General features: G+C 38.6%; 3 protein-coding genes across 3 annotated transcripts; 2 read left to right on the top strand and 1 right to left on the bottom strand.

Annotated features, from left to right (window-relative positions):
• The first annotated feature begins 28915 nt into the window (after nt 1–28915).
• Nucleotides 28916–113293, top strand: LOC127644113 (uncharacterized). Its single transcript, XM_052127135.1, is given in 77 exon segments — nt 28916–29249; nt 29348–29469; nt 29560–29621; nt 29804–29904; nt 30025–30091; nt 30195–30349; nt 30457–30578; nt 30669–30730; nt 30909–31009; nt 31134–31200; nt 31304–31458; nt 31558–31679; nt 31770–31831; nt 32013–32113; nt 32233–32299; nt 32404–32558; nt 32657–32778; nt 32869–32930; nt 33109–33209; nt 33333–33399; nt 33504–33595; nt 33598–33657; nt 33757–33878; nt 33969–34030; nt 34210–34310; nt 34430–34496; nt 100678–100832; nt 100931–101052; nt 101143–101204; nt 101387–101487; nt 101603–101675; nt 101780–101934; nt 102042–102163; nt 102254–102315; nt 102496–102596; nt 102716–102782; nt 102886–102977; nt 102980–103039; nt 103147–103268; nt 103359–103420; nt 103601–103701; nt 103821–103887; nt 103992–104083; nt 104086–104145; nt 104253–104374; nt 104465–104526; nt 104708–104808; nt 106035–106101; nt 106205–106359; nt 106467–106588; nt 106679–106740; nt 106922–107022; nt 107142–107208; nt 107312–107466; nt 107574–107695; nt 107787–107848; nt 108030–108130; nt 108250–108316; nt 108421–108575; nt 108683–108804; nt 108895–108956; nt 109138–109238; nt 109358–109424; nt 109529–109683; nt 109789–109910; nt 109998–110059; nt 110234–110334; nt 110451–110502; nt 110592–110761; nt 110846–110967; nt 111104–111165; nt 111291–111434; nt 111524–111702; nt 111800–111921; nt 112059–112120; nt 112249–112483; nt 112656–113293. Coding segments are annotated over 77 exon segments (7944 nt in total). The 3' UTR covers nt 112752–113293.
• On the bottom strand, nt 81472–95549 carry LOC127643720 (uncharacterized). The gene is made up of 3 exons (XM_052126557.1): nt 93723–95549; nt 85032–85631; nt 81472–83333 (listed from the first exon to the last, which is right to left on the bottom strand). The coding sequence occupies exons 1-3, from the start codon at nt 95425–95427 to the stop codon at nt 81565–81567; spliced, it is 4074 nt and encodes a 1357-aa protein (XP_051982517.1). The 5' UTR covers nt 95428–95549; the 3' UTR covers nt 81472–81564.
• A 5266-nt stretch (nt 113294–118559) lies between the features above and the next one.
• On the top strand, nt 118560–137077 carry LOC127644453 (zinc finger protein 397-like). Its single transcript, XM_052127639.1, has 7 exons — nt 118560–118943; nt 119030–119136; nt 123031–123133; nt 123478–123575; nt 123988–124069; nt 124884–125876; nt 136734–137077. Exons 1-6 carry the CDS (start codon nt 118685–118687, stop codon nt 125684–125686), a joined length of 1452 nt encoding a protein of 483 aa, XP_051983599.1. The 5' UTR covers nt 118560–118684; the 3' UTR covers nt 125687–125876; nt 136734–137077.
• The last annotated feature ends 7102 nt before the right edge of the window (nt 137078–144179 follow it).

The raw sequence follows: 144179 nt of genomic DNA on the forward strand, positions 1-144179 counted from the left end.
AACCATAGTTACATTAACCTACCCAATGACGATTCACCCATGTTCTTTTTACTACAAATGACACAAAAGCCAAGTCGAAAGCAGAGCTTAAAAACCTGGACCTCCATGAAATATGGACCAAGCTATCTGTTTTCTTCTCTGTATAAAAGCTATTCTTTTCTAATGCTCTCTGATATTAGCAGCAAAATCTAGTTGGTGGTGGTGGTGTAATGGTCTAAGCACATAACTGGTAATCTGATAATCAGAAGGACACTGGTTTGAGCCCAACAGTCACCACCATTGTGTCCTTGAGCAAGGCACTTAACTCCATGTTGCTCTGGGGGGATTGTCCCTGTAATAAGGGCTCTGTAAGTCGCTTTGGATAAAAGCATCTGCCAAATGCATAAATGTAAATGTAGTTGTTTGCCTTCAGATATTCCAAGAAATTACTCTAAATATTAGCATTGAATGCACACTCACTAATAACATCGTTCAAATATAGGTTTGTAATGAGGTTCAGGAATGAGGAAGCAGGAGACAGTGATTTCAACTCAGGAATGTCACTGTTTTATTCAAAAAAATAAACATGTTCACTTAAAGTGAAATGGTGAAGATTCTGCGCTCCTTAAAAGCCACCAATCACTCCACACTGAAACACAAGACAGGTGTTAAGCACAGGTGGAAATCATTCACCACTCATCTCCCCTGCTTCACTCTCCAGAACCTGGCACTCAGCCATGCCTCTGCAACTACAAAGTTAATTTATTTTATTGTATTGTATAGTTATTTCTAATAAATCCTAATTTCAGTTATTCTAATTAATTTTTAAATAAAAAAAATAAAATTATTTAACATGGTCCTCATGCATATTTTTACATTTTTTAATAATGATAATGTTTATGGAAAAAAAAAAAACATTTGTTTTTACAGATTGTGATAAGATGCGGGCCCAGAGTAAAAAGTTGTCAGGGCCCCCAAAAATCCTAACGGCACCCCTGTTTAGAAGTAAGGCCAGGGATACCATCCGGTCCAAATTTATTTGAACTGTCTTTATAGAGTAGATCAACTATCACTCTAAGGCCACATACACACTTCAAAGATTTGGGAGTGACAACCACATTTAAATGTGGGTGTGAATCCTGTGAATTATCATTCCAAGTGTGTATGGAATACCAACATGTTCTCACACCAAGGCATCAAAGATTAACACTTGTGCAAGAGCCCAGAGTGTCAATCTACAGACGCCAAAAGTGCCCTCTGGCATCAGTTTTGCGACACATCCAGACGCAATGGGCATTAGAAATTTAGCATCTTTAATTATACTTTGGGGTAAAATTTTGTCATCATGACATATGTTGGGGGTATGATTTTCATTTCATTTGAAATCAGCAAAATGTATTCACAAAGCTTAATATTTAATCTGTTGTTTATCTATTTAATCTGCCTGTACACATCCTGCACTGATGAAGTAACCCACCCCTTACAGAAATTAACCATGGTTTCACTACAGTAACTATAGTTTAATCATGGTAGTTAGTTAAATCGTAGTTTCCACACAAATAACCATGGTTACCACAATATTACTTTAGTAAAACTATGGTGAACTATTTTATTTAATTATTTATTATCAATAATTACCCACAAAATCACTATAAGAAATGTCACCTTTAGATATGTTGTTATTTTAGTATGAATTTACTCCAGAAGCTGTTTCTCTGAATTTCTATCATTACCTCTACAAGGCACTGATCCCTCTTATTTAAAGGAGACTTGTGACAGCGCAAGTGCTTGTCTGCTTGTGTCCTTCAGCATGCATGTTAAGATTAGAGGAAGAAGAAATATTTCCCATCCTGCACAAGTATTTTCTAATATAGCCTAATCCTTTTTATATTACTTTGAAGCTTATGATTATTGTTCATGTTCATTGTAACCAATTAATAATATCCATAGTTAAAATTTTTTTTAGAATAAATATTTTTGTGTGAGCACATATATTTTTGATACAACATTAGTATTGGAAGTATCGATGCCACATTCGGAAAGTTAAACAGATAACTGATTCATCCGAATAATAGAATCCAAGAAGCACAAGGTTAAGGCAACATTTTAAATAAACATATCCAAAATTACAACAAATGTATGACTCTATGCAGCTAATATTTCTGAAGTGTAAACCTTATGAAAACCTTATGAATGAAAATGCGCTGATGTCAGATTGGATGGGCGCGGTCTCGACTCCCTTTGCGGTCTTGTTTAATTCTGTGCATCTGGAGCTTTGTCAAGTGTAATATTAACTTAGATACAACATAATGTACCCTTTTCTCTTCTTGAAATGTCTATGTTAATGTATCACACGATTCACACTTGATCCTCATGTGTTCATTTTTAGCCTAAACCTGATGCACGATGTTAAATTCATGAAGTGACAATTTCAGGTTGATCACATTTATATTCTCGATGGAGGCGAGCGCCTCCACTCTCCGCTGAGCATACCTTGTCGCTACAGCGCGTCCACTGCCGTGTTGAGGTTACCCGGGATGTGAGTAGCGTGCAGCGACCCGAGTCGAGTCGAGGAGATGGTGGGCGAGTTGTGACATATGACGAGATTTATGTACGTTACCGTCGCAGTGCTGTGTGAGTGGATCAAGACGTGCTAGCCCCTAATTAGCGGGAGAAACCTCTGCAGGGTAAGGAATACAGCCATCAACTCTAGGCAGTTGATGTGCCAACGTATTGGGGGCCCATTTCAGGAGTCAATGGCTGCGTGCACATCGCACACAGCGCCCCAACCCTGTTTGGGGCATCTGTGGTGACCAGAACATGTCGGGACACCTGCTGTAGGGGGACTCCTGTCCGCAGAAAACAGAGGTCTGTCAGGGAATGAAAGTCTGGCAGCAGGCGGGGGTTATGAACACACGGTGCATGCCACAGCACCTTGCCCATCACAGGACTCGAGTCTTGAGCCAGAGCTGAAGCGGTCTCATATGCATCAACCCCAGAAGCGCGACTGCCAATGAGGATGCCACATAAGAAGCCTCTGGAATTGTTTTCTGAGGAACCGCTTTGCCCGAATTGAACAAGGTAAGGCATTTCAGCACTGACTGCGCACTTCTTGGTGAGGCACGCTGTCAATGAGTCTGAGTCTAACTCCATGCCGAGAAAAGAGATGCTCTGAACCTGGGCGAGTTTGCTCTTTTCCCAGTTGACCTGAATTCCTGAGTTCCTGCGGACCAGGATGAGCCAGTCGTCGAGGTAGTTGAGTATGCGGATGCCTCTGCGACCTTCGTGAAGACGTGAGGGGACAGGGACATACCGAAGAGGAGGACCTTGTACTGATATGCCTGGCCGTTAAACCCGAACCATAGAAGATAAGGATAGAGGGCAAGATAGAGACATGAAAGTACATGTCCTTCAGGTCTACCGCTGCAAAACAATCTTGATGCCAGACGCAAGTTAGTATGTGTCTTTGCGTGAGCATTTTTTATGGGTGTTCAAAAAAAGGACAAAAAAAAAAGTTGAGATCGGTGGTAAGCCACCGCCTTTCTTAGGTATGATGAGGTAAGGGCTGTAGAAACCCTTCTTCATCTCAGCTGAAGGGACAGGCTCTATTGTGTCTTTGAGTAGAAGGGTCACAATCTCCGCCCGCAGGGTGTTGGCGTCTTCGCCGTGCACCGAGGTAAAGCGGACGCCGGCGAAAGGGGGTGGGGGCCTGGCGAACTGAATCGTGTAGCCGAGTCGGATGGTCCTGGCCAACTAGAGCGACGGGTCGGGAAGTGAAAGCCACGCGTCCCAGCTCTGTGTGAGGGGCACTAAGGGGACGATTGTTTTCGATGTACCTGGCTAGGCATTGCAGCGGGGCAGGGCAGGTAGTGTGGCGTCGGGAGGCAAAAGCGCGTCCTGAGGCTCTGGTGCTGAGAGAAGACTTGAAGCCTTTATCTTGCTCCGCACACCCGGCAGGGGGCAGGTTAGTGGAGGAGGTCCTGTGTAGGCATCCTCTGGACTCATCAGAACCGGCCGGCCAGGGGGCAGCCGTCATGGGTCCGGAGGTGGGGGGTCCACATCCGGGGAGCCGGGACTGCTGAAGTGTGGCACTGGGTTGACGTGAGGACGGCATTTGCGGGTCAGGTGACAAAGGGAGAGAGGAAATTGCTATATAATTGACAATGTGGAAACCGCAGCCAGAAGGGGGTGCGGCAAAGAAAATACCTTTAACTGAAGGTTCTCCTCCCACCCCTCCACCGGGGGACGGAGTGGTCTGCTTACCAGCTCCGGAGCAAACCGCCCGTCCAAACGCTTGGGAGCCTTCCGGGTTCTCGAGGACGTTCGGGAGATGGGGGGCATGTGCTTCCTGCGGGGTGCTTGACGCTGGGGCTGAGAGCTGGGCCCAAGTTGAAGCAGAGCTGCCTGACATTTGGAAGCCGCAGGGGGACGCCCTCAGCGAGCAGACGGATCACAGCCCGCGCTGGTACAGTGGCGGGGCATGATGTGGGAATGGCCTCCGTCTGTTTCTTCACTGCTGAGAACTGTAGGGGGGCCATGACATGCAGGGCGGAGACAGCTTGGAGCCGCTCCGCTGTCGAGGGTAGTGAAAGCGGAGGAGCGAGGAAGCCGGTTTCGGGCAGTTTTGACTCCATGTCAAAAAGTTTGCCGATCTCTGGTGTAATATCGGAGTCCAATTTGTGTATTAATTTAGTGCCTTGCAGATATACATTCTAGATAAAATGTTTCATATTTCAGCTTTGAAATTGCATCATGGAATCAACATATTTACTACTTTTGTTTTTTAAATCCAAAATACTTAAAAAAGAATAAATCAGCCTATATACGTTCTCTTTATTAAACACACAGCACAATCATTTATACAAAATATACATCTACAAATACAAAATTATTTTGAGTTAACTTTTTCTACAGTATGTAAATCTTAATATTTAACAGCCAATTCTAGAAAAATGCCTTCGCACTGTTGCATTCATAAATTAATGTATAATAACAAATTACAGGCTTATTTAAAGGTTTTGTCAATTTTACAGATTTTAAGTCCATACAATTTAAATGCTGTCATCATATACACACCATCATGCCTTTTTATTCTGTGAAACACAGAAGGAGAATCTAATATTAGGGACTGACATTATCAGTCACATTTTCTTTCATTACATATTTCTTTTCTATGTACAGGAAGTTAGTTGTTCAAACAGGTTTGAAGTGGTTCTCAATCTTTTGGACTCCAAAGTCCCCCACTGTCCAAGAGTATTGAATATTACTCCCCCACTGTCCAAGAGTATTGACCCCTCGCCCGAAACTGGGCGTCTCAATTTAAAATAATTAATCATGGATAATTTAAAATTTAGTCTGTTTGTAATTTATAGGCATACATTTTAAAGGATTTTTTTTTAGCATTTTAATATTTCTTATTTTAAATGAATTTTAAGTCAACTTGAGGCACCCTTGAAAGTGTGCTGAGGCCCCCTAGTGGTCCCAGCCCCCCTGGTTGAGAACCACAGCCTTAAGAGCACACAGAGGGAGGATGCCTCTCAGTTAAAAAGTACTTAAATATTGATCTTTTTCACAACAAAAGCGATCATATTGCTTTAGAAGACATTAAATTAACTACTGGAGTTCTATGGATGAAGATTATGCTAACTGCCTGTGATTTTTGGAGTTTCAAAAATCTGATCACCCTCCACTTGTATTTTAAGGACTATTTTTCTATTTTTCTTCAAATGTGTTCTGGTAAAGAGAGAAAGTCATACAAACCTGGGATGGAATGAGGGTGAGAAAATTATTAGATAATTATAATTTTGGGGTGAAATATCCCTTTAATTTAAGGGATTATCTGAAACTGGAACAAGTTATTTGCTCTTGCAGTTCAAGTTATATTTGCATACCTAATTTTGAAGAGAACTAACAAATAGACAGCCATCCATATAAAAGCAGAAAAGTCTTGTATGGTGTAGGTCTGGAATAGACATCTGTCCAGTTTGACACAGGTAAAGATCAACGTCTATACATTCTCGGTCTTTAACTGGGGCTCACAGAAAAAGACCTGCAATAAAATACAATGCAATTCACATTGCCATATCACCCACTTCAGTATCAAATCTTATTTGGCCAAAGGAGTATTCCCAATACTATAACACATTTATGATGCCTTTAAAACAATATAAAGGTTTGTATCCTGGGTGATACAGCATTTGAAAGGCTGAAGTGAGGAGCAGTGAGTAAGTTTCTGTGAAAATTATTTTAAAAAAAGAGTCCCTGCACATATGGGGTCATTTGACTAAATTAAAACTCAGGCATCAATTCACAATCTTATTTAAAATTAACATGGCAGCATTGTGGGAAATCCACTGACCTCACTGCAAATATTCCTATCTTGACATGTGGTTTTCATGATAAATAATCTATGCTGCAAAATTGTCAATGAAAGACAATTTTAAAAAAAACTTAAATGGTTAAAAATCTTAAACATTTAGGATAACGTGAAGTGAATGGGGCCAATCCTTAAATGTTAAATACTCACTGTTTCAAATCTTTAGCCACAAGATGTAAACAATATGCTGTAAACATGATTTTAGTGTGATAAAATCGCTTCCAAACTTTTCTGTGTGGTCCAATTTACAAATTGCCATGAGGACGTAACTCCAAAAACCCTAAAACCTTATTATGACCATAAAAATGACATGTTAAACAACTTTACACCTCAAATAATACACATTTTAACATAATAATTAATGTGCCGTAAGTGCATTATAAGCTTCACATTTTTGGCCTTTAAATCCTCCAAAAATTGTCACTATTCACTTCCATGTAAGTGCCTCACTATAAACTTCGTTTTGTGTGTGTGTGTGTGTGCTTTCTTTATTTTAAGAAAATGAGGGATAAGTTAAAATAATTTTTAGTGGTTATCAACAATATGCTACAAAACCTGTCAATTGAAGTTAACTTGAAGTGAACCCGAAATATTTATTTAACAATTCGTTTTATATGTTTCATTTATTTCTTATTTACTGGCAATTACATTTTTCCATTTCAATAATTATTATTTTCAAAAACATTTTGTCGTTAATTTGTGACCCAGAAAATTGGCAAATTGGTAAAAATTGGGGGGGCAGTGGTGGCTCAGTGGTTGAGGCTCAGGGTTACTGACCAGAAGGTTGGGGGTTCAGGCCCCAGCACCACCAAGATGCCACTGTTGGGCCCTTGAGCAAGGCACTTAAATCCAGGTTGCTCCGGGGGGGATTGTCCCTGTAATAAGTGCACTGTAAGTCTCTTTGGATAAAAGCGTCTGCCAAATGCATAAATGTAAATGTAATGTGAGCCAATAAACAGGCTGATAAGCACAAAAGTACCTCAACCATGGAGATAGTAAAGAATTAAACAAGGTTTTTGAGAGAGCTCCAGTAGAAAAGTTCATAGCTAAATAGACTTTGTTGCGTTGAATCCCTGATATTGGGTCAACATCAACATTTCTTTGATGCCTAAACATTTCCAGTGTTCAATTTATTATTGGCTAAAACTTGCCTTGTTCTGTATTCATGTTGAAAATAGCAGGCCCAACTAGACTTATAAAAAGATATGAAGTTGTATCACTCTCGAATTTTTATAAATATCAGTCATCCTGATTCTTTGTACAATTAAGCTCATGCCACATTACATGTTTGTGTAGTCAACACTCTCTGGGTCTCTCACAGAGTTATGAAAAAGCAAAGTCACAAGGACACAAAAACAGTATCTTATATAAAAGTTTGAATCTGTATAGAAATCAAGAAACAAATAATATGATAAAAAAAAAAAAAAAAAGATTGATGATGTACAGAGAAGGAAAACAAGTACTGAGCACTGAACGGAAAATTAATTACCCAGGGTGACATATCAGGTTTGATAACTCAATCATAAAAAAATGTGGGCAAAAGGGTGGGTCTTCTTAAACTAAAGTTTAAAAACACCTATCAATTTAAACAGTCAGGTGCATAAATAAATTATGACAGGTCAATTGTAGGCTGTGCTAAGGCTTTTGTCATTCCATCGGTCTGAGTCTAGAGTATGCATCACTTTGCATACCGGCTGAGTACATTATACCTATGACAGCCCTCTTACAACAGAAGTTTCAAACAACCTTTTATTAAATGAAGCAACTAGTAGTTTGAAAATATTTATAACATTATGAAGACGAGGAGAGCTCATTTTATATCAATGTTTACTGTACCATCCTTTCACTTATTGGACAGTTGTTAAAAAAAACGTTTTATTTAATTAACGTGAACAAAACTGAAAATGATAAATAAGCATTTTGTCTAAAAACAAATGTGTTCATTTCAGGGATTTTCATTACATATATCCATTTGAAACATTTAAAAAAATATTAAAAATGTGATTCAGTTGCCTCAGAATAAACATTTAGACACCAAAGATCTCATGAATCGGGAAACATTTGCAGTGCATAGTGACAAACAGGTGTTTAGGAAAGTGTTGTGGCAGTTTTTATGCAATTTAATGTTTTGGGAGACAACAGAATCAAAGAACTCTTTTGTCCCATTGTAACCTATTTTATTTATTTATTTCACTAGGCATTTATATATATATATATATATATATATATATATATATATATATATATATATATATATATATATATAAAAAGAAAAGAAAGAAAAAGGGAAAAAAGAGAAGCTAATATTAAACTTAGCCTATGCAATTTAAAAGTCTATGGCTTTTTTATTTGTAGATTTCAAAATTAAAACATGAGAGGTGCCTTATCGATCTTACCCCTTATAACGACCCTTAATTTTAAAGATTTATCAACCTCTAATTTCTTCAATACTCTTTGACCACTTAAGTATTCTGGATAGGATATTGTATAACCAAATTATTCTGAAATGAACTTTTATGTCATAAACGCCCAAACCGTAAAATATGTCCTAACTGAAGCATCTTCTGTCATCTTCACGGAATCTAATCTTGACATTCATGTAAGCAGAGGGAATAACACCGTCAGTCTGATCCTGTATTGCGAGCTAGAGAGATTCGTCACCAAATTACACCTGTTACCACACCTTACAAACGTCAACACACCTTGATATATGATGGCTCAAAACTTTTCTTGTCAGTCTGTTAAATCTGAAATTAGCCTCGTAGATCATTGCAAGCACTATAATATCGATTGGCGTAAATGATTATGACTTTGAAGAGCGAGAGAAGGTAGGACACTGAATGCATGGCGAATGTATTTAAAAAAAAAAAAAAAAAAAAAAATATATATATATATATATATATATATATATATATATATATATATATATATATATATATATATATATATAACAACAACAACAACACATAATGAATGTATTTTTAAATTTATTTCGAAATTATTATTATTTTTTTTGTCGTGCCTGGAGATGCAGTAGGAACTGTTTGTCGTGGTTGAGGAAAGTAGATGTTGTTTTATGTACTTAAGTTTGCTTGAAAAGAAAAATAATTGAAGAAAAAATTATAATTGTAGACATATGCAAATCATTTTCACACCCCCATATTTAAAGGATGTTTTGCATAGCCATGCCGCTTACAGTAGCCTAAATATCGATTACGATTTAGGCTATGATATGTCTGTGATATTTTTAACCAATATACTGTGAAAATAAATAAACAAATGAGAGGCTATAATTAATATAAAACAACATTTACAATTATTATTTGCAATATATATATATATATATATATATATATATATATATATATATATATATATATATATATATATATATAATAATAATAAAAAATATATATATATATACACTCACCTAAAGTATTATTAGGCACACCATACTAATACTGTGTTTGACCCCTTTCGCCTTCAGAACTGCCTTAATTCTACGTGGCATTGATTCAACAAGGTGCTGAAAGCATTCTTTAGAAATGTTGGCCCATATTGATAGGATAGCATCTTGCAGTTGATGGAGATTTGTGGGATGCACATCCAGGGCACTGAAGCTCCTGCTTCCACCACATCCCAAAGATGCTCTATTGGGTTGGGATCTGGTGACTGTGGGGGCCATTTTAGTACAGTGAACTCATTGTCATGTTCAAGAAACCAATTTGAAATGATTCGAGCTTTGTGACATGGTGCATTATCCTGCTGGAAGTAGCCATCAGAGGATGGGTACATAGTGGCCATAAAGGGATGGACATGGTCAGAAACAATGCTCAGGTAGGCCGTGGCATTTAAACGATGCCCAATTAGCACTAAGGGGCCTAAAGTGTGCCAAGAAAACATCCCCCACACCATTACACCACCACCACCAGCCTGCACAGTGGTAACAAGGCATGATGGATCCATATTCTCATTCTATTTACGCCAAATTCTGACTCTACCATCTGAATGTCTCAACAGAAATCGAGACTCATCAGACCAGGCAACATTTTTCCAGTCTTCAACTGTCCAATTTTGGTGAGCTCTTGCAAATTGTAGCCTCTTTTTCCTATTTGTAGTGGAGATGAGTGGTACCCGGTGGGGTCTTCTGCTGTTGTAGCCCATCCGCCTCAAGGTTGTGCGTGTTGTGGCTTCACAAATGCTTTGCTGCATACCTCGGTTGTAACGAGTGGTTATTTCAGGCAAAGTTGCTCTTCTATCAGCTTGAATCAGTCGGCCCATTCTCCTCTGACCTCTAGCATCAACAAGGCATTTTCGCCCACAGGACTGCCTCATACTGGATGTTTTTCCTTTTCACACCATTCTTTGTAAACCCTAGAAATGGTTGTGCGTGAAAATCCCAGTAACTGAGCAGATTGTGAAATACTCAGACCGCCCGTCTGGCACCAACAACCATGCCATGCTCAAAATTGCTTAAATCACCTTTCTTTCCCATTCTGACATTCAGTTTGGAGTTCAGGAGATTGTCTTGACCAGGACCACACCCCTAAATGCATTGAAGCAACTGCCATGTGATTGGTTGATTAGATAATTGCATTAATGAGAAATTAAACAGGTGTTCCTAATAATCCTTTAGGTGAGTGTATATATATATAATTTGAATTGAATTTATATTTAAATCTTGCAAATAATTATTGCAAATATTGTTTTATATTAATTATAGCCTCTTTTTTATTGTTTTGAGAGGATGTCTTCAAAACTAATGACATAACTAGTTTTCATTTATCACTTAATGTCATACAAAGTCTAGTAAATAAATTTTTGGTGTTACCACCTTTGCCTTTAAAACAGCCCCAATTCTCTTAGGTACACCTGGAAACCGTTTTTCTTGGTTGTTGGCACTTAGGATGTTCCAAGCTTCTTAGAAAATGTGCTGCAGTTCTTCTAACTATTTAGGCTGTCTCAATTGCTTCTGTCTCTTTATGTAATCTCAGACTGACACAATGTTCAGTGGGGGCTTTGTGGGAGACATGACATCTGTTGCAGGGCTCCCTGTTCTTCTAGTCTACATTTTTCTATTTCCACAAAAGGAGTCTAACATTTATATTTCCTATTGACACATTAAAGCTGAAGATATAAATAACCATCTTAAGACAAATACTTTTGTGAAACATATTATGTGCCTAAGAATTTTGCACATTAATGTAATTCGTTCATATAAATAACCATCTTAAGACAAATGCTTTTGTGAAACATATTATGTGCCTAAGAATTTTGCACATTAATGTAATTTGTTCTTTCTTTATTATACATTAATTTTTTATCATTATATTTTATCATCATACTTGTGTATCCCCTGTTATTTAGTTAGGTCTCTTTTTCTGATAAGAGCCTCCTTTGACTGGAATAGCTGTACATCATTTTTGAAAGATGGGCAAATGGTAGTCATAGGTGAGTTTTGGACCAGTGCCCAGGGGCCCTTGACTACCTTCTATACAAGGCCCCTTCAAATAGGGCCCTCTGACTGTTAGAGCCATGTGGCCTTTCCATAGGACTCTGTGAGAGCCCCCAGTCTCTTATACAGTAGAATATTTTGCCTTCCTGGTTCTAATTATATATATATATATATATATATATATATATATATATATATATATATATATATATATATATATATATATATATATATATATATTTATACCACTCTATAGCTTAATATTTTTGTATGAACCAGTGTTGTTGAGAGCATATATATATCTATATGTATGATATATATGTATATGTTATAGTAATATGTAATATATATATATATATATATATATATATATATATATATATATATATATATATATATATATATATATATATATAAAACTACATGTTTGCCCTACATTACAAAACAAGTGACAAGGTATAAGAGGTATAAGATACACAAATAGTCACTCTGTTTATTGTATTACAAAATCCTGGTACAAAAGATGATTAAACTAGATAGGTAATGCTGGCTTGAAAATAGCATTGTCTGAAAGTTTAAAATAGTTTGAAGGAACTTATTTCACTAAAAGGTTGTAACTTCTAACTAAAACTGTTATTTTTGATCCCCATATATTTCAGCCCTCTGAAGTTCTCACAATGGAGGGTGAACTTTAAGGGAATAGATGTTGTATATTTGGGAACACAAAAATAAAAATAATATTCCCTTTGCAAATATACAATATTGTATTATATAATATACATATTGTATTATAATTCTCTTATTGATGTAATTGTATTTGCACAGCATTTTGGTATACATTTAATTAGCTTTAGAAATAAATTGACCTTGACAATATTTTTGATTTACAAAGGGAGTATAATTTTCATTTTTGTGTTGCAAATAAATGACTCAATGCACAAGAATGCAGTTCCTTGTGTCTCTCTTTATTTGAGCTCCACAAGATAAAGCCTGTTACACAAAGCATTTTTCAGTTTACTTTAAGGCACTGTTTCTTCAAAAGGAAGGATGGCAGGATTATACTTAAAATAAAACAAAAAAAAACCTGTTACTATTAATATTTGTATATGTGGTAAACATTTTATTAAAGTAATAAGGCACTCAAGCCATGCAATATTGTAAATTAAGTCATGCGTAAATTCACAATATAGCACAGCCTCTCAAACCATATTGCTTAAACTGTGATAATCAACACCACCAACTACTAAAAACAACCTTAGGTGTAGTAGGGGTCCTTGACCCCAGGACTGGATGGACTGGCATACTAAATTTTATCAGGAATTTCAGGATTCTTGTGGCCTACTAGACTTCATCATAGATATCAATCTTATTTAACAATTATTTTTATATTGATTTATATATGGGTTGTTTAAGCTACTGTATGTTGCAGGCACAGTATGATTACTAATCACATGTTATTCTCTGATAGGTATACACAATAGAGGTACACTCATACCAGTTGTTGTTGTTTTTATTTTTAGGTTTATTTTAGTGTATCTTTCTAAAATTGGTCAAATTAACCCCAAACAGAAACAACATAAATATTCACTTTTATTTGCACAAATGTTCACATCTACTTTATAAAGAACAGACAATTTAATCAACGCTTCAATAATATCTGGCACTGGTTTTTGAATGTGTCCTCTTATCTGTCCTGATCAGAAGAAATATTTGTATATATTGCAGTCTTTATCTTTAGTAGGGTAATATTGTTCTCTTTCTAGAACAATTAATCTAATAACTGAATATCTTTCTCATTTTAGCAGTTTGTTTCTATCAAAGTATGATGGCACAAGGAAATTTAAACTCACCCTCTGTAAGTACAACAAAATAGAGTCGAGTACATATTTTTGTATATATAATAAATATATATTTGATGATATATTTGAGTGGTCAAATGAGGTAATTGCTTTCTAAAGAAATGTAACATTAACAGAAACCAAAATAATAAACCATTTTAAAGCAAGGTGTTTCTCTTCACAGTATGTTTGTTCTGTACTGTTCTTTCTGCAACTGGAGAAATGTAAGTAAAATTTTGTATATATATTTTATATATATATTTTGTATTTTCAATCATGTAAAGTAAAAGTTTGTTCTTGATCAAATAAGTATTGCATACTGTTCTGTTGTGAGGTCAGTTTACTTTAAAAAATACAAATTGTTAAATTTGTATGATCACAAATGATATTAAGGTTATATAAATGGATATAAAGTTTAGGGCTAGAGATAAGTTTAATATCGTCACCTTCCTAAAATAATGTCCCTCAGTCATTTTTTGACAAAAATATATTTTTTTTGCCTAAATCATCTCCTCATGATGGCCACCTTTTGTGAAATATACTACCTTGTAGTATAATGGCCTACAAGAGTTTGACTTAGTCGGTTTTATTATTGCCTAACTCAAAAGAAAATTTGACTTTTCAAGATGGCCGCTGCTTCAAGAAGAATGAAAATCTACAACTCTAGAATAGCTAGAAGGAGAAGTGAGGAGATGCACATGCCTCCTGGGCATTATGCTTAGTTAGTTTGTTAGTTATGCTTTATTGTTGATACACTGTAAAAAAATTATATGATCAATAAGTTATGTCAACTTATTTGTTTTCATTGCTTTGACTTATACAGATAATTTGAACAATTTGAACTTGATTTAATAAGTTGTACGAGATTCAACTTGATTTTTTAAGTCACTTTAATATAATTTACATTTAAGGCATTAAAGCCGCCTTTTCACTGCATCTGACATTGAGAGTCCTGCGTTGAGCTCCAACAATCTGCGGACAGTCATTTTCGGATCCGATTTGAAATATTTCACCTGGTGCGACAACCATATAGGCTACGACCGGCAGACCGGAGGTGGTGTATTCATTCAAAAATATCAGTGCAAATGAGAAATATCAATGGATTTGACCTAATATAATCTTAAGACATTCTTGGCATAATAGGCCTTCTAACGTGGAAAGTTCCTAATGCATTTTTCACGAACAACTCATGACACATCGATCAACGTGACAACGTGTGCAACGTGTAGGCTTACTTGGAGGTGAGTGGTGAGTGAATGCTTATCTTACAGCAGTTAGAGATATTCATTAATTTCCGTTCAGTGACATTATCATTTGTATTTTGTAGAATTGTGTTTTCCCTTTGAGTAGCCTAACATATTTTATTGTAGTTTAGCATATAAGACAGTGGTATGTCTGTTTTGCTGCATTTGCGCAACAAATCCTAATGCCTAGATTACATATTCTGACACATTTATCGGTTGACCGTTAAAGCGTGCATCCGCAAAGGGTTCTATAGAGCATGCGGAAAGATTTTGGCGCCCCTTGAAAGAAGCCGTTGGTTAGTCAGACAACGTACGGGTGAATTGGTTCGCCTAACTAAATAAATACTGGTATCTTATCATCAGAGGCGGCGGCAGCCGATTTTGCCGGGGCTTCAGGCCCGAATGTTTTGAGTGTAGCCCCGAATGTATTTTGAAAAGTTGACTGACAAATATGAAACCGGACAAAAGCCTATGTAAACCCCCGAAATCATAAGTTGCCTTATTTCATTGTGCTTTGGCTTTGCGCATACTGCATACAGCCTGTAAAAATAGACATAGGCATAATCTAGGCTATAGAATAAGTTCCTTTACTGTCGGTAGCCTATGGGCGACTCCGTTTCTTCCTCTCTGTTGAATATGCAGCAGGTAGGGGAGGAGCTTGCACAGTCGTTGACATCAACTAACGTTACTTAGTGGCGAGTTAACAGCAGTTAGCAGGAAAGACAGCAAAAATGAAGCAAATGAGGCTTTCAGGATTTTTCCGAAAGAAGTCAGTGGGTAAGAATTCACATAGAATTCACACTCCTATAGCTTCTGTGTTAGCGCACTTGACCTCTCACGCCACTACATACATCATTTTGACTATTTATGTAAAAATATACATTATTTATATTAAATATTTTTTTTTACCTCACTTTACTCACTATAATATAACTCTTTTGTGATGACTTTATTGTAATGTACATGAACATTCAAGAATCATGATAGATCTTAGGGCAATCCCACTGATCTGCTCTTCCCAATACATTTTCTTCAATGGTATTGGTCTACAATTTGAAATATGTAGCACTTGATGAATTAGTTGTTTGAAGCTGATTTGCAATAAGTTATGTGCTGTATCTGTTCTTTTGCATCACAGATGATTCAGGGAGGAGAGAGGATGAGTTAGTCGAGGATAGTACTAGAGTGGAAGATTTAGGAACTGTAGAAACAGGCCCAGCCAGAGCAAAACTCAAAGAATACCCTCTCACCAGCTTTGGACTACAGAGAAGTGGTTGCTAGTGTGAAAATAAAATTGTCTGGGCTAAGCCCAGGATGTCCTTCAATGCTGGAAACGCCTCTGCTTATCATCCCTTTACTTTTAATATTGACTTGGTACTGACGTTCAGGTAATTTTAACATCCTCACTTAAGCATTTTTAAGTGGAAAAACTATGAGAGCAAAATATGTCATTGTTTAGGTTTATGAAATAATTTCCATTAGAGGTGTCAATATACTGTTTTATAAATATTTTTTATGCATTTGACCGACACTTTTATCCAAATATAACTGGGAAAATGTACTTAAGCAATATCTTATTCAAAATCAGGTTATTGTTCTAAATATCAGTATGTTTGATTCGGCAACATTCTGAGTGCTGTAGGCCATGCTGATATTCAGTACAACAGAACGATTGCAAGTGTGGTATTGTTTGTATACAACAGTTCTTGTTAGGTATCCTGCTTCTCTGTTGTGCACTCACACTCGTGGACAGCCTTTGTTGAACTTCAGTGATACAGTAATGTCACTATTTGCATGTATTTGTGCGGGGTCCCTTTCGTTTTATGCAACCTCATTCAACTGCACAGTGTAGAAAGCATGCAGCAGTCTGGGGCAAGCAAGTGTTACGTTGCGTCAAGAATATTAAAGGATTAGTACACCCAAAAATACAATTATATTATTATTTACTTACCCTGATGGCATCCCAGATGTGTAGGACTGTTTTTCATAAGCAAAACACAAACTAAAAAGATTATAAAGATATAAAGATTTTTAGAAGGAAAGCCTTTGACTGTAAGTGCAGACAATGCAAGTGAATAAGTGCCAGCACTTTGAGAGTCCAAAAAGCAGATAAAGGCAGCATAAAAGTTATCCACATGACTCCAGCATATAAGACAGTGGTATGCTGCATTTACGCAACAAATCCTAATGCATAGATCACATATTCTGACACATTAAGTGATTTGATAGGTAACAAATCGATAATTAAAACTTTATTAACTTTTAAAAAAATCACTTCCTGCCAGCACTCGACCCATCACGTAGCTGTCTTGTGATTTAAGTGCAGTGGCGTGCTCACGTGAGAAGTCGGATGCGCTGCTTCGATTTCAACCGAAGAACGAACGTAACGTGAGAGTTCGGCCATTTCAAACTGCCTCAGAGCCCTGGCCGGAAGTGCGAATTTAGAAGTTAATAATGTTTTAATTATCGATTTATTTTTTACACAAACCTATCGATTTGCTTCAGAAGACATTAAATGATCGACTGGAGTCACATTAATTACTTTAATGCTGCCTTCATCTGCTTCATTAGGAGACATTTGCTTATAACTGGAAGGATGGTAATTAAATAGTTAGGATTAGTCGTCTTAAATTAGCATTAGCTTAAACTTGCATTGTAAGGAGCTAAAGAGCTCAGATATTCGTCTATGTTCTGCAGAAAAAAGAAAGTCATACACATCTGGCATGGCATGAGGGTCAGTAAATAATATAGAATTTTCATTTTTGGGTGAACTACTGTATTCTTTTACACTCAATCATTAATAAACATTCAAACTCTTACATTTGCAAGAAGGACCAAAGGACTAAAATCTAAATTTCTTAAATGTTTTTTAAGCTTGTTTCCAATTTTCCATGAGGAAAGTCTTCGTGATATGTTCAGACACATTTTATGAATGTTTCTTATGAAATTGTCTTATGTTGTGCCCTCATTATCAACATTTATAAGGAGATACAGATATTGCACTAACTCAAATACATACACAATCACACTCAGTTAAACACACTTACTCAGATGCACATTTCCGCATTAATATCAGCAAGAAAGAACCTAGGACTAACAGACATTTAAGAATATTTGTAACTTCTCTCCAGTTTATTTTCCTTGAGGGACGTTTATGAATATGTTCAAAACACATTTTTATGCCTGGTTGTTATGAAAGTTGCTACTGTTGTGCTCTTGTTATCAACAATTTATAAGCATATACAGATATAATAATACACTAACATGCACATATACTCACTTAAACCCCCCACACACACACACACACACACACATACTAACATGCTCAAACATACATTCACTCACTAACACACAATCTGGCAATCTTTGTACCATTCTTTTTAAAAAGCTGTATGAACTTTTAAAGGAAAATAAAATCTAGATGTTTCATCATAAGTGGTGTTATTAATTTTATTACTATGATCTTAACTTTAAAACACTAACAAATTGTGTTATCATAACTAGAAAAGTAATGTTAAGACTTCCTTTTAACTGAAATAGGTCAATTGAAACCACTTATCAGGATAAGTTAACATAATGCACATTAGTAATTAATCTCTTTTTTAACTTACTTTGCTAAGTTGAAACAGCTAACACTGTTAAGTCATTTACACTTACAAAGAGCAATCCAAAGCTTGACAAGACTTAAAATAATGAGTTGAAATGACGTGAACAAATCATTTGATTTGACTTAAAATTTGAAGGCAGCAGTTAAACGTTTAGGTTACTGTTATAACCTGCGTTCCCTGATGGCGTTGTGTTGAAGAAGCGACACTAGGGGTCACTCTTGAGAGCCTCGCGCATCTCTGAACTTGAGCAAAGGCCAATGAGAAATTGGCAGACAGAATTTGCATGTGCCGCACCCAGACATACGGGTATAAAGGGAGGGAAATGCATCTGTCCATTCAGGATTTTGCCCTGAGGAACCGAGAATGAGGTTCGGCCGTAACAGTGGCTCGGTTCAGCATTGTGGCCGGGAGGACAGCGTTCCCTTTCCACTGTCCACCAAATCAGACAAAAGAGCTGCTCAAAACATTTAAAGCTCGGCATGTGGTCCACACAAGTACGCAAAGCGCTCACCGGACACAGCAATGAAAAAGGTTGGGACTGCCTCCTCCCGGGGCAGCTTCGCTTGCATGTTCACTACTTGGTCCCTGAAGGGTGTCATTGGAACCTTGGGCATGTAGCCCGGTCATGGTCTTTGGACGACATGGGTGTCTGCTGGACCGAACTCAGGCAGGTGTCACTGACAGAGAATGCTTGCTGGTCCCCAAACCTCTTGATTGAGGTGAGCGCGATCAGGTGGGCCATCTTCAAAGAGAGGGCCTCGAGCTCAAATGAGTCAAGCGGCTCGAAGGGGGGTTTCTGAGGGCCCGAGAGGACCACTGAGAGATCCCAGGAGGGGAACAGGCTTGGCCGGGGAGGATTCAACCTCTGGCGCCTCTAAGGAACCTGATAATCAAATCGTGCTTACCCATGGACTTGCTGTCCACTGCGTTGTGGTGGGCCGCAATAGCGGCTACATACACCTTCAAGGTGGAGGGGGACAGCCTCCCCTCCAATCTCTCTTGCAGGGATGAAAGCACTGACCGAACTGCGTATCTCTGCGGGTCTTCAGACTGGGAAGAATGCCAATTTGCAAACAAGTGCCACTTAGAGATGTAAAGTTGCCTGGTAGAGGGAGCTCTGGCTTGGTTGATCGTGTCTATGACGGCAGGTGGTAGGCCAATTAGATCTTCTGCATCCCGTCAGGGGCCAGACGTGGAGTTTCCAGAGGTCTGGGCACAGATGCCAGAGGGTGCCCTGTCCCTGAGAAAGAAGGTCCTTTGCCAGGGAGGTACTGTCGCTAGGAGCATGAGATCCGAGAACGAAGTCCGAGTGGGCCAGTAGGGGGCCACCAGAATGACTTGTTCCTCGTCCTCCCTGACCTTGCACAGCACCCGTGCAAAATGCTCACTGGGGGAATGCGTACTTGCGCAAACCCCGGGGCCAGCTGTGTGCCAGCGTGTCTGTCCCGAGGGAAGCTTCCATTAGGGAGTACCAGAGCCGGCAGTGGAAAGTCTCTTGGGAAGCAAACAGGAGAGCAGATGCAGATGCTTTGCCAAACCGTTCCCAAATCAGCTGGACCGAATGGGGGTGAAGCCTCCACTCCCCGCTGAGTGTACCTTGTCGTGACAGTATGCCCGCTGCCGTGTTGAGGCTGCCCGGGATGTCAGGAGTCACAGCTGGCTCCAAAGGAGGAGATGGTGGGCGAGTTGTGACATTTGACGGGAGCGTACGCCGCCTTGGTGATTTCTGTACACTACTGTCGCTGTGCTGTCTGAATGGATCAAGATTCGCTTGCCCCGAATTAGTGGGAGGAACCTCTGTAGGGCAAGAAATACAGAAAGCAACTCTAGGCAGTTGATGTGCCAATGCAGCGGGGGCACTTTCCAGGAGGCAGTGGCTGCATGCCCATTGCACACAGCACCCCAACCCTGTTTAAAGGCATCTGAGGTGACAAGAACACATCGGGTCACCAGCTGTAAGGGGACTCCTGTCCGTAGAAAACAGAGGTCTATCCAGGATTTGAATCTGGTGGCAGGCGGGGGTGATGAACACACAGTGCGTGCCGTGGCGCCATGCCCATCTCAGGACTCGAGTCTGGAGTCTCATATGCATCAACCCCAGTGGCGCAACCACCGCAGAGGATGCCATATGCCCCTGGAGCCTCTGGAAATGTTTTTAGAGGAGCCGCCGTGCCTGGCTTGAACAAGGTGAGGCATTTCAGCACTGACTACGTGCGCTCGTTGGTGAGGCATGCTATTATTGAGTCTGAGTCTAACTCCATGCCAAGAAAGAGATGCTCTGAACCGGGGAGAGCTTGCTCTTTTCCCAGTTGACCTGAATCCCTAGGCGGCTGAGGTGCCTGAGCATCTTGTCCCTGTGGGCGCATAGTAACTCTCGGGAGTGGGCCAGGATGAGCCAGTTGTCGAGGTAGTTGAGTATGCGGATGCCCACTTCCCCTGGCAGGGCAAGGGCTGCCTCTGCAACCTTCGTGAGGACGCGAGGGTACAGGGACATGCAGAAGGGGAGGACCTTGTACTGATACGCCTGACCATCGAACGCGAACCGTAGAAAGGGTTGGTGTTGAGGCAAGATAGAGACGTGGAAGTATGTGTCCTTCAGGTCTACCACTGCAAACCAATCTTGATGCCAGACGCAAGTTAAGATGTGTCTTTGCGTGAGCATTTTGAACGGGATTTTGTGCAAGGTTCCAGTCCCGAACGCATATGGCGGTCCGGACAAGCATAGCAGACATCTGCACCTCAGGCTCACACTGGACGAACAGATCCGGAGGTGGCAGCCTATTTCAGTAATCAGCATCATAAAGGCAACTCGAGCCCGGATGGAAGCAAACGAGCCTGCTGGGGAGCGGGTGGTTCGTGGCGCTTTACCCAGTGAAACTGAGCCTGCTGTACACCCCAAATTGCCTTCATCGCTGGCCCCAATCCCATAGGAAGGAGGAGCAGGGGGTGGCTGAAGTGGCTTTCTCTCGTGAGGAAAGAAAGCCATGACCGCAACGTTGCCAAGGCTATTTTCTCACACTGAGAACATGAACCATTCATAAAACGCTGCTTGCATGTGATCGCAGCCCAGGCACACGAGGCAGCTCTTATGACCATCAGAATTGGAGAGAAATTCGACTGAATCCAGGAACTACACAGGGCAGAAAGACATCTTTAAAAAGACGCGTCCTGAAAAGGACATTCAACGCCAACTGTGTATTGCTCTTTCAGAGAAATAAACTCTTTTAGGAAAACATTCTCTTTTAAAAGCACTGTCGAAACACCCAGGGGCAAAGCTGCACTGCTGTGCAGAGAAGGAGAAAGCCGCTGATATGCACGAGGCTCTCAAGAGAGACCCCTAGTGTTGCTTCTTCGACACAACGTTGAAGTGAGCGACAGACGGGAAACTTCAATTTTTAAGTTGAAGTAGGTGAAATTCTTTTACAGTGCAAAGTTGAATGTTTAAAATTGCTTGAGTCAGTTATTCCCCTTATGTTACATAATTGACACACATTGTCATTAGTATGTTAAAAGTCATCTATTGTCATAAACTTTTTCAGTGAAATTATTAATAAATATCATATATTCAATATTTGGTTCAGTTTTTGTGTATTCTGAAAAACATGAAAAAATGTCAGAAGATCTCTATCTCCATATCGAGATCCATATCTCGTGGTCGTGGAAAAGATGTTACTGTGTTTCAGAAGTGGTTCATAAGATTAGACTGTGGAACAATTGAAAAATGTAATGTGGTCTGATGAGTCCAGATTTATCCTATTCCAAAGTGATGGGCATGTCAATGTAAGAAGGGAAGCGCATGAAGCAATGCACCCGTCATGCATAGTGCCCAATATACAAGACTCTGAAGGCAGTGTTATGATCTGGGGTTGCTTCAATTGGTCAGGCCTAGGCTCAGCAAAGTTATGCTGCAATAAAATGAAGTAAGCTGACTACTTGAATGTACTGAATGACCAGGTTAGCACATCAATGGATATTTTCTTCCCTGACAGCATGAGCATGTTCCAGGATGATAATGCCAAGATTCCTCTGGCTCAAATTGTGAAAGAGTGGTTCAGGGTGCATGAATAATTTTCATACATGAACTGGCCATTTCAGAGTCCTGACCTTAACCTTATTGAAAGTAGTTGGGATGTGCTGGAGATGATTTCACGGAGTGGTTCGACATTCACGACATCAATACAAGATCTCACCCAAAAATGAATGTAACTCTGGACAGAAATAAATGTTGTGATATTGCATAAGGTTGTTGAAACAATGCCTCGATGAATGCGCACCGTAATCAAAGCTGAAGGCAGTCCAGCGACATATTAGTGTATGCAACTTTTTTGTCCAGGCAATGTAAATATATATATATATATATATATATACAGGGTTGGGGAGTAACGGAATAAATGTAACGGGATTAGTAACTTTAGTAACTTTATTTCACTACAGGTACAATTTAATACAAATCAAATCAAATCAAATCAAATCACTTTAATGTCACACTACCATGTACACAAGTGCAACAGTAGGTGAAATTCTTGTGTGCAGTTCTGAGCAACATAGCAGTCATGACAGTGACGAGACATATACCAATTACAATAAACAACATACTTACACAACACAATTTACAAATCAAATGTACACATACTCACACAACACGATAATTATATACAATACACACAATATAGAATACACAATATACAATACAATAAGTAAGGAGCATATGAATATATATATGTATATATATATATATATATATATATATATATATATATATATATATATATATATATATATATATATATATATATATATATGTATATGTATATGAAGTAGTATATTGAGGAGAATATGTTGACAGTCCAGTATAATACAGAATACAGTTACATTAAAAAAGTATTTTAATTACTGAAAAGATTAATTTGCCTTGATAGAATAGCTACATCATGTTTCTACAGCTTAATTTTTTTTTAGAAACGCTTTGACAGATGAAACATAAATCCAATAAATACCCAATTACATGCCTTGTCATTATTTGTTATGCCATTAGGGAATGTTTTTCCCCAGAAATGCTAAACAATGTAGCCTTTAACATTGCATAGAAAGCTACAAATAACATATTTTCTGCCTCATTCTATGAACAGAATTCACATACGATCAGAAAAGTATGTCGCTGTGTATAGACTTTGTGGTGTTGAATTTGGAGCAGCAAAAATATTTAACCTTGTGTAAATTGTAATTTAAAACATTTAGCTTTATGCTAAGCTAAAATGCTAATTCTTGCCTTAACATGCATCTGTTACCATGTGTGATTATATTTAATATTGAGTTCTATGAAGAAAATTCATGTTAGAGCATTTCACTAGAAAGACCTTTGATATTAGTGCAAAGATGTTTGGCAAAATGTTTAAAAACCTTAATAAACAAGATACATTTACTCGAGTGGCAAACTACATAAGATATTTTGGCTTTTTTCAGAGAAAGTATTTTACAGTGACTTCACTTTACATACAGCATTTTCTTACTTAATTTACTTTAAAACTATATAATCTGCCAGCGCATATGAAGTAATTCAAAGAGTTTAGATTACATTACTGACATTGAGTAATCTAATAGAATATGTTCCAAATTCAATTTTACCACATGTATTATGTTATCTTTAGCGGAATACTTTTTCACATAATTTTAATTGTGTGATTTGATTTTATTATGACAGGTCAACAACTACCATTCAGTTAATTGCATCACAACAATCTGCTGCCAGCAGTTCAGTTCAAACCACATTGACACTTGCTCCCACAACCACAACTGTAACTAAAGAAACCACAACTCCAACAACTATGTCTACAATTTCACAAAGTACAACTGCTCCTCCATTAGATACAACTACTCTTTCCACAATCACATTAGTGCCTTTCTCCATAACAACAGCTCCCACAACATCTCTTTCTCAAGTAACATCAACAACAGGTCCAACAGCACCACTTGCACCCACAACAGTTGAAGCTCCTGCAACCACAGTTGTAACTCGTGAAACATCAATTCCAACAACTTTGTCTACAATAACACTAAGTTCAACTGCACCTGAAACAACTACATATACTCCTTCCACAACCATGACAGTGCCTTCCTCTACCACAACAGTTCCTACTTCATCTGCATATTCAGGTTCAAAAACAGCTCCAATAATGACTCTTGCACCCACCACTACCAAAACTCCCACAACAAAAGTTGTAACCAAACAAACAACAAATCCAAATACGATGTCTACAATTTCACAAAGTATAATGGCAAGTGCAAATACTACATCTTCCACAACTATGACAGTGCCTCCCTCTACTACAACAGTTCCTACTACATCTTCTGGAACAACAACAGCTCCAACCACATCACTTGCACCCACAACTAAAGCTCTCACAACCACATTTTTAACTACAGAAACAACAACCACATCTATAATTTCACAAAGTACAGCTGCACCTTCATCAACAACATCTACACCACCCATAAACACAATATTGCCTCTTTTAACTATAACAGCTTCTACTTCATCTCCATCTACAACAACAACTCCAACCACGTCACTTGCACCCACAACTAAATCTCCCACGACCACAGTTTTAACTCCAGAAACAACATCTCCAACAACTATGATTACAATTTCACAAATTAAAACTGCACCTTTAACAACTACAGCTACACATTCCACAACCAAGATATTGCCTCCAATAACAACAACAACTTCTACTTCATCTGCATCTCCAGGTACAACAAAAGCTCCAACCATGTCACTTGCACCCACAACTAAAGCTCTCACAACCAAATTTGTAACTACAGAAACTACAACCTCTTCTATAATTTCACAAAGTACAACAGCACCTGCATCAACAACATCTACAACACCCATAACCACAACATTGCCTCTTTTAACTATAACAGCTTCTACTTCATCTCTATCTACAACAACAGCTCCAAACGTGTCACTTGCACCCACAACTAAATCTCCCATGACGACAGTTTTAACTCAAGAAACAACATCTCCAGCAACTATGATTACAATTTCACAAATTAAAACTGCACCTGTAACAACTACAGCTACACATTCCACAACTAAGACAGTGCCTCCCTCTACTGCAACAGCTCCTACATCACCTGCGCCTAGAGTTACAACAACAACAACTCCAATGACATCACTTGCCCCCACCACAACTCAAACAACTATGTCTACAATTTCACAAAGTTCAACTGCACCTGCAACAACAACTACACCTCCCATAACCACGTCATTGCCCCTTTTAACTACAACAACTCCTATTTCATCTGCATCTCACGGTACAACAACAGCTCCAACTACATCACTTGCATCCATAACTGAATCTCCCACAACCACAGTTGTAACTTCAGAAACAACAACTCCAATAATTATGTCTACAATTTCACAAAGTACAACTGCACCTGCAACAACATCTACACCTCCTATAACCACAACATTGCCTCCTTTAACTACAACAGCTCCTAATTCATCTGCAACTACAGTTTTAACTAAAGAAACAACAACACCAGCAACTAGGTCAACAATTTCACAAAGGACAATTGCAAGTGAAACAACTACAACTACACCTTCCACAATTGCAACAGCGCCTCCCTCTACTACAACAGCTCCTATTTCATCTGCATCTCCGGGTACAACAAAAGCTCCAACGATGACTCTTGTACCCACAACTGAAGCTCCCTTAACCACAGTTTTAACTAAAGAAACAACATCTCCATCAAATTTGTCTGCAATTTCACAAAGTACAAATGCACCTTCAACAGCAACATCTACACCTCCCATAACCATGACTGTGCCTCTTTTAACTACAACAGCTCCTTCTTCATCTGCATCTCCAGGTACAACAACAGCTCCAATGTTGACTCTTGCACACACAACGGAAGCTCCAACAACCACAGTTGTTCTTACAGAAATGACAACTCCAACAACACAATCTACTATTTCACCAAGTACAATTGTCCCTGCAACAACTACACCTTCCACAATCACAACAGTGCCTCCATCCACTACAACAGTTACTACTTCATCTGTATCTCCAGGTACAACAACAGCTCCAACCACATCACTTGCTCCCATAACAATTGGAGCTCCCACAACCACAGTTTTGCCTCAAGAAACCACAACCCCAAACACTATGTCTACAATTTCACAAAGTATAACTGCCCCTACAACAACAACCTCTACACCTCCCACAATCGCCACATTGCCTCTATTAACTACAACATATTCTATTTCATCTGCATCTCCAGGTACAACAAATGCTCCAACAACATCTCTCGCACTGACAACTGAAGCTCCCACAACCACAGTTAATCCTCAACAAACAAAAACTGCAAAAGCTGGGTCTATAATTTCACCAAGTAAAACTGCACCTGCAACATTAACATCTGCACTACCCACAACCACCTCAGTGCCTCCATTAACTACAGCAGCTCCAATGATGACTATTGCACCGAAAACTGAAGCTCCCACAGCTACAGTTGTAACTCAAGTAACATCAACTCCAACAACTATGTCTACAATTTCACAAAGTATAACTGCTCCTACAACAACAACCTCTACACCTCCCACAATCACCACATTGCCTCTTTTAACTACAACAGATCTTATTTCATCTGCATCTCCAGGTACAACAAATGCTTCAACAACAAGTCTCGCACTGACATCTGAAGCTCCCACTACCACAGTAATCACTCAGGAAACCAAATCTCCAACAAATATGTCTATAATATTACAAAGTACAACTGCACCAGCAACAAGAGCATCTACACCTTCCACAAACATGACAGTGCCTGCCTCTACTACAACAGTTCTTACTTCACCTGCATTTTCATTTACAACAACAGCTCCAACGATGACTCTTATACCCACAACTGAAGCTCCCTTAACCACAGTTTTAACTAAAGAAACAACATCTCCATCAACTTTGTCTGCTATTTCACAAAGTACAAATGCACCTTCAACAACAACATCTACACCTCCCATAACCATGACTGTGCCTCTTTTAACTACAACAGCTCCTTCTTCATCTGCATCTCCAGGTACAACAACAGCTCGAATGTTGGCTCTTACACACACAATGGAAGCTCCAACAACCACAGTTGTTCTTATAGAAACAACAACTTCAACAACACAATCTACTATTTCACCAAGTACAATTGTCCCTGCAACAACTACAACTACACCTTCCACAATCACAACAGTGCCTCCATCCACTACAACGGCTACTACTTCATCTGCATCTCTAAGTACAACACCATTAGGTACATACACAACTGTTTCTTCAACAACAATAGCTCCAACATCAGGAACTACAGCTGCTCCAACTACAAATGCAATAACCACAACTATATCTTCCACTACTACAACAACAGCCTCAACCATAATTCCATTTTCAACAAAAACTACTGAACTTGTCAAATCCACAGCTGTGACTCTAGAAACTACAAAATTACCAACAATGCCTTCAACTACAGAAACTCCAACTTCAAACACCACAACTACAACTGCATCTTCCACAATTAAAACAACAGCTTCAACCATAATACCTCTTTTAACTACAACTACCGAATCTCTTGAAACAACAGCTGTATCTTTAGATATCACATCTTCAAAAATGACTAAAACGTCAGAAAATATCACTTCAATAACCACAACTGTACCTCAGATTACAGTAACATCAGCTCAAACTTCGTCTGCAACTCCAAGTACAAAAATTTCATCTCCAAGAACAATTCTTGTTATGTCTACAATATCAGAAAATACAATGGCACCTTCAACAACAATAACAAAAATGGTTGCTCCAATTATTTCAACTGCAGTGACAACATCTGTACCTGCAGTAACCACAATGTCAAAAAGTTCAACTACCACTCCAACAACAGCTATTGTTTTAACCACCACACATTCAATAAAAACAACTGAATCGCCAACAGCCATAGCTTCATCAACAACAACAACTAGAACTGCATATCCACTCATATCAATTGATACACAAACAACCATAGAATTTGAAAAAACTACTGCAGGACTAAAAAGTACAACGCCATCTTCCAGTACAATCTCTGCATCTTCAACAAGTTTGACTCCAGGTTCAGATTTCACAACAAGAATAGTGAAGACCACAACTTCCATTGCAAAACCAACTCAAATCCAAGTACAAGCTCCTAGCACAGCAACAAGCACAAACACAGCTTTTACCACCACAGCTCCAGATCTGACCACTCAGGCAATTTCAGCTAAAACAAATTTAGGTCCAACAACCAACACCATGTTTTGGGCAACAATGCATTCAGAAACTGCAACTGCATCAACAACCACGACTAACAGTCGAAACATCACAGCTCTTACCAGAATAACTGAATTTCTAATACCAACAATGACATATCTGGCAACCTCAACTGTTCCTAAAACCAGAATAACTCAGACCTCTATACCAGATTATAACACAGTTGAATTTCAAACAGAAGCAATAAATCAAACAACCACAACCGTGGCTAAAGCTCCAACAACAATTCTTGCAACATACAAAACTCAACCACAAAATTTTACCAATTTGACTGGTGCAGCTGTAGTCAAAACCAAACTTGTTTTCACATCTGCATCAACAGTCCCAAGTGAAGCTCTAGTCCTCAGTGCTATCAGTACTCTCGGCAACTCAAGAGAGTCACAACTAAAAAAATCCGTGAAGCTGGAGAATGTCACCTATGAGAGTAAGTTTTATCATATTAAATTGAAAGAATTTACATTTTTTAGGTGTTAAAAAACAAAAGCTTTAAATGAACATAAATTGACATTTCTATGTCTACAGAAATCTCAGAAACCTCCTATGCCATCATCTTTACATTTAATCTGAGTAATATCAGCATTCCAGAGGACCCAACGCAAATAAACAGAACGTACCAGAAAGTGCAGGGTGTCATTAATAGTGCGGTAAGCATTCATAAATAGCCGAAGAAAAGAGTTTGTGTCCAATATAAAATTTCCTCAATGTTTGATTATTGGTTTGATTTTCACCACCAGCTGAACACTATTCTGAATGACCCTGGTAGTCCCGTTTTGGAACCCAAGTCCTCAAACTTCACGTAAGATGCAAACTGACTTTCACCTCTGTACCTTATTGATTCATAATATAAATTTTAGACTCCAGGTTGAGTCATTAAAAAACATATATCTAAAAAATTATTTTCTTTAAAATCTCAGTAAAACTATTTTTGATAAATTTATTGAAGCTATTTAAAATATATAGTTTCTGCTTTACCTGTAGGAGCTCATCAAACCAAATTGATGGCACTATGGAATACACCTTCCAGGATGGAGATGTTATACAACCAGTCAGCTTCCTATATGAGCTTAGTTTATTGATGGGTATGCATTAATCTTTTTGAAGCCATTCTTATGCTTGCAATTTTTTAAATCAAAAAAATCTTCTTTTGCTTAAAATCATTACAGTCAGTTTGGTCTGATTTGATTTGATTTGGATTTCAGGATTGACTACTACAACATCGCCTCTACTAACAACAAATATCACTCCTCTGAGCCCTATAATCCTTGTGTAAGTTTACATTTCCCATTTTAAGAAATATCAATAGCCATTAAATCATAATAGTTGTTCCAGTTCAGTAAACTGTATTTAACAAAAGTGTCGCTCTTTACAGATCTGGTGCAGCAGTGGTGAAAAACAAGCTGCTGTTTAACTCCTCATCTCCAGTTCCCAGTGAAGCTCTGGTCCTCAGTGCTATCAGTACTCTCCGGAACTCCAGAGAGTCACAACTAAATGAATCAGTGAAGCTGGTGAATGTCACCTACGAGAGTAAGTTTTATCATCTTAAATTGAAAAGCATTTACATTTTTTATATGTTAAACATTGATTAATGCAAAGCTTTAAATGAACATAAATTTACATTTCTATGTCAACAGAAATCTCAGAAACCTCCTATACCATCATCTTTACATTTAATCTGAGTAATATCAGCATTCCAGAAGACCCAGCACAAATAAACAGAACGTACCAGAAAGTGCAGGGTGTCATTAATAGTGCGGTAAGCATTCATAAATAGCCAAAGAAAAGAGTTTGGGTGCAATATAACATTTCCTCAGCGTTTGATTATTGGTTTGATTTTCACCATTAGCTGAACACTATTCTGAATGACCCTGGTAGTCCCGTTTTGGAACCCAAGTCCTCAAACTTCACGTAAGATATAAATGACTTTCACTCTGAGCATATTGATTCATAATATTAATTTCAGACTCCAAGTTGAGGCATTAAAAAACATATATCTAACATGAATTTTCTTTAAAATCTCAGTAAAACTGTTTTTGATAAATTTATTGAAGCTATTTAAAATATATAGTTTCTGCTTTACCTGTAGGAGCTCATCAAACCAAATTGATGGCACTATGGAATACACCTTCCAGGATGGAGATGTTATACAACCAGTCAGCTTCCTATATGAGTTTCGTTTAATGATGGGTATGCATTAAACTTTTTGAAGCCATTCTTCTATTTGCAACTTTAAAATTCAAGAAATCTTCTTTTGCTTAAAATCGTTACAGTCAGTTTGGTCTGATTTGATTTGATTTGATTCGGATTTCAGGATCGACTACTACAACATCGCCTCTACTAACAACAAATAGCCCTCCTCTGAGCCCTATAATCCTTGTGTAAGTTTACATTTCCCATTTTAAGAAATATCAATAGCCATTAAATCATAATAGTTATTCCAGTTCAGTAAACTGTATTTAACAAAAGTGTCGCTCTTTACAGATCTGGTGCAGCAGTGGTGAAAAACAAGCTGCTGTTTAACTCCTCATCTCCAGTCCCCAGTGAAGCTCTGGTCCTCAGTGCTATCAGTACTCTCCGGAACTCCAGAGAGTCACAACTAAATGAATCAGTGAAGCTGGTGAATGTTACCTACGAGAGTAAGTTTTATCATATTAAATTGAAAAGCATTTACATTTTTTAGGTGTTAAAAAACAAAAGCTTTAAATGAACATAAATTGACATTTCTATGTCTACAGAAATCTCAGAAACCTCCTATGCCATCATCTTTACATTTAATCTGAGTAATATCAGCATTCCAGAAGACCCAGCGCAAATAAATAGAATGTACCAGAAAGTGCAGGGTGTCATTAATAATGCGGTAAGCATTCATAAATAGCCGAAGATAAGAGTTTGGGTTCAATATAACATTTTCTCAGCGTTTGATTATTGGTTTGATTTTCACCACCAGCTGAACACTATTCTGAATGACCCTGGTAGTCCCGTTTTGGAACCCACGTCCTCAAACTTCACGTAAGATCCAAACTGACTTTCACCTCTGAACCATATTGATTCATAATATTAATTTTAGTGTTCAAGTTGAGTCATTAAAAAACATATATCTAAAAATGAATTTTCTTTAAAATCTCAGTAAAACTGTTTTTGATAAATTTATTGAAGCATTTTAAATATATAGTTTCTGCTTTACCTGTAGGAGCTCATCAAACCAAATTGATGGCACTATGGAATACAAATTCCAGGATGGAGATGTTATACAACCAGTCAGCTTCCTAAAAGAGCTTCGTTTATTGATAGGTATGCATTAATCTTTTTGAAGCCATTCTTATGCTTGCAACTTTTAAATTCAAGAAATCTTCTTTTGCTTAAAATCATTACAGTCAGTTTGGTCTGATTTGAGTTGATTTTGATTTCAGGATCGACTACAACAACAGCGCCTCTACTAACAACAAGTAGCACTCCTCTGAGCCCTATAATCCTTGTGTAAGTTTACATTTCCCATTTTAAGAAATGTCAATTAGCCATTAAATCATAATAGTTGTTCCAAATCAGTAAACTGTATTTAACAAAAGTGTCGCTCTTTACAGATCTGGTGCAGCAGTGGTGAAAAACAAGCTGCTGTTTAACTCCTCATCTCCAGTTCCCAGTGAAGCTCTGGTCCTCAGTGCTATCAGTACTCTCCGGAAGTCCAGAGAGTCACAACTAAATGAATCAGTGAAGCTTGTGAATGTTACCTACGAGAGTAAGTTTTATCATCTTAAATTGAAAAGCATTTAAATTTTTTAGGTGTTAAAAAACAAAGCTTTAAATGAACATAAATTGACATTTCAATGTCAACAGAAATCTCAGAAACCTCCTATGCCCTCTTCTTTACCTTTAATCTGAGTAATATCAGCATTCCAGAAGACCCAACGCAAATAAACAGAACGTACCAGAAAGTGCAGGGTGTCATTAATAGTGCGGTAAGCATTCATAAATAGCCGAAGAAAAGAGTTTGTGTCCAATATAAAATTTCCTCAATGTTTGATTATTGGTTTGATTTTCACCACCAGCTGAACACTATTCTGAATGACCCTGGTAGTCCCGTTTTGGAACCCAAGTCCTCAAACTTCCTGTAAGATATAAATGACTTTCACTCTGAGCATATTGATTCATAATATTAATTTCAGACTCCAAGTTGAGGCATTAAAAACATATATCTAAACATGAATTTTCTTTAAAATCTCAGTAAAACTGTTTTTGATAAATTTATTGAAGCTATTTAAAATATATAGTTTCTGCTTTACTTGTAGGAGCTCATCAAACCAAATTGATGGCACTATGGAATACACCTTCCAGGATGGAGATGTTATACAACCAGTCAGCTTCCTATATGAGTTTCGTTTAATGATGGGTATGCATTAAACTTTTTGAAGCCATTCTTCTATTTGCAACTTTTAAATTCAAGAAATCTTCTTTTGCTTAAAATCGTTACAGTCAGTTTGGTCTGATTTGATTTGATTTGATTCGATTTCAGGATCGACTACTACAACATCGCCTCTACTAACAACAAATAGCCCTCCTCTGAGCCCTATAATCCTTGTGTAAGTTTACATTTCCCATTTTAAGAAATATCAATTAGCCATTCAATCATAATAGTTGTTCCAGTTCAGTAAACTGTATTTAACAAACGTGTCGCTCTTTACAGATCTGGTGCAGCAGTGGTGAAAAACAAGCTGCTGTTTAACTCCTCATCTCCAGTTCCCAGTGAAGCTCTGGTCCTCAGTGCTATCAGTACTCTCCGAACTCCAGAGAGTCACAACTAAATGAATCAGTGAAGCTGGTGAATGTTACCTACGAGAGTAAGTTTTATCATATTAAATTGAAAAGCATTTACATTTTTTAGGTGTTAAAAAACAAAAGCTTTAAATGAACATAAATTGACATTTCTATGTCTACAGAAATCTCAGAAACCTCCTATGCCATCATCTTTACATTTAATCTGAGTAATATCAGCATTCCAGAAGACCCAACGCAAATAAACAGAACGTACCAGAAAGTGCAGGGTGTCATTAATAGTGCGGTAAGCATTCATAAATAGCCGAAGAAAAGAGTTTGTGTCCAATATAAAATTTCCTCAATGTTTGATTATTGGTTTGATTTTCACCACCAGCTGAACACTATTCTGAATGACCCTGGTAGTCCCGTTTTGGAACCCAAGTCCTCAAACTTCCTGTAAGATATAAATGACTTTCACTCTGAGCATATTGATTCATAATATTAATTTCAGACTCCAAGTTGAGGCATTAAAAAACATATATCTAAACATGAATTTTCTTTAAAATCTCAGTAAATCTATTTTTGATAAATTTATTGAAGCTATTTAAAATATATAGTTTCTGCTTTACTTGTAGGAGCTCATCAAACCAAATTGATGGCACTATGGAATACACCTTCCAGGATGGAGATGTTATACAACCAGTCAGCTTCCTATATGAGCTTAGTTTATTGATGGGTATGCATTAATCTTTTTGAAGCCATTCTTCTATTTGCAACTTTTAAATTCAAGGAATCTTCTTTTGCTTAAAATCATTACAGTCAGTTTGGTCTTATTTGATTTGATTCGGATTTCAGGATCGACTACTACAACATCGCCTCTACTAACAACAAATAGCCCTCCTCTGAGCCCTATAATCCTTGTGTAAGTAAACATTTCCCATTTTAAGAAATTTCAATTGGCCTTTCAATCATAATAGTTGTTCCAAATCAGTAAACTGTATTTAACAAAAGTGTCGCTCTTTACAGATCTGGTGCAGCAGTGGTGAAAAGCAAGCTGCTGTTTAACTCCTCATCTCCAATCCCCAGTGAAGCTCTGGTCCTCAGTGCTATCAGTACTCTCCGGAACTCCAGAGCGTCACAACTAAATGAATCAGTGAAGCTGGTGAATGTCACCTACGAGAGTAAGTTTTATCATATTAAATTGAAAAGCATTTACATTTTTTAGGTGTTAAAAAACAAAAGCTTTAAATGATTATAAATTGACATTTCTGTGTCAACAGAAATCTCAGAAACCTCCTATACCATCATCTTTACATTTAATCTGAGTAATATCAGCATTCCAGAAGACCCAGCGCTAATAAACAGAACGTACCAGAAAGTGCAGGGTGTCATTAATAGTGTGGTAAGCATTCATAAATAGCCGAAGAAAAGAGTTTGTGTCCAATATAAAATTTCCTCAACGTTTGATTATTGGTTTGATTTTCACCACCAGCTGAACACTATTCTGAATGACCCTGGTAGTCCCGTTTTGGAACCCAAGTCCTCAAACTTCATGTAAGATATAAATGACTTTCACTCTGAGCATATTGATTCATAATATTAATTTCAGACTCCAAGTTGAGGCATTAAAAAACATATATCTAAACATGAATTTTCTTTAAAATCTCAGTAAAACTGTTTTTGATAAATTCATTGAAGCTATTTAAAATATATAGTTCTCTTACGAGAGGTTCTCTCGTATTGCGTAAGGTAGCTTACGCTACGGGAAAGATTCATCTTTTCTGAGATATTGAAGCCAAAAAATTATCCTTAATTTTGTATCCATTGTCAATGCAGTGCAGCAACTGCATACCTTGAGCGGGCTAGCTAGCGAGCTCATTGGTTGCTCTGCGGCAACTGCTGCAGCCTATAGACGAACTTGAGTGAACTTGCGTCCAATGACAGGCACCCGCGCCGTCACTGTATCAAAGCCCGCCAGAATGGGCGTGGCTAGAGTGCATATAAGCGTAAGTTCGTAGGCTGGAACCCTGATTTTCATCTCTTCAGCGAAGCTCTTCTCATCTCTGAACTGCAGAAGCCGCGTCGCCATTCGAGGGGCATCTAGCAAGCGTGGACAGCGCTCGAAGAAGTCGGCCGTCTTCGCCACCTTCAGCCATCCTGCGAGCTACGCCATCCGGCGATGTATCCTTTTTAGAGCAAGATAGTTCCTCAGCGAACTTCACGAAAAGAGCAACGAGCGTCTTTTTTAAGATGCCTCGCACCACCTGCGCCTCATGCCGCGCCCCTCTCAGCGCCGGAGACCGTCACCTCATCTGCGCTCTCTGCCTGGGACTGGAACATGCAGAGCTCGCCCTCGCTGACGGCGGATGTGACCTCTGCGAGGAGCTTCCGATGTTGACCCTGCGGGCTCGACTCGAAGCACTCAAAACCGAAGCCGCCGCGCCGCCTTTCGTTTCGCCGCGCAGAAAGAAGCGGCGCTCCCAAAGGCTGCCGGAACCGGTGTTAGAACTCCACGCCGAGCTCTCTAAAGCGTGGAACGCGCCTCTCTCGGCCAGGAACCGATCCCATGTCTCCACCTCTCTCGCTTCGGTGGATGGCGCCACCGAGAGGGGCTACTCTTCCATCCCCCCGGTCGAGGATTCGGTAGCAGCACACCTTTGCCCGCCCTCTGCGAGATGGCGGTCTAAGCCAGTGCTCCCGTCTAAGGCCTGCAGAACTACTTCCGCCTGTGTTGGCCGCGCCTATGCCGCCGCCGGCCAAGCCGCATCTGCTCTGCATTCCATGGCCGTTTTACAGATCCTCCAAGCGGACCTTCTTCGAGAGTGGGATGAGAAAGGCAGGCACCCAGAGGCTGTTTCAGATCTAAGGAGCACGACGGATCTCACCCTTCGCGCAACCAAAGCTGCAGCTCAAGCCCTAGGGAAGTGCATGGCCGCGCTGACTGTGACCGAGAGACACCTATGGCTAACGCTAGCCGACATGGGAGAAGCTGAACGCTCTGCGTTCCTCAACGTGCCGCTCTCTCCGTCCGGTCTCTTCGGTTCCACGGTGAGTGGCATTGTTGACCGTTTTTCGGAAGTCCAGAAAGCCACCCAAGCCATGAATCTCTTCCTGCCTCGTCGCGCTAGCTCCTCTGCAGGCCGCCCACGTGACCAGCCTCCTGCACGAGCCTCTTCACAGCGCCCAGCTCAGCAAAGCCAGACTTCTCAGCATCGACAGGGCGGCCGCCCTAGAACGCGCTCAGACAGCCGCCGCAGACCGCCGCCCCCCGCTGAAACCTGAGCAACCGAAGTCCTCCTAGCTTTGTTGAGGAAACGACGGCTCAGTCCCGCCACGGCCGGACCACCGTCAAAGCTTCGCCCCCTGTCAGTCCCCTTCTCTCAGGCTACTGCAGTGGTGGATTCAGCAGCCAACAAGCCGGTGATACTGCCCGCTTGCCTGCACTCAAATGCCGTTTTCACGGCGACCCAAAGAAATCTTGTAAAAAGCAAACATGCTTTATGTGTAGAAAATGTGCCCACAATTCAGTGTTCACCCCTACACACAAGCATTACACTTCCCGTGTCCCTATCAGAGCCCACTCACATAAAGCAGGCACAGCCAGCTCGAGTGTTAGAGTCAATAAACGCGCCCACGAATCCGTGCGCGCGCCCCTTCTCTGCCCGCTCTGTCACACGGCCAGCAAACACCTCTCTGTATGTGAGTCCCATGCCCGTGACTATGCTCGCACGTCACTTCACAGATGTGACTCTTTCCCCATTCACCTCAATCGGGAAGTCACTCACAGAACAGCCTGTCCCTGCTGTCTGCGAGCAGTCATGCATAAGCACAGTAAGCGCGCTCACACATTCTGTTCAGCTCGCTGTGTGCGGCAATCAGGGCGACATTCACCCTCTAGCGTCACGCTTCAAAGCGTGGAAAGCTATCCCAGGGATATCCAAATGGGTGTTAAGCACAATAAAACAGGGCTATTTGCTACAGTTTGATCGCCGCCCTCCCCGGTTCAGAGCGCGGCTCGAAACTACTGTGAACACGGAAGCAGCCTGCATGCTTCGTTCAGAAATAGCAAACCTTCGGTGCAAAAGGGCCATAGAGAGAGTGCCACCTTCTCTCAGCGAGTCGGAGTTGGAGCCGTTATTTTCTTGTCCCCAAGAAAGACGGCGGCCTCAGACCAAGTCAAGTCAAGTGGTTTTTATTGTCGTTTCAACCATATACAGTTAGTACAGTACACAGCAAAACGAGACAACGTTCCTCCAGGACCATGGTGCTACATAAAAACAACAAAGGACCAACATAGGACCACATGAGACTACACAACGAAATAAAATACCTATATAAACTACCTATATATACCTATATAAAGTGCACGTGCAAACATGTGCAAAGTACGGGACAGTACAACAAATTACTGACAATGAACAGGACAATAGACAGTGCAGCACCGACCAGTACTCAGTAGTGCAAAAAGATGACAGTTTCTAAAATGTAAACATAACATACTATGAGATAATGTTCTATGCACATAGCAGTTATTGAGGTAGCAGACGTTATAAAGTGACAGTAATTAAAGTGCAACTCAGGACACGTGTGTGTCAAACCAGTCTCTGAGTATTGAGAAGTCTGATGGCTTGGGGAAGAAGCTGTTACACAGTCTGGCCGTGAGGGCCCGAATGCTTCGGTACCTCTTGCCAGACGGGAGGAGGGTAAAGAGTTTGTGTGAGGGGTGTGTGGGGTCGTCCACAATGCTGGTTGCTTTATGGATACAGTGTTTTTTGTAAATGTCTTTGATGGAGGGAAGAGAGACCCCAATGATCTTCTCAGCTGTCCTCACTATCCTCTGCAGGGCTTTGTGGTCCGAAACGGTGCAAGTCCCAAACCAGGCAGTGATGCAGCTGCTCAGGATGCTCTCAATAGTCCCTCTATAGAATGTAGTGAGGATGGGGGTTGGGAGATGTGCTTTCCTCAGCCTTCGAAGAAAGTAGAGACGCTGCTGGGCTTTCTTGGTGATAGAGCTGGTGTTGAGGGACCAGGTGAGGTTCTCCGCCAGGTGAACACCAAGGAATTTGGTGCTCTTGACGATCTCCACAGAGGAGCCGTCGATGTTCAGCGGAGTGTGTTCACCTTGTGCTCTCCTAAAGTCAACAACCATCTCTTTTGTTTTGTCGACATTCAGGGACAGGTTGTTGGCTCTACACCAGTTCGTCAGCCGCTGCACATCCTCTCTGTATGCTGACTCGTTGTTCTTGCTGATGAGACCCACCACGGTCGTGTCATCGGCTGAACTTGATGATGTGATTCGAGCTGTGCATTGCTGCACAGTCGTGAGTCAGCAGAGTGAACAGCAGTGGACTGAGCACACAGCCCTGGGGGCCCCAGTGCTCAGTGTGGTGGTGGTGGAGATGCTGTTCCCGATCCGGACTGACTGAGGTCTCCCAGTCAGGAAGTCCAGGATCCAGTTGCAGAGGGAGGTGTCCAGGCCCAGCAGGTTCAGCTTTCCAATCAGGTGCTGGGGAATGATTGTGTTGAATGCTGAGCTGAAATCTATGAACAGCATTCGAACGTATGAGTCCTTATTGTCTAGGTGGGTGAGGGCCAGATGGAGGGTTGTGGTGATGGCATCGATCCGTTGAACGGTTTGAACGATCACGCAAACTGCAGTGGGTCTAGTGAGGGGGCAGCTGGGTCTTAATCTGCCTCATGACGAGCCTCTCGAAGCACTTCATGATGATGGGTGTAAGTCGCGACGGGACGGTAGTCGTTGAGGCAGGACACTGAAGACTTCTTTGGCATGGGGATGATGGTGGTGGCCTTGAAGCACGTTGGAACAACGGCACTGCTCAGAGAGATGTTGAAGATGTCGGTAAGAACATCTGCTAGCTGGTCTGCACATCCTCTGAGCACTCTGCCAGGAATGTTGTCTGGTCCAGCAGCCTTCCGTGGGTTGACTCTACGTAGAGTTTTCCTCACATCTGCCGTGGTAAGAGCACCTGGTCGTTGGGAGGAGGGGTGGACTTCCTCGCCATCACGTCGTTCTGCACTTCAAACCGAGCGTAGAAGTCGTTCAGCGCATCTGGAAGGGAGGCATCTTTGTCACAGGCAACTGATGTTGTCCTGTAGTTGGTGATGGCCTGGATGCCCTGCCACATCGCCGCGTGTCACCGCTGTCCTGGAAGTGACTGTGGATTCTCTGGGCGTGCGCGCTTTGCCTCTCTGATTGCCCGTGACAGTTTGGCCCTAGCTGTTCTTAGGGCTGCCTTATCGCCTGCTCTGAAGGCGAGTCTCGGGACCTCAGCAGCGTGCGCACCTCCGCAGTCATCCACGGCTTCTGGTTGGAGCGTGTGGTGATGGTCTTGGAGAAAGTGACATCATCAATGCACTTGCTGATGTAGCTGGTCACTGATGCTGTGTATTCCTCCAAGTTGGTAGAATCGCCATATGTTGCAGCCTCCCTGAACATGTGCCAGTCAGTACACTCAAAACAGTCCTGAAGAGCAGAGATGGCTCCTGCTGGCCAGGTTTTCACCTGCTTCTGAAGCGGTTTTGTGCGCCTGACTAGCGGTCTGTATGCTGGAATTAACATAACAGAGATGTGGTCTGAGTAGCCGAGGTGGGGGCGGGGCTCCGCCCGGTACACGCCTGGGATGTTTGTGTAAACAAGATCAAGCGTGTTCAGCCCCTCTCGCTGCAAAGTCCACATACTGATGGAATTTAGGGAGCACTGTCTTGAGATTTGCATGGTTGAAATCTCCGGCACAATAAACAGTCCGGTCGGGGTGAGCGCTCTGCAGTTCAGCTCATAGCCCCATACAGTTCACAGAGCTTCCTTAGCGTTAGCTGGGGAATGTAAACTCGGTTATGCAAACAGTGGTGAATTCCGTGGTAGATAAAAAGGTCTGCATCTAACAGTCACAAGCTCCAACAGCGATGAACAGTAACTAGAGACTAGCATAGAGTTCTTGCACCATTTCGTGTTGATGTAAACACACAAGCCACCACCGCGAGTCTTACCGCAGAGAGCTGTATTTCTGTCGGCACGAAACGAGGCGAGCCCGCTCTAGCTGAATGGCGGCATCCGGAACTCTGTCGCTGAGCCACGCCTCCGTGAAAACAAAGACGCAGCAGTCTCTAAACTCACGCCGCGTAGCCTGCTGGAGTCGGATATAGTCCAGTTTATTGTCCAGGGAGCAAACATTTGAGAGCAGGATAGACGGGAGAGCCGGCCGGCTAGGGTTTGTTTTAGCCTAGCATGGACCCCCGCCCTCTTTCCGCTTCGCTTTCGCGACACCGCTACGACGTCCTCTCCCCCGGCCACCGGCATCAGGCGACGCCAAGGGCTGGAGGCCTGGTCTCCGCAGCAAGCCGAGTACGCGTAGCACCTCCTGCAGGTCATCATGCAGCTTGGTTTTTGCATGAGTCTTATATTTCAGTAGTGTCTGGCGATGGTAGACACGAACACTGGTTGCTCCGATGTCCATGTGTTGCAAAAGTCTGGCTTTTTTAACAAAAATAGCACCATTGTGGATCCGGAGTGGCCGCTGCGTGCTACTGCGCCGCCATCTTGGAATGTGATGATGACCAATATTAGATCTCAGGGTTTTGAACAAGGTGCTCGCAAAAAGACCGTTCAAAATGCTTAAAATCAGGAAACTCCTCGCGCATGTGCGCCAGGGGGACTGGTTTATTTCTCTCGATCTGAAAGATGCCTACTTTCAGATTCAGATAAATCCCCGTCACAGGCCATTCTTGAGATTCGCCTGCGACGGCCAGGTTTATCAATACACCGTCGTTCCGTTCGGCCTGTCTCTAGCACCCCGTACTTTCACGAAGTGCATGGATGCGGCGCTCGCACACCTGCGGAGTCAGGGCTTGCGAATTCTGAACTATTTGGACGATTGGCTGATTTTAGCACAGTCACATACGGAGCTTCTGTCTCACAGGACAGTTCTCCTCAGTCATCTGAACAGTTTGGGTCTTGCAGTCAATTGGACCAAGAGCTCACTACAGCCCAGTCAGGCAATTTCCTTCCTTGGAATAGAACTAGACTCCATGGCGATGACGGCTCGCTTATCTACACAGCTGCGCCGTGTTCAGCTGACTAGCCGCGTCCTTTCAGATGAACAGCCTCACGCCTCTGAAAAAATTTCAGAGAATGCTAGGTTACATGGCCTCAGCCGCAGCAGTACTTCAGCTGGGTTTACTGTGCATGCGCCCGCTTCAGCATTGGCTAAACATCCGTGCGTCTCGCTGGGCTTGGGCCACGGGCCGCCAGCCGATCAGAGTGACTCAGACCTGTATCTCAGCTCTGCAGCCCTGGGCAGTGGCCGAATGGTATCAGCGGGGAGTGACAATGGGAGCTGTATCTCGCCGAAAAATCATCTCGACAGACGCGTCCAACACGGGTTGGGGCGCGGTCTGCGAGGGCTCTCCAGTTTTTGGCCTATGGTCAGTTCAGGAAAAGCTCCTTCACATAAATTGTCTGGAAATGATAGCGCTTGTGCGCTTCCTCCTGGTAATTCAGGGTCACCACGTCCTGGTCTGTTCGGACAACAGATCTGTGGTATCCTATCTAAACCGTCAGGGCGGTGTCAGATCCAGGAACCTCTTCCATCTGACAAAACGCATACTGAGTTGGTCCCAGTGCCACCTGCGCCGCTGAGGGCGACGCGACGTGCCAGGCCACCTGAACGACGGCCCAGACAGACTGTCCAGAGACAATATTTCCCCAGGGGAATGGTCCCTGCATGCTCAAACAGTCCAGAAGTTATGGAGCATATTCGGCAGAGCAGAGATAGACCTCTTTGTGTCAGAAGAGAACTCTCACTGCCCAGTATTTTTCTCGAAGCTGAGGACGCCGCTGGCCCAGGACTGGCCCAACCACCCGCTTTACACCTTCCCTCCCGCCTCGCTATTGCCACAGGTAATGCAGAGGATCAGGAAACGCGTCACTCGGTGCTCCTCATAGCCCCGGCTGGGAGAATCAGACATGGTTCCCGGAGCTTACGCAGCTGTCACTGACAGCCCCGTGGCCCATTCCAGTGAGAGCAGACCTCCTCTCTCAAGCTCGCGGCACGATCTGGCATCCCCACCCAGAGCTGGGCTGCACGCTGGGTGATCAACGACTACCCGTCGCTTTGCCAGGAGTAATAAACACTATCATACATGCTAGAGCCCCTTCCACGAGAAGCCTCTATGCGTCCAAATGGTCTGTTTTTTCAAAATGGTGCACCGACAGAGACCTGGACCCACGGACATGTGGGGTGTCGTCGCTGCTCGTGTTTTTACAAGAGCTGCTGGATAAGGGCAGATCCCCATCCACGCTCAAAGTTTACGTGGCGGCCGTCGCGGCGTTCGCTGAACCCCTGCACGGCCAGTCACTGGGAAAAAACGAGCTGGTCATCCGCTTCCTCAGGGGAGCTAGAAGGATGAACCCTCCGCGCCCCCCATCGGTTCCTATCTGGGATCTTTCCGTAGTTCTTTAAGCTATGAAAGCCCCCCCTTTCGAACCGCTTCAATCCGTGGATTTGAAATACCTTTCACTCAAAACCGTTTTTCTAACTGCTCCGTTAGCAGTTAAACGTGTGGGAGACCTTCACGCGCTGTCTGTCAGCGCTGCGTGTCTTGAGTTTGGACCAAGTGACTCCAGGGTCATTTTAAAGCCTAGACACGGCTATGTCCCCAAGGTGATCGGTACTCCTTTCAGAGCACAACTCTTTTCCCTATCGGCGCTGCCAGCATCCGATAGCGAACGCGACGCCAATCTCCTTTGCCCAGTCAGAGCACTGAGATTGTATACTGCGCGCTCCGCCTCTTTCAGACGCTCTGAGCAGCTTTTCGCTTCGCTCGAGGGCGCACCTAAGGTTTCGCGCCTCGAAACAGACACTGTCTAGATGGATAGTGGACGCTATTGCTGCCGCGTACGCGTCAAAAGACCTGCCATGCCCATTAGGCATTAGGGCTCACTCCACTAGAGGCATGGCCTCCTCGTGGGCATGGTCCAGCGGGATTTCCATTCACGACATATGTGTGGCAGCGGGCTGGGCTTCCCCCTCCACCTTTGTCAGATTTTACAATCTGGAAGTGCCCGCCCTGCAGGCAAAACTACTAGCGGTTTAATACGCTACAGCTCCCCTGGTGAGCTGCACTGACGGACACATTCCACACAGACCGGCACCGCCGCTCTGTCTTTCCCTTCCCACTATGTGCTTATGTATTACACACACACTGGCCCGCACTTTTGCCGGCGAAATATTATTCCCCCACTCACAAGGGCTGCCCCGGGTCCCCCCACCCCCGGGGCTCATGCAGTGGATGCTTGGCGCGCATGGCGTTGACAATGGGTTCCCGTAGCGTAAGCTAGCTTACGCAATACGAGAGAACCTCTCGTAAGAGAACGAATCGGTTACCTAACGTAACCTCGGTTCTCTCTAGAAGAGGGAACGAGTATTGCGTAGCCGGCCGTGCTCGCGCCACGAGCGATTTTCGCTTCATTTAATGAAAACCAGGGTTCCAGCCTATGAACTAAAGCTTATATGCACTCTAGCCACGCCCATTCTGGCGGGCTTAGATACAGTGACGGCGCGGGCGCCTGTCATTGGACGCAAGTTCACTCAAGTTCGTCTATAGGCTGCAGCAGTTGCCGCACAGCAACCAATGAGCTCATTAGCTAGCCCGCTCAAGGTATGCAGTTGCTGCACTGCGTTGACAATGGATACAAAATTAAGGATAATTTTTTGGCTTCAATATCTCACAAAAGATTAATCTTTCCCGTAACGTAAGCTAGCTTACGCAATACTCGTTCCCTCTTCTAGAGAGAACCGAGGTTACGTTAGGTAACCGATTCGTTTCTGCTTTACCTGTAGGAGCTCATCAATCCAAATTGATGGCACTATGGAATACACCTTCCAGGATGGAGATGTTATACAACCAGTCAGCTTCCTATATGAGCTTCGTTTATTGATGGGTATGCATTAAACTTTTTGAAGCCATTCTTATGCTTGCAACTTTTAAAATCAAGTAATCTTCTTTTGCTTAAAATCATTACAGTCAGTTTGGTCTGATTTGAGTTGATTTGGATTTCAGGATCGACTACTACAACATCGCCTCTACTAACAACAAATAGCACTACTCTGAGCCTTATAATCCTTGTGTAAGTTTACATTTCCCATTTTAAGAAATTTCAATTAGCCATTAAATCATAATAGTTGTTCCAAATCAGTAAACTGTGTTTAACAAAAGTGTCGCTCTTTACAGATCTGGTGCAGCAGTGGTGAAAAACAAGCTGCTGTTTAACTCCTCATCTCCAGTTCCCAGTGAAGCTCTGGTCCTCAGTGCTATTAGTACTCTCCGGAACAACAGAGAGTCACAACTAAATGAATCAGTGAAGATGGTGAATGTCACCTACGAGAGTAAGTTTTATCATCTTAAATTGAAAAGCATTTTCATGTTTTATATGTTAAACAGTGATTAATGAAAAGCTTTAAATGAACATAAATTGACATTTCTATGTCTACAGAAATCTCAGAAACCTCCTATACCATCATCTTTACATTTAATCTGAGTAATATCAGCATTCCAGAGGACCCAGCGCTAATAAGCAACATGTACCAGCAAGTGCAAGGTGTCATTAATAAAGCGGTAAGTATTCGCAAATAGCTGAAGAAAAGAGTTTGGGTCCAATAAAACATTTCCTCATCGTTTCATTATTGTTGTGATTTTCACCACCAGCTGAACACTATTCTGAATGACCCTGGTAGTCCCGTTTTGGAACCCAAGTCCTCTAACTTCATGTAAGATGCAAACTGACCTTCATCTCTGAACCATATTTATTCAAAATCTTCTATTCATACTCCATTTTGGGACATAAAAAATAAAAAATTGAAAATATGTATTTAAAATAATTTACATATATATATATATATATATATATATATATATATATATATATATATATATATGAAGTATGATAACAGATTTGTTCTTTGTTTTTACAGTAGGAGCACATTAATCAAGATTGATGGCACTATGGAATACACCTTCCAGGGTGGAGATCTCATACAACCAGTCAGCTTCCTAAATGAGCTTCGTTTACAGACAGGTAAGTACAATAAAACATTACATAACATTTTGCATCATGTCATATTTTAAGTGTCTCACTCCAGAAACAGCAAATATTTCCAAATTATTCTTCTTTCATCTTATTTTTACATTACAGGCCTAACCACTCCGATGATATACACAACTTCCCCACCGACTGTGTAAGACTAATTCATTCATTCTAATTTTGTAAAAGGCAAATGTTTACATTTTCTGTCCCTTCATTCTTCATAATTTCCCTCTTTTGCAGGGTTGGGAAGGCGATTATTTACATTCGCCTCGTGTTCATCACACTGGGTCCCATACCAATTGAGAGTAAAGTTCTAGAGTTGGCAAACTCTCTACTCGACTCACGTCTCAGAACTAAACGATCTGTCTCAGAACAAACCCTGAGTGATCCTGTGAGCTTTGTGAATGTCACCTTTCAGAGTGAGCTTTACTCTTCACTTCGGGCTCTCTATTATAAATATACCACTCACACAGACCACACAACTAATTCTTGTTTTATATACTTTAAAAGGAATTTCTGACAACTCCTACGCTCTAAACTTTGGATTTGAAATCAACAATGTCACAATGACTGAGAAACTTGAACTCAGAAATGACACCTACACAATAATTCAAAACTCTATTAACAAATTGGTGAGTTTGAGATATTGTAATAAAGTGCTCATTTCAACAGCTTGCCCTAATTGTCTTGAATTGAAATTGTTTGATTTTAATCACATTAGACTTAACATTTTAATACTCTATAGTAATCTCTTTATTAATTATAAAATTCTTCAGCTCAACCAGATCGTAAGTTCACCCTCAGCTACTCCGTTTGTGTTCAATCGAGCCAATTTCACGTAAGGGGTGATTCAGTACCTTTTACTTTATTTCAAGTAGAAATATGCAAAGATTTATAAGCGGCATGATAGGATAATTTAAGTTATTTACTTTTTAATTGTATTCTCTACTTAGGGGTAATTCCACAGTGATTGAGGCCAATATACAGTACGTTTTCTCAGACAGTGACATCCAGAATCCCAGCAACTTTCTCCAGCAACTCCTCAAAGTTAATGTTGTTACCACACCCGCACCTACTGTAACGACCAACACTACAGTCCCCAACAACAGTACTAGTGCAGCATGGGTTGTGGCAATAATCGTCCCTTGTGCTATCCTCATTATGCTGATACCTTGCTGGATCCTCCTTTGTGTAAGTATCATGATGACTGACTGTAAATGTGTATTTGTTATGAAGTGAGTAATGACAGCAGGAATGTTTTATCTGCTTTTTAAATGTTGTTTACAATTTTTAACTACAGGTTAACTTGTATAAAGCTCCATTCAGGACATTGACACACACTATCTGTTCTGTTTTTAGTGTTTGCTCTGTGGTTGCTGTGCAGCAGTCAGAAGACGTTGGCACCGAAGACGGTCCTACAGTTTACAGTACACCACTCGAAACAGCCTCTTCTGAAGAATTCATAGATATTCAATGAGAAAAAATAAAATGGGCACCAATCTGCAATGATATGGGTTGATTTTTTTTTTTCTTTATTCATTAATGCCAAAGTTGGATATTAGCAATGTAATCGTTCCTTTATATTATATATATCGTGATGAATTTACTATGTTGATGCTTCTTTTATAAATTGTTTATTTTATTGTGCCTGTGTTGCTGGACATACAAGATCTGCAAACAAAATATGTTTTCAAGCTTTCTCTACTTTATCATGATTTTTAATATACATATTTATTTGGTTTTATAATTATTATTTAGAATAATATACAAATATAATATTCATTTATTTGACACGAAACAAGTCATGAAAGGGACAGTGGCAGAATATATGTTTTTATTTATTAATGTAGTTTATCTATATACTGTGCACCTGTAGCAAATATATGTTCTGCAAGTTACAAACAAAAACTTTTTTTTTAAATAGATGTATTAATATTAAAGAATGTGTTTATGTTATTTTGTTTCTCAATGTAATTTGAAGATGAATAGGCCTTAGAATATTCACATCAAAGCAGTTTGTACTGTAAATCTGACCCCTTGGATCTGACACAGTTACTTTAACTAATGATGAAAACTAAAGATGAGAGAAGTATAGAGTAGGAATTATAAACAACCAAAATGATAAAGGGTGGCATATTAGGTTTCATGGCCAAAAATGTGGGCAAAAGGGTTGGGCTTTTGTAGACTTAAAAATTAAAAGCACAAGATCAGCTATCATTAAAAAAGTCAGGTGAATATATAGTATGACAGGCATTTTATATGCTGTGCTTGTTTTTGTAATTTCATGGGTCTAAGTCTTTGAGAGTATGCGTCACTTTGAATACCCGCTGAGTACATTATACCTAAGACAGCCCTCTTACAACAAAAGTTTCAAACAACCTTTTATAGAATTTACTTTTGTGTATAAGTATATACACTGATCAGCCTCAACATTAAAACCACCTGCCTAATATTGTGTAGGTCCTCCTCGTGCCTCCAAAACAAATGCAGAGATTATTTTCTTCTCACCACAATAATACGGTTATCTGAGTTACAGTAGACTTTGTCAGTTTGAACCAGTCTAGCCATTCTCTGTTGACCTCTTTTATCAACAAGGCATTTCTGTCCACAGAACTGCAGCTAACTGGATGTTTTTTGTTTTTGTCACAATTCTGAATAAATTCTATTGTGCATGAAAATCTCAGGAGATCAGCAGTTACAGAAATGCTCAAACCAGCCCATCTGGGACCAACAGTCATGCCATGGTCAAAATCACTGAGATCACATTCAGAATAAGAATGAGCTTTTTTGCAAAGTATACTTACACTTACAAGGACAATACAACAAGCAATTACAAACAATACAACAAGACAGAAAAATATAGATAGACTAAGCTGTGTATTGCACAATATTATTGCTCAGTGGGGCAGTTTTAACTGTTCTTGAGATGGATAGCCCGAGGGAAAAAAACTGTTCCTGTATCTTTGCCTGCCAGTTCTGGTGCTCAGTGCTCTGTAGTGCCTGCCAGAAAGGCAACAGTTCAAAAAGGTTTTGGGCTGGGTGAGTTGCATCCAGAGTGATTATTCCACCCCTTTTCCTCACTCTGGAAGTATATAGTTCTTAAAGGGAGGGCGAGGGCAACCAATAATCTTCTCAGCAGTCAGAACTGTCCTTTGTAGTCTTCTGATGTCCTATTTCGTAGCTGAACCAAACCAGACAGTTATTGAAGTGCAGAGGACAGACTCAATGACTGCTGAGTAGAACTGTATCAGCAGCACCTGTGGCAGGTTGAACTTCCTCAGCTGGCAAAGGAAGAACAGCCTCTGCTGAACCTTTTTCTCAATAGAGTCAATCTGGGTCTCCTTCTTTAGGTCCTGTGAGATGGTAGTGCCCAGGAACCTTAATGAGTCCACTGCTTCCACGGTGCTGTTTAGAATGGTGAGCGGGGTCAATGTTGGTGTGTTCCTCCTAAAGTCCACTATCATGTCAACTGTTTTGAGCATGTTGAGCTCCAGGATGTTTTGACTGCACCAGTGAGCCAGCCGTTCAACATGCCTTCTGTATACAGAATCATCTTCATCTTGGATGAGGCCGATGACAGTAGTGTCATCTGCAAACTTCAAGAGCTTGACAGAGGTGTCTTTGGTGGTGCAGTAATTGGTATACAGGGAGAAGTGGGGAGAGCACATATCCCTGAGGGGTACCAGTGCTAATCGTTCATGCTGGAAGTGAATTTCCACTCTCTCACTAGCTGCTGCCTTTCTGTCAGAAAGCTGGTAATCCACTGACAGATAGACGTGGGACATGGGAGTTGGTGTAAATTAGTCCAGAGAATAGCTGGGATGACGGTGTTGAAAGCCGAACTGAAGTCCACAAAAAGGATCCTTGCATATGTCCCTGGTCTGTCCAGATGTTGCAGGATATGATGCAATCCCATGTTGACTGCATCATCCACAGACCTGTTTGCTCCATAACAAATTGAAGGGGATCTAGAAAGGGTCCAGTGATGTCCTTCAGTCTCTCAAATGACTTCATGACCACAGACGTCAGTGTGATAGGTCTGTAGTCACTAAGTCCTGTGATTTTGGGTTTCTTTGGGACAGCAATTATGGTGGAGCATTTGAAGCAGCATGGAACTACACACTGCTCCAGTGATCTGTTGAAGATCTGTGTGAAGATGGTGGCCTTCTGGTCAGCACAGGATTTTAAACAAGTGGGTGAAACAGTGTCTGGGCCCTGTGCTTTACTTGTCAGTTGTTTCCAGAAGACACAGCACACCTTCTCTTCACAGATCTTAAGTGCAGAGTGAGTAGTAGAAGGGGGGAGGAATGGGGTTTCAGGACGTGTTGATGATTGTGTGAAGGTCAGAGAGGGTGTGGGGTGTGAGACTGGGCCTTTCAATCTACAGTAAAACACATTCAAGTTGCAGGCAATTGCTGGTTCCCTACAGTTTGGGTGGATGGTGTCTTGAAGTTAGTATATTCTTTCAGGCCTGTCCACATTGATGCAGGGTCATTAGCTGAAAACTCCTCAGAGAAACTGAGATATGATGTCACAGTATCTGTAAGCTCGTCCAGATTGGTGTATGCAGCTTCAAATACACTCCAACCAGTGAATTCAAAGCAGGCTTGTAGTTTCAGCTTTGCTTCATAGGTCCAGTTCTTTACAGTCTTTACTACAGGTTTAGCTAATTTTAGTTTCTGCCTGTAGGTTGGAAGAAGATGAACCAGACAGAGACGAGAGAGTCCCAAAGCTGCTCTATGGACAGAGCGATATGCATCCTTTATTGTTGTGTAGCAATGACCCAGTGTATTTCTGTCTTTAGTGGGGCATGTGATGTGATGTATGTATTTTGGCAGTTCACGGATGAGGTTGGCTTTGTTAAAATTGCAGAGAATAATAATTAGTGAGTCAGTGTATTGTTGTTCCGTGTCTGTGATCTTATCAGCCAGCTGTTGTAGCGCTGTGTTTACGCATGTGTGTGGAGGAATATAAACACTCAACAGAATAACTGGGGAAAACTCCTGCAGCGAGTAGAAAGGCTTACAATTGATAAAGAGCACTTCCAAATTAGGACAGCACATCTTCTTTAACGTTGTTACATCTGTACACCAACTTTAATTGATGTAAAAGCATGTTCCACCATCTCTCGTTTTCCCTGTTAACTACACAATGCAATCCGCTCTGAACAGCTGAAAACCTGGCAGATGTTACATGCTGTCTAGAATGGCTTCACTCAGCCAGGTTTCTGTGAAGCACAACGAAGAGTTTGAAAAGTCCTTGTTTGTATGGGGGAAGAGATGTAGTTAGTCCGTTTTGTTAGGGAGAGAGTGGAGATTCACTAGAGGAATACTAGACAGCGCTGTTCGAAAGAAATGCTGTCAGAGCTTGAGCAGCACTCCGAGTCGCTTAAACAACACAGCTGCATCTCCAACTAAAATGTCCAGCAAAATGTCTGAATAGTCCAAATCCAGTAAAACTGGTAAAACTGATTGTAAACAAATGACTAAACACAGGACAAACAAACAAAAACAACAAAAGAATTGGAGAGTTCCACACCAAGGCTTATGGAATGATTTTCCGGACATTATTCAAAAGGAATTGCAAATTGTATTTGCAATTGCGTTTTCACTTTGTGGACGCATAAAATGTGACATAATCCAAACGCAATTGCAAATCGCGCATTACCGTTTGCATTTTCGTTTAAGCGAACGCACAGTGACTGCCAGATTTCAAATGGAAAAGCAAAGTCCGTTTGCAACTGTGTTTCCCATATCTTACGAGTTTTGGCCCTGTCATATTTAAATAGCAATTTCAAATACCACGTCTGCTTTTTCACTTTCTCAGCATCGCGTATGTAGCCAGCCAAAACTCAAATGGAATACTAATTCCCTTAGTATTTCCATTTCCGATGCCTTACACAGAAACCTGTCAATCAGGGTCAAGGGTGGGATTATGCTATGGGGCCTGTTTGTCTTGGGAAGAGACGTCACTCACAGTCGACGGTCAAGATCAAATAAACCGGCGTCTGTTCAGGGCATCACCTCTTTATTTATTTTGTATTTATTTTAATGTTTATTTGACAGGGACAAATGCATAGAACATTGCTTTATAAAGAATAGGCCTACAAAGTAGATGCCACGCATACATGTTTCTAGCCATGACTAATTTGCAACCCCTGTCCCTGGTTAGGCTTATAAATTTAAAACAAAAATTACAGAGTATTGAGTTTAAGATTTATAATTAATAAAATACATACAACAAATACATCCCATATATGAAATAAGATATGGGCTTAAGTAGATGTGGAAGTCACTATAAATCAAAGTCTAGACATATTTAACAATACAAGAACACAAAAGGGTGCATATGTCTGTGCGTGCTCACATATGCAACATTATGTTTGTATGCATTGTGTTATGTCCTACGGAAGCGTAGGCCTATTGCATTCACTTGAGAAAAAAAATCTACTCTGTTTTTCTGAATTAACGACTTAATTATCTCAGAATTACGAGATAATTTTTCATGGAAAAAAGTTTTTGCTCTGTTTCTCTGAATTAACGACTTAATTATCTCAGAATTACGAGATAATTTTTCATGGAAAAAAGTTTTTGCTCTGTTTTTCTGAATTAACGACTTAATTATCTCAGAATTACCAGATAATTTTTCATGGAAAAAAAAGTTTTTGCTCTGTTTTTCTGAATTAACGACTTAATTATCTCAGAATTATGAGATAATTTTTCATTAAAAAAAATATTTTGTTCTGTTTTTCTGAATTAATGAGATCCCTCAAAATCCTGCCAGTAGCTCTATTTTAGCTGGATTGCATTGAATTAAACATGTCCCGCCTTTCAAGTTTAATCCGGTTTTATTTTACTTTGGGTCTGAGACAATTTATAGAGATATATTTTAAACTTGGCCTTCAATACAAAGACATTACTGTCTATGACATTTGTAATACTGTCATGGCTGAGACACGCTTTGATCTTCCAAAGGACACTAATCAAGCAATAGACTTGTACTTGCATTTAACACGAGAACTAATTCTATAACTACTAGAATGGCCATAGTGGTCATTCTGACCGTTCATACTAGACTGTACCAAAATGTCATGTCATATTTACATTCGAAACTTCTATTGAGGTTTTAGAATGAAGCTTCTAATGTCTGTCGTCATATTTTATGGCGTCATCACCCTAAAAATGTATTGAATAAAATACAATAATATGGATCAAATGGAGCCAAGCTGAACGCAGATAGTCCTACATAATACGATCTTTTTTTGTAATATATAATAGTGCTAGACTATATAAATACATAGGCCTATATATATTATATATTAGCTGCTAGACTGCCCCGAAGGTGCGTGCCTCGCTTTGTGTACAGCAAGTTTTTTCCACCACAGTGAAAATGTTTTCGAAAGTCTAAACGCCAACAAATATGGATTGAGGCGAAATATTTCGTTAGATAAAAACATGTTGTGAATTTTGGAAATTATTACATCTATCCTTTTTCAAAACATGTTGACTTTTGGACTTTACAATGCTCTGGAGTTATTGGAAATTGGAAACAATCCTATGCAGCCACCACTGGAATCAAAATCCATGAATAAATGAATCTGTTATATTAATAAAATGAATGTGAAAATGTATTAGTTCATCGACAACCACAGAACTTGCTATTGTAGCTAATTACAGATACAAATTTGATTATTTATATTCAATTATTCTCTTTGTAAAATAAAAACAAATCAATACAATAGCTTATAAAAACATCACCAAAGTGTATTTCAATGCATAGTAAAAACCTTAGACATGTATGAAACACATATAGGCCTAACCCAAAATGGCCAAAGCGGTTAATAAAGAATATGAACATTCGATAAACTGTGGGAAAACTGATTTAGAAAGCAATATCATGCTGTAAAACTATAATGAAAATAGTATGCTGTAAAATCATTATGAACGAATTCTCCTAAAAGTGGGCTCACTTGAACAAAAAAGGGGGCCCCCTTTTAGGAGAATAATTTAATATAAATAATCAAATTTGTATCTGTAATTAGCTACAATAGCAAGTTCTGTGGTTGTCGATGAACTAATACATTTTCACATTCATTAGAATGAAAATTTCGTGTCCTGGTGTTTATTATTAATATAACAGATTCATTTATTCATGGATTTTGAGTCCAGTGGTGGTTGGATTGTTTCCAATTCGTGTTGTCCAAACATTTCCAATAACTCCAGAGAATTGTAAAGTCCAAAAGTCAACATGTTTTGAAAAAGGATAGATGTAATAATTTCCAAAATTCACAACATGTTTTTATCTAACGAAATATTTCGCCTCAATCCATGTTTGTTGGCGTTTAGACTTTCGAAAACATTTTCACTGTGGTGGAAAAAACTTGCTGTACACAAAGCGAGGCACGCACCTTCGGGGCAGTCTAGCAGCTAATATATAATATATATATAGGCCTATGTATTTATATAGTCTAGCACTATTATATATTACAAAAAAGATCGTATTATGTAGGACTATCTGCGTTCAGCTTGGCTCCATTTGATCCATATTATTCTATTTTATTCAATACATTTTTAGGGTGATGACGCCATAAAATATGACGACAGACATTAGAAGCTTCATTCTAAAACCTCAATAGAAGTTTCGAATGTAAATATGACATGACATTTGGTACAGTCTAGTATGAACGGTCAGAATGACCACTATGGCCATTCTAGTAGTTCTAGAATTCCGGTAGTTCTCGTGTTAAATGCAAGTACAAGTCTATTGCTTGATTAGTGTCCTTTGGAAGATCAAAGCGTGTCTCAGCCATGACAGTATTACAAATGTCATAGACAGTAATGTCTTTGTATTGAAGGCCAAGTTTAAAATATATCTCTATAAATTGTCTCAGACCCAAAGTAAAATAAAACCGGATTAAACTTGAAAGGCGGGACATGTTTAATTCAATGCAATCCAGCTAAAATGGAGCTCCTGGCAGGATTTTGAGGGATCTCAATATTTTTTTTCCATGAAAAATTATCTCGTAATTCTGAGATAATTAAGTCGTTAATTCAGAAAAACAGAGCAAAAACTTTCTTTTCCATGAAAAATTCTCTCGTAATTCTGAGATAATTAAGTCGTTAATTCAGAAAAACAGAGCAAAAACTTTTTTTTCCATGAAAAATTCTCTCGTAATTCTGAGATAATTAAGTCGTTAATTCAGAAAAACAGAGTAGATTTTTTTTCTCAAGTGAATGCAATACGCTTCCGTAGGACATAACACAATGCATACAAACATAATGTTGCATATGTGAGCACGCACAGACATATGCACCCTTTTGTGTTCTTGTATTGTTAAATATGTCTAGACTTTGATTTATAGTGACTTCCACATCTACTTAAGCCCATATCTTATTTCATATATGGGATGTATTTGTTGTATGTATTTTATTAATTATAAATCTTAAACTCAATACTCTGTAATTTTTGTTTTAAATTTATAAGCCTAACCAGGGACAGGGGTTGCAAATTAGTCATGGCTAGAAACATGTATGCGTGGCATCTACTTTGTAGGCCTATTCTTTATAAAGCAATGTTCTATGCATTTGTCCCTGTCAAATAAACATTAAAATAAATACAAAATAAATAAAGAGGTGATGCCCTGAACAGACGCCGGTTTATTTGATCTTGACCGTCGACTGTGAGTGACGTCTCTTCCCAAGACAAACACGCCCCATAGCATAATCCCACCCTTGACCCTGATTGACAGGTTTCTGTGTAAGGCATCGGAAATGGAAATACTAAGGGAATTAGTATTCCATTTGAGTTTTGGCTGGCTACATACGCCGACGCTGAGAAAGTGAAAAAGCAGACGTGGTAATTGAAATTGCTATTTAGATATCACAGGGCCAAAACTCGTAAGATATGGGAAACACAGTTGCAAACGGACTTTGCTTTTCCATTTGAAATCTGGCAGTCACTGTGCGTTCGCTTAAACGAAAATGCAAACGGTAATGCGCGATTTGCAATTGCGTTTGGATTATGTCACATTTTATGCGTCCACAAATTGAAAACGCAATTGCAAATACAATTTGCAATTCCTTTTGAATAATGTCCGGAATATCATTCCATAAAGGCTGCCATCCATGGTGCCATCTTTAGAAGATATATGTAGAATTCATTTTTAATCATAAATATGTTTATCATAAAAGTAATATATTTTATGAATTGCATGTTTATGCTCTAATCTAAACTGTAGAGGGCCAAAAGTTACATAGTGAAGCTTTATGGTTTAGACTTGTGGTTGGGAAACAGACCCTAGACCAGCAGTTACGAGCAGTGTCATGTCTGAGCGGTAATCATAACTGTATTATATATACACATTCATATATATGAATTGTATTAATATACACATAATATACCATGGCCAAGGAGAGGCCAAGTACGGTGGCCGAGAGAGCTCAACGTGCTGCAACCTAAAGAAGACGCATGCAAATAGAAAAAAACGCATGCAAATAAAAAAAACACCCGCAAATTAAGAAAACATCTTCATCAGTTTCACAACACACGTGTGCTCCAAATACTCACAACACAACCAAATACAGAAATGCGCTGCAAAAGCTCACAACACAACCAAATACAGAAACGCGCTGCAAAAGCTCACAACACAACCAAATACAGAAACGCGCTGCAAAAGCTCACAACACAACCAAATACAGAAATGCGCTGCAAAAGCTCACAACACAACCAAATACAGAAACGCGCTGCAAAAGCTCACAACACAACCAAATACAGAAATGCGCTGCAAAAGCTCACAACACAACCAAATACAGAAATGCGCTGCAAAAGCTCACAACACAACCAAATACAGAAACGCGCTGCAAGTAACACAGGCCACAATGGAAATGTTTCCGGGGAACCAAACAAGAAGTGAAAGCCTATATTTTTTTTTTTTATAAATAAACTATAATATTAAAATAATATTGTAATATATTGTATATAGAAATAATATTATAATATTATATTGTAATATTATACTTTTTTTATAGTTCTTCTACTCTTTGCTTACAGCTCAAAATTCTACTTTATTTTATTTTATTTATTTAAAAAAAAAATCCGCAAAACATACAGAGATTAATTTTTTATGACATACAACTTGTATACAATATACAAAATGTATTAACAATATGTTCAATGTCATCAGAAATGAGAAAAGAACAAGAGCTGAAAACTAAAATAAATAAAAAAGATAGAGAAGAAGAACATGAAGGAAAGATAGTAATCTTTACATCAGTTACACCAGAGCCATTCTCTCCATGGCTCTGAGTTACACTATACAAATTGTTTCATGTTATGTTTAATTTTCATAAAGAAAAGTTTCATAAGAAGGTGTAATGTAGGGTCCAATGTTTTAAAGTTGAGACACTGACACACAGATATATAACGGATATATAAAACGCATGTTTTAACAGTTTTTTTGTAAAGTAAAAATACATTTATTTGCAACCGTTATGTTAACAGCATTATATTTCTGTCCTCAGAACAGCTATTCAGCTGATGGACAACGTGCTGCGTTGTCATGGGAACATCCCAGGTGAAAATAATTACGTTTTTTTTTTTTTTTTTATTGCAAATTAAAGAAATTATACAATAACAGAGAGCAGAAAAGAAAAGGAAAAAAAAAATAATAATAATAATAATTACAATAACAATAAAAGAGGGGATACAGACATCAAAATAGAAAGCAAAATGTTATACAAAACAATACAATATTACAATTTGTTAACATATCAAATTAAAGGTTCTTTACAACAGACTCAAGGATATTATTCGTTTTAAAAACCTTAGAGCTTAAAGGTCTTGAAAAATTCTTAACGGAAGAAAAAAGGGACTTTATATCAGATGAGAAAATTCTAAAATCAGGATTACAATGAATGGTTCTGGCTTTGTGAAGATGAAACTTGCCCAGAAGACAAAGCAAAAATACCGTATAATTAAGATTAACATCGTTAGAAAGAAAATCTGATAAAAAAATTATAGATTCTGAAATTTGTACCAATTTGTTGCAAGAATAAAAAACTAACAAGGTAACATCTGACCAGAACGATTTAGAAAATGGGCATTGATAAAATAAATGTAGAATAGATTCTTCTTCAATATTGCAAAAGGAGCATAAAGAAGATACATTCTCAGAAAACCTGCTCAAAAATAAATTACAAGGGTAATATCTATGAACAATTTTGAAATGGAGTTCTTTTATTTTATTAGGAATAAAAAGTTTGTGAGAAAAAGCCCATAAGTAATTCAAATCAGAGTTTGGATAACAGATACTCCATTTAGAACGAGCTTTAGGAAGAGTTCTTGTAGTTGAAGAAAGAGCATTCCTAATAAAGAAGTTGTTGCATTTTTTATCAAATACATTAACACCATTGAATGCAAGTATAGGAATAAAGTTGTTTAAACGGTTGTAACTTAAATGCGCTTTAAACAAGGTTCTTACACTTACAGGAATACTTCTAGTCACCTTATTAAAATCTCTTACAGAAATCATAACAATTTTCAGGGACATAAAATCATACAAAGAAAGAAGGTCTCCTTGAGCACTAAACAAATCAGAAACAAAAAGAATATTTTGATCCATCCATTCTTTGAAAAAAAGAAATTTGTTACCACACAGTACATTTTCATTATTCCAAATAATACAGGTGTGTGGGGAGAAGTTATGTTTGAAAGCAATCTTCCAGGATTCAAGAGCTTGTTTATGAAAATTTGAGAGTTTAATAGGTAATCTGCTGCACTTAAAATTACAAGATAATAAGAATTTAAGGTCACCACAGTGTTTAAAGATTAAATTAGGGATCCAAAACCAGGGTAAACTATTGTTAGAAATACAATACTTAATCCAATTAATTTTAAATGTCTGGTTAATAGTTTGAAAATCTAAAGCATTAAGACCACCCTCCTTGTAACTTCTTATCAAAGATTTCCTTTGAACACATTCTGTTTTATTTTTCCAAATAAAACGGAATAGCAGAGAATCAATAGATTTAATAGTTTTTTTATCAACATATAGGGAAAGAGCAGGGTAAACTAGGCGAGATATGCCCTCAGCCTTAGATAACAGGACTCTCCCATAAATTGTCAAGTCTCTCTGCAGCCAGCAACATAGTATTTTTTTGGTTTTATCTATCCTTGGTTGAAAAGAAAATAATTACGTTGGAAGTTGTCTTTCATTGCTCCCTTCATCAAGTGCGTTCCAAACGGCTACATAAATGGCACAGTAGTGCCATGCTCACTCCAAAGTCCCACTTGAAGAGCTCTGCCGTCTGCCCTTCGAAGGGAGTAGGGAATAGGGATGCTCAAGTGCAATAAGCACGTCCCAGCCGGGTTCGTCACTTATTTGGTTCCCCCGGAAATATTTCCGTTGTGGTCTGTGTTACTTGCAGCGCGTTTCTGTATTTGGTTGTGTTGTGAGTATTTGGAGCACACGTGTGTTGTGAAACTGATGAAGATGTTTTCTTAATTTGCGGATGTTTTTTTTCTATTTGCATGCGTCTTCTTTAGGTTGCAGCACTTTGAGCTCTCTCGGCCACCGTAGGTCAAGCCTTCCTCAGCCTAAGCCAATAAGATGTGCATATGGGGTATCATTTGAAAGCTTAGAATCTGAGATAATCATTACTTCTGCATTTATGTTACTTAAAGTAACAAAATAAGCCCTCAGAACATTTGCATTGACAATTAGCGCCCCCCAGAGGAAATGAGGTAGAAAAATTTATATAAAAATAAAAGACATTCACATTGGACCTAAATGGACATTTCATATATCATATGAAAGCTCTTATTCTCAGGTATGTGACTGTAAAAGTAACTGTGTTGCCCTAATACCACAGTTTGAAAGATTTTCAAAATAATCACAAAGTGAAATATGATTTCTGTCATCAATTACTCTTTTCTCGTTTATGCTCCAATAACTGCTGCTGTAAGCTCCAAATACATTAGGAAGTTTTCTAAAACTTTTCTTTTAATTGTTTGTGAGCTTGCTTGGCTGTATAATCCAATGTTATATTTTAAATGTCCAGAACAAAATATGCAATCCAGAAAGAAAAGCATGCAAAATTAATATTTTCATGGAGAATCTCATTTTTCTAGATAAATCTTCTAGTCCACTCAGAGGCTAAGCTATACAATAAAACAACAAGGATGGTGATTGAACTGAAATTATACTGAATATCTATGGATTTCTTGTGTTTACTGCTATCTAGTGGAATAAAATGGGACTTTTCAAAGTGCGGTAGAGTGAACAGAACCAGAATCATATGTAGTAAGTTAGGACTAATAAAAAAAAAATTAACAAACAAAAAAAAGCTTACAAAATATATTTTGTACAAATTTCTGTTTATCATAAGATTATAAACACATACAATATTATTTATGAATAATTGGAGTCTTTTTATATGGGGGGGTTCTCTGAAAATATTAGACCAATTTTTGCAATTATTCCACAATATGTGTGAATTGTAAGCTTTTAAATTTAAGTGTAAAAAAATTGCAAGTGACAGCCCAAAAATCCACCAGAGAACAAGGGGTTAATGTTTATAAAAGATACTGCAAGTAATACAGAGTTTGGACACAAACAGTACAACATCTCTTTATTTAAGGTAAGCTGACATGACACCTGCATCTCTGAATACACGTTTTAATTTTTTTAAATTTTTTTTATTGTGCATCTCCAGCATGAAAGTTCAGCTGATCAAGCAAATGTGATGTCAGGTAAACCTGAAGTGTCCTGTCATTTTGTTCAGGAGAAAGCTGATAATAGGGTCATAATGAAACTGACAGTAAATTAATATTGTCCCAGAAACATGGCTATGATAAGATGGTTAAATAATTGTTATTATTTAAAATGTAGTTTGTTTTTTAGGCTGCATTTAAGTTAAATGCAGCCATTCGAATAAATAGCACAACTTATTTGTGGAATTTAAGAATTACATTTTAAGATAAATAAAATATTTCTCATAATTTCTGAATAAGTGAGAGGATAAAATCTATTTAGACATTTAGTGGCAATATTGCACAAATAAAATTAATAATAAAAAGATAACAACAACGTTGTAATGTCATATATTTGAAAGTTAATTCGTGTAGGCTACGAGTGGGTGGGGTGGCAAGATCCAAGTTATATGATTTTTTACTTTCTTCAAAGCTTATCTAAATTGTTTTGATCTTTCTCTGTGTCTCAAGGGGCTGAGTGCTCTGACATCACAATTCACGAGTGCTTTCTACCATGCAATGATTCATAGCGTGACTGTGGCAACATTTTGGCAAAATAAAATTATGTGGTTCATTACCAGCCTTTGCCACACAGTCCACCCACAGCATTCTCACACTGACAAAAACATAGATATGTCCAAAGGATCCACAACACCCGTTGTTCTTTGCAACAACTTCTCCTTCCCTTATACCCCTTGACACTCTGGTAGAGGTTGAGGAACAGGTTTGCTTATTAAAAACAACTGGATATTTTCACCACACTCCTCTATATGTAACGATACTTCTTTTGAATTGCATGCTATTGCTACAGTGCAACACACAAAAATAAATTTTGTTGTCATCTATCGCCCTCCTGGCCAGCTGGCAAACTAACTTTCTTGAGGAGCTGGATGTCCTGCTGTCCTCCTTGCCTGAAGATGGTAGGCCACTTGTGGTTCTTGGAGATTTCAACATACACCAAGACAAGCCCCAGGCCATTGAACATCTAAACACGCTCTTCTGGCTTCGTTTGACTTGGAAAGACTAGCTAGACCTCATTTTTACACGTAACTGTAAGAACTCAAATATTCTTGTTACTCCTTTACATGTCTCTGATCACTACTTTGTTCAATTCAACATGACTCTCCCATCTCCATTAAAACAGACTTCACCTTTGGTTTCCTTTTGCCGTATCCTCTATTTCTATTTCATCCTCATGCCTTTCCACTTCTTTCTCTACCTCTCTTCCAACTCAAAACTTATTTTCCACCCTGGATGTATATACTGCCACAGACACGCTTAACTCTCCTTTAACAATCTGTCTAGACAGCATCTGTCCTCTCTCTTCTAGGCCAGCGTGTATGACACCACCCTGCCCCGGCCCTCTGATGTCCTTCGTGAACATTGGACTGATCTCAGGGTGGCTGAGAGGAGATGATGGAAATCTAAAGATCCAGCAGATTTGGAAAAGTGTCAGACTTTGCTTGCAACCTTTTCAGATAATGTTAAATCTGTAAAAACGTCCTACTACCAGAATAAAATCAACAGCACCACAGACACTCGCAGCTTGTTTAGAGCATTCAACACACTTCTTTGTCCTCCCCCACCACCGCATGACACATCACTGACAGCAGATGTCTTTGCCAACTTTTTTTTACTTATCAGCCATCAGCAATACATTCTCAGCACCACACCCTCTCAAACACCTGCCTCCTATATGCAGCTCTTCTGTCTCTATGTTATCTCCTCTGACTGACACTGAGGTCTCTAAACTCCACTCCAACCAGCCCACCACCTGTTCCCTTGATGCCATTCCTTCCCAAATTCTCCAGGCCATCTCTCCATCTATACTACCTGTACTCACACACATAATTAACACATCTCTATGTACAAGCATTTTCCCAACTACATTTAAGCTGGCTCGAGTAAACCAGCTGCTGAAAAAAACTGCACTTAACCCCACAAAGGCTTCAAGAGTGGACACTCCATCGATACTGCCCTGCTGTCTGTCACTGAGTCACTGAAACAGTTGAGAACTGGATCCAGATCATCTGTCCTGATTCTACTGGACCTTTCTGCAGTCTTTGACACAGTCGACCATCAGATCCTACTCTCCACCCTCTGTACTCTGGGCATCACTGTAACTGTGCCTGACTGGTTTAATTCCTATCACTCAGGTAGGTCCTTCAAGGAAGCCTGGAGAGATGAGGTATCCAAGTCGCATCAGCTACTTACTGGGGTACCTCATGGCTCATGGCTCAGTGCTTGGGCCACTCTCTTCTCTATATACACAACATCACTGGGGCACATCATTCAAGCATATGGTTTCTCGTACCACTGCTATGCGTATGACACACAGCTCTTCTTGTCTTTCCAGCCATGACACCAAGATGACTGCTCAAATCTCTGCCTGTTTGGTAGACATCTCGGCCTGGATGAAGGAACACCACCTGCAACTTAACCCATCCAAGACTGAGCTCCTTGTCTTTCCAGCCAACCCTGATTTTGAACACAACATCACCGTGCAGCTGGGTTCAACTACAGTAATATCTTCCAAAACGGTCAGAAATCTAGGGCTAACCATCGATAACCAACATAATTTCATAGACCACATCTCAAAGACAGCAAGAACATGTAGATTTACCCTCTACAATATCAGGAAGATAAGACCCATTGTCACTGAACATGCCACACAACGTCTTGTTCAGTCACTTGTCATAACTAGACTGGACTACTGTAATGCTCTCATTGCAGGCCTCCCTGCATATGCAATTAGACTCTTGCAAATGATCCAGAATGCAGCAGCACATCTGGTCTTTAATGAACCTAAGAGAATGCATGTTACACCACTCCTTGTCTCGCTTCACTGGCTGCCGAGTGAGGCATGTATCAAATTCAAGGCTCTGATGCTGGAATACAGAACAGTCACTGGATCTGCTCCAACATACCTAACATCATTTCTGCAGAGCTATGTTCTCACTTTAATCTGTATTGAATACTACTTTTCTGATGCTAGTGAAACTTTATGATGTAGCAATTTTCATACCACTATCTCCTTAAGATGATTCACTTATAATGTATTCCTATTTTGTAAGTTTTTTTGGGGGGATAAAAGCATCTTGCCAAATGAATAAATGTAAATGTAAATATAAATTACACATCTCAGGGCAGTGTCAAAGTGAAATGTCCACTGAGTGGTTTTAAAAACGAGTGAAATGTTCTCAAAAACAGGTCAGGTTTATGAGGTTAATGTTCTATTGAGATTTAAATCAACAAAACCTAATTCCCTATAAAACTTAAACCTAACTACTAGTATCATAAAAAGCTAATGTGAGTTGAAAAACACAATTTCTGAAGCAACCACATCATTATGTGGTGCTTCTATGACACTTTTGGCTCACGTGTGGACTCACACTCTTCAGGACTCGTACCCCATTCCTTTATATCACAAGTGCAACACTCTATCAGTTGAGCTACCGCACAATTTGATCACACTTAAAAAAGCTTGTAAATGTTGTTGCTTATGTAGTGCAATTTTTTTAATTAGTCATGCGCTGTAGTAGAAGTGTTTGTATGCCAAAAGATATTATTGTGTGAAGATCAGAGTGAAAAGTACGTGATTATGAAGTGATAATCTGCCGTTTTACTCCCGATTAGAGTGAAAGTGAATAAAAGTCATGGTTGTTGTAGTGCCTCTAGTGTTCATTTCACCAGGAAATTGCGACAGGACACAAAAAAAGAAATATTTTGCAAAAATATAGTTATTGTAAGAATGACCAGGTTGCAGATGCCACTAGGGGAGATATAGGACAGTCGACAGAGGCAGTAAAAAAGCGACTTAACGAACCAATAGAATTGAACAACATCCTCTCTCACACGATCTCCTCTTTTGATTTCATTCTAGCTGGGAAAAAAGTTACTTTTAAATTTTTTAATAGTTAAGTACTATTCAATGTGAATAGTTTTTTACTTTCACACAAGTATGTTTTTGGCTAGATACTTGGACTTTTATTTGAGTAAAACTTTCACTCAGTATCCATACTTTCACCTTAAGTATAATTTCTTTGAGTACTTTTTACACCCCTGCCAGACACTGAATGATTATAGTATGATTCCAACAGGCAGTGATTTAGAGGGGCATTGCATACATAATTGATCTGGTTATCAGATTATTAAGTCAAGTCAAGTCAGTTTTGTTTTTTGTTTAGCACCTTTCACAACAGACATCATTTCAAAGCAGCTTTACAGAAGATCAGGCATTAACAGACCATAAAACTAATATCTATAATGTCGATGAATCATCATTGTGTAATTAGATAAAATATGATTGTTTATCGTGTTTAAAAATAAGTAATTAAATAATAATTGTATTAATAACCCCAGTGAGCAAGCTGAAAGCAACTGTGGCAAGAACACAAAACTCCATAAGATGTTGATTAATGGAGAAAAATAACCTTGCGAGAAACCAGACTCACTGTGTGGGCCAGTTCCCCTCTGGCTAACATCATGAATATAATGTAAATATTACTTATGTATAGTTAAAGTCATGGTTTAAAATTATTAAACTAAGTAAGTGTTAAGGGTCAGTGTTTAACCATCGATTTTGTTTGAACTGTAAGATTAATGACCAATGTCTTTGAAATCCATCCTGGATTAACTGCAGAAATTCGCATAGGTGCAATTGTCCTTGTTAATTGGCTGATGAAGGCTTTTGTTGGCAATTGTTAGTCTATGCATTCCATTTCAAGATCGTAGTCCATCAGTAGACCGTAGTCCTCTGCTCAGTGTGGTGGTGGTGGAGATGCTGTTCCCGATCCGGACTGACTGAGGTCTCCCAGTCAGGAAGTCCAGGATCCAGTTGCAGAGGGAGGTGTCCAGGCCCAGCAGGTTCAGCTTTCCAATCAGGTGCTGGGGAATGATTGTGTTGAATGCTGAGCTGAAATCTATGAACAGCATTCGAACGTATGAGTCCTTATTGTCTAGGTGGGTGAGGGCCAGATGGAGGGTTGTGGCGATGGCATCGTCCGTTGAACGGTTTGGACAATACGCAAACTGTAGTGGGTCTAGTGAGGGGGGCAGCTGGGTCTTAATGTGCCTCATGACGAGCCTCTCGAAGCACTTCATGATGATGGGTGTAAGTGCGACGGGATGGTAGTCGTTGAGGCAGGACACTGAAGACTTCTTTGGCATGGGGATGATGGTGGTGGCCTTGAAGCACGTTGGAACGACGGCGCTGCTCAGAGAGATGTTGAAGATGTCAGTAAGAACATCTGCTAGCTGGTCTGCACATCCTCTGAGCACTCTGCCAGGAATGTTGTCTGGTCCAGCAGCCTTCCGTGGGTTGACTCTACGTAGAGTTTTCCTCACATCTGCCATGGTAAGACAGAGCACCTGGTCGTTGGGAGGAGGGGTGGTCTTCCTCGCCACCACGTCGTTCTGCACTTCAAACCGAGCGTAGAAGTCGTTCAGCGCATCTGGAAGGGAGGCATCTTTATCACAGGTGATGGCCTGGATGCCCTGCCACAAGTTCCAACAGCGATGAACAGTAACTAGAGACTAGCATAGAGTTCTTGCTCCATTCCGTGTTGATGTAAACACACAAGCCACCACCGCAAGTCTTACCGCAGAGAGCTGTATTTCTGTCGGCACGAAACGAGGTGAGCCCATCTAGCTGAATGGTGGCATCCGGAACTCTGTCGCTGAGCCACGTCTCCGTGAAAACAAAGACGCAGCAATCTCTAAACTCATGCTGCGTAGCCTGCTGGAGTCAGATATAGTCCAGTTTATTGTCCAGGGAGCAAATATTTGAGAGCAGGATAGACGGGAGAGCCGGCCGGAAAGGGTTTGTTTTTAGCCTAGCATGAACCCCCGCCCTCTTGCCGCGCTTCCGCTTTCTCGCACACCGCTTACGACGTCCTCTCCCCCGGCCACCGGCATCAGGCGACGCCGAGGACTGGAGGCCTGGTCTCCGCAGCAAGCCGAGTACGCGTAGCGCCTCCTGCAGGTCATCATGCTGCTTGGTTTTTGCATGAGTCTTATATTTTAGTAGTGTCTGGTGATGGTAGACACGAACACCGGTTGCTCCGATGTCCATGTGCTGCAAAAGTCGGGCTTTTTAAACAAAAATAGCACCAATTGTGGATCTGGAGTGGCCGCTGCATGCTACCACGCCGCCATCTTGGATACTCAGTAGTCAGTTCAACCTGGCCGGTAATTTCGGTGAGGTATGGTGTGGTCCATCCTAAATCCAAGGTTCAGACAATGGCATATGAAGTATCCCATGTCTTATGGTTGGTGTTGGCATCAGTTAATTCTCTGAAGCCCATCATAATAGACTGAAGTGATGTTTGGCTGGCACCGGCTGCATTTAGTCATCATCATTCAGCGACACGTAGCAGTGGAGTCCAACACGAAGCATGAATGGTGCTTGATCCAGCCAGTTCTGGTGACCTCAGGATTGGAGTCCCGAGGTTGAGACAGGGAATAAATTAAATAATATAAGCATAGATGCCATTCAATTTATTGCAGAGATATAAATCATGATCAATGTTTCTGGTACCGGCAGACTAAACTAAAGCAGCCTAATTGGGGTTGGAGGATAAATTAGGCGTATGCCTGGCTAAATAGATGAGTCAGGCTCAACCAGGGGAGTTATACATGAAACAGGTACAGAGGAAAGTTAGAGCTATAGCTCATTCACAGGATCATCCCCTTAGAACAGAGTTTGAGCTTTTGCCCTCTGAGCGGCGTTATCGAGTTCCTAGATGCAGAACAAAGAGGATGCACATATCTTTCATTTCGGCAGCTGTGAGGCACCTTAATGGCAATTAGCACTTCATATTAACTTGCACAAGTTGCATTTTTGCACTTGACGGTGTCCTGTATTTTACTTATTTATTTATTATACATTATGTATATTGGGCGCTAATGTGAATTCCTTCTTTGCTGGTTGGTTTTGTTGGTGAGTGTTGTTGTATGTTATGTGTTTTATGTTGAGCATTGCTGCAAATTCAATTTCCCCTTGTGGGACAATAAAGGTACTTTGAACTTTGAACTTTGAACTTTAGTCTAGACTTAAACTGAGTGAGTTTGACTGAGTCCCGAACAGTGTTAGGGAGACTATTCCATAGTTTAGGAGCCAAATATGAAAAGGATCTTCCTCCTTTTGTGGATTTTGATATTCTATGAACTATTAATAGGCCAAAATGTTGTGATCGTAATGAACATGATGGAATATATCATGGTAGAAGGTCACTTAAGTACTGTGGAGCTAGACCATTCAAAGCTTTGTATGTAGTTAACAGAATTTTTAAATGAATACGGAATTTAACAGGTAGCCAATGTAACGATGATAAAATGGGGCTATTATGATCATATTTCTTGGTTCTCGTTAGCACTCTGGCTGCTGCATTTTGAACCAATTGAAGTTTATTTAGTGATTTTGCTGGAAATCATCCCAGTATGCATTACAATAATCTAGTCTTGAGGTCATGTTTTTTGGCATCAGCAACAGAGAGCATGTGCCATAATTTAGCCATATTTCTAAGGTGGAAGAATGCTGTTCTACAAACATCTGTAATTTGATTTTCAAAGGACAGATTGGTATCAAATATAACACAAGTTCTTCACTGTTGAAGATGATGTAACAGTACATCCATCGAGAGTCAAATTATATTGTAGTGGCTTATTTTTAGAGTTTTTTGGTCCAATAATTAATACCTCTGTTTTGTCAGAATTGAGTAGAAGGAAATTTCTAGCCATCCAATCTTTTATTTCATTGATACACGCTGCTAATTTCTAGAATTATGAAATCTCATCAGGTTTTGAAGAAATATAAAGTTGTGTATCGTCGGCATAGCAGTGGAAACTTATTCCACGATTCCTGATAATATCTCCCAGGGGAAGCATATACATGGAGAAAAGCAGAGGCCCTAAAACTGATCCCTGTGGCACTCCATATTTTACTTTTGTTTGGTTTGACAATTCCTCATTTACATAGACAAAGTGGTAGCAGTCTGCTAAATATGACCTAAACCATGCTTATGCAACTCCACAAATGCCAACATAATTCTCTAGCCTATTCAAGAGAATGTTGTGATCTATCGTGTCAAATGCAGCACTAAGATCTAAAAGTACTAGAAGAGAAATGCAGCTGTGATCAGTTGATAAGAGCAAGTCATTTGTAACTCTGATAAGTGCAGTCTCTGTACTGTGAAGAGGCATAAATACTGACTGAAATTCTTCATAGGCCTATATACTATTTCTCTGTAGAAATGAATATATTTGGGAGGATACTACTTTTTCTAGTATTTTTGACATAAACAGGAGATTTGAAATCGGTCTATAATTAGCCAATTCTCCAGGATCAAGTTGTGGCTTCTTAATAAGCGTTGTGATAACTGCCATTTTAAAGTTTCTTGGGACATGTCCTAAGCATAGCGAGGAGTTAATAATATTAAGAAGCGGTTCTGAGATTACAGGGGATACCTCTTTTAAGAGCTTAGTTGGTATAGGATCTAACAAACATGTTGTGGCTTTTGATGTTTCGATAAGTTTTGTTAGCTCTTCATGGCCTATGACAGAGAAGGATTGAAGTTGCATGTGAGGAAAATTATTAGACATTGTTTTCTGAGGTGCTATGACAGATGATTGCATAATTCCAATTTTATTTCTGATTATTTCAATTTTATCTGTAAAGAAATTCATGAAGTCATTACTCTTGTGCTGCGACGGAATATTTGGTTCTGTTGAGGCTTTATTCCTAACCAATTAGCCACAGTACTGAATAAACATCTAGGATTGTTGTGGTTACTTTATATGAGTTTACTAAAATATGCTGACCTGGCAGCTTTTAGTGCCTGTCTGTAGCTAAAGACACTATCCTTCCATGCAAATCAAATCAAATCAAATCACTTTATTGTCACACTACCATGTACACAAGTGCAACAGTAGGTGAAATTCTTGTGTGCAGTTCCGAGCAACATAGCAGTCATGACAGTGACGAGACATATACCAATTACAATGAACAACATACTTACACAACACAATTTACATATCAAATGTACACATACTTACACAACACGATAATTATATACAATACACACAATATAGAATACTCAATATACAATACAATAAGTAAGGAGTATATGATATATATATATATATATATATATATATATATATATATATATATATATATATATATATATATATATATATATGAAGTAGTATATTGAGGAGAATATGTTGACAGTCCAGTGTAAGATTATAGCTGAATAAAGTGCAGTGCTAATTATTGATCCTGATAGATCAAGTGTTCAACAGTCTGACTGCTTGGGGGAAGAAGCTGTTATGTAGTCGGCTGGTGCGGGTCCTGATGCTGCGATATCGCCTGCCTGATGGTAGCAGTGAGAACAGCCCACGGAATACTTCTAATTTTGTATTTTTCCACATGCGCTCCATTTTCCGATCTGCTCTCTTGAGAGCATGAGTGTGATCATTGTACCATGGTGCAGGGCTTATTTCTTAAATTTTCTTTAATCGAAGTGGGGCGACAATATCAAGAATGCTAGAGAAGACTGCATTTATATTTTTTGTTATTTCATCAAGTTCTTCTGGGCTTTGGGGCTTATTGAGTGTATGAGATATATCTGGAAGATTATTAGTGAAGCTATCTTCAGTGGTCGAAAGAATAGTTCTTCCTGAACGATAGCATGGTGTAGATTGAGTAACATTAGCTGATTGCAGCATACAAGAGACGAGGTAATGATCCGAGATGTCATCGCTCTGCTGCAGAATTTCTATATTATCAACATCAACTCCATATGACAGAATTAAATCTAGCGTATGATTATGGCAATGAGTTGATCCTGTTACATTTTGTCTGACTCCAAGAGAGTTGAGAATATCCAATGTATCATTTTCATTATCTATGTGAATGTTGAAGTCACCAACAATTAAAGCTCTATCTACAGTAACTACAAGATCTGATAAAAAATTTGCAAATTCACCAAGGAAATCAGAATAAGGCCCGGGTGATCTATACATTGTAGCAAGGACAAAAGACAACAGAGATTTTTTATTTATATCTGACGGTGTCACATTAAGCATTATTAGTTCAAAAGACTTACATTTATATCCTGTCCTCTGAGTAACACCAAAAACTTCACTGTAAATTTTAGCTACACCTCCTCCTTCAGACGTGGCTCATGTTTATAACAATAACCTTGGGGAGTAGATTCATTTAAACTAATATATTCATCTGGTTTAAGCCAGGTTTCAGTCAAACAGAGTGCACCCAATCTATGATCTGTAATCATTTCATTAACAATTAGTGCTTTGGTAGAAAGAGGTCTAATGTTTAGTAGCCCTATTTTTATATGATGTGTATTTTTAATTTGTTTGTTTGGTCAAGTTTGACCTTAATCACATTTTTTCTAAATTATTTAGTGAGGGTATTGTGTTTGATAGTTCGGGGAACAGACACAGTCTCTATGAGATATCTAGGTGATACAGTCTCTATGCGTTGTAGTTTATGTGACCTGTGTGGCGTCTCAAGGCAGCTAGCAGATGTTCGGATTAACCACATTGTCTGCTTCCTGACCTGGGCCCAGTTAGTCAAATACTATCATTATTAAGACTATGAGCCAAATTACTAGAGAGGAGAGTGGCACCTTCCCTGGAGAGATGGAGTCCGTCTCTCTTTAGCAGGTCAGGTCTACCCCAAAAACTCTTCCAATTGTATATAAATCCTATTTTATTCTTCAGACACCACTCAGACATCCAGCCATTCAGTGACACTAATCTACTATAAACCTCGTCACCACGATGAGCAGGGAGGGGACCAGAGCATATTACAGTGTCTAACATTGTTTTTTCAAATTCGCACACCTCTTTAACATTATATTTAGTGATCTCCGACTGTGAAGCCGGACGTCGTTAGTGCCAACATGGATAACAATTTTAGAAAATCTATGTTTAGCATTAGCCAGCACTTGTAAATTTGATTTGATGTCAGACGCTCTGGCCCCTGAAATGCAATTAATAATAGTGGCTGGAGTCTCTATTTCCATGTTCCTTTCAATAGAATCTCCAATAACAAGGGCTCTTTCAACATGATTCTCAGTGGGTGTATCACTGAGTGGGGAGAATCGATTGGAAACCCTAACAAGAATGGTAAAGTGGTGTCTCTTTGCTGAGTGAGTATGCCACCGGGACGTCACCCAAATGCCCTGCTGCAGGGGCTCTACAGCCGGAACCAAAGTGTATGTGTTGCTCTCTGTACTACTCGCATCCGAAACAGTATCTACCGGCTTCTCTTTCTTACTGACCTCCACTAGCATTAAAATGCGAGTCTCTAACTCATTAACCTTCTCCATCAGCCTGACTAATTCCTTACATTTATCACATGTGAATCCCTCACTGCTGACAGAGGAGGCTATTGTAAACATGTGACATGCAATGCAGGATGAAATAACATAAGTGGATGCTGTGACTTACCGCAAATTGCTTGTTGTTAGTTGTTCCTGAGCTGTGAGGGTTTGAGATTGACGTGAATCTCTCACAAAATTGTTTGTTGTTAGCGGTGGTTGTTCTTGATAAGCGGTGCTTTGAGATCGATGCAATAATCTGTGTACCGCAGAGGAGAAAAAACGGGTGCGCGCTGAAAAAATACACGCAGTTTAATCGCATGAAACAGTAGAAAAGCGGAAAAACCCGAAACGCTGTAAAATGACAAAGGATATAACGATGAACAATGAATATAACGATGAACGTTTGAGAATAAGAATAAGCAATGCTAGGCAGCCTAGGTCTGGTTGATGAGTCCGGTTAAAGAACACAGAGGCACAATGTCATGCTTCTCTGACGCTTTTTCATGTTGACAATCAGAGCCGGCCCAAGGCATAAGCGAACTAAGCGGCTGCTTAGGGCCCCAGTGGCCACCAGGAGGCCCCCAAGAGCACATGAAATAACAGCTTGATTTAGTTTTTGGTTTTTGTGATATACTATGTCAATGGACAATGGTAATTATACAAAAACGCAATATTTATGTTAATGGCTGCAGGATGCAAGCACATTCAGACAGCAAAACAGCAATGTCACAAAAAAGGACATATTCCTCTGGAGCAGTGAAAAGAAAAAGAATAAAACAGAAGAAGAGAAAAACTGCAAGATAAAGGTATGTTAAGTAGCTAGGCTATGTTACGAGCTAACATTAGCTGGCTAGTTAGTTAACATAGCCTATGTAGGATATCTTCTTTTTTAGGGAAGTTTGATTAAACATCCGTAAATAGCCTTGACATCTTAATATATTATAGTACAACATATTACTTTGCTAGTTTTAGATTAAAGTTTTTGTCTTCTGTGTAAAAAATAACTTTCCTGGGTATATATTTTTGTAATAAAAATAAGCTTCTGTTCCATAAACTTGGTACTGATAACAACTTAACATTATTTACATTAGTCTACCATTTCGGGGTCTTTGCTATTATATTCCAATATCATTATGCCTCAGTTAGATAGTTATAGATTAAGAGTTGTTGTTTTAGGAGTACAGATGACTTGCAGCTGTGTATAATAATTTGTGTTGAGAAAATAACATTCTGTTCTGTCAAATATGTACTCTTATGAAACTTCCCAAGGAGCACTGTTGAAATATTTTGGAGGTGGGGCAACCAATATTTCACCCGACAACCAATGCCACATCTGATGATGGTTTTTCAACAATCCCAGATCAATATATTTATATGGATAAACCATGCCTTTGTTTTTGACAGACAGTTGCATTACCTTCTAATATGACATCTAACATGGCTAGATGTCATCTTCATCTTTCATCAGGTCCATCCTCTGCAGGCGAGGAGCACTTCCCAGCACGTACATCCACTGATCCTACTGTTCCTTCCATGTCTGTTTTAACCTCAGCGGATGTGGCAAGTTAATAGCACAGCAGCCTTTGTATTTGCTCAGTTTACTGTAGAATATCCTGAGATTAATATTTATAATTATAATTCTTAATGTATTTTCCTTATAGGTCTTTCTACTTCTGTGGTCATTGGGATCGATGTCACATCTACCCCCTTAGCAACTTCCAGCCTACGCCATGGATCAGCAGCTCCTCCAGCTGACCCAGCTGAGTTGTCATCTATGGATTTTACACTGGATTTTAAGGAGTTGATGTTGTGATGAGTAATTAATTAGTAGTTAATATTAAATTAGCAATAGTTAGTTAATAGCTCTAAATGAGGCATATCCAATTCAGTAATTATTGATTAGTTGACAATAAACAACAACAGTCATCAGTTGGCTATTATTTACTGATTATTAATTTTGTATAAAGATTGTGTTTCCATATTAGTTTATAATGTGGCACTACTCATTTGTCCTGTATTAGTTCCTGCATAGTAATCTATTAATATGAAACAGTATTATAAAGTGTTACCCACTTTGTCTCTACAATTCACTACAAAGGGCAAATGTGTTAGCATTTCTCAATTTTGCTTGTGTGTGTTTTTATTTATTTATTTATTACTTCTAATATAACAGAGCACATTTGGTTTATTGATAAAGTAAAGTTTCAGTTCATATATTCTTTTGAGGAAATAAATTGAAAATTATTCATGGAAAAATTTAAAATAAAACACGTCAATTGAGATACAGTGGCGTATTGTTAGATTCATGATGATAAAGAAGGTGTGTCTGTGTCTTTCAGTGAAAGAGATATTTTGATGTGATAAGAGTTGTGCGTGTTTTCAACAATCCACACCCAAGAGGAATTTGATTGACAATACAATATGATTGTGAAAGAGACTGTTTGATAGAGAACCGAATATGTGTACAACATGTTCTAAATATGCTCACAGCCAAATAGAAAGAACCCAAAATAACCCCAAAGAAAGGTAAAGAAAGGCGAGATGAGAATTGTATTAATTTATTTCACAATCATATTTGATCAAACTACCCAGTGATGACTCTTGAGTCATAGGTATTACAGTTTTATCTTCTGTTAATGCCTGATCTTCTGTAAAGCTGCTTTGAAACGATGTGTGTTGTGAAAGGCGCAATACAAATAAAAATGACTTGACTTATTTATTATATGTATTTATATTTTGTTTTTTGTTTGTTTGTTTTTTCAATCGTTTCATTGTTTGTTTGATTGATTGTCAACATATTTGCATCAAACATTTCCTGAATTTGGCTAACTAGAAATCATGTGATGACTTAAGGATGAATAGATCTGTTGGAAAAACTAACAATTCTGAAAAACATGAACACATAAAATAGCTGTTGTATGGACATAGCTGTCTGTGAACATGTGCCAAATTCCTCTGAAGACATACTTCATGTTTAGCCTTTTTTTATTATGTCTAGGCATTTACCTATTAATACATCTCATAGATAAAATATGTGGGGGTACAAATTTACATGTTTATCCCGAAGGATGAACAAAATTAGAGGTGTAAAGCGCAAAAAACGAACACACACACACAAAAAAAAGTTCTAATTTTTTTTTTATTTGTAGTTTTCAAAATAAAAACGTGAGTGGTGGCTTATCAATTTACCCCTTAAAAATTACCCTTAATTTGAGAGATGTATCGACATCTTATTTCTTCAATACTCTTGGACCTCTTAGGTAGTCTGGACAGGAGAGTGTATAACCAAATTATCCTGAAATTAAATTTTATACAATAAAAAGTAGGCTATGTCGCAACCGAAGAACCTTCTGTCATATGCACCTAAACGAATTCTTGACATTCATGGCAAGATCAGCATTGCATTTACACCCTTTATTGTTGAGAGGGAATAACATCGTCAATCCGATCCGGATTTGCGAGCTAGAGAGATTCGTCACCAAATTGCACCTGTTACCACACCTTACAAACGTCAACACACCTTTGATATATGATGGCTCAAAACTTTTCTCGTCAGTCTGTTAACTCCGAAATTAGCCTCGTAGATCATTGCAAGGACTATAATATCGATTGGCGTAAATGATTATGAAGAACGAGAGAAGGTAGGACACTGAATGAATGATTCATTTATTTAGCTTTATTTTAAGACCTATCCTATATTGAGGAAAATTAATTTAATGGTTTTTAATTGCCTATTGGATGACTGAGAGTGCAACATTTAAAAATGAGCCTATTAAGCCAAATGCATGCAGCCTATACAATTTTACAATCTATCAATCTAAAAAATGCTGGGTTAAAAATCACCATTACTGGGTTATTTGGGAACCCAGTGCTGGGTAAATATAGGACAGAACACATGCTTGGTTATTTTTGACTTTGTTTGCTGGGTCATATAGACTAACCAGAGTGCTGGGTTGTTTTTTGACACAATGACAATATATTGAAGGTTACTCCTTTTTGATAATAATGATGATAATAAGTCAGAGGTAATTTTATTGATTACAAATAATACCAAAGGGTTCACACAAAATTCTAAATACATAAATAAATAGACAAATGTAATTAAATAAATACATTCAAGCTATTGCATAGGCTTATTTGTAGTAACCACTAAACATGAAATAATATTAGCATTCAGTTTAATCACCTTTTAAATCATTTCAAACTGTTATTTATTTAATTATTTTTACTGCCAGAGATCGATACTGTATAAAATAGACAATGCATTTTAAATTAGGTGAAAGTTAACATTTAAATAAATGTATTTAGTAAACTTGAAGGTATCAACATCCTAGTCAGCAACTTAAATTTTCATTCATTTGTTCATTTATTCATTCAAAATTCACTCCTTTAATGGGTTATCTTACTGTAATGGCCATTTGGTCCTCCTAGTAGGTCTTCGTGAGGGCCCTCTGCACCCTTAAAGGGCCATTTTGCTTACTGGTTCTAATTACCTTTTTTAAGCCACACTTAAAGCTTTATTCTTTGTATGAAAGTGCTGTCAAGAAAAAAATACAAGGTTTATTATACTATATTATTATAACTGCATGTTTGCTGTAGTACAAATATAGGCTACAGATTAAACTAGATAAAGTTTGGGGTTTAGGTAAAGTTTGTCAATAATAATGTTGGCTTGACATATCTTATCTAAAAGTAAAAAATGTTTTAAAAAGCTTGAAGTTTCAAGGTTTTAGCTAGACATTTTTAAAGGTCTTGCAGCATAAAGAAAGAACAAACAAAGAAAGATAGATAGATAGAGAGAGAAAAAAGCAACAACAACTGTGAGCTCGTTTGAACATTCCGTCAATGTAGTACAATAAAATGAGGAGTGACTAATATTTTTGGGAGCCATACCTTTCAGCCCTCTGAAGCTCTGAAGTCTTTGAAGGGAATATGGTATAGGATGATCACTTCTGAATGGGACACACCCCAGCTGTCAGATAAGTTAGAATAGATATAGCAGTGTGAGCCAGAATTGCATGAACTCTAAGCTGAGTTTGGTGAATGTAGCTTGAAAAAGAGTTAGTTCTATACAGTTGGTTGGAAAAATATGTAAAAGACCCAACATCAAATAGCCTATAAAAATAGTAAATAAAGCATGGTGTAATTTTGAATGAATTTGATTGGTAGTTTTTTATTTTTTATTTTACATGATGGTATAATCAGGTAACAGTGGTTAAGGTATTTTCAAATTAGTTATTGCTGGGACATTCTAAATATGAAAACAGAAATCCACATCTAAAGTTTAAGTGCTGAAAAATGTCTGTCCGATTGTAACCTGCACAATTTGCCTTAGTAGGCATTGGGAAATTTACACTAGGTTAACATTAGGTTTATGAGCAGGGCCAGCCAGAGACTATTTAGCCATTGACAAAGCACTTGTATTAAAAAGAATGGGAGAAACTGGAACACCCAATATGGCAGGTGTCCCCTCCCGTCTTACAGGTAAAAGAGCCAATCACCTTTTAGATGTGGGTATTTCCTGTCAGTTAACTTGAGAACACACTTGCGCATTAGCTGGACAAACCTAAAAAATATTTTTTTATTTTTATTTATTTTTTTAGCAGGATCTGTGCTAAAGTAGCACAATTTATCATACCATTGTTGTCAGATTGCAAGTCATAATCTGTCCCCTGGTGGTATAGGCCTATACAACATCACCTGCATTCACAAATCATATAGGCTAAATTGTGGTATTACTGACACATTCAAGACACAGGTTATGGGAGGGTTGATTTGGGGTAAAATTTTGTACATGTACATTTGTTAAAATAGTTGTTATTAAAACGCCCCTGGCTGGGTTTCCCAAAGCACTAAGTGGAACGTTATTTCCACATAAGTAATGCGTAATCTCTATGGTGCTTTTCTCAAAAGCATCATTAGCATATAAAAATGTATGAGAACATCAGACCACATGTCCAATATGTGAAACTTATCCTATATATATATATATACACAGTACTGTGCAAAAGTTTTAGGCATGTTGCATAGTGAGGTTGCCTTCAAAAATAATGAGATAAATCAATACAAAATCAATATTCAGTATGGCCACCTTTGCCTTTAAAACAGCACCAATTCTCCTAGGTACACCTGAACACAGTTTTTCTTGGTTGTTGGCAGATAGGATGTTCCAAGCTTCTTGGAGAATTCGCCACAGTTCTTCTATCTATTTAGGCTGTCTCAATTGCTTCTGTCTCTTTATGTAATCTCAGACAGACACAATGTTCAGTGGGGGCTCTGTGGGGGACATAACATCTGTTGCAGGGCTCCCTGTTCATGACAAATTTACATGACAGATAATACAGAATAACGTTATATAGACATTCTTTTATAAGCATAAATATATTGGCAATAGATAAATTATATGTTCTTAATAGATACAGAAGTTCCAGTCCAGTATGTGTATTCTGTCGCTAAGAATAAGCAGTACAATAAAGCATAGCTATGACCTCATTACTGAGATTCTATTAGTATTACAGTGCAGCACTAATAACTAATCATAATTTTTGTTACATATGTAACTCACTGAAATAAATGGTTAATTAAGTATTTAATGAGGTATGAGACACTTTCTGGGAATTTTATGAAAATGTGGGTCATTCAACTTTAATTGTAAGATCACGTCCCTCCCACAGCAAAGATATTTTCTCATGCTGGGAGATAAGCATATAAATGTGTGGGATGTCCAGTAAGTTGCCAGTGTGCAAAGGGAATATTATTTTCATTTTTGTGTTCCTGAATAAATGACAAAAGGCATGAGAACTATATACGCAATATAGCACTGCATCTCGTGCCATATCACTTAACTTGTGTTACAATCAACACAAGCTAAAATTAAAACCAATCTTAGAGGTAGTAGGGGTACTTGACATCAGGGTTGGTTGGATTGGGAGACTACATTTTTATGGAAATTTCAGGATTCTTGTGGCCCATTTGAAATAGCTTTCATTATTGATCATCTATAATATTATTGCAATTATTATTGATATATATATATATATATATATATATATATATATATATATATATATATATATATATATATATATATATATATATATATATATGGGTTTCATAAGCTACATTGCAGGTATGATTACTAATCACATGCTATTCTCTGATTGGTATACACACTATATAGGTAAACTCATACCAGTTGTTGTTGTTTTTATTTTTTTTTTTTTATATTTTAGTGTATAATTCAAAATTGGTCAAATTGACCCCAAAAAGGGAACAACATTAATTTTCTAGATAACACTCACTTCTTTGAAAGTACACACATAATTTATAAAGAACAGATAATTGTAAAAGCCTCAACAATATTTGGCACTGGGTTTTGATTTGGTTAAAAGACCTTATTAACTTTTGAGATTAATATTATAATTTTTTACTAGCACATCATTGGCATTTCTGGGCCCAATATATAAAAACTTTTGAAGGGATAGTTCATCCAAAAATAAAAATGATCTCTTAATTTACTCACCCTCATGCCATCCCAGTTGTGTATGACTTTGTTTGTGCTCTGCTGAAGAAAGCTAGTGATACACATCTGTAATGGCATGAGTGTGAATAAATTATGAGACTTTTCATTTTTGGGTGAACTATCCATTTAAGTCAGCATCAACAGAGCTTGAATATTAATAGTGGATGGGACTAAATATGTCATAGAGTCACTTTTCAAAATACTTTAAAGTGTATTTAAACATTTTATAAAAAGTATTTAAATTATTACAGTTTATGTAAATATTTGTTGAACATCAGTATAGACAAAGGTCAAAATCCTTGTCCATAGTCTAGACTACTGTATACTCCATATTACTTTTTATTTACCTGTATTAACAATGTCCTCTTATCTGTCCTGATCAGAAGATACATTTGTAGATATTGCAGTCTTTATCTTTTAGTAGGGTAATATTGAACTGTTTCTAGAACAATAAAACTAATTACTGCATATCTTCTCTTCTAGCAGTTTCTTTCTTTCTGAGCATGATGGCACAAGGACTGGCACAATTAAACTTGCTCTCTGTAAGTACATACAATTAGAAGTGCATGTATGTATATATTATTAATAAATATATTTAATTATATATTTGTGTCTTCCAAAAAGGCAATTGCTCTGTAAAAAACAATACAAAATTATAAAGCATGGTGTTTCTCTTGACAGTATTTTTGTGCTGTACCATTCTTTCTGCAACTGGAGCAATGTAAGTAAAATTATATTTGATTGTTTGTACTCTCAGTCTTGTACAGTGATTTTTTTTTTAACAATTAAATGTGTATACTGTACTGTTGTAAGTTAATTTACCTTTAAAAATGATGAATGGGTAAATCTGTAATATCATACATGGGTATTGAAGTCAGTGCTCTGTATTAGATATAAAGTTTTGTATTAGGTTTATTATATATATATACACACATCAGCACTAGCCCTAAATCAGTTTATCTTATTATTTGCTCACTTACCCGCTGAGGCAGGGAGGCGAGCCCCTTGCGGGCTCTCGCTTCTGGAATCAAGTGCCCAGCACCCCTCGCAGCACTGTAAATTTTTTAATGAGTATGGTCATAAAAAATGCATTTGTGCATGGAACTACTTTCTTACGTGACGGATTAGAATCTGCCATTGCTGGTTCAAAGCAAATGATGTGTCCAAGCTTCCGTTAGTAATTACAAAATTTCACTTCAGAAATAGTATCACGGCTTGTGCTGTTTCGAACAAAATATTGCATAAACAAGGATTGATGTGTGTGTGTGTGTGAGAGTGAGTGCGAGAGAGAGAGAGAGAGAGTGGTGGAGCTTGTGCAATCACCTGTTACCACTCCCAAGCAGAGATGCTGTCAGCTTTCCGAAGATCAGCTTCTCAGCGGTAAAAATTGTGTCCAAGTGGGGGTATTTCTCACTATTTCATGGTAGCCAGTGCGCAAGAGTCGATCACTATTTTCTAGCTTTAGTAGTGTAGTTTAGATAAGCGATCACGAAGAGCTGTTTTATAGACACTGGCTGATGCGGATTAACTTCACGTCACCTAACTGGCTCATATTACACACAAAATTAATTTTTGGCCACCACCTGCTGGCTAACATATGTAATGTCAAAAACAAAAGTCAAACAGTAGCTCTTAGCACCTATGCACTGCTCTTATGTTTTAGTTTAGAACCGCATGAACACAAGCAGAGTGATTCACACACAGTGAAGCGTCAGAATGCTTATGGTGTCAGATCATCAGTGCACATGGAACTCGTCCAATCAGATTAAAGGACCAGAACTAACTGTTGTATATATATATATATATATATATATATATATATATATATATATATATATATATATATATATATATATATATATATCTAAACCACTGTAAAATTATAAGTTTGTCTAGATTTAGGTTTTTTTATGAGTACAATTAATATTTTTGATGTATTCTATAAACTACTGACAACATTTCTCCCCCAAAAAATATTGTCATTTAGAGCATTTATTTAAAGGAAATGAAAACTGGTCAAAATAACAAAAAAGATACTGTGTTTTTAGACCTTGAATAATATAAAGAAAAAAGTTCATATTCATTCATAAACAACACAATACTAAGGTTTTAACTTGATCTGGGGGTGCTTCAGCAAGGCTGATATGCTTTTATTTTATTATGTCAGGTCAACAACTACTGTTCCATCATCTACATCCCAACAACCCACTGCAAGCAATTCAGCTCAAACCCAAACAACACTTCCTACCATAACCACAACTGTAACTCAAGAAACTACAACTCCTAAAACTATATCAACAATTTCACAAAGTACAGCTGAAAGTGCAACAACTACAATACCTTCCACTACCGAGACAAAGCTTCCCTCTACTACAACAGTTCCTTCTGTGTCTACAGATATAACAACAGCTTCAACAACAGCTGATGCAAGCACAACTGAAACTCCCACATCCACAGTTGTAACTAAAGAAACAACTACTCCAACAACTATGTCTACAATTTCACAAAGCACAACTGCAAGTGCAACAACTACAACACCTTCCACAACTATGACAGTGCTTCCCTCTACTACAACAGTCCCTACATCTTCACCAGGTACAACAACAGCTGCAACAACACCTCTTGCACCCACAACTGAAGCTCCAACTACAACATTTGTAACTAAAGAAACAACAAATCCAACAACTATGTCTACAATTTCACAAAGTACAACTGCCCCTGAAACAACTACATCTACACCTTCCATAACCACGACAGCTCCTCCCTCTACTACAACAGTTCCTACTTCTTCTCCGGGTACAACAACAGCTGCAACGACAACTGTTGCACACACAACTGAAGCTCCCACAACAACAGTTGTAACTATGGAAACAACAAATCCAACAACTATACAAACAATTTCACAAAGTACGACTGCAAGTTCAACCACAACAAAACCTTCCACAACTGTGACGGTACCTACTTCATCTCTGGGTACAACAACAGCCGCAAGGACAACTATTGCACCCACAACTGAAGCTCCAAGTACAACATTTGTAACTAAAGAAACAACAAATCCAACAACTATGTCTACAATTTCACAAAGTTCCACTGCAAGTTCAACAACTACAACACCTTCCACAACTTTGACAGTGCCTACTTCATCTCTGGGTACAACAACAGCCTCAACGACAACTCTTGTACCCACAACTGAAGCCGCAACTACAACATTTGTATCTAAAGAAACAACAAATCCAACAACTATGTCTACAATTTCACAAAGTACAACTGCACCTGAAACAACTACATCTACCCCTTCCATAACCACGACAGTTCCTCCCTCTACTACAACAGTTCCTACTTCTTCTCTGGGTACAACAACAGCTGCAACAACAACTCTTGCACACACAACTGAAGCTCCCACAACAACAGTTGTTACTATGGAAACGACAAATCCAACAACTATGCAAACAATGTCACAAAGTACGACTGCAAGTTCAACAACTACATCTACACCTTCCACAACTGTGACAGTGCCTACTTCATCTCTGGGTACAACAACAGCCGCAATGACAACTATTGCTCCCACAACTGAAGCTCCAACTACAACATTTGTAACTAAAGAAACAACAAATCCAACAACTATGTCTACAATTTCACAAAGTACAACTGCACCTGAAACAACTACATCTACCCCTTCCATAACCACGACAGTTCCTCCCTCTACTACAACAGTTCCTACTTCTTCTCTGGGTACAACAACAGCTGCAACGACAACTCTTGCACACACAACTGAAGCTCCCACAACAACAGTTGTTACTATGGAAACGACAAATCCAACAACTATGCAAACAATGTCACAAAGTACGACTGCAAGTTCAACAACTACATCTACACCTTCCACAACTGTGACAGTGCCTACTTCATCTCTGGGTACAACAACAGCAGCAATGACAACTATTGCTCCCACAACTGAAGCTCCAAGTACAACATTTGTAACTAAAGAAACAACAAATCCAACAACTATGTCTACAATTTCACAAAGTACAACTGCACCTGAAACAATTACATCTACATCTTACATAACCACGACACTTCCTCCCTCTACTACAACAGTTCCTACTTCTTCTCCGGGTACAACAACAGCTGCAACGACAACTCTTGCACACACAACTGAAGCTCCCACAACAACAGTTGTAACTATGGAAACGACAAATCCAACAACTATGCAAACAATGTCACAAAGTACGACTGCAAGTTCAACAACTACATCTACACCTTCCACAACTGTGACAGTGCCTACTTCATCTCTGGGTACAACAACAGCTGCAACGACAACTATTGCTCCCACAACTGAAGCCACAACTACAACATTTGTATCTAAAGAAACAACAAATCCAACAACTATGTCTACAATTTCACAAAGTACAACGGCACCTGAAACAACTACATCTACACCTTCCATAACCACGACAGTTCCTCCCTCTACTACAACAGTTCCTACTTCTTCTCCGGGTACAACAACAGCTGCAACGACAACTCTTGAACACACAACTGAAGCTCCCACAACAACAGTTGTAACTATGAAAACGACAAATCCAACAACTATGCAAACAATGTCACAAAGTACGACTGCAAGTTCAACAACTACAACACCTTCCACAACCGTGACAGTGCCTACTTCATCTCTGGGTACAACAACAGCCGCAACGACAACTATTGCACCCACAACTGAAGCTCCAAGTACAACATTTGTAACTAAAGAAACAACAAATCCAACAACTATGTCTACAACTTCACAAAGTACAACTGCACCTGAAACAACTACATCTACACCTTCCATAACCACGACAGTTCCTCCCTCTACTACAACAGTTCCTACTTCTTCTCCGGGTACAACAAAAGGTGCAACAACAACTCTTGCACACACAACTGAAGCTCACACAACAACAGCTGTTACTATGGAAACGACAAATCCAACAACTATGCAAACAATGTCACAAAGTACGACTGCAAGTTCAACAACTACATCTACACCTTCCACAACTGTGACAGTGCCTACTTCATCTCTGGGAACAACAACAGCCTCAACGACAACTCTTGTACCCACAACTGAAGCCACAACTACAACATTTGTATCTAAAGAAACAACAAATCCAACAACTATGTCTACAATTTCACAAAGTACAACTGCACCTGAAACAACTACATCTACACCTTCCATAACCACGACAGTTCCTCCCTCTACTACAACAGTTCCTACTTCTTCTCTGGGTACAACAACAGCTGCAACAACAACTCTTGCACACACAACTGAAGCTCCCACAACAACAGTTGTTACTATGGAAACGACAAATCCAACAACTACGCAAGCAATTTCACAAAGTACGACTGCAAGTTCAACAACTACAACACCTTCCACAACTCTGACAGTGCCTACTTCATCTCTGGGTACAACAACATCTGCAACGACAACTCTTGCACACACAACTGAAGCTCCAACAACAACAGTTGTAACTATGGAAACAACAAATCCAACAACTACGCAAACAATTTCACAAAGTACAACTGCAAGTTCAACAACTACATCTACACCTTCCACAACTGTCACAGTGCCTACTTCATCTCTGGGTACAACAACAGCCGCAACGACAACTATTGCTCCCACAACTGAAGCCGCAACTACAACATTTGTATCTAAAGAAACAACAAATCCAACAACTATGTCTACAATTTCACAAAGTACAACGGCACCTGAAACAACTACATCTACACCTTCCATAACCACGACAGTTCCTCCCTCTACTACAACAGTTCCTACTTCTTCTCCGGGTACAACAACAGCTGCAACGACAACTCTTGAACACACAACTGAAGCTCCCACAACAACAGTTGTAACTATGAAAACGACAAATCCAACAACCATGCAAACAATGTCACAAAGTACGACTGCAAGTTCAACAACTACAACACCTTCCACAACCGTGACAGTGCCTACTTCATCTCTGGGTACAACAACAGCCGCAACGACAACTATTGCACCCACAACTGAAGCTCCAAGTACAACATTTGTAACTAAAGAAACAACAAATCCAACAACTATGTCTACAACTTCACAAAGTACAACTGCACCTGAAACAACTACATCTACACCTTCCATAACCACGACAGTTCCTCCCTCTACTACAACAGTTCCTACTTCTTCTCCGGGTACAACAAAAGGTGCAACAACAACTCTTGCACACACAACTGAAGCTCCCACAACAACAGCTGTTACTATGGAAACGACAAATCCAACAACTATGCAAACAATGTCACAAAGTACGACTGCAAGTTCAACAACTACATCTACACCTTCCACAACTGTGACAGTGCCTACTTCATCTCTGGGAACAACAACAGCCTCAACGACAACTCTTGTACCCACAACTGAAGCCACAACTACAACATTTGTATCTAAAGAAACAACAAATCCAACAACTATGTCTACAATTTCACAAAGTACAACTGCACCTGAAACAACTACATCTACACCTTCCATAACCACGACAGTTCCTCCCTCTACTACAACAGTTCCTACTTCTTCTCCGGGTACAACAACAGCTGCAACAACAACTCTTGCACACACAACTGAAGCTCCCACAACAACAGTTGTTACTATGGAAACGACAAATCCAACAACTACGCAAGCAATTTCACAAAGTACGACTGCAAGTTCAACAACTACAACACCTTCCACAACTCTGACAGTGCCTACTTCATCTCTGGGTACAACAACATCTGCAACGACAACTCTTGCACACACAACTGAAGCTCCAACAACAACAGTTGTAACTATGGAAACAACAAATCCAACAACTACGCAAACAATTTCACAAAGTACGACTGCAAGTTCAACAACTACATCTACACCTGCCACAACTGTGACAGTGCCTACTTCATCTCTGGGTACAACAACAGCCGCAACGACAACTATTGCTCCCACAACTGAAGCCGCAACTACAACATTTGTATCTAAAGAAACAACAAATCCAACAACTATGTCTACAATTTCACAAAGTACAACTGCACCTGAAACAATTACATCTACATCTTACATAACCACGACACTTCCTCCCTCTACTACAACAGTTCCTACTTCTTCTCCGGGTACAACAACAGCTGCAACGACAACTCTTGCACACACAACTGAAGCTCCCACAACAACAGTTGTAACTATGAAAACGACAAATCCAACAACCATGCAAACAATGTCACAAAGTACGACTGCAAGTTCAACAACTACAACACCTTCCACAACCGTGACAGTGCCTACTTCATCTCTGGGTACAACAACAGCCGCAACGACAACTATTGCACCCACAACTGAAGCTCCAAGTACAACATTTGTAACTAAAGAAACAACAAATCCAACAACTATGTCTACAACTTCACAAAGTACAACTGCACCTGAAACAACTACATCTACACCTTCCATAACCACGACAGTTCCTCCCTCTACTACAACAGTTCCTACTTCTTCTCCGGGTACAACAAAAGGTGCAACAACAACTCTTGCACACACAACTGAAGCTCCCACAACAACAGCTGTTACTATGGAAACGACAAATCCAACAACTATGCAAACAATGTCACAAAGTACGACTGCAAGTTCAACAACTACATCTACACCTTCCACAACTGTGACAGTGCCTACTTCATCTCTGGGAACAACAACAGCCTCAACGACAACTCTTGTACCCACAACTGAAGCCACAACTACAACATTTGTATCTAAAGAAACAACAAATCCAACAACTATGTCTACAATTTCACAAAGTACAACTGCACCTGAAACAACTACATCTACACCTTCCATAACCACGACAGTTCCTCCCTCTACTACAACAGTTCCTACTTCTTCTCCGGTACAACAACAGCTGCAACAACAACTCTTGCACACACAACTGAAGCTCCCACAACAACAGTTGTTACTATGGAAACGACAAATCCAACAACTACGCAAGCAATTTCACAAAGTACGACTGCAAGTTCAACAACTACAACACCTTCCACAACTCTGACAGTGCCTACTTCATCTCTGGGTACAACAACATCTGCAACGACAACTCTTGCACACACAACTGAAGCTCCAACAACAACAGTTGTAACTATGGAAACAACAAATCCAACAACTACGCAAACAATTTCACAAAGTACGACTGCAAGTTCAACAACTACATCTACACCTTCCACAACTGTGACAGTGCCTACTTCATCTCTGGGTACAACAACAGCCGCAACGACAACTATTGCTCCCACAACTGAAGCCGCAACTACAACATTTGTATCTAAAGAAACAACAAATCCAACAACTATGTCTACAATTTCACAAAGTACAATGGCACCTGAAACAACTACTTCTACACCTTCCATAACCACGACAGTTCCTCCCTCTACTACAACAGTTCCTACTTCTTCTCCGGGAACAACAACAGCTGCAACGACAACTCTTGAACACACAACTGAAGCTCCCACAACAACAGTTGTAACTATGGAAACGACAAATCCAACAACTACGCAATCAATTTCACAAAGTACGACTGCAAGTTCAACAACTACAACACCTTCCACAACCGTGACAGTGCCTACTTCATCTCTGGGTACAACAACAGCCGCAACGACAACTATTGCACCCACAACTGAAGCTCCAAGTACAACATTTGTAACTAAAGAAACAACAAATCCAACAACTATGTCTACAACTTCACAAAGTACAACTGAACCTGAAACAACTACATCTACACCTTCCATAACCACGACAGTTCCTCCCTCTACTACAACAGTTCCTACTTCTTCTCCGGGTACAACAAAAGATGCAACAACAACTCTTGCACACACAACTGAAGCTCCCACAACAACAGCTGTTACTATGGAAACGACAAATCCAACAACTATGCAAACAATGTCACAAAGTACGACTGCAAGTTCAACAACTACATCTACACCTTCCACAACTGTGACAGTGCCTACTTCATCTCTGGGAACAACAACAGCCTCAACGACAACTCTTGTACCCACAACTGAAGCCACAACTACAACATTTGTATCTAAAGAAACAACAAATCCAACAACAATGTCTACAATTTCACAAAGTACAACTGCACCTGAAACAACTACATCTACACCTTCCATAACCACTGACAGTTCCTCCCTCTACTACAACAGTTCCTACTTCTTCTCCGGTACAACAACAGCTGCAACAACAACTCTTGTACACACAACTGAAGCTCCCACAACAACAGTTGTTACTATGGAAACGACAAATCCAACAACTACGCAAGCAATTTCACAAAGTACGACTGCAAGTTCAACAACTACAACACCTTCCACAACTCTGACAGTGCCTACTTCATCTCTGGGTACAACAACATCTGCAACGACAACTCTTGCACACACAACTGAAGCTCCAACAACAACAGTTGTAACTATGGAAACAACAAATCCAACAACTACGCAAACAATTTCACAAAGTACGACTGCAAGTTCAACAACTACAACACCTTCCACAACTGTGACAGTGCCTACTTCATCTCTGGGTACAACAACAGCCGCAACGACAACTATTGCACCCACAACTGAAGCTCCAAGTACAACATTTGTAACTAAAGAAACAACAAATCCAACAACTATGTCTACAACTTCACAAAGTACAACTGAACCTGAAACAACTACATCTACACCTTCCATAACCACGTACAGTTCCTCCCTCTACTACAACAGTTCCTACTTCTTCTCTGGGTACAACAAAAGGTGCAACAACAACTCTTGCACACACAACTGAAGCTCCCACAACAACAGTTGTTACTATGGAAACGACAAATCCAACAACTATGCAAACAATGTCACAAAGTACGACTGCAAGTTCAACAACTACATCTACACCTTCCACAACTGTGACAGTGCCTACTTCATCTCTGGGAACAACAACAGCCTCAACGACAACTCTTGTACCCACAACTGAAGCCACAACTACAACATTTGTAACTAAAGAAACAACAAATCCAACAACTATGTCTACAATTTCACAAAGTACAACTGCACCTGAAACAACTACATCTACACCTTCCATAACCACGACAGTTCCTCCCTCTACTACAACAGTTCCTACTTCTTCTCCGGGTACAACAACAGCTGCAACAACAACTCTTGCACACACAACTGAAGCTCCCACAACAACAGTTGTTACTATGGAAACGACAAATCCAACAACTACGCAAGCAATTTCACAAAGTACGACTGCAAGTTCAACAACTACAACACCTTCCACAACTCTGACAGTGCCTACTTCATCTCTGGGTACAACAACATCTGCAACGACAACTCTTGCACACACAACTGAAGCTCCAACAACAACAGTTGTAACTATTGAAACAACAAATCCAACAACTACGCAAACAATTTCACAAAGTACGACTGCAAGTTCAACAACTAAAACACCTTCCACAACTGTGACAGTGCCTACTTCATCTCTGGGTACAACAACAGCCGCAACAACAACTATTGCACCCACAACTGAAGCTCCAAGTACAACGTTTGTAACTAAAGAAACAACAAATCCAACAACTATGTCTACAATTTCACAAAGTACAACTGCACCTGAAACAACTACATCTACACCTTCCATAACCACGACAGTTCCTCCCTCTACTACAACAGTTCCTACTTCTTCTCTGGGTACAACAAAAGGTGCAACAACAACTCTTGCACACACAACTGAAGCTCCCACAACAACAGTTGTTACTATGGAAACGACAAATCCAACAACTATGCAAACAATGTCACAAAGTACGACTGCAAGTTCAACAACTACATCTACACCTTCCACAACTGTGACAGTGCCTACTTCATCTCTGGGAACAACAACAGCCTCAACGACAACTCTTGTACCCACAACTGAAGCTCCAAGTACAACATTTGTAACTAAAGAAACAACCAATCCAACAACTATGTCTACAATTTCACAAAGTACAACTGCACCTGAAACAACTACATCTACACCTTCCATAACCACGACAGTTCCTCCCTCTACTACAACAGTTCCTACTTCTTCTCCGGGTACAACAACAGATGCAACAACAACTCTTGCACACACAACTGAAGATCCCACAACAACAGTTGTTACTATGGAAACGACAAATCCAACAACTACGCAAGCAATTTCACAAAGTACGACTGCAAGTTCAACAACTACAACACCTTCCACAACTGTGACAGTGCCTACTTCATCTCTGGGTACAACAACAGCTGCAACGACAACTATTGCACCCACAACTGAAGCTCCAAGTACAACATTTGTAACTAAAGAAACAACAAATCCAACAACTATGTCTACAATTTCACAAAGTACAACTGCACCTGAAACAACTACATCTACCCCTTCCATAACCACGACAGTTCCTCCCTCTACTACAACAGTTCCTACTTCTTCTCTGGATACAACAACAGCTGCAACAACAACTCTTGCACACACAACTGAAGCTCCCACAACAACAGTTGTTACTATGGAAACGACAAATCCAACAACTATGCAAACAATGTCACAAAGTACGACTGCAAGTTCAACAACTACATCTACACCTTCCACAACTGTGACAGTGCCTACTTCATCTCTGGGTACAACAACAGCCGCAAAGACAACTATTGCTCCCACAACTGAAGCTCCAAGTACAACATTTGTAACTAAAGAAACAACAAATCCAACAACTATGTCTACAATTTCACAAAGTACAACTGCACCTGAAACAACTACATCTACACCTTCCATAACCACGACAGTTCCTCCCTCTACTACAACAGTTCCTACTTCTTCTCCGGGTACAACAACAGCTGCAACAACAACTCTTGCACACACAACTGAAGATCCCACAACAACAGTTGTTACTATGGAAACGACAAATCCAACAACTACGCAAGCAATTTCACAAAGTACGACTGCAAGTTCAACAACTACAACACCTTCCACAACTGTGACAGTGCCTACTTCATCTCTGGGTACAACAACAGCTGCAACGACAACTATTGCACCCACAACTGAAGCTCCAAGTACAACATTTGTAACTAAAGAAACAACAAATCCAACAACTATGTCAACAATTTCACAAAGTACAACTGCACCTGAAACAACTACATCTACACCTTCCATAACCACGACAGTTCCTCCCTCTACTACAACAGTTCCTACTTCTTCTCTGGATACAACAACAGCTGCAACAACAACTCTTGCACACACAACTGAAGCTCCCACAACAACAGTTGTTACTATGGAAACGACAAATCCAACAACTACACAAGCAAATTCACAAAGTACGACTGCAAGTTCAACAACTACAACACCTTCCACAACTGTGACAGTGCCTACTTCATCTCTGGGTACAACAACAGCCGCAAAGACAACTATTGATCCCACAACTGAAGCTCCAAGTACAACATTTTTAACTAAAGAAACAACAAATCCAACAACTATGTCTACAATTTCACAAAGTACAACTGCACCTGAAACAACTACATCTACACCTTCCATAACCACGACAGTTCCTCCCTCTACTACAACAGTTCCTACTTCTTCTCCGGGTACAACAACAGCTGCAACAACAACTCTTGCACACACAACTGAAGCTCCCACAACAACAGTTGTTACTATGGAAACGACAAATCCAACAACTACGCAAGCAATTTCACAAAGTACGACTGCAAGTTCAACAACTACAACACCTTCCACAACTCTGACAGTGCCTACTTCATCTCTGGGTACAACAACATCTGCAACGACAACTCTTGCACACACAACTGAAGCTCCAACAACAACAGTTGTAACTATGGAAACAACAAATCCAACAACTACGCAAACAATTTCACAAAGTACGACTGCAAGTTCAACAACTACAACACCTTCCACAACTGTGACAGTGCCTACTTCATCTCTGGGTACAACAACAGCCGCAACGACAACTATTGCACCCACAACTGAAGCTCCAAGTACAACATTTGTAACTAAAGAAACAACAAATCCAACAACTATGTCTACAATTTCACAAAGTACAACTGCACCTGAAACAACTACATCTACACCTTCCATAACCACGACAGTTCCTCCCTCTACTACAACAGTTCCTACTTCTTCTCTGGGTACAACAAAAGGTGCAACAACAACTCTTGCACACACAACTGAAGCTCCCACAACAACAGTTGTTACTATGGAAACGACAAATCCAACAACTATGCAAACAATGTCACAAAGTACGACTGCAAGTTCAACAACTACATCTACACCTTCCACAACTGTGACAGTGCCTACTTCATCTCTGGGAACAACAACAGCCTCAACGACAACTCTTGTACCCACAACTGAAGCCACAACTACAACATTTGTATCTAAAGAAACAACAAATCCAACAACTATGTCTACAATTTCACAAAGTACAACTGCACCTGAAACAACTACATCTACACCTTCCATAACCACGACAGTTCCTCCCTCTACTACAACAGTTCCTACTTCTTCTCCGGGTACAACAACAGCTGCAACAACAACTCTTGCACACACAACTGAAGCTCCCACAACAACAGTTGTTACTATGGAAACGACAAATCCAACAACTACGCAAGCAATTTCACAAAGTACGACTGCAAGTTCAACAACTACAACACCTTCCACAACTGTGACAGTGCCTACTTCATCTCTGGGTACAACAACATCTGCAACGACAACTCTTGCACACACAACTGAAGCTCCAACAACAACAGTTGTAACTATTGAAACAACAAATCCAACAACTACGCAAACAATTTCACAAAGTACAATTGCACCTGAAACAACTACATCTACACCTTCCATAACCACGACAGTTCCTCCCTCTACTACAACAGTTCCTACTTCTTCTCCGGGTACAACAACAGCTGCAACAACAACTCTTGCACACACAACTGAAGATCCCACAACAACAGTTGTTACTATGGAAACGACAAATCCAACAACTACGCAAGCAATTTCACAAAGTACGACTGCAAGTTCAACAACTACAACACCATCCACAACTGTGACAGTGCCTACTTCATCTCTGGGTACAACAACAGCCGCAAAGACAACTATTGCTCCCACAACTGAAGCTCCAAGTACAACAGTTGTAACTAAAGAAACAACAAATCCAACAACTATGTCTACAATTTCACAAAGTACAACTGCACCTGAAACAACTACGTCTACACCTTCCATAACCACGACAGTTCCTCCCTCTACTACAACAGTTCCTACTTCTTCTCCGGGTACAACAACAGCTGCAACAACAACTCTTGCACACACAACTGAAGCTCCCACAACAACAGTTGTTACTATGGAAACGACAAATCCAACAACTACGCAAGCAATTTCACAAAGTACGACTGCAAGTTCAACAACTACAACACCTTCCACAACTGTGACAGTGCCTACTTCATCTCTGGGTATAACAACAGCCGCAACGACAACTATTGCACCCACAACTGAAGCTCCAAGTACAACATTTGTAACTAAAGAAACAACAAATCCAACAACTATGTCTACAATTTCACAAAGTACAACTGCACCTGAAACAACTACATCTACACCTTCCATAACCACGACAGTTCCTCCCTCTACTACAACAGTTCCTACTTCTTCTCTGGGTACAACAAAAGGTGCAACAACAACTCTTGCACACACAACTGAAGCTCCCACAACAACAGTTGTTACTATGGAAATGACAAATCCAACAACTATGCAAACAATGTCACAAAGTACGACTGCAAGTTCAACAACTACATCTACACCTTCCACAACTGTGACAGTGCCTACTTCATCTCTGGGAACAACAACAGCCTCAACGACAACTATTGTACCCACAACTGAAGCCACAACTACAACATTTGTATCTAAAGAAACAACAAATCCAACAACTATGTCTACAATTTCACAAAGTACAACTGCACCTGAAACAACTACATCTACACCTGCCATAACCACGACAGTTCCTCCCTCTACTACAACAGTTCCTACTTCTTCTCCGGGTACAACAACAGCTGCAACAACAACTCTTGCACACACAACTGAAGATCCCACAACAACAGTTGTTACTATGGAAACGACAAATCCAACAACTACGCAAGCAATTTCACAAAGTACGACTGCAAGTTCAACAACTACAACACCTTCCACAACTGTGACAGTGCCTACTTCATCTCTGGGTACAACAACAGCTGCAACGACAACTATTGCACCCACAACTGAAGCTCCAAGTACAACATTTGTAACTAAAGAAACAACAAATCCAACAACTATGTCTACAATTTCACAAAGTACAACTGCACCTGAAACAACTACATCTACCCCTTCCATAACCACGACAGTTCCTCCCTCTACTACAACAGTTCCTACTTCTTCTCTGGATACAACAACAGCTGCAACAACAACTCTTGCACACACAACTGAAGCTCCCACAACAACAGTTGTTACTATGGAAACGACAAATCCAACAACTACACAAGCAATTTCACAAAGTACGACTGCAAGTTCAACAACTACAACACCTTCCACAACTGTGACAGTGCCTACTTCATCTCTGGGTACAACAACAGCCGCAAAGACAACTATTGCTCCCACAACTGAAGCTCCAAGTACAACATTTGTAACTAAAGAAACAACAAATCCAACAACTATGTCTACAATTTCACAAAGTACAACTGCACCTGAAACAACTACATCTACATCTTCCATAACCACGACACTTCCTCCCTCTACTACAACAGTTCCTACTTCTTCTCCGGGTACAACAACAGCTACAACGACAACTCTTGCACACACAACTGAAGCTCCCACAACAACAGTTGTAACTATGGAAACGACAAATCCAACAACTATGCAAACAATGTCACAAAGTACGACTGCAAGTTCAACAACTACATCTACACCTTCCACAACTGTGACAGTGCCTACTTCATCTCTGGGTACAACAACAGCCTCAACGACAACTTTTGTACCCACAACTGAAGCCGCAACTACAACATTTGTATCTAAAGAAACAACAAATCCAACAACTATGTCTACAATTTCACAAAGTACAATTGCACCTGAAACAACTACATCTACACCTTCCATAACCACGACAGTTCTTCCCTCTACTACAACAGTTCCTACTTCTTCTCTGGGTACAACAACAGCTGCAACAAAAACTCTTGCACACACAACTGAAGCTCCCACAACAACAGTTGTTACTATGGAAACGACAAATCCAACAACTACGCAAGCAATTTCAGAAAGTACGACTGCAAGTTCAACAACTACAACACCTTCCACAACTGTGACAGTGCCTACTTCATCTCTGGGTACAACAACAGCCTCAACGACAACTATTGCACCCACAACTGAAGCTCCAAGTACAACATTTGTAACTAAAGAAACAACAAATCCAACAACTTTGTCTACAATTTCACAAAGTACAACTGCACCTGAAACAACTACATCTACATCTTCCATAACCATGACACTTCCTCCCTCTACTACAACAGTTCCTACTTCTTCTCCGGGTACAACAACAGCTACAACGACAACTCTTGCACACACAACTGAAGCTCCCACAACAACAGTTGTAACTATGGAAACAACAAATCCAACAAATATACAAACAATTTCACAAAGTACGACTGCAAGTTCAACCACTACAAAACCTTCCACAACTGTGACAGTACCTACTTCATCTCTGGATACAACAACAGCCGCAACGACAACTATTGCACCCACAACTGAAGCTCCAAGTACAACATTTGTAACTAAAGAAACAACAAATCCAACAACTATGTCTACAATTTCACAAAGTTCGACTGCAAGTTCAACAACTACAACACCTTTCACAACTGTGACAGTGGCTACTTCATCTCTGGGAACAATAACAGCCTCAACGACAACTTTTGTACCCACAACTGAAGCCGCAACTACAACATTTGTATCTAAAGAAACAACAAATCCAACAACTATGTCTACAATTTCACAAAGTACAACTGCACCTGAAACAACTACATCTACACCTTCCATAACCACGACAGTTCCTCCCTCTACTACAACAGTTCCTACTTCTTCTCCGGGTACAACAACAGCTGCAACAACAACTCTTGCACACACAACTGAAGCTCCCACAACAACAGTTGTTACTATGGAAACGACAAATCCAACAACTATGCAAACAATGTCACAAAGTACGACTGCAAGTTCAGCAACTACATCTACACCTTCCAAAACTGTGACAGTGCCTACTTCATCTCTGGGTACAACAACAGCCGCAAAGACAACTACTGCTCCCACAACTGAAGCTCCAAGTACAACATTTGTAACTAAAGAAACAACAAATCCAACAACTATGTCTACAATTTCACAAAGTACAACTGCACCTGAAACAACTACATCTACATCTTCCATAACCACGACAGTTCCTCCCTCTACTACAACAGTTCCTACTTCTTCTCCGGGTACAACAACAGCTGCAACGACAACTCTTGCACACACAACTGAAGCTCCCACACCAACAGTTGTAACTATGGAAACGACAAATCCAACAACTATGCAAACAATGTCACAAAGTACGACTGCAAGTTCAACAACTACATCTACACCTTCCTCAACTGTGAAAGTGCCTACTTCATCTCTGGGTACAACAACAGCCGCAACGACAACTATTGCTCCCACAACTGAAGCTCCAAGTACAACATTTGTAACTAAAGAAACAACAAATCCAACAACTATGTCTACAATTTCACAAAGTTCGACTGCAAGCTCAACAACTACAACACCATCCACAACTTTGACAGTGCCTACTTCATCTCTGGGTACAACAACAGCCTCAACGACAACTCTTGTACCCACAACTGAAGCCGCAACTACAACATTTGTATCTAAAGAAACAACAAATCCAACAACTATGTTTACAATTTCACAAAGTTCGACTGCAAGTTCAACAACTACAACACCATCCACAACTTTGACAGTGCCTACTTCATCTCTGGGTACAACAACAGCCTCAACGACAACTCTTGTACCCACAACTGAAGCCGCAACTACAACATTTGTATCTAAAGAAACAACAAATCCAACAACTATGTTTACAATTTCACAAAGTACAACTGCACCTGAAACAACTACATCTACACCTTCCATATCCACGACAGTTCCTCGCTCTACTACAACAGTTCCTACTTCTTCTCCAGGTACAACAACAGCTGCAACGACAACTCTTGCATACACAACTGAAGCTCCCACAAAAACAGTTGTAACTATTGAAATGATAAATCCAACAACTACGCAAACAAATTCGCAAAGTACGACTGCAAGTTCAACAACTACAACACCTTCCACAACTGAGACAGTGCCTACTTCATCTCTGGTTACAACAAAAGCTGCAACGACAACTCTTGCACCCACAACTGAAGCTACAAGTACAACATTTGTAACTAAAGAAACAACAAATCCAACAAGTATGTCTACAATTTCACAAAGTACAAATGCACCTGAAACAACTACATCTACACCTTCCATAACCGCAACAATTCCTCCCTCTATTACAACAGTTTCAACTTCTTCTCCGGGTACAACAACAGCCGCAACGACAAATATTGCACAAACAACTGAAGCTTCAGCAAAAGCTTCAACAATATCACTTGTACCCACAGCAACAGAATCTTCCACAACCACAGTTATAATTCAAGAACCATCAACTCTAACAACTATATCTACAATTTCACAAAGTACAACTGCACCTGTAACAACTATAACTCTGCCTTCCACAACCACAATGGTGCCTCCCTCTACTAAAACAGCTACTATTTCATCTGTAGCTCCAGGCACCACAACAGCTCCAACCACATCACATGCAACCACAACAAGTGAAGCTCAAAAAGCCACAATTATGTCTGAAAAAAGTACAACTGCACCTGCAGCAACAACATCTACATCTCCCACAACCACAACAGTACCTCCCCCTTCAACAACAGTTACTACTGCATCTCTAGTTACAAGCATAACAGTGCCTCCCTCAACTACAATAGTTTCTGCTTCATCTGCAACACTTGCACCAACAACTAAAATCACTCCAGCTTTAACAACAACTTCAACTGCAGGTTCAGATTTCACAACAGGAATAGTCAATACCCCAACTACAACTCAAACAAAATATGAAACTCAAACAAGCAAAACTACAGACTCCACTATGACAGCTCCAGCTCCAACAACAACAACAACAGCTCTTACAACTAAAACAACTGCTCCTGCAACAGAAACAACTGCATCCCCACCAACGTCTGCAGCAACAACTAAAACTCCACAACAAACCTCAGATTTAGCTCTAAACACAAATACACATACAGCTCAAAGTACAACTGCAGCTCAAACAACAACTGCATTCCAAACTACATCTACACCTCTGACACGCACAACTAATGCTTTCACCAACACAGCTCAAGCTCTAAGCCAAGGAGCACTAATTACCACAGCAACTTCATCTCCAATAACCACAACAGTGTCTCCAGCAGATATAACTGTAGCTGTAACAATGATGCCTACATCCTCTGCTCCTGCAACTATTACTTTAAGAAAAACAACAACAGCTTCATACATTACAACTCCAACAAAAACCACTGATCCTCCAAAAACCACAACTGCATCCATGATACCCATTACTGTCATTCCAACCATTACAATACCAACTAAAATCTCAACTACAGCTCCTAGCATGGCAACAAGCACAACTGCAGCTATTACCAGCACAGCTCCAGCTCAGACCACAATGGCACTTTCAACTAAAACAACATTATGTCCAACAACCAACAGCATGTTTTCGGCAACAATGCATTCAGAAACTACAACTGCTTCAACAACCACGACTAGAATTCAAACCATCACACCTCTCACCAGAACAAGTGAATTTCTAATATCAAAAATGACATCCCAAGCAACCCCAAATGTTCCTCAAACCGAAGTAACTCAGACCTCTATAGCAGCTGCTAGCACAGTTGAATTTCAAACAGAAGCAACAGATCTAACAAGCACTGTGGCTACAGCTCCAACAACAAAACTTGCAACAACAAAAATTCCAACACAAAACTTAACCAATATGAGTGGTGCAGCTGTGGTCAAAACCAAGTTAGTTTTCATATCGACATCATCAGTCCCCAGTGAAGCTCTGGTCCTCAGTGCTATCAGTACTCTCCGGAACTCCAGAGAGTCACAACTAAATGAATCAGTGAAGCTGGTGAATGTCACCTATGAGAGTAAGTTTTATCATCTTAAATGGAAAAGTATTTAAATATTTTAGGTGTTAAAAAACAAAGCTTTAAATGAACATAAATTGGCATTTGTATGTCTACAGAAATCTCAGAAACCTCCTATGCCATCATCTTTACATTTAATCTGAGTAATATCAGCATTCCAGAGGACCCAGCGCTAATAAGCAACACGTACCAGCAAGTGCAGGGTGTCATTAATAAAGCGGTAAATATTCACAAATAGCCGAAGAAAAGAGTTTGGGTCCAATATAACATTTTCTCAGCGTTTGATTATTGGTTTGATTTTCACCACCAGCTGAACACTATTCTGAATGACCCTGGTAGTCCCGTTTTGGAACCCAAGTCCTCAAACTTCACGTAAGATATAAATGACTTTCTCCTCTGAACCATATTTATTCATAATCTTCATTTCAGACTACAAGCTGAGTCATTAAAAAACATATGTAAACATGTATTTTCTTTAGAATAGAATAGAATAGAAAACTTTATTGTCATTGTCACATGTACAACGAAAAGATTTTAAAGTGCTAACCAGCCAGTGCATCATTCCTAATATAATTTTTAAAAAACAGTAAATAAAACTTAATTTTTAAAAAATTAAGTAAATAAAACTTAAAATCTCAGTAAAACTGTTTTTGATAAATTTATTGAAGCTATTTAAAATATATAGTTTCTGCTTTACCTGTAGGAGCTCATCAAACCAAATTGATGGCACTATGGAATACACCTTCCAGGATGGAGATGTTATACAACCAGTCAGCTTCCTATATGAGCTTAGTTTATTGATGGGTATGCATTCATCTTTTTGAAGCCATTCTTATGCTTGCATCTTTTAAATTCAAGAAATCTTCTTTTGCTTAAAATCATTAAAGTCAGTTTGGTCTGATTTGAGTTGATTTGGATTTCAGGATCGACTACTACAACAGCGCCTCTATTAACAACAAGTAGCACTCCTCTGAGCCCTATAATCCTTGTGTAAGTTTACATTTCCCATTTTAAGAAATTCAATTAGCCATTAAATCATAATAGTTGTTCCAAATCAGTAAACTGTATTTAACAAAAGTGTGGCTCTTTACAGATCTGGTGCAGCAGTGGTGAAAAGCAAGCTGCTGTTTAACTCCTCATCTCCAGTCCCCAGTGAAGCTCTGGTCCTCAGTGCTATCAGTACTCTCCGGAACTCCAGAGAGTCACAGCTAAATGAATCAGTGAAGCTGGTGAATGTCACCTATGAGAGTAAGTTTTATCATCTTAAATTGAAAAGCATTTACATTTTTTAGGTGTTAAAAAACAACGCTTTAAATGAACATAAATTGGCATTTCTATGTCTACAGAAATCTCAGAAACCTCCTATGCCATCATCTTTACATTTAATCTGAGTAATATCAGCATTCCAGAAGACCCAGCGCTAATAAGCAACACGTACCAGCAAGTGCAGGGTGTAATTAATAAAGCGGTAAGTATTCGCAAATAGCCGAAGAAAAGAGTTTGGGTCCAATATAACATTTTCTCAATGTTTGATTATTGGTTTGATTTTCACCACCAGCTGAACACTATTCTGAATGACCCTGGTAGTCCCGTTTTGGAACCCAAGTCCTCAAACTTCACGTAAGATATAAACTGACTTTCACCTCTGAACCATATATATTCATAATCTTCATTTCAGACTCGAAGTTGAGTCATTAAAAAACATATATCTAAACATGTATTTTCTTTAAAATCTCAGTAAAACTGTTTTTGATAAATTTATTGAAGCTATTTAAAATATATAGTTTCTGCTTTACCTGTAGGAGCTCATCAAACCAAATTGATGGCACTATGGGATACACCTTCCAGGATGGAGATGTTATACAACCAGTCAGCTTCCTATATGAGCTTCGTTTATTGATGGGTATGCATTCATCTTTTTGAAGCCATTCTTATGCTTGCATCTTTTAAAATCAAGAAATCTTCTTTTGCTTAAAATGATAAGTCAGTTTGGTCTGATTTGATTTGATTTGATTCAGATTCAGGATCGACTACTACAACAGCGCCTCTACTAACAACAAGTAGCACTCCTCTGAGCCCTATAATCCTTGTGTAAGTTTACATTTCCCATTTTAAGAAATTTCAATTAGCCATTAAATCATAATAGTTGTTCCAAATCGGTAAACTGTATTTAACAAAAGTGTGGCTCTTTACAGATCTGGTGCAGCAGTGGTGAAAAGCAAGCTGCTGTTTAACTCCTCATCTCCAGTTCCCAGTGAAGCTCTGGTCCTCAGTGCTATTAGTACTCTCCGGAACTCCAGAGAGTCACAACTAAATGAATCAGTGAAGCTGGTGAATGTCACCTATGAGAGTAAGTTTTATCATCTTAAATGGAAAAGTATTTACATTTTTTATATATTAAACAGTGATTAATGCAAAGCTTTAAATGAACATAAATTGACATTTCTATGTCTACAGAAATCTCAGAAACCTCCTATGCCATCATCTTTACATTTAATCTGAGTAATATCAGCATTCCAGAGGACCCAGCGCTAATAAGCAACACGTACCAGCAAGTGCAGGGTGTCATTAATAAAGCGGTAAATATTCACAAATAGCCGAAGAAAAGAGTTTGGGTCCAATATATCATTTTCTCAGCGTTTGATTATTGGTTTGATTTTCACCACCAGCTGAACACTATTCTGAATGACCCTGGTAGTCCCGTTTTGGAACCCAAGTCCTCAAACTTCACGTAAGATATAAATGACTTTCTCCTCTGAACCATATTTATTCATAATCTTCATTTCAGACTCCAAGTTGAGTCATTAAAAACATATATCTAAACATGAATTTTCTTTAAAGTCTCAGCAAAACTGTTTTTGATAAATTTATTGAAGCTATTTAAAATATATAGTTTCTGCTTTACCTGTAGGAGCTCATCAAACCAAATTGATGGCACTATGGAATACACCTTCCAGGATGGAGATGTTATACAACCAGTCAGCTTCCTATATGAGCTTAGTTTATTGATGGGTATGCATTAACCTTTTTGAAGCCATTCTTCTATTTGCAACTTTTAAATTCAAGAAATCTTCTTTTGCTTAAAATCATTACAGTCAATTTGGTCTGATTTGATTTGATTTGGATTTCAGGATCGACTACTACAACAGTGCCTCTACTAACAACAAGTAGCACTCCTCTGAGCCCTATAATCCTTGTGTAAGTTTACATTTCCCATTTTAAGAAATTCAATTAGCCATTAAATCATAATAGTTGTTCCAAATCAGTAAACTGTATTTAACAAAAGTGTCGCTCTTTACAGATCTGGTGCAGCAGTGGTGAAAAGCAAGCTGCTGTTTAACTCCTCATCTCCAGTCCCCAGTGAAGCTCTGGTCCTCAGTGCTATCAGTACTCTCCGAACTCCAGAGAGTCACAACTAAATGAATCAGTGAAGCTGGTGAATGTCACCTATGAGAGTAAGTTTTATCATCTTAAATTGAAAAGCATTTACATTTTTTATATATTAAACAGTGATTAATGCAAAGCTTTAAATGAACATAAATTGACATTTCTATGTCTACAGAAATCTCAGAAACCTCCTATGCCATCATCTTTACATTTAATCTGAGTAATATCAGCATTCCAGAGGACCCAGCGCTAATAAGCAACACATACCAGCAAGTGCAGGGTGTCATTAATAAAGCAGTAAGTATTCACAAATAGCCGAAGAAAAGAGTTTGGGTCCAATATAACATTTCTTCAACGTTTGATTATTGGTTTGATTTTCACCACCAGCTGAACACTATTCTGAATGACCCTGGTAGTCCCGTTTTGGAACCCAAGTCCTCAAACTTCACGTAAGATATAAATGACTTTCACCTCTGAACCATATTTATTCATAATCTTCATTTCAGACTCCAAGTTGAGTCATTAAAAACATATATCTAAACATGTATTTTCTTTAAAATCTCAGCAAAACTGTTTTTGATAAATTTATTGAAGCTATTTAAAATATATAGTTTCTGCTTTACCTGTAGGAGCTCATCAAACCAAATTGATGGCACTATGGAATACACCTTCCAGGATGGAGATGTTATACAACCAGTCAGCTTCCTATATGAGCTTAGTTTATTGATGGGTATGCATTCATCTTTTTGAAGCCATTCTTCTATTTGCAACTTTTAAATTCAAGAAATCTTCTTTTGCTTAAAATCATTACAGTCAATTTGGTCTGATTTGATTTGATTTGGATTTCAGGATCGACTACTACAACAGTGCCTCTACTAACAACAAGTAGCACTCCTCTGAGCCCTATAATCCTTGTGTAAGTTTACATTTCCCATTTTAAGAAATTTCAATTAGCCATTAAATCATAATAGTTGTTCCAAATCAGTAAACTGTATTTAACAAAAGTGTCGCTCTTTACAGATCTGGTGCAGCAGTGGTGAAAAGCAAGCTGCTGTTTAACTCCTCATCTCCAGTCCCCAGTGAAGCTCTGGTCCTCAGTGCTATCAGTACTCTCCGAACTCCAGAGAGTCACAACTAAATGAATCAGTGAAGCTGGTGAATGTCACCTATGAGAGTAAGTTTTATCATCTTAAATTGAAAAGCATTTACATTTTTTATATATTAAATAGTGATTAATGCAAAGCTTTAAATGAACATAAATTGACATTTCTATGTCTACAGAAATCTCAGAAACCTCCTATGCCATCATCTTTACATTTAATCTGAGTAATATCAGCATTCCAGAGGACCCAGCGCTAATAAGCAACACATACCAGCAAGTGCAGGGTGTCATTAATAAAGCAGTAAGTATTCACAAATAGCCGAAGAAAAGAGTTTGGGTCCAATATAACATTTCTTCAACGTTTGATTATTGGTTTGATTTTCACCACCAGCTGAACACTATTCTGAATGACCCTGGTAGTCCCGTTTTGGAACCCAAGTCCTCAAACTTCACGTAAGATATAAATGACTTTCACCTCTGAACCATATTTATTCATAATCTTCATTTCAGACTCCAAGTTGAGTCATTAAAAAACATATATCTAAACATGTATTTTCTTTAAAATCTCAGCAAAACTGTTTTTGATAAATTTATTGAAGCTATTTAAAATATATAGTTTCTGCTTTACCTGTAGGAGCTCATCAAACCAAATTGATGGCACTATGGAATACACCTTCCAGGATGGAGATGTTATACAACCAGTCAGCTTCCTATATGAGCTTAGTTTATTGATGGGTATGCATTCATCTTTTTGAAGCCATTCTTCTATTTGCAACTTTTAAATTCAAGAAATCTTCTTTTGCTTAAAATCATTACAGTCAATTTGGTCTGATTTGATTTGATTTGGATTTCAGGATCGACTACTACAACAGTGCCTCTACTAACAACAAGTAGCACTCCTCTGAGCCCTATAATCCTTGTGTAAGTTTACATTTCCCATTTTAAGAAATTTCAATTAGCCATTAAATCATAATAGTTGTTCCAAATCAGTAAACTGTATTTAACAAAAGTGTCGCTCTTTACAGATCTGGTGCAGCAGTGGTGAAAAGCAAGCTGCTGTTTAACTCCTCATCTCCAGTCCCCAGTGAAGCTCTGGTCCTCAGTGCTATCAGTACTCTCCGAACTCCAGAGAGTCACAACTAAATGAATCAGTGAAGCTGGTGAATGTCACCTATGAGAGTAAGTTTTATCATCTTAAATGGAAAAGCATTTACATTTTTTATATATTAAACAGTGATTAATGCAAAGCTTTAAATGAACATAAATTGACATTTCTATGTCTACAGAAATCTCAGAAACCTCCTATGCCATCATCTTTACATTTAATCTGAGTAATATCAGCATTCCAGAGGACCCAGCGCTAATAAGCAACACGTACCAGCAAGTGCAGGGTGTCATTAATAAAGCGGTAAATATTCACAAATAGCCGAAGAAAAGAGTTTGGGTCCAATATATCATTTTCTCAGCGTTTGATTATTGGTTTGATTTTCACCACCAGCTGAACACTATTCTGAATGACCCTGGTAGTCCCGTTTTGGAACCCAAGTCCTCAAACTTCACGTAAGATATAAATGACTTTCTCCTCTGAACCATATTTATTCATAATCTTCATTTCAGACTCCAAGTTGAGTCATTAAAAAACATATATCTAAACATGTATTTTCTTTAAAGTCTCAGCAAAACTGTTTTTGATAAATTTATTGAAGCTATTTAAAATATATAGTTTCTGCTTTACCTGTAGGAGCTCATCAAACCAAATTGATGGCACTATGGAATACACCTTCCAGGATGGAGATGTTATACAACCAGTCAGCTTCCTATATGAGCTTAGTTTATTGATGGGTATGCATTAAACTTTTTGAAGCCATTCTTCTATTTGCAACTTTTAAATTCAAGAAATCTTCTTTTGCTTAAAATCATTACAGTCAATTTGGTCTGATTTGATTTGATTTGGATTTCAGGATCGACTACTACAACAGCGCCTCTACTAACAACAAGTAGCACTCCTCTGAGCCCTATAATCCTTGTGTAAGTTTACATTTCCCATTTTAAGAAATTCAATTGGCCATTAAATCATAATAGTTGTTCCAAATCAGTAAACTGTATTTAACAAAAGTGTCGCTCTTTACAGATCTGGTGCAGCAGTGGTGAAAAGCAAGCTGCTGTTTAACTCCTCATCTCCAGTCCCCAGTGAAGCTCTGGTCCTCAGTGCTATCAGTACTCTCCGGAACTCCAGAGAGTCACAACTAAATGAATCAGTGAAGCTGGTGAATGTCACCTATGAGAGTAAGTTTTATCATCTTAAATGGAAAAGTATTTACATTTTTTATATATTAAACAGTGATTAATGCAAAGCTTTAAATGAACATAAATTGACATTTCTATGTCTACAGAAATCTCAGAAACCTCCTATGCCATCATCTTTACATTTAATCTGAGTAATATCAGCATTCCAGAGGACCCAGCGCTAATAAGCAACACGTACCAGCAAGTGCAGGGTGTCATTAATAAAGCGGTAAATATTCACAAATAGCCGAAGAAAAGAGTTTGGGTCCAATATATCATTTTCTCAGCGTTTGATTATTGGTTTGATTTTCACCACCAGCTGAACACTATTCTGAATGACCCTGGTAGTCCCGTTTTGGAACCCAAGTCCTCAAACTTCACGTAAGATATAAATGACTTTCTCCTCTGAACCATATTTATTCATAATCTTCATTTCAGACTCCAAGTTGAGTCATTAAAAAACATATATCTAAACATGTATTTTCTTTAAAGTCTCAGCAAAACTGTTTTTGATAAATTTATTGAAGCTATTTAAAATATATAGTTTCTGCTTTACCTGTAGGAGCTCATCAAACCAAATTGATGGCACTATGGAATACACCTTCCAGGATGGAGATGTTATACAACCAGTCAGCTTCCTATATGAGCTTAGTTTATTGATGGGTATGCATTAACCTTTTTGAAGCCATTCTTCTATTTGCAACTTTTAAATTCAAGAAATCTTCTTTTGCTTAAAATCATTACAGTCAATTTGGTCTGATTTGATTTGATTTGGATTTCAGGATCGACTACTACAACAGCGCCTCTACTAACAACAAGTAGCACTCCTCTGAGCCCTATAATCCTTGTGTAAGTTTACATTTCCCATTTTAAGAAATTCAATTGGCCATTAAATCATAATAGTTGTTCCAAATCAGTAAACTGTATTTAACAAAAGTGTCGCTCTTTACAGATCTGGTGCAGCAGTGGTGAAAAGCAAGCTGCTGTTTAACTCCTCATCTCCAGTCCCCAGTGAAGCTCTGGTCCTCAGTGCTATCAGTACTCTCCGGAACTCCAGAGAGTCACAACTAAATGAATCAGTGAAGCTGGTGAATGTCACCTATGAGAGTAAGTTTTATCATCTTAAATTGAAAAGCATTTACATTTTTTATATATTAAACAGTGATTAATGCAAAGCTTTAAATGAACATAAATTGACATTTCTATGTCTACAGAAATCTCAGAAACCTCCTATGCCATCATCTTTACATTTAATCTGAGTAATATCAGCATTCCAGAGGACCCAGCGCTAATAAGCAACACATACCAGCAAGTGCAGGGTGTAATTAATAAAGCAGTAAGTATTCGCAAATAGCCGAAGAAAAGAGTTTGGGTCCAATATAAAATTTCTTCAATGTTTGATTATTGGTTTGATTTTTCACCACCAGCTGAACACTATTCTGAATGACCCTGGTAGTCCCGTTTTGGAACCCAAGTCCTCAAACGTCACGTAAGATATAAATGACTTTCACCTCTGAACCATATTTATTCATAATCTTCATTTCAGACTCCAAGTTGAGTCATTAAAAAACATATATCTAAACATGTATTTTCTTTAAAATCTCAGCAAAACTGTTTTTGATAAATTTATTGAAGCTATTTAAAATATATAGTTTCTGCTTTACCTGTAGGAGCTCATCAAACCAAATTGATGGCACTATGGAATACACCTTCCAGGATGGAGATGTTATACAACCAGTCAGCTTCCTATATGAGCTTAGTTTATTGATGGGTATGCATTCATCTTTTTAAAGCCATTCTTCTATTTGCAACTTTTAAATTCAAGAAATCTTCTTTTGCTTAAAATCATTACAGTCAATTTGGTCTGATTTGATTTGATTTGGATTTCAGGATCGACTACTACAACAGTGCCTCTACTAACAACAAGTAGCACTCCTCTGAGCCCTATAATCCTTGTGTAAGTTTACATTTCCCATTTTAAGAAATTTCAATTAGCCATTAAATCATAATAGTTGTTCCAAATCAGTAAACTGTATTTAACAAAAGTGTCGCTCTTTACAGATCTGGTGCAGCAGTGGTGAAAAGCAAGCTGCTGTTTAACTCCTCATCTCCAGTTCCCAGTGAAGCTTTGGTCCTCAGTGCTATCAGTACTCTCCGGAACTCCAGAGAGTCACAACTAAATGAATCAGTGAAGCTGGTGAATGTCACCTATGAGAGTAAGTTTTATCATCTTAAATTGAAAAGCATTTACATTTTTTATATATTAAACAGTGATTAATGCAAAGCTTTAAATGAACATAAATTGACATTTCTATGTCTACAGAAATCTCAGAAACCTCCTATGCCATCATCTTTACATTTAATCTGAGTAATATCAGCATTCCAGAGGACCCAGCGCTAATAAGCAACACGTACCAGCAAGTGCAGGGTGTCATTAATAAAGCGGTAAGTATTCGCAAATAGCCGAAGAAAAGAGTTTGGGTCCAATATAACATTTTCTCAGCATTTGATTATTGGTTTGATTTTCACCACCAGCTGAACACTATTCTGAATGACCCTGGTAGTCCCGTTTTGGAACCCAAGTCCTCAAACGTCACGTAAGATATAAATGACTTTCACCTCTGAACCATATTTATTCATAATCTTCATTTCAGACTCCAAGTTGAGTCATTAAAAAACATATATCTAAACATGTATTTTCTTTAAAATCTCAGCAAAACTGTTTTTGATAAATTTATTGAAGGTATTTAAAATATATAGTTTCTGCTTTACCTATAGGAGCTCATCAAACCAAATTGATGGCACTATGGAATACACCTTCCAGGATGGAGATGTTATACAACCAGTCAGCTTCCTATATGAGCTTAGTTTATTGATGGGTATGCATTAACCTTTTTGAAGCCATTCTTCTATTTGCAACTTTTAAATTCAAGAAATCTTCTTTTGCTTAAAATCATTACAGTCAGTTTGGTCTTATTTGATTTGTTTTGGATTTCAGGATCGACTACTACAACAGCGCCTCTACTAACAACAAATAGCACTCCTCTGAGCCCTATAATCCTTGTGTAAGTTTACATTTCCCATTTTAAGAAATTTCAATTGGCCATTAAATCATAATAGTTGTTCCAAATCAGTAAACTGTATTTAACAAAAGTGTCGCTCTTTACAGATCTGGTGCAGCAGTGGTGAAAAGCAAGCTGCTGTTTAACTCCTCATCTCCAGTCCCCAGTGAAGCTCTGGTCCTCAGTGCTATCAGTACTCTCCGGAACTCCAGAGAGTCACAACTAAATGAATCAGTGAAGCTGGTGAATGTTACCTATGAGAGTAAGTTTTATCATTTTGATTTGGAAAGTGTTTGAAATCTTAATGCGTGAACTAGTTATATATTCTAAACTTTGAGAGATTAACCATTTACATTTTTGCCAACAGAAATCTCAGAATCTTCATATTCGGTTATCCTCATGTTTAATCTGAGTAAAATCAGCATGTCAGAGGACCCAACACTAAGAAGCGACACCTACCAGCAATTGCAAGATATCACCAATAATGCGGTAAGCTTTTTGAAGAAGCCTAATAAATGAGTTTGGGTCAAATACACTTATTATTATTTTGTTTAATTGTTTGGTTTTCACTTGCAGCTGAACGCTCTTTTGAATGAGCCTATCAGTCAGGTTTTCAAACCCAAGTCATCCAAATTCACGTAAGATGCAAACTGATTTTATAATCTTTATTTTTATTTTATTTTTATTTGTATTTTTTTTTTTTAAATGCCCTTGCATTTAATCTTATTAAAACAATAGAACATACATTTGCTTTATTTTGTACATATGGAATGAAGTCTGATAATAAATATATTCTTTTTTTTTTCCTGCAGGAGCACATTAAACCAGATTGATGGCATTATGGGATACACCTTCCAGGATGGAGATGTTATACAACCAGTCAGCTTCCTAAATGAGCTTCGTTTACAGACAGGTGTGTACAGTCAAACATAACTTAACATTTTCCATCATGTCATATTTTAAGTGTCTCACTCCACAAACACCAAATATTTACAAAATGATTCTCATTCATTTATATTTTCTTTACAGGCCCAACCACAACCAGAACTCCAATAACAAACACAAATGCTCCACTGACTTTGTAAGACCTATGAATTAAGTGTAATTTTGTAAAACTCTGTAGTTTTCTACATCTGTTTCTAAATGTATATGATTTACACAATTTTGCAGGATTGGGAAGGCTATTATTTCCATTCGCCTTGTGTTTAACACACTGGGTCCCATACCAAGTAAGAGTAAAGTTCTAGAGTTGGCAGACTCTCTACTCGTCTCACGTCTCAGAGCGGTCTCAACAGAAAACACGAGTGTTCCTGTGAGCTTTGTGAATGTTATCTTTCAGGGTGAGTGTAACTATTGACTTCGGGCACCTTATTATAAATATACCACTCACAAATAACTAATTCTTGTTTTATATATGTTTTAAGGAATTTCTAATACCTCCTACGCTCTCAGCTTTGGATTTGAAATCAACAATGTTACAATGACTGAGAAACTTGAACTCAGAAATGAATCCTACACAATAATTCAAAACTCTATTAACAAATTGGTGAGTTTGCGACACTTCAATAAGTGCTAATTTTCAACAGCTTGCCCTGAAATCTAAATTGCTTTATTTTAATTGCATTAGCCTCAACATATTAATACTCTATGTTAATCTCTGTATTCACTGTTATATTCTTCAGCTGAACCAGATCCTAAGTTCCCCCTCAGCTACTCCGTTTGTGTTCAATAGAGCCAATTTCACGTAAGTTGTGTCTCAGTACCTTTTATTTTATTTATAGAAATGTCCAATGATTTTAAAAGGAGCATGATAGGATAATTTCAGTTATTTACTTGTATTTCTTCTTCCACATTTGATTCTTCTCTTAGGGGTAATTCCACAGTGATTGAGGCCAATATACAGTACGTTTTCTCAGATAGTGACATCCAGACACCCAGCATCTTTCTCCAGGAACTTCTCAAAGTTAATGTTGTTACCACACCCGCACCTGCTGTAACTTCTCCACCTACAGTGTAAGACTAATGATTCAAGTATAATTATGTAAAAGTTAATAGTTTTCATCTTCTGTCTCTAAATGACTCTGATTTACCCTCTTTTGCAGGGTTGGGAAGGCGATTATTTTCATTCGCCTCGTGTTCATCACGCTGGGTCCCATACCAAGTGAGAGTAAAGTTCTAGAGTTGGCAAACTCTCTACTCGACTCACGTCTCAGAACTAAACGATCTGTCTCAGAACAAACCCTGAGTGATCCTGTGAGCTTTGTGAATGTCACCTTTCAGAGTGAGTTTTACTCTTCACTTCGGGTTCCCAATTATACTGTATATTTTCCACCAACAAATAACCACAAAACTAATTATTTTCTTAAATACTTTTAAAGGAATTTCTGACAACTCCTATGGTCTCAAATTTGGATTTGAAATCAACAATGTCACCATGACCGAGAAAATAGAACTCAGAGATGACACATACACAATAATTCAAAACTCTATTAACAAATTGGTGAGTTTAAGCGATTTCAATAAAGTGCTTATTTTTGACAGCTTGCCCTGAAATTAAAATTGACTTATTATGATCACATTAGCCTCAACATATTAATACTCTATGTTAATCTCCATACTTATTGTTAAATTCTTCAGCTGAACCAGATCCTAAGTTCCCCCTCAGCTACTCCGTTTGTGTTCAATCGAGCCAATTTCACGTAAGTCATGACTCGGTAACTTTTACTTGAATTCAAGCTGAAATATCCAATGATTTTAAAAGGGGCATGATAGGATAATTTCAGTTATTTACTTGTGTATTTTATTTTACATTTTATTCTCTTCTTAGTGGTAATTCCAGTGTGATTGAGGCCAATGTAGAGTATGTTTTCTCAGAAAGAGACATCCAGACACCCAGCATCTTTCTCCAGCAACTCCTCATAGTTGGTGGTACCACACCCGCACCTACTGTAACTCCCAACACTACAGTCCCCAACAACAGTACTAGTGTAGCATGGATTGTGGCTATAATCGTCCCTTGTGCTATCCTCATTATACTGATACCTTGCTGGATTCTCCTTTGTGTGAGTATCATGATGATTGACTGTAAATTAATTTTTTTACGAAGTGAGTAATGACAGCAGTACAAACTATTTGTATCTGCTTTTTAAATGTTGTTTACAATTTCTGAAGTACAGGTTACTGTGTATAAAAGTTCAATTGAGGACACTGACACACTATCTGTTCTTTGTTTAGTGTTTGCTCTGTGGTTGCTGTGCTGCAGTTAGAAGACGTTGGCACAGAAGACAGTCATACAATGTACAGTACACCACTCGAAACAGCCTCTTCTAGAGAATTCAAAGATATCTAATGAGAAAAACAGAAATGGGCAACACAATGCAATAATAATAATAATAATAATAATAATAATAATAATAATAATTTCAGTTGATTTTTTTTCCTTTATTCATTAATGCAAAATTGTGATTTATTTGGGGGGATATTTAAATAATGCCTTTATGTTATGTATTATGATGTATTTACTGTATTGAAGCTTCTTTTATAAATTATTTATATTATTGTGCCTGTGTTGCTGGACATACAGGATCTGCATACAAAATAAATGTGATTTGTTTCAAGCTTTCTCTGTAGAATACATTATCATGATTTTTTTATTTATTTATTTGTATTTATTTATAACTATGGATACTAAAATATATATAATAGTCATGTTTTTTACATGAAACATGTCATTAAAGGGACAAAGACAATATTTGAATTACAGTTTTTATTTAAAATTCATGCACTTTATCTATATACTGTACACCTATAGCAAATATATGTTCTGCGAGTTACAAACAAACATTTTTAACTGTAAAAATGTCAATAAAAAACTAGATGTATTAATATTAAAGAATGTGTTTGTCATTATTCTGTTTCTCAGTGTAATCTAAATATGAAGGTTACTGGTTTCTTGGCCTTGATGTAATGATGTTCACATCAAAGCTGTTTATAAATCTGACCCCTTGGATCTGACACAGTTGGTAGTGTTATTCAAAATTCCTTCTATTTCAGTTGTTCCATTACATGGAAAACGTATAACTTATAAACCAAATAAAGTGCCCTACGTGGTCTTCTACTATTGTTGCCCATCCGCCTCAAGGTTCAATGTGTTGTGCATTCTGAGATGCTATTCTGCTCACTACTATTGTACAGAGTGGTTATCTGAGTTACTGAAGCCTTTCTCCATTGACATCTCTCATCAACAAGGAGTTTTCATCTGCAGAACTGCCACTCACTGGATGTTTTTTTTATTTTGGCACAGTAGGAAATTTGGTTGATGTAGATGTACACGGTATGGACTAAAGTAACTGCAATTCTCCACCGTTATATGTAGGAACAGTATTTGTGAGCTAGGAATTCAATTAAATTGTCCTTATTCTACATTATTATGTAAGAAAATTTATAATGGAATTAGTCACATTCGACAACATTATAAATTAGATAAATGACAAACAACTAGATTATTTGTCTGAATAAAATTCTCCACCATTAAAATCGTAATACAATGTCTTGTTGTATCTATTCCACAATTTCTATTGCAAGGAATTAGCTTTAATAAGGGAATTAAGATTAATTCATGTATTGGAGTAATATTATTCTCATGGCTTATTGAAAATAATATTACACAGGTTTGGGTACAGCTTTGAAACTAAATCTTTTAAACACAGGGATGAGATTATTTATCAAAATATACCACAGTTAAATTATCTTTGAATACAGACAAACTTGATTGATATTCTAAACATAAATCATAAAACATGAAACAGGTTGGTGAGTAGTGACAGAATGTGAAGTAAATGATCAGTACAGAGAAAATGAATTTATGGAGTCTGTTGACAATGCCTTAAGAACCAATTATCCTTCTTTGAGTCTAAATCGATTTGCAATCAGATTACCCAAAGTTTTTAACTAATACACCAGCACTTTGAGCAAAAGTCTTGGAGATGTACTTGCGTGTCGTTGCTTTTCCTTGCGTTACGTACTTTGTGTTGCTTGGTCCTTTGGGTCTTTGTCGTTCCATCGTTCCATCAATGTTTTGAACTCCGTTATGCTCGCGGATAGTTTTTGTCAGGATGAAGTAAGGCTTCTGGACTTTGTGTGTGTGCCGAGTTTCCTTTGACTCTACATGTCACGGAGGATCAGGAAGCAGCAAGCAACGGTTCCGAAAGAGCATTTCAAGAGAGAAGTTCTGAAGAAGAGGAGGATCAAGAGAAGAGAGGGTTTTTCCTTGGGTAGGAAAGTTTTGAACTGAAATTGGCCAAATCCCAAAGGTGTCTTGATAAGTGACTTTCCTGAGTCACATGGTCGACTTGGCTGTTCTTTTCAAAAGTTGATTTATGATCCTTGGTTGAGGATTCTTACAAACTCCTGCTCAAAATAGTGCATGTTTAATCCTGAACTTCTATATCTTGAAAATGGTACAAGAGACATGACATTCGTTGTCATCAACATTCTCTAAGTAAACAAGCAAGCATATACATACTAAATATGACATTCTTTCATGAACATTATACATGTAAGTAACAAAACATGAAAATCCCTAGTTACAAATAATTCTGGTTAATTCTTTAGTTTTACAACATGGATAAAACATTACACGTTATGAGAAACCTGATTGTCGGGGTATAATATCCCATTGAACCTTGAAGTTACCATACAAGATTAAAGATTCTAATCATCAATTTGTTAGTTAGAAGTGATTAAAAATCACTACCCATATTTTAAAAAGGTACATCAGGCTATAATCATTAATTTGACAGTTATAAATTGATCACAGGTCATAGAGTCATTTTCAGAATTATCTAGCAAGGCTAGGTATGGTGTAGATTTTAGGGTTAAATCACAAGTACTGGAATGAGGATCTCATGGGGATCTCACAAGGAAACCTTTCAAAGAAAACCTGCTTTAACTCTGTGTGGAAGTTCAGAAGGTCATGCTGAGGTTAGGGCTGCAACTAACGATTATTTTGATAATTGATTAATCTAAATATTATTAGAATGATTATTCGACTAGTCAGCGATTATTGCAATGATTAATCATTAGCTCTTAACCGATTATTCAGCTTAAAAGGTTGTATTAAATGTGCTGAATTAAAGGGGGAAAAAACTTTTACTAAGTTTTATTCAGTAAAGAAATTCACTGTAAAAAAAACTATTGTTATCAAGTCACATTATGATTTTTTTCCCGCGACTATACTGTATAGTAGAAATGAATATGTATAGAGCATACTGTATATATGAGAGCATATATATAACACATAATAATACCTCTGAAAACACAGCGAATGAGACACACGCACCCCCAGCTTGCCAAAATATGTGACAATTATGTAACTGCAACATCATTTAATGACCAAACTTTCATTGTAGCAATGTAACTGGTTGCGTTGTGCCAACCGGAAAAGGGAAATTAATATTGTGACGTTGTCATATCATAACGTGGTTGTAATGTTTTGGCAACGTCATGGATCAGTAGTTATGTGCTGGTAGCCAATAAGAAATGTTTCATTTTAACAGACATGGGGACTTGGACTCGAGTCGCTATTTTTATGACTTGTGACTTGACTTGACAAAAAATAAAATACTTGAGACTTGACTCGGACTTGGAAGTTAAAGACTCGGGACTTGACTTGACTTGAGACACGAAGACTTGAATGACTTGAGTGTTAATCACATCATGTTTTCAGTTTGAATATAAAATATATAAATTATTTAATAAAAAAAAAAGTTGATCCAGCTGGAGCGCAGGCTGAGAATAGTTTTGTCATGACTGGATCACGACACTATAGGCTATCATCAGCCATGCCCTCTCGTACCTTACGCACACCATGCCCACTTAGATCAGATAACACATCAACATGTCAGCCCGGAGGGGTAACGTTACCGAGGGTCATCGCTTTCGGCTTCAAAAATTATTATCAAGGTGGCAAAAGACGAACAGCGCTTTGCAAGACATGCAACGTTAAGATCGCGGACAGCCAGACGACAACCTTCCATTCTGCCCAGTAAGTGCTTGTCAATTTGTTAATTTTATCTGGTTAGTTGGTAGTTAGCTAATGTAATAATAGCAGGGTTCCCACGGGTCCTTGAAATCCTTGAAAGTTTGTGAATCTGAAAAATAAAATTCAAGGCCCTGGAAAGTTCTTGAAAATAAACATACATAGATACAGGTCCTTGAAAGTGCTTGAAGTTTTCTGAAAAAAACAAAATCTGTCCATTAATTTTTTATTTCGCCAACACTTCGTGGCTTATGCTGCATACTAGCCTGCTTGATTTACGTTAGTTACGCGCCATTTACGTTAGTGTTTCCCGCCGCGAGGTACTGAACGTTGCCATGACATTCACGCACGCCGCTGGTACCTCAACGTTTCCCACTCACAGACATTGCAAAAATAGGCTTATGGATATACTCTGTGTGAGTGAGTGAGTGAGTGTGGGTGTGGGAGTGTGAGAGCGCGAGAGTGAGTGAGTGAGTGTGTGTGAGTGTGTGTGTGTGTGTGTGTGTGTGTGTGTGTGTGTGTGTGTGTGAGCGAGAGTGAGTGAGTGAGTGTGGGTGTGGGAGTGTGAGAGCGCGAGAGTGAGTGTGTGTGTGTGAGCGCGAGAGTGAGTGAGTGAGTGTGGGTGTGGGAGTGTGTGTGTGAGAGAGTGTGTGTGTGTGAGAGAGAGTGTGTGTGTGAGAGAGAGTGTGTGTGTGTGAGAGAGAGTGTGTGTGAGAGAGAGAGTGTGTGTGAGAGAGAGAGGAGAAATGTAACAAAGTTTAATGTATGTAACTGTGTTTGAGAGAGAGAGAGAGAGAGAGAGAGAGAGAGAGAGAGAGAGAGGGAGGTGTTCAGAGAGGAGTCTGTTGGATGTTAAGCTGTTATTTGTTTTATGGACTCAATGTTGAAAATTTAAAACATTTCAAACACTGTTGGCAGAAGTGAAAAATAAATAATTTTATGAAGTTACAATTTTGTTTGATTCCATGATGTATTTTACTGAACATGAGTATTGTAATTTACTGACAGTTACATATATCTTGTCTTTTCACTTTATTATGATCAGATTCTGCAGGTAAAATTACAACAATAAGGTGACTTGACTTGGACTTGACTTGACATAGCCTGTGACTTGACTTGGACTTGACTTGACATAGCCTGTGACTTGACTTGACTTGACTTGCCCAAGAAAAAAATACTTGGGACTTACTTGAGACTTGAAGGTTAAGACTTGAGACTTACTCGAGACTTGCACATGTGTGACTTGGTCCCATCTCTGCATTTTAATGACCATTCTAGCATGCAGTAGTCTAACCTAATTTATGTTCTCATTTGCCCAAAACAATTTTTTTTTATAGCTGTGATGTGATTGATGAATGCAGACTAAAAAAATTATCAAAAATGTATTTATTTATTTTGACAGAGAACAGATAAAAACAATTAAATGTCAAGGAAATATAAAAAAGTTAAGTATAATGACATATATATATATATATATATATATATATATATATATATATATATATATATATATATATATATATATATATATATATATATATATATATATATAATTTTTTTGGCTTGATTTAAGCTGCTAACTAAGGTGGAAACGGCCAATCGTGATCGTCAGACAGTCTTGTGATTTCGCGACCGATTTCAGGGACTCAATAAATATTAAGGCTGGTAAGCTTTTCGCTAATTTCTCTTTGATTATGGAGGGATGTGCTGTGTGGTCTCCATGCTTACAAAGGTAAAATTCAGGAAGAAGTATACCTAATTAACTTATTGATCATTTTGGGGAAATATCATATTCATAAAGCCAAATTTTGTCATTCTAAACCTTCCTTTGTTGCTTTTGGTAAAGAGACACAACAGTACCTTAAATCCATCTATGACTCTAAAAATAAGAAGGCTGCTAAAACCATTTTGTTATGTTCTAGCTTTAATGTATTTATTTGATTCTCCCCCTGGCTCTTTGTTTGTTTAATATGCTGTATTCTGTATTAATGACGTTTTTGTATGTTCTTACTATTTGTTTTGTTAAACTTCAATAAAATAAAAAATCATATTAAGACGAGGAGCTTTTATTTTAAAAAGCACAAGCGGACGTCGTCGACTCGTTGTCTTCGCCTTTAGATAGCTTCCGCACACACCAAGATACACTCATTTTTAAAGGATTTATTGCTATGAGCTGCCTCCCTAATATCAAGGTACTGTAGCATTGCCTGTAGACTCTAGCGCAATGGCCAATATTTTAACGTTTCAAACACAAATCGCCTCAGTTATGGAAGTGCTCGCAAACGCCGCTGTAGCAGAAATCTGCAGACTTGTTGAGGACAGCTATGCCGAATTACAAATCGAAATATCCCAAAGACAAAAGGAGAATAACCTCCTTAAAAAGAAATTGAAAATGACAGAAATCCGGGAATCGTTTTATCGCAGAGCGCATAAACTTAGGAGCGCGTCGACCACAACAACTAGTGCTCACGACAAAGTAGCAGGTAAAAGAGCGGTGATGCCATTATGCAATTATATATACAAGAGTATTAAAACTTGTGTACTCATTGAGAAGATATCTTGTTCACAGAGCGAATCGTGAGAGTGAAAGTGGGTTCGCTGAATGATGAGTGTAGTGATGGAGAGGGATCAGCCCGTTCGGGTGAGGGCTCACTACAAACCAAAACACTTGATCAGGTCAGTATATCCATTCAAATCAAGTGTAGGCCTACTGTTAACTGTTGTAGAGAAGTAACTATACTCCAAATGCTGCACAGATATAGGATGTAATTTAATGCAAAATGTCCTCAGTTGTGTTCCCTATACAATACATTAGTTGGTTGTGATATATTATTATTTCTGTCCGGTATTTGTACATGCTCAATTCACTTAGATCAACACAAGCAATTTTTTCCAAAGCTAAAAGTATTTATTTATTTAAAAAAAAAAAAAGAAAAAAAAAATATCAGTAGGATGTTGGAAACTGATACTTGCACTCCCTTCTGCAAAACTTGTCCACCAGTATTTTATTTAACCAATGAACCACAGCCTCTATTGAATATAGGATAATTTCCCACAAAGTTTTGAGTTATTAACATGATTTGCAATGACTATAGGACATTCTGCATATTTGGTAATTTTCGTTTCTTTTTTTTATTTATATTATTGCTGTTTACAATATCTTTAAGTCAACGCATGGCTAACAGTGCCTTTACTTTCTACTTGAAGGTGTATTTTTAGGTTCAATACAGGTTAACCTCCATCGACTGCATTTGTGGCATAATGTTGATTACCATTAAAATGTATTTAGACTCGTCCCTCCTTTTCTTTGAAAACGGATAAATCTGGGTTACGGTGAGGTACTTACAACGGAAGTGAATGGTGCCCATTTGTTAATGTTAAAATACTCACTATTTCAAATAGGGATGCACCGATACCACTTTTTCTCTTCCGATATCGGAAATCGCAGTATTGTCCAATACAATACGATGCTGTTGTTTTTTGCATGATCAGTTAAGAATATCTTTACATTATTGTGTGGAACTAATTGGGTATGCTCTTTAATATGTAAAGAAACACAAACCTCTAACTACACATTATTTCAATATAAATGTATAGCTTATCAAGAAACACTTTATTATTAACTAGTATACTAGTTAATGGATACATAGGATAATGTAGCAGCAAAATTAACAGTAATTCCAGTATAAGTCATCAGTAGAAAAGAAGCCGTTTTATGTTTTGCAAAAAAAAAATATCAACTTGTATCTGGACTTTAAAGGAAAGTTTACAAAGTTATTCTTTGGAACCCATTCAACTTAAATATTATTATAATTTGTAAACAAATAATAATATATTTTAATAGTAATATATCTCAACTGTGCACATTTAACATTTAAACCCTCACACTTTTATTTTGACATTCTGAACTCTCTTTATATATTTACTTATAAAACACAGCCTTTTGTGATTCACAGAGCAATCGCACATCTTCAAGTAGCTTTGAATAAAATGCACGAGTCATATGAACTACTTTAATTGTGTTTCAATGGATCTTTTATGTAATATTTTGAGCTTGAAAGTAGGGCTGGGTGATAAAACGGTATCGTTATTTATCGACGGTTCACCTTTATCGATAATGCTATAAAAAATATAACGTTCGATAGTTTCATTTAAATGCATTCAAATGTAAATAGACATGAAGTTTGGTTGCATGAACAACCCTCAAGCATGCGCCATCCCTGGATCATAAACGGCCTGTCATATGGCTTGATAAAGGAGCGTGCTACGAGTGACAAGCAAACAGCCAATAACAAGTTGTGTTGCTGTGTTTCGGTTGCGCCATCAACCATGTGACATCAGAACACACAAACACATGTGAAAAAGTGCCATGCCTGCCGGCGATGAGGAGATTATGAATAAACAAAAAGGACATGTCAGCTTGACAGTGTGGCAGTTTTTTGGTCTTTACGTCTGACCAACATCAGGACACTGTTGTGTGTCTGCCACAACCTATATCTACCTCACCTCAACAAACAACCCCCAAGCAGTCCATGATGGAGAGGTACTCGGCAACAATGCCTTATGAGATATCCTCCAAACGATTTTTGTAACATTTTATTTATTAAGTTCAAAAGTTTCTTTAACACTTATGTATTCTTAATCTTCATATAAGATATAAGAAAGACGATATTTGTTTAAATTTTATTTTATTTTTGACTGTTAAAACTAAAATTATTTTTTGTTTGCATTAATAGATTGGAAAAATTACAAATACAGTGGTTAAATGCAAACCGCTTTTATACTGGTGTTTGTTTAAAAAAGGTTATTCAAATGTATCAATAATTATCGATACCAAATGATATGAAACATTATACCATGATACATTTTTTAGCTGTATCGCCCAGCCCTACTTGAAAGTAACGAACATGACTAACATACAGTATCGGATTTGGATCAGGCTTGTCAGACTGATACCCAATCCGTCTAAATGCTTCAGTATCGGAGCCTATACCTATCCAGATATCGGATCGGTGCATCCTTTGTTTCAAACCTACAGCCAACAGATGTTAACATGATTTTATTGTGATAAAATCGCTTACTAAAATTTCTATAGAAATTTATATCCGAGTTTAGAACTTAAACGTTACAGCTGAAAAAATACACATGTTTTAACAGAATAATCAATGCAAGTTATTTTATATAATGATACACTTCTCATTTCTACCTTTTAAACCCTCTAAAAATTGTAACTGTAACCTCGATATTTGCTGTTTCTTTTTTTTAAGGAAAAGTTTTTGTTTAGTTTTTTTGTGGTTATAAACTTTATGCCACATGTTGATTGATGTCCATTTATCTTTTATTAACCTCGGAATATTCTTTGAATCTTCCAGATTTCATCTCTGTGATTATTCTACCTCAGTAGGAGTCAATCTTTATAGTAGGCTTAAGCCCAAAGTATACTTCGATCAGACATGAATGCTAGGCGTATGCGTAAAGGAATATGTGATGCAAATGTAATTATCAGCAGAATGCTTGAGCTCTGAATGCGTTTGGCCTGCATGTGTGAAGATGTCAGGAGATTTCTGTATTTGTATAACTACAGTCTAAATGGGTCTGAACTCCTGAAGAGAAGTAGTCCAATATCTCATAGCAGTAGTAGTGTGCATGTGCCTGTGTATTCGAGCACAGTCGAATCAGAATCAGCTTTATTGCCAAGTATGCTTACATATACAATGAATTTGTCGTTACAAAAGCTTCCAGTGCACAACAATACAAAACAGCAACAAGATATAGATAGTAATAAAAAATAAGTAAAAACTGAATAAAAAAAATAAATTAATAGAACATATAGTATATATAGAATACACAATAAGACAATATATACATATATACATATATATATATATATATATATATATATATATATATATATATATATATATATATATATATATATATATATATATATATATAATATGCATACAAACACAGACACACACATTTATACATATACATACGTAGTGCAAATCTAAATACAAATCTATTATATACAGTGCAAGGGAATGTAATGGCAGAAGAGGTTGGATGTGTTAGATAATATAAAAAGACTATGCTGTGAATTGCACATAATTATTGCTCAAAGGTGCAGTTTTAACCGTTCATGATACGGATAGCTTGAGGGAAAAAACTGTGCCTGATGGTTCTGGTGCTCTAAAGCGTCAGCCAGAAGGCAACAGTCCAAAAAGATAATGGGCAGGGTGAGTATATGGAGTATACTTTGTAAGTCTGAGCATTCGACTATAGCGTCAAAACCGAAGTGCACTCTGGGCTTTACCTTAAATAACATACTCTTGAGCTTTGTACTTCATCTTTTTTTTTCTTTCTTTGTATAATAAACAACTGAATAAAAACATCAATTTAAAACATTGTCATCATGGACAATTAACAGAAGTGTTACCTCCCCTTTTTGTGTCAGTTTCAAAATGTGCCAAGACCAATGTAAATTGATAACAAATTATTTCCAATTTCTGCTTTAATAAGGGAATTTTGTGTAAAATAAATGATGACAACATTGTGTAAATGTATCAGTCTATAAGGGATGAAGAGCCAGATGTTCTTATCATTAAAGAGGAGAAAACTGACAGCATAAGGTGTGGACAGTCTGACGGAGAAGCAAGGATTGCTGAAAATTGTACGTATAGTGCTTTGATGTCTTTAGTAATGGTTTTATATGTAACTTATTTTAGGGTTAAAATGTACAACCCAGCGGTCAGGTCTCATGTAGTTTGGGGACAAAATTTGACGAGTAAGCACTTGTCTATTAATGTATGAATATAATTATAAACATGCATATATGCTTGAATACAAATATTAAGAAAAAAAAATTTTTAATTTATGTTGCGTTTTGCTATTTTAATAATATTGAAAATTTTATAAAGGTAAACATATTTGTTGACTTTATAGAACATCTTTTCACCAAAGCATAATGAAACATATTAAAGCTTTCTTACCTTTCCCGTTACATCCACTTTGTAGATAAAGAGGACCCCCAGTCTATAAATGCAGGGGTCTTTGGAACAGTCAACAGAGATAACTTCATTGACCACAATACAAATCAACACTGCCGTCGAGAGGTCAGTATGAGTGACTGCAAACTGCTGGTTTGCTGATGGCCCATATACTCTAAATATGAACAGTAGTATATTAAAAGGAAGTAATAAAAGATTAACCAAAATATGGATTTTGTTCTCAGGCAATGGATATTTTCACTTATTCATAGTCAATATGTTTGGTTGTGGTCTATTAGATAAAAGATTGCTAGTAAAGAGACTTATTCGCTTTTGAATCTAGAACCTGTAAGGAAAGGTTTTGGAATGAGTTGGTTTTATTTCCAACAGAATCCTGGTAAAACCAACACTGAACAAATTTCAGATTTGACAATACAAGCTCCTTTAATAGCGTGTTTAATACTTCATGTCTCCAATTTAAAAGTTAATTATTTTTAACTTTACAAAATGTACCTTCAATGATTTTTTCCCCTGTCAGTCCAATGGCATGCAACCTGATCTCCCTAAGGATGAAAACCCAGAGCTGAATGTGACAGATGAAGACACACACATACTCCGTGGTAATTACAAAATTGTATTTAGTTGACTCAGTGACTTATTTCAGAGGTGTTAGGTGTCTGTTTTACATAATAATCCAAATATCCAGCTGTCTAGTGTCTACAAGCAGATGACACATCTAGAGGATGACCCATAGTGGATTTTGCCCATACCGATAACTAAAGTGGTGGAAAGGGCTGATAATGTTTTAAAACTGATTTATGGAATGTAAAAATAAAATACATTTGGGCACAGACATAGTCAAAATTGAGTAAAATCCCACATGCCTGTTTGTTGTGTAACCAAGATCCCAATAATAAATATAAATCCACAAAGATTTGGTGCATAACATGGGAATTTTAATTATAGTTAGCCCAAAATAAACCGAGGACTCTGAAATGTCGGCACTTCCAGGTTACACAAACACTCAAGGGAAACAAAACATGCACTTTTACAATAATCTACAATGTATTACAATACCATTAACACCATTAAGTAAACATTGCTATATGGGCTAATAAATACAGAATGAGCAGTAATTCATTAAAAGTAGATCATCATTCATTAATAGTACTGTAGATTATCAGCGATCGCTTGTCACGTCATATCTTTTTTTTTTATATAACATTTTGCATTAATTATCATGAATTAGTTCATAAACAGTGAGTCTTGGCTGCATTACAAACAACCATTGGCATTGATTAATCGGTAAAACCGATATATCGGTCGTCTTCTCATCACATCCATGTCGTGGCCTTTTTTACTGGTGATGTAATATTATATATTTGCTTACCGACTTGTACAGCTTCCAATTAACCATGTTATATTTAAAAATAGTTGAATCCAGAAAGGAGAGATGCTCCGATGGAGAGGCAGAGATTAACCTGCAGTCTGTCACCTCCTATGCCTCATGGGATTCCAGAAGATTTGAAGCAACAGCAAATAATCACTCATACACTGAAGCTGAATGCAACGCAGGGCCTTCTGCAAATCAATACTTCATGTACAGAGGGAGTGCAGATCCCACGTGTTCTTATGCATCTCAGATAGACTCTAATGGCTTGTCTGTACCTGATGTGGATAGCCATGTACCACTCATTGATGATGCTGTTGGGCCTGAGAAGGTGGTAATTTCTCAGTCTGAGTTATCGTCATATACACCTTGCTTTTCTTTTAAACAATCAGACACTCCTCAGATGCACAGAAAAGACAAGTTTATGTGTAAACACTGTGGAAAAGCTTTCTCTCAACCTAGCAGTCTCCTTTTGCACCAGAAACTTCATGCCAGGGAGAGGGCTTACAACTGCACACTCTGTGGTAAAAGATTCAGTCACCCATCTAGTCTCAAAAGACACCAAAGCATTCATATGGGAGAGAAACCCTTCAGATGCCTGCACTGCGGCAAGCAATTCTCTGATCCAAGTAACCTCAAGAAGCATGTGAATGTTCACACTGGTGAAAAACCTTATGGTTGTAGCCAGTGTGGAAAAATGTTCAACCAATCATCTAACCTCAAAACACACATGAAGATCCACACGCGTGAGAAGCCTTTTGGTTGTGAACTGTGTGGAAAGATGTTTGCGTATAAATACAGCTTGGTGAAACACCAACAGAGAAACTGTATGTCTCAGCTACAGTAAATCTTACTGGACAGATGTAGGCTTTGTTCAGCAGGTTGAGAAGACTTGCCTAGTCTATTTCTCAGTAGACGTAATGGTATGTGTGCTGCAGGAGGGGAAAGATTTGCATAGATTGAAGAGAACAATAAAATTCCACATTAAAACACATTTACACTGTTGGATCCTTATGGCAATTTACATCACATTCGAGGTAGGTTTCTTAAATTGTCTTGGCATTATATTGTATTTAGTGGCGCATTGTACAATTGTTAACACTCAGAAACATTATTTAAACTAGAGTCATCATACCTGCCAAATATTATCATCCATTTACTAATTAGAAGTAATTTAAAATATGTTTTTTACATTTTAACTACTGTCACTTGTGTAAAAGGCTGTTAAAGGGTTAGTTCACCCCAAAAATGTAAATTGTCACAATTTAGTCTCCCTCATGTTATTCCAAACCTGTGTGCCTTTTTTCTTCTTCTGTGAAGCACAATGTCATGCACTGTGCTTTCCTTTCAAACAATCAGACACTCCTCAGATGCACTGGAAAGACAAGTTTTTGTGTAAACGTTGTGTAATAATGTTCACGGTTTTCTCTTCATATTCATTGAGAAACATACAGTAAGCATGTCCTGTCAAGCTCCAAAAAAGATAATTTATCTCTCAATCACTGTCCTCAAATATCATTCACATTAAAATTAGCCACTGGTTGAAACCAGTTTATAATAGTACTAAAATTATTTGACCACTTTCCTATTAGATGGTCTCTAGTAGTCTGCGTTCATTTTTCTAAATAAAATTTTAATTGTTGGTTTATGATAGTGTGACCGGACATCTCGGTTTACCTGGGAAGGTCCCATTTGAAAAGGTGTGTCCCAACAGGTCTCAAAAATGTTTTATTATGTCCTGATTTCAGCTGGTAGACGTACTTATTTTTCTTCTTAAAATATCCTCATTGTCCTTCTCTTCTATTGTCTCCGATCTATTTTGATCTGACTCAGACCGTCACCATGGTCATTGAATGATGCCATTCTACTACCTGTTCTCGAGACCAAAATTACAAAAAAGTCAGGTGACTGACCTTAGGGGGTAGGCAGCGGACGGGCTTTTTTGCCTGTTCCTCTGTGCTTTCACACACAGAATAGGTTCATTCTTTCCCGAGCTGACTATATTTAGGCTGGATGTTTAAATATTTGTGTATGATTTGATGGACCAGTGAAGCTTCATTGCTGCTGTGTGCTATTGCTATATGTACACTAGGGGTGTGCTGTGAATCCATTATCTGTGTCCGTATCTGTAGCGAAGTCAAAATGATCTGTATTTGGATTGAACCGCACGTGGGCGTGACTTAAACCGACTTAAGTACGCCAAAACTCAATAAAACGCCCATTTTAAACTCCTTTACATGTAAAGTTTCTATTAAAATAAATATGCCATGTATATGCCTAGTTATAAAATATAGAAATTATTAGGCTGTTATTATTTATTTTTATTCATTCTTTTATTCTTACCAGATTGAGCCGAATATGTAGGCTACATTAATTGAATGTTTTGTTAACTGTGGTTTCTCCTTGTGTTTCTGACATTAAAGCTGGAGTATGTCATTTCTGCGACACTATTGCCACCGAACAGAATTGCAAAAATAAACGTTTTTGAAACAGCTTTCTGAATACGCCCCTTGCATGCAGTTGTTCAAACAGTCAGATAGTCCTGCCCCAATTCATGCCATTGAGTCAGCGATGTAGACCATCCAATCATTACATTCGGGCCGAATGAAATGATTGGACGGGCCTTTTACAGGCCTGTGACTGCCACAGATAATGGATTTTCTTTTTTGTATTAGAGCACTTGATTTATTGATTGCTGTCAGGATGCAGAGACTTACAACCAGTATAACAAAACATGCTTCTGATGTAAATTGCATACTCTAGCTTTAATATCTGTTGAAACTGAATTTTAGTTATTTGTTTTCATCCTTGCATGTATAACAACATTATTCTGGAGGTGCGAGGGGTCAAACAGTTGTGATATGTCAAGCGTACATTACGCGTACAATAAATTAGAATAAGTCAAAATAGCCAACAAGCAGGTGAAAACCCTGTAAGTCTTTCAGAAAGTTAAGATACACTCAAGGCTGATTTTGTGGGGATGTATTTTAATGTAGATGACATCATTTAGTTCAATTACATGTAAAGAATTAGAGAAATGCAGTGGAATAAATAAGAGCGAGCCTCTACTTTTTCCAGAATAGAATAGACCGATACCGATAACCAATATTTCACAGCCCATTGTGGCAGACACTGATACCAATATTTATATATATATATACACACTCACCTAAAGGATTATTAGGAACACCATACTAATACTGTGTTTGACCCCCTTTCGCTTTCAGAACTGCCTTAATTCTACGTGGCATTGATTCAACAAGGTGCTGAAAGCATTCTTTAGAAATGTTGGCCCATATTGATAGGATAGCATCTTGCAGTTGATGGAGATTTGTGGGATGCACATCCAGGGCACGAAGCTCCCGTTCCACCACATCCCAAAGATGCTCTATTGGGTTGAGATCTGGTGACTGTGGGGGCCATTTTAGTACAGTGAACTCATTGTCATGTTCAAGAAACCAATTTGAAATGATTCGAGCTTTGTGACATGGTGCATTATCCTGCTGGAAGTAGCCATCAGAGGATGGGTACATAGTGGCCATAAAGGGATGGACATGGTCAGAAACAATGCTCAGGGAGGCCGTGGCATTTAAACGATGCCCAATTGGCACTAAGGGGCCTAAAGTGTGCCAAGAAAACATCCCCCACACCATTACACCACCACCAGCCTGCACAGTGGTAACAAGGCATGATGGATCCACGTTCTCATTCTGTTTACGCCAAATTCTGACTCTACCATCTGAATGTCTCAACAGAAATCGATACTCATCAGACCAGGCAACATTTTTCCAGTCTTCAACTGTCCAATTTTGGTGAGCTCTTGCAAATTGTAGCCTCTTTTTCCTATTTGTAGTGGAGATGAGTGGTACCCGGTGGAGTCTTCTGCTGTTGTAGCCCATCCACCTCAAGGTTGTGCGTGTTGTGGCTTCACAAATGCTTTGCTGCATACCTCGGTTGTAACGAGTGGTTATTTCAGGCAAAGTTGCTCTTCTATCAGCTTGAATCAGTCGGCCCATTCTCCTCTGACCTCTAGCATCAACAAGGCATTTTCGCCCACAGGACTGCCGCATACTGGATGTTTTTCCCTTTTCACACCATTCTTTGTAAACCCTAGATATGGTTGCGCGTGAAAATCCCAGTAACTGAGCAGATTGTGAAATACTCAGACCGGCCCGTCTGGCACCAACAACCATGCCACGCTCAAAATTGCTTAAATCACCTTTCTTTCCCATTCTGACATTCAGTTTGGAGTTCAGGAGATTGTCTTGACCAGGACCACACCCCTAAATGCATTGAAGCAACTGCCATGTGATTGGTTGATTAGATAATTGCATTAATAAGAAATTGAACAGGTGTCCCTAATAATCCTTTAGGTGAGTGTATATATATATATATATAAAGTATACATTTTTAATCCTTTAATCTGGAACTGCTAGCTCATTTGAGAAATGTGTCATTTAAAAGCTTGGAATTTGGACTTGCTGCAATTTAAGGTTTGGTGGATGTAACATGAACTAGAAATGTGCCTATATTGCATATGTACGCTGATTTGAATGACAAATAAATGACAATTTGTATAAATTGTATCGTGTCTGTTTGTGGTAATCCTGATGACTCACTAACAGAAAGATGTTTTAATGCATTAAATCAAAATGAGGCTATAAACTGCATGTAAGAACATTAAACTACAAAACACACAATAAAAACCCCTATCTCTATACATAGTGTAATATTTATGCTTGCAGCCAGACTGCGAGTGCAGCAGTGGTTTGTGTGTGTGTTACGCATGTGTGCTTGCACATCTCGTTCATAGACGCTTGTTACAGCTCTCATCTGTGACAGTTCCACTGTATAACTTAAAAAATGTGAAAGCGTCAATCATAATGGGAATAGGTAACATCGTATAGATCAAATAGTCTTTGAGTTACAAAAGTCTCCTTTACAAAACTCCTAAATGACAACAAGCACATTCATTTCATAATTCCTAGTAGACCTGTCACGATAACTACTTTTGTTGGACGATATATTGTCCCAGAAATAATTGCGATTTTATGCCACCGATATAATGATAATATAAAAGCATAATAATGCAAGTACACACTTTCAAAGAGCAATTAAATTTAATTCTTAAGAATATTTGAGTTTTTATGGTTAGTTGTATTGCCACTTTTTGTTGACACCGTTTTTAAACAAAGTCGACATACTGGCTCGTTCACATTAATGGACACTCCTCTCTCGCTCGGCTTAAAGCCAAAATGTTCCCACGCTGGAGCTGTGGAACTTATTCTTCCAAACCTAGCTGGAATTATGCAATCGTCGGGAAAACACCTACTAACACACCTATTACTTTCGAGTTACAGCAGGGCTCGATATTAAGCATTGTCATATGTGTGTCCTTAGGACAAACTATTTGGTCATTCACTAGTAAAAAAAGTAACTTGTCCGGGGACTAAAACAAAAGAAAGGACATAAGAAAAAAAGGAGAAAAGCCTCCATAATCATCAATTACACCTAGATTAAAAACACAGTGCAGAAAGATGGAAAATCATTACTCACCCTCAAGCCTGTATGACTTTCTTCTCAGGAACACAAAATTAGATTTTTGGCAGAATGTTAGTCACTGTCACTGCATTTCCCCCCCATAAAATAAAAGTGGATTGAGAATGAAACTAACTTTCTCCCTAACGTCTCCTTTTGAGTTCCAAGGAAGACAGAAGGTCAGACCGGTGTGGAACAACATGTATTCTTCACACTATAAGATATAACTAACATTGAACAATATTTTACAGCATTTATCAATATTAGTTAATGTTAGTTACTAAAACAAAAATATAATTGTTCATTGTTAGTTCATAGTGGATTAACTAATGTTAACATATACAACTTTTTATTTTAATGTATGAAAATGCTATTAATATACTTACTCTATGTTGGAATTAAAATGAATTAATAAATGATATAAAAGTGGTGTTTATTGTTTGTTAATGTTAACAAATGGAACATTTCTGGGTAAATCATTTCTTTTGAGAGTACAAGTCAATTCTCACCAATTTCTTTAAAAACGGCTGTTTAATATTGACAAAATGCATTGAAAATGTTAACAGATAAAGTCCTGAGAGAAACTTGCTGCTAAATCAGTTATGTTGTATATTCAAAACAGATATGCATATTAAAGGTAGATAATGTTTTCCATGTGTGTAATTGATTAATGTTATAGTATTACTATAATTCTTATGTTTATTGTTACATAGGTTATTAAAATTAAAATGAACTGATTCACATGGCAGAGAAAATATCTCGAATGCATACATAAGATGGAGCTCTAGAAAGAGGAGAGATCTGTTTTAAGCGTTTCTCTTCACTCTACAGATGGTATTATTACATAAAGCATTTGTGCAATTTCTGCCTTCCTTGCTGTTTTATGAGGGAGCGCCACGATGCGACGAGACATAATTAGAACTCTCCAACGTTCGCGCTTGCGATGATGACAGTTTGTTGATTATAAACAGGAGCAATAGTTTTATCGCAACGCTCCCTTATAGAGAACTACGGTCAGGCCCGACTCCACTTGGCAAAGCATGGTCTAGCTTGCCCCACGTGAGAGTCCGGCAAGATGGCGGATTGAACGGTTGGAGGAAATTAGTGCACCTGGGGAAGTTCCTCAATTTGAGTTTTCTTTATTAATTACCCTGCTAAACAGCTGGAACTGACTGTCTGACCATGCCGAACGAACAAAAGAACAAAAAAGACAATGAAAAAAGCCTCCGAACTATGCGATATTCAGACCATGATTATGGAACGGACATGGAGACTGCGCCCAACAGTGAAGGAAAAAGAGGCCATGACGAGATAAATAACTCCCCGCCATTAACTCCATCCAAAGGAGCACATGTGAAGAAAATTTCCAAGCAAAATCCAACCGCGGTGGAGGTTTCAAGCACTTCACTCCAGGTTTGATAGTCAAGACCAAAAGATGGCGGAGCTTGACGTTAAGCTAACTCAGAACACTGTGATGATTGCTAATCTTACGAAGTCAATTGAGTTCAATGCTGAAGGGGTCAAGGAATGGGATTTTTACTTTGGAAACCCAAATGTCTGTCCTGAAAGAAGTTGATGAATTCAGAGAAAGGTCAAAGGAGCAAGATATATACAGATGGCGCTGGAATTTGAGAATAAAGGGAATCAAAGAGAAGGTAACGTTGGATGAAAATATCAGGCAAGAGGTGATACGACTGTTGGTGGAGATCGCACCAGAATGGTCCCAGAAAATGGAGGAATACGTGGACACTGTACACCGCCTGGGGAGGAAGGAGGATAACAAGACACGCCAGGTGATCATGCAGTTCACAAAGCGTCAACATAGAGATGCCATCTGGAGAATGACTAAAAAGTCGCAGGTCTGTGAGGCTGCAGGGATCCGGTTCGCCGAGGATTTGACGAAGGACGACATGCTGGAAAGGGGAAAACTCTGGCCGAAAATTCTGCAAGCAAGGAAAGCGGGTGAGAAGGCATATTACAGGGGACCTTTTGGCTACATAAACGGTCGTCGCATATATCCCAGATAATAAAAAAACAAGTCATCATAGGCATGGAATGACTTTTGAAAATGATCAGTTAAAGGCAGGGTAACGTTACATCCCTATTTGTTTGAATGTTAGAGGATTACCCATTAGTTATAATTTTAAAGAACTAAAAAGAGATCTTTACTAATATAGTTAGGCTATATATTAGGCTATATATATTTTTTGTTTCCTTTGGTGGCTATTGTTACTGCTTTATTGTTACAGCAGTATTTTTCCTTTTCTTTTTTTCTTTATGTTAAAGACGAGTTTATTGTTAACTTCTTTGCACACAAGAGGCCTTAGAGATTCAGTCAAGAGGAAGCAGTATTGTTATTTTGAAAGTGACAAAATGCCCACTGTACTTTCTTACAAGAGACTCACTCCTGTGACGCTGATGCCACCTTCTGGTCAAACCAATGTGGGGAAAAGATTATATTCAGTCATGGTTCCAATCGATCTGGCGGTGTAGCCATCTGCTTCAATAAATGTCCAGGGAAAGTAATTACTTTTAAAGCTGATGGATTTGGTCACTGGCTTGCTGTTGTGTTAAATATTGAAGGGATTTTTTATTGTTTTGGTGAACATTTATGGATTTAATGGTAATAATCAGAACAAAATGCTGTTATCGAAAGTTACGGATATAGTCACTGAATATAAGGAAATATATCATATTCGATATTCATTCAATTCTCATGGGTCAAACCCAATGGTAGTAGTAAATCCAGAATAGATTTATGGTTAGCAACCCCTGGAATTTCTAGCAATGTCTCAAATGTGTTGATTAATAGTGCACCTTTAACTGATCACTGTGTGATAAATCTTGAATTAAATCCAGATAATAGGCCCAAAAATAAAAAAGATTACTGGAAATTTAATGCAGACCTTCTAAAAGATGAGGAATATAATAAAATGATCCGGAATTTGATAGAGAAAATTAAAAATGATATACATGTGGGCAATTATAGTAGTAGATGGGAGTACTTTAAGTTTAAGGCAAGGGAGTTTTCGATACAATACAGTAAATCCAAACATAGGAAACAAAAGCAATATGAGATCCAATTGGTACAGGACATTAATAAATACTGTGATAAAACTCTAATGTCCAATGATGATAAAAACACATTCATTAACCTACAAGAAAAACTAGATCACTTATATCTTAAAAAAGCTCAAGGGGCTTATGTAAGGTCTCGGGCTAAATGGATAGAGGAAGGGGAGAAAAACACGTCTTATTTTAGTGGATTAGAGAAAAGGAGACAGGAGAGAAAGATAATTAATTCATTAATGATTAATGATACAGAGTGCACAGATCATAAAATAATATCTGAAGAAATTTATAAATTTTACTCCAAACTTTATGGCTCTGAATATTCAAGATATGACTCAGATATTTTCCTTGGTGGTTTGAGGCAGTATATCCCCAAGATAGAATTAGCCTTTAAAGAAATATGTGACTCTGAGATCAGAATGGCAGAATTAGATGAAGCAATTAAGAGAATAGCAGTAGGGAAAGCACCAGGACAAGATGGCCTGACATCCAATTTTTACAAATTCTTTTGGGTTGACCTGAAAGGATTTTTATTGGAGGCTATAAAGGACATTTTGAGCAATAGGACAATTACACAATGAAACAGGGGCTAATAACTCTCATTCCCAAACAAGGCAAAGACAAAAGATAAATCAATAATCTTCGCCCTATCACCTTATTGAACACTGACTATAAGCTGTTTTCTCATGTGATTGCTGACAGGTTGAGGAATGGTCTGGCTGATGTTATAAGTGATTCTCAATCTGGTTTTCTCCGAGACAGATCTATACATAACAATATAAGATTGGTATTAGATCTGTTAGACTATAAACACTTAATTAAGGATGATGGAATTATTCTTTTTGACTTTACAAGGCCTTGACATGGTCAACATAGATTCCTTTAAGGACCTTGGAGTGTTTTGGGTTTGGGAATAAGTTTATTGACATAATCAATATGCTATATACAGACATCAATAGTTCAGTGTCTCTGCCTTTTGGAACATCTAAGCGCTTTGATATAAAGAGAGGCATTCGACAAGGTTGTCCAACCTCGCCTTTGTTATTTATCATTGTAGCCGAATTACTAGCAATCCATGTAAAAAATAACCCGAACATCCAACCCCTAAATGTCATGGGAAATTCATTGGTAATAACTCAACTGGCAGATGACACCACACTTTTTTTTAAAGAATGCAAGACAAGTTCCAGTGGCATTAAAAGAGATTTCTTTGTTCTCCAAAGCATCTGGTTTAAAGTTGAATATGGAAAAATGTGAAATTATAACTATTCAAGACCATGACATGATTAATATGTATAATATACCAGTTAAAAATGAAGTCAGATACTTAGGTATTATAATTTCTAAAGATAAAAAGGTTAGAGAAACATCCAACATAGAAAATATCATTCAAAAAAATAGAACTATTCTTAACAGTTGCCTTCAAAGAGACTTATCTGTTTTTGGACGCATTTTACTTACTAAAATGCAAAGCTTGTCAAGACTTACCTTCCCAGCCTACTCATTGGATATACCTGACAAATTAATTAAGAAGATCAATCAAGATAATTTCAATTTGATATGGAAAAATACATATCATTATGTATATAAAAGCGATACAGTGAAACCTGCCAAAGAAGGGGGGTTAAATGCCATTGACTTTGACCCAATGAATGGTACCATCAAATTAAAATGGTTACAAAATTTTATTATAAAAGGTGATAATTTCTGGTTTGATTTCCCCTTCAAAATCTTCAAAATGTTTGGTGGCATACATTTCTTATTAAGATGTGACTTTCCATCAACAGGTTCTCCAATACTGGAAACTCATATACAAACATAACTTTACTCCTCACACAGTCCCAATATGGAATAACAGAAGTATATTAATTAAGAGAAAATCTTTTTTCTACAGTGAATGGATGGAAAAGGGTGTCTGGTCGATTGTTCATTTATTAGATAATTGTGGTAACTTCTTAACATATGATGTCTTTATCCGGAAATACAGTTTGATGTGCACTGAGAGGAAATTTAAAACTGTAATTCAGGCAATCCCACAAGCGCTGATCATTTTAGTAAAAGGCATGTTAACATACTCTGTGGTTATTCCTCGAGAGCCCACGTTAATCATAGATGCATCTAATTTCTTAGATAAAAATAAATGTAATAATAAATTTTTTAGAAATGTCCTCACTTCGATCTGCTTCCCTTCACCATTCAAGAGAAAACATATCTTCCAGAAATTTACCAGCAATTGTTTAGTGAAGATAAGAACCAGTTACCTTTCTTTTCCTATTTCACCGAAGGTAAAAGAAGTTCACTTCAAAGTGATGAATGAGATTTATCCATGTAACAACTTCTTGCATCAAAGATTTAATATGGATGTGAATGTTTGTACTTTCTGTGATTATGACATTGAAACCGCAGAACATCTCTTCTTCTCTTGTAGTGTAACCCAGACCTTCTGGGATGCTTTCCAGTATACGTTAAATACGTTAAATTTGGACTTCAAATGGAGAACAGGACAACTGAGTTTGGAGTGAATAATCTGATTTTAATGGCCAAATATTTCATACACAAATGTCGATTTCTTAAAACATCCCCTGTCTTTAATGCCTTAATGCCAGGATCGGCGCTTCTACGAGATCCTCATGGCTCAAGCAGAGGACCGGCAGGCAATCCTCAGCCTCCTCAGTCAGGAGAAAGTCCTGGCTGCGACCCCGGATAACACTAGTCCCTTGCAACTGCCCTCACTCATGAAGATGGGCACGGAAGATGATCCAGAAGCCTTCCTCGACATGTACGAGTGGACCGCCGAGATTTGGCGTTGGCCGCTTGCTCGGTGTGTGGCCCGGCTTATCCCTTTGTTGTCCGGAGAGACCCAGCTCACAGCTCAACAACTGCCGGCTGCTAGTCTCCTGGCCTACAACATTTTTGAAGGAAACCATCCTGCAGCGGGTTGGTTGGAGCCTGGAACAACACTGATAGCTCTTCCGGTCGATGGAGTTGGAGAGGACCGGCCACCCGTTTGCCTTGTCTCAATGTCTCTGTGACGTCTACTAGATGTGGCTACTGGGGGACCGCGATGTCAGAGGGGTGGTCGACCAAGTGGTGCTGGAACAGCTGATCCGCTGGATTCCAGAAGGTACAGCTGAGTGGGTCCAGTGCCATTGCCCGGAGTCGCTGGAGGAAGCGGTCCAGCTGGACCATTTGGCGGCATGCCCAAAATATCTTTCTCTCCCCCCCCCCCCCCTGTGTTTTCTTCCATCTCTTTCCACTCCCCTCTCACTCTGTTCTATCTTCAGGCCCTGTTCCTGCACCCCGGAGGAGTGGAAATCTGCCGCCGATGCCGGCTCCTCACTTGCGCCGTTTTATCCCTTTCCCGGCAACTTCAGGATTTACCCGCTCTCCCCCTCAGGCAGATGTTCCTGCCCCCACAAGTGTGAGTGTAGCACCTGGGGCAGCCTGCTGGCATTGCAGGGATCCAGAACACTTCCGGGATCATTACAAGGATATTTTCCAATGTACAAGGGACATTGTGGCTGGGTGGAGGGTGGGGCCGGGTCGTGATTCAGCACACCCGGCAACTAATTAGGCTAATTAGCCCTCAAGAGGGATAAAGGCTGTACGAAGATGGCAGTGCGACAGAGAGAGGTGTGTGTGTGTCTTTGTGTCTTTGTCTTTTTGGTTGAGTTTTATATTAAACTATTATATTGTCAAGCCGGTTCTTGCTTCATCCTTTCCTTTAAACCCTTTACACTGGTGCCGAAAACCGGGAAGGCCCGGCCACGCCCTGCCACAGACATATTCAAAATTCGAGCACATAACAAGCCTTGAAAAGATAACTGATTAAAATCATGCGTTTCCAAACTCTACACCAACCATGTGAAAAACCACCCCATACAATTCAGTGCATAAGAAGAACTGTCGGAAGTGATTCAGAATGTTTTGCTAACCAATTCAGTTCCTGCTTTCCAAACAGGATAAATCAGACTCCAAAGCACACTTTGATGGGAGAACAATCAAGATAACCATGCTTTAAGCTTAAAACTGAATTACCAATGACATTTACTTAAAGGGATAGTTCACCCAAAATGAAAATTCTCTGATAATTTACTCACCCTCATGCCATCTGAGATGTGTGTATGTCTTTCTTTCTTCTGCAAAACACTTTTGAAGATTTGTATAAAAAGAATGATATTTAAGCACATTTTAACTATAAAATTTAACTCCCAGTCAGGTGTTGACGAATGGCCAAAAAATACCCTAGTGCTCCCTTGACATAAGCACGATGGCACATGAACTGAGGCATGACAGAGACACAACCAGTGAGTCGAAGGAAAGTGCTAACACGTTTGTGTTACAGGAGCACTCGGGTAAATTCAGCCATTCATCAACGCCTGACTGGAAGTGAACTTTTATAGTTAAAAAGTGCTTTAATATAATTCTTTTTCACACACAAAGGAATCCATTCACTTTAGAACACATTAATGTCACAGCTGGAGACAGAATAGATTACTTTTATGCTTACTACCTGTGCTTTTTGGACCTAAACATATCTAATTGTCACCCTCTCCCATTCTAAAGACCTGCTGAGCCTGGATCTTTTCTACAAATCTTCAAAAGTGTTTTTTAGAAGAAAGTCATACATATCTCAGATGGCATGAGGGTGAGTAAATAATCAAATCATTTTCATTCTTGGGTGAACTATCCCTTTAAATGGTAAGTTCCAAATACATTTTATTTATGATTCCCACACCTTTCAGCCCTCCAAAGCTCTCACAGTGGATGGTAAAGTCTTCAAATGGAATAGGGCATAGGGATGATTACTTCTAAATGAAATACACCCATTGAAAATAATAATTTTCTTCATAAGAGTCATTCAAGCATCGCTGGTTCTATAATGTGCCATATTTAGTACGTTACAAATGAGTGTTTCAACTATCCCTGTATTAAAACAAAACCCAACAGTTGTAACAAATGCGCTCCTTGTTTTTACACTCTAATTGTGAAAAATAGGAACTCTGTTTATGGGTTTTTGATATTAATTTTTTTGATAGATAATGGCATTTAATGTGTGAAATATTTATATGTTCTGTTAGTATTTGTGCAGTATAGAAAAACAAAATAGTGTTACAACTGCACTTAGTCTACCCTACTTATCTGTTGATAGTTCAGACTGTCTTGTGGAGAAGTAATGGAAGAGAGTTTTATGAGAGCTGCTGGTTTCCGCCTAAAAACCCTTGGCAGAGCCCTTCTACCAAGGTGAGCCTACAGGGTTAGCAAAGCAATGCATAACACAGCACCCCCATAGACATTCTATGGGCGGTATGCTACACTGGCGAGGAGACAAGAGGCCATTCTATGGAGGCGATAATTCAGTATGCTGAATAATCTGCTTTTGTGAGGAAACAGCTCACCACTTAATTAATTTACTGCCTGTCTATTAATCTTCAAAATGTTTTTCACTAAACAATCCTTTTGGAATAAACTATGTGTGGAGTTAACTACATTAAAATTGCTATTTTATAAGAGAAAAGACAAACAATTTGTGACAGGTAGATGTCAGTTTATGGCTCTCCCCATTCATTTGAATGGTATCCGCAAATGGTGACTTCATGTTGGAACATGCTAGTTGACCGTTACGCTCTCTCCAATGGTAAAAATATGGAAGTTGTTATCTCAGAATAGAAGACCTCCAACCTTGGGTTCCACATACCCCAGTTTGAAAAGTGAATCTATGCTCTCTTCCTAACAAAACAAATGAACAATGGCAGTTGACCATAGTTCTATGGAAAAACAATACTCAGACTCTCTTATTGTATTATTATCTCACTGATATTAACAGAGCCAACCTGACCTGTGAACTGCCAAAATACAGACAACACATTACATGCCCCACCAGAGACAGAAATATACTGGATCACTGCTACACAACATTAAAGGATGCACATCGCTCTGTCCCCCCAAGCAGCTTTTGGACTGTCTGATCACTGTCTGGTTCATCCTCTTCTGACCTACAGGCAGAAACTTAAATCAGCTAAGGCATAGTAAGGACTGTAAAAAGGCCAAAAAGGATGCTTACAGAGGTGGGGATATAATCTTGTATAATCAGGGCAAAAAGACACACTGACAAAGGAAATTAGAGTGGCTAGAGGCCCAGTATACTTCATACCAAATCGAAGAATGAACAGGTGTTAAATAATTTAGAACAAACTCTGTCCAAAAAGAACATGCTTTTGTATTTGTCGGTGGTTCGTAACAGCTCGTCTGGGTGAACTTTTAGGAAAACCTCTAACAGGCTGCTAAACACTTTCTTACTACCACTGGTCCACATCATCACTAGGTGTGATTTAGAGCTCCACCTACCTTGAGGCCGACAGCTCATTGTGGTAACATTGTTCAGTTACACAAGATCAGTCAATATGAACACACCGGTGTGCAGAGTTATTAGCAAGCTGGTGTAAATTCACCTACATCTCATCATCATTTGCATAGATATTTTCCAAGAACATGTCATGATTTTTTTTTTTTGTTTGTTTGTTTAATTAGTCTACAAAAGGAATCAAATTTACTCAAATACTCTTAAGAGCCCATTCACTCCTTTGCTTTATTTCACTCATGGGCTTTCTGCAGTGAAAGATATTCACACCTCTACCAAAAATAAGATATCAAAATGATTGTTTTGTCTGTTTTGCCCATTAACACTCTTTTATACACCATGCAGTAGTATCAGTGCCATCATAGATTACAATAACAGAGTGTAACCAGTGCATATTATGGCCGTGTGCAGCGTGTTAGTGCATTAGCATCATGAATTCATAATGCAAACAAGACAAATAGTACATTTCCAACTGCATATATAGCTAATTCCATTGGACCCCACTCACCCAGTCCACTACCTCTTTGAACTGTTGCCTTCTGGCTGGTGCTACTGAGCACTGAGCACCAGAACAGCCAGACACAAGAACAAGTTTTTCCCTCAGGGATCTCATGAACATTATCTCATGCAAACGATTGCCCCATTGAGCAATTATTATGTGCAATACCCAGCTAAGTCTATTTATATTTATTTAACATATCCTACCTCTTCTGCACATTACATTCCCTTCCACATAACTGTATATAACATATTGGTATTGTAGATATGTTATTTTTGTCTTATTGTGTATTAGCATACCTTATATTTTCTATTCACTAACTTATTTTATTTATATATTTTATTATCTTTGTCTTGTTGTATTGTTTGTGCACTTGAAGCTTATTTCACCCATACAAATTCCTTGTACCTGCAAGCATACTTGGCAATAAAGCTCATTCGGATTCTAATTCTTAATTGTTTTTTTCTACAACATATTACACACAGTCAAACAACAAATTGTTATATTGAAGGATGAATGTATGTCAAACAGACAGACGCGAGTAGTAGCTTAGCATTTCTTTTACTTTTCTCCTTCCCTCCTCCATCAGTTTTTTAACAAGTCAACTTATCAGTGCCACCTAGTGGACATGAACATTATAGCAATGCAATAGAGAACACAACATCTTCCCCTTTTCAGAAAGAATCCAGCTGTATATCACAACAGAAATAAACAAAATCAAGAATAAACACATTTTAAATCAACAAAATAACTGGTTTTAACTTTTCGTGTCTTTTTCATTCAAATATCACCTCTGCTATCTCAAGTTCTTCATTTCCTATCTAAAACATAGTCCTTGGTCCAGACGGGTTGTTGTCGAACTCTAACAGACCTATTCAACGGACTTGTTGTTGTTCCATGTTGCACCTCAGTAGGAGTAACACTTTCACTTGATTTCGGCATTTCAGCAAGACGTGAGGCATTCCATACCTTACCATCATCAAGCAGGTAAGAATCTTCACCTTTCTTCTGTACCACAGCTTTTGGTTGTGTGAACTTCCAGTCACCCTTCTTTACCATCCAAGGTTTCTTAACTCGAACTAGATCACCAGGTCGGAATCTTGAAGGTTTTGCATTTCTCCTGGCATCAGTGTAAAGCTTAACCTTGCTTTGTTTCATTTTCACATGTTCTTGTATCACGTTTCTGTCAGTTTCTCTTACCGGAAAGTCCATGATTTGTAACTTGGTTCTCATACATCTACCATGGAGTAACTCAGATGGTGTAACTCCTGTAGTAGCATGAGGAGTACTTTGATAGTCCATCAAAAATGTTTGAGTGAACATCTTCCAAGGTTCTCGTTGGATTGAAGCAGTTTGAAGGCAATCTTTCAGAACTCTGTTGAACCTCTCGACTTCTCCATTCGCACGTGGATAATAAACAGCAGATCTGAAATGACGTATGTTTCTCTCTCTCAGAAACTCAGAAAACTCAGCCGAGATAAACTGAGGCCCATTGTCTGAGACCAACTCATTTGGATTTCCTTCTCTAGTAAAAACAGTAATCAAAAACTGTTTAACAGTAGACGTGTCAACTCTAGACGCAAAAGCGACTTCTGGCCATTTGCTGAAGTAATCCACAAGCGTAATTGCATATCTGCAGTCTAACGGTGCAGTTTCGAATGGTCCGACAATGTCAATAGCGACCTTTTCCCATGCAGCAGAAGGCAATTCAACAGGGTTGAGAGGAGCATCATGAGTCACAGCAGACTTGTCGTTTTGTTTGCACGTCTGACAGTTTCGTATCAGGGCTTCCGTCTGGTTGTCCATCTTTGGCCACCAGTACAATTGCCTAAGTCTTTGCTTTGTACGGACCATGCCTTGATGTGATTCATGTGCCAGTTCTATTAGTTTCTTCTGTAGTGACTCGGGTACCAAGAGACGGTATGTTCCTCTGACAATACATCCATCCACGACAGCGAGCTCATGTCGGACAGGAAAGTATCCCTGTACGTCCGGATCAACATTCTTCATGTTCTTTGGCCAACGTGTCTGTAGATATGTACACAGTTTAGAGAACACTGGGCAGTTGTCGCATGCAAACTGGAAATCTTCCTTGGTGATTGTGCTGGAAGCAAATGAAATCAGAGCAACAGACTTAATGGTTTCCGCAAAGTCATGTTCATTGTTAGTGAGCGGCAATCTTGATAAGCCATCAGCAACACTGTTCAATGGACCAGGCCTGTATTCAACATTGTAGTCAAACTCCATTAACCGTGCAGACCATCTAGCAACACGTAACCCAGCTCGACAATTCCCTTTACTCGTGAGAAGAGTAGTAAGAGCTTGATGGTCTGTGCGTAGTAGGAACTTTCTTCCCCACAGCCATGTACGCCATTTCTCTGCAGCCCAGACACATGACAGTGCTTCCTTCTCGACGATGGAATATTTTCGTTCAGCCTCAGACAAGGAACGTGAGGCAAAAGCAATGGTACTTTCTTCTCCAGTGCCATCCAGCTGAGTCAAGACAGCACCCACACCATAGTCTGAGGCATCACATGAGAGGATTGTGCTGCGATTGGGGTTAAATAAGGAAAGAGCAGAACTATCCACTATTGCCTGTTTAACTCGATCAAAACTTTCTTGTGCTGCAGTAGTCCAGTGGAATTCACAGTCTTTACGAAGTAATGCTCTCATTGGGTCAACCAGAGTTGCATAGGCAGGCACGAACTTACTGTACCAGGCACTAAGGCCCAGAAACGACCATAGTTTAGCTGCATCAGTGGGAGGGGGTGCATTTGTTATTGCAGTAACATGAGTATCATCTGCGTGCAGGCCATCAGCTGAGAGTCTGTATCCAAGAAAGCTAAGTGTCGTCAAGTTGAACTTACACTTTTCTGTATTCAGTTTCAACCCAGCTTCACTAATCCTGTGCAGAACAGCTTTGAGATTTGCATTATGAATGACTTCGGATGCACCATGGACAATCACATCGTCCAAGTAACACTGTACACCGTCAAGGCCTGTTAAGATAATGGTCATCATTCGTTGAAAAGCAGATGGTGCCGAACACAGTCCATATGGTACTCTACAAAACTGATATAGGCCTTCATGAGTAATGAAAGCAGTGAGTCCTCTACTCTCCTCATGTAATTGTACTTGGTGGTATGCATTTTTGAGGTCAAGAGAAGAGAACATCACTGATCCATGCAATTCCGACAGTATGTCTTCGATCAGTGGTAGAGGATGACTGTCTTGTACCACAGCCTTGTTAGGTTCTCGTAAATCAACACACATGCGAATTGTGTTGTTCTTTCGTTTTGTTACCACGATAGGAGAAACCCACTCAGATGAATCAATCTTCTCAATTATGCTATTCTCCTCCAGCATCTTGAGTTCGTCTGACACTGCTGCTCGCACTGATAAAGGTAAGTGACGGAGTTTTTGTTGTACAGGTTTAACTCCAGAGCGGATCTTCACTTTGTGTGTGAAATTTTTGCACATCCAAATCCAGCGACAGTTGGTATGGAAACAGGACTATCAGCAGAAACAAGCGAAATATTGGATGGTTGAAGCATTGCACAGTGAGTAGCAGGTTCAATCAAGGTACCACCCTTAATCTCAATGTCCAGTGCTTTACATAAATCACGTCCAATGAGAGGAGTTCCTGCTTTGACAATGTTAAACTCACCAGCAACAGTCTTTCCGTAATATGTCACATTCAGTCTCAGGGAACCACACACCGGTATGTTTTCCTTTGAATACGTCAAAAGCTGCACTTTCGGTGGAGTCAGAACACATGAGCTGAAGTATTCTTTGAATATGTGTTGCGGTAGAATTGATGCACCAGACCCTGTATCCACCATCATCCTAATGGTACAGGTCTGTGTAGGA

This window comes from Xyrauchen texanus, chromosome 5 (assembly GCF_025860055.1).
Source record: "Xyrauchen texanus isolate HMW12.3.18 chromosome 5, RBS_HiC_50CHRs, whole genome shotgun sequence".
NCBI classification, from domain to species: domain Eukaryota; kingdom Metazoa; phylum Chordata; class Actinopteri; order Cypriniformes; family Catostomidae; genus Xyrauchen; species Xyrauchen texanus.

Excerpts from the sequence above, each read along its gene's own strand:
- LOC127644453 (XM_052127639.1), top strand. The coding sequence starts at position 118,685 with ATGGCCAATATTTTAACGTTTCAAACACAAATCGCCTCAGTTATGGAA. Across the intron at positions 123,134-123,477 it reads AGCAAGGATTGCTGAAAATT|ATAAAGAGGACCCCCAGTCT; the intron begins GTACGTATAGTG and ends TCCACTTTGTAG. Across the intron at positions 124,070-124,883 it reads AGACACACACATACTCCGTG|TTGAATCCAGAAAGGAGAGA; the intron begins GTAATTACAAAA and ends ATTTAAAAATAG.
- LOC127643720 (XM_052126557.1), bottom strand. The coding sequence starts at position 95,427 with ATGGAAGGTGTAGATGTAGTTGTTTCAGGTGCAATTGTACTTTGTGAA. Across the intron at positions 85,632-93,722 it reads CACTGTCACAGTTGTGGAAG|GTGTAGATGTAGTTGTTGAA; the intron begins GTGTTGTAGTTG and ends CAGTTGTGGAAG. Across the intron at positions 83,334-85,031 it reads TGTAGATGTAGTTGTTTCAG|GTGCAGTTGTACTTTGTGAA; the intron begins GTGCCGTTGTAC and ends TAATTGTTTCAG.